This window comes from Apus apus, chromosome 3, assembly GCF_020740795.1.
Source record: "Apus apus isolate bApuApu2 chromosome 3, bApuApu2.pri.cur, whole genome shotgun sequence".
NCBI classification, from domain to species: Eukaryota; Metazoa; Chordata; class Aves; order Apodiformes; family Apodidae; genus Apus; species Apus apus.
Genome location: NC_067284.1, coordinates 87,901,203 through 88,030,083, shown reverse-complemented (window position 1 = coordinate 88,030,083; position 128,881 = coordinate 87,901,203). Strand labels below are relative to the sequence as shown.

Below are 128,881 nucleotides of genomic sequence, written 5' to 3'. Positions count from 1 at the left end.
GGACTTGGGGGTACTGGTGGACGAGAAGCTCAACATGGGCCATCAGTGTGCACTTGCAGCCCAGAAAGCCAGAAAGTATCCTGGGGTGCATCAAGAGAAGCATGGCCAGCAGATTAAGGGAGGTGATTCTCCCCCTCCACACTTGTGAGACCCCATCTGGAGTACTGTGTCCAGTTCTGATGCCCCTATTACAAGAAAAATGTTGGAACATCTTGGAACATGTTGGAACATCTCCAGAGAAGGGCCACAAGGATGATCAGAGATGGGCTGGAGCGCCTCTCTTATGAAGACAGACAGAGAGTTGGGGTTATTCAGTCTGGAGAAGAGAAGGCTCTGAGGAGACTTTATTGTGGGCCTTCCAGTATGTTAAGGGGGCCTGCAAGAAAGCTGGTGAGGGACTTTGTAGGATGTCAGGTAGTGATAGGACTAGGGGGAATGGATCAAAACTAGAGGTGGGTAGATTCAGATTAGACATTAGGAAGTAGTTCTTCCCCAGGATGTGGTGAGACACTGGAACAGGTTGCCCAGAGAGGTGGTGGAAGCCCCATCCCTGGAAGTTTTCAAGGCCAGGCTGGATGAGGCTCTGAACAACCTGATCTAGCAGGATTGGAACTAGATGATCTTTAAGGTCCTTTCCAACCCTGTCAATTCTATGATTCTATACTGCAGGTGAAAATTTATTTTAAAAGATAAAAGTAATCTGCATTGGCTGTACTATTGCACTGCTTGCCATTTGTTTTTTTCAAAGCCTTTGTCTTCTGCATGGAAAACTTCTTGAGCTGTACATGTGTGAATAATTGGTAAGTACACAGGCATTTCATGTAATGCAATCCAGTGAAGGAACAGATGTCAGCTTAAAAGAATGGGTTTCAGGAAAACATTTGGAAACAAAAACAAATTACATATCTGGAGTTAGGCTCTTGGTGAGTAAATGTCAGAAGGACAGCAACTGTACATCAGTCTCCCTTTTTAAGTACCCAGTGGTGGTGGTGGCTGGCAAAAGATATGAAAGGATTGACAGTATATTGGGAGATCTTGCTAGGGCTCCTTGAGTTGTTTTGGTTGGAAGGGCTGGGCAGCATTCTGGAGAGGCGGGCTTCCTGTAGGCAGGACTAATTCAGTGCAAACAACATGGACAGTACCATGAGCCAGTTTCTGATTGTAGTAGTGGTGGTATTGTTTCTGGTGAGTCCTAATGGAATTATACTCATTTTAGCTTGAGCTCTGTGACTTTAGAGCTCTTCGTCATGTTAAGTGATTCTGTTGCTGTCATCTTTTACATGAATAGTCTATTTACTTTGGCTTGTTCCAATATTCCAGAGGTTAGGGCTTTTTTTTTTTTTGGCAATTGAAATTATATGTCCTAACCACATAATACAAGCCATGCTAAAGAATAAGTTGTTTACCAAGAGAGAGGGGAAAACATCCTGCATACCAACAGCAATGGTGTGGTTGCTTTTCTCTGGCTATGGCACAGGGCAAGCTCAGTCCCCTCTTTAATGAAGAAAGAAATACAGAAAAGCACCAAGAATGTTGATATAGGTGACCTACTTCAGTAGTGGGACTGGTGGATTTATTGCATGGAGGGTCTTTTTTTGATTATTCCTTGTAAGTATTGACTACATTAAAAGTGGAGTGTGTGTGTGTTTAACTTCGGGGCTGAGGGGGACGTGCCACAAGGTAAGTCAGAAGCTGCTGTGGATACTGATGTCCATTACAAGAAATGGATTTGTTGATTTAAAGTTAGATTTGTTATCTTAGGATTTGTTATCATAGGACTGCTATGGGTAGGTAGAGACCTGTGTGATTACACGTATGAAGGATTTTCACAGAGATAGAAAATGAATCCCAGAAAGTGGGTGCATACTGTGCCTACATAAGCAGTGCATCCCACCCAGTATGAGCAGCTTGCTTCTTGTATTATATGCATTTCAGAGGTTTTACTTTTCTGCTTGTCTTGTTTATGAACTGGCTGCTAATTGCATTTAGAGTGCATGTCAGTAATGCATCTTCCAGTTTGGATGTCTTTTGGATGAAATGGTTTATATTCTGAAATCTCTTTGCACTGTGAACCAGAATATGTTAAGTGGAGAAAATGAGGAGACTACTTCAGAAGCGTGCTCCTGATTCACATCAAACCAGTGGTGCATATCTACTTGTGGTAACTTTTTTTCATGAACTCATATTCTCTGATTACCTGGTGAAAAAAGAAGGGTAGGGAAATAATGTGCTTTCCTTTCACTTCATGTCTTTTAGCATCTATTGCTGAAACAGATGTTCCTGTCTGTGTAGTAACTCTTCTTCCCTAAGAACAAACACTGTTACTGTATTAACTTCTTGCTGACTTAGGGTTCTGTTACCAGACTTGTAAACACAGCAGAAGTAATGTTGTATGAAGGCAGAGGAAGGAACAGGAAGCAGATTTTTTTGTTGGATGTTTTAAATCCAGATTCTGGGATGTCTGAGAGTAGGTCTAGAATCTGTTGCAAAATTTGCATGGACTGTACTGGAGCTACAGTAATATCATGGTGAGATATGATTAAAAAAATAGTGACCCTACTCCCAGCCAAGGGAAGAATGATCTAATGTGCAATATCTTGAGCTGTAGAAATCAACATTTGTTTTGCAAATACCAGAAAGCAAGTGGTGTGCCTGTGCCTGAGCACATTGCTCCTAAAGCCTTTTTTTCTCTTTTCCTACTTGCTTAGAGGGGAAATTGAGTAACTTCTGGTGTGTATATATATCTGATCAGGGGATGCGTAACAGATGAGTGCCCAAAATGCAAGGAAATCTAGAAAATTGGGGAAACACCTATTGGGAATCCAAGCTGTCTGCCATTAGTGAGCACTAACATACCTTGTAATGTTGCAAAGCATTTGGAAGGACAGGTATAATTTTCAGTAACTCATCAGAAAAAAAGACCAACAAAACCACAAAACACAACAGAAGCAGAATTTCATATGTAGACCTAAGGTTCATTAACTAAACCATAATAAAGGCAAATTTGACCACCTGTCTGGCTGGTCCTACTGAACATGCGTCTTAAACTTTCTTGATCAGAATTTACGTAGAGGACAAAAGCAGGCAATTATTTCCCAGTAAGGATAAGGGAGAGGCTGTGAGCTTTCACCGAGAGAACTGGGTTGCTCTGCAATTGTGACAAAGGTATTTTCCCACTTAGCTTTTGCTTAAGTGCCTTCCCCTACCCCACTGGAAATAAGCACAGTTTGCTTATATGGTGTCTTCTGTTTAATGGTCTAGAAGTTTCAGAAAGATTTCCTGGACAAGCAAACTGGGTTTCCTTCTACTTGTTTCTCCTACTCCTGTGACTGACTTCATAACCATACCCTTGCTGACAGACAAAAAGCTGATGTTAATGGGAACTCAAGGGAGGGATAGGTGTATTACACCTCTATGAGTGTGTGTGTGTGTGTGTGTAAACGTGTTTCATAGGCTTGTTTCTCTGGGCGTGATACAGATGACTAAGAAAGAAAGCGAGCTCAAGTCAAATGCTCTCAAACAAGTTTAGCAAACAAAACAGGATTATATAACTGAGCTGGTATGCAATGAGTTGGAGAACTGTAATTACCTCCTAAGAACCAGATATGTGGAGAAATCCAATTATTATTTTCCATCCTCTTCTGTGTCATCTTAGCTGGTCTAGTGATACATTTGAACTTTTAAACGGGAACACTATTATATTGCAGTCCCAACTTAATCTATTAAGCATAATATTAAAGAAAGCAGAATGAGAGAAAAAAAACAGGCTAAGCAATGAAAACTCATCAGTATGAATCTCAATATTTGTGTGACTCTAATACATTTTAAAAATAATAAAAATTTCCATGTGACTACCTAGGACAAAAGGCAAAATAGGTTTTGTTAAGTCTTCTGACACCTCTACCTGTCTTTGGTAAGCTTGCTTTGTTTTTGTGGAATGAGACTATGCTTCCCCCCCAGGAGGCTTTGGGGGTCTTTTGGTAGTTTGGCAAAGCATTTGCTGAGGTATCACACAAAGTTAGGATGTGATGCAGAAAAAGGGAGCATGTGTACAGTGATGAGCTTATCTGAAAGAGAGAAACAAGGTGGCAGGCTGCAAGGCAAGCTAAGGTTAGCAGTGTCGCTGGCCAATGAAACTGGCAGGCCATGGATGGTTTGTGTGTGTTAAAATGAGGAACAGTATAGCAAGTAGGGACATCTCAACCCCTCTGAAGGTACCTGAATACAATGTAATTTCCAAATGTCAAGTTTTGGTAATACAAGTTGCAACTAATAAAATGTGCTATGATCGGGTAGCTGTGGAAAAGGCATATATGAACCCTTTTATGTGCCAGAATTTTTTTAACAGATGTTGCACAGCACTGACGGGTTGTCCTCTGCAATACTGTTGTAGTGGGGAGTTCAGCTGGACAACAGGTTCACCTGTTGTCAATAAAGATGACTTCAGACAGCACCAAACATGTAGGAGCGCCAAACAAATGAACAGGGTGCTCAAGTGAACATTGATTTAATAGAGGATCTCCCTGTTAAGTACATGAGAGAAGAGTTAAGGCTAAACAGAACCCTGCTCCTGACACGAGCTGGTCATAACCCTGGCAAGTTGGTTTCAGAAAGCTGAAATAGTTTGGCAATGAAACATTATTTTTAAATGCTAGTTTTGTGCCTCAGTTTCTACCCCTCATTCTCCTAATTCACTGAACGTTTTGGAAGGAAGCATTCTTCCTCCTGCAGCACCCCCAGGACCAAAAACACCTCCTTACTTCAGACTATGGAGAATTTGTTTTATTGATACAACTACTGTCTACTCCAGGGGCTTGTTGCACTTGGACTGCAACTTTTTTACTTTACCAAAATAATAGAGACTTTGGACTGACTTTCTGCGCAGCCTCTTGAGTTGGATGAAGTAGCCCATCCCAGACGGGTTAAGAACTGGACCTTCTCTCGGGTTAAGAAACAAGTAAGACTTACTTAGGGGTTGGGAAAGGCAAGTTCTTGGCTCTGGCGCTGCTCTGCCAGCTGAGGCAAGTCGTTTTCCGGTGCTCCCGGCACCCTGGCGTGGGAATTCTACTGCGTGCCTCCTCTGGAGAGAAGGGGAAGGGGCCCGAGGGCCGGAGGCGGCCGCGGCCGGGGCTCGGTTCCGATGCAGTCGGTAACAATACCGAAGCAAGCTGGGCAGGGCGTCCTTCCCTCCCCCCCTCCCTCCCCCTGCAGAGGGGTAAAGGCCGCCTGGCCCCGCCCGAGGGCGCCGCGGGGGAGGCTGCTGCGGGCGCCGGGCGTGCGGGAGGCGGGGTGTGCGGGGCGGCGGCCGGGCTTTATAGGGAGCGAGAGGAGGCGGTGTTAGCAGGAAGGGAGAGGAGCAGGGAAGGGAGGAGGCGGTTCCTTCTCCTGTTCCCATTCCCGCCGTGCGAGTGCGCCGGGCTCGGGGCGTGCGGGGCTGGCGGCGGCGGGGTGGCCATGGCCTCCATGGCGGCGGCGATCGCCGCTTCCCGCACGGCAGTGATGAACGGGAACCGGCCGCTGGACGAGCGGGAGCGCAAGCGGTTCAGCTACTTCTCCTCGCTGAGCCCCATGGCCCGCAAGATCATGGCGGAGAAGGAGCGGATCCGCGAGCGCTACGGGCCCGAGTGGGAGCGGCTGCCGCCCCGCCAGCAGGACGAGATCATCGACAAGTGCCTGGTGGAGCCGCACGTCCAGGCCCGCTACGCCGCGCACCGCGGGGCCGGGCGGCCCGCCGCGCAGCCCGCCTCCTACCCCAGCCTCCGCCTCAACACGGGCCAGAAGGTGGTGCGCTTCGGCGAGGAGGTACCGGCGGGGCGGGGCGGGACGGGACGGGACGGGGGTGCAGGGGGTGCCGGTGGGGCCCGCCCCCTCGCTCGGGCGCCGCTGCCCGAGGGGCCGCCCCGGGGGTCTGGGGGCGAGGGGCGCTGGCGGCCCCGCCGCACGGGCGGGAAGGCTGTAGCCCTGCCCCGGCTTTGCGGCTGCTGCTGCCCGCCCGTGCCGGCGCCGAGCCGGGGCTGGGCTGTGGGAAGCAGCGGGCGGTTCCCGTCGTTGGCAACGGGGGGAGTTTCCCTGGTGATGAGGGGTTTCTTTAAACCCACCCTCCCCCCAACCGCGACCCTGTGGCAGGGCGGGATGTTGCGCTGTAGCCAGGGGGCTTGGTCAGAGAGTAAAAAGCAGGAGGGGCACCAAATCGGAGTTTGTCCGAAGTGAGCAGAAATCACTCCGAAGTGGATTTTGCAAAACGGGGACTCAGCAGCCGAGGCCGGTACCGGCCAACCCCAAAAGCGGGGCATGGCCGTGGCTGGCTCTGGAAGTAGCCTCTTGCTGTGAATGGGCCATAGGCAATATTTATGCTGAGTTAAATCTTTTCCTTTTTGTTTCTAATTTCAGACACAGTTAAAAATACAACACTGAATGTGTTCCAGCTCTTGGTATTTTTGACACCTTAAAAATATGTAGCTTGTTCCATGTAAAGTGCCAGGAAAACAAGGAAAGATAGATGGCAAAAAAGTATGGATTTTGGAGCTTCTGAGAGCCGTGCATCTAATAGTGAAGCATGGCAGCCCTTCTAGAAATCCATAGGTATAAGGGTACCTGGTCCTAAGCAGTGGGTCATGTTACTGAGTGTGATCCCTTGAAGAGGAAGGTCTAACAATGCTCGTCAACACCTGACTCTACTCTTCAGATGCTGTAGCTCTCTTATTTTGCATATGAAATTTCCTTTGTATTGTTTTCTTCTGCATCTTGGTAAGATTACAGAGCTGATATCTTTCACTGTGCTCCTTGAACTGACCTATTATTAAGCAATTTATGTGTCTTCTACCAGAAAAAAAATAAAATCTTCTGCTTCTGCATTTGTAACCATCAATCCAATTTAAAGGGAACAGTGCTGCTTTTAGCCTCACCACCAGTATCCCTTGCAGTGGGATTTGTAAGAAGCATTTGAAGCATGTAGATGCTTGGAATCATAGTTCCCACCCAGTTCTGTGCTAAAAGACTGCTGTCTGTGTTTCACCTGTCAGAAAGGTGTGACAATATGCCACACACACCTCGTGTCTGAAGTGAAAGAACGTATGGTCAAGCTCAGTTTTGTTTTGCTTGTGATACCAGAAACTCTCTGTAAATATTTATTTGTAATAGGCCATAATTCCTGGTCAAAAAGGTATAGAAGGAGGCAAGACAGCAAATTTGTTTGTGCAAGCAGTCTTTGAAAGGAGAGCTAAACCTGAAGTTAGTTGCAAAAGGGGTTATGTTAATGACTATGGAAAGTACGTATGTTCAGCTTTCCCATTCTCAGACAGCTCTGCTGTGCTTTCAGCTTTGAATTGTGTGGATCTGGAAGGAAAGCAAGCATGTGTAGGTTGTTGTGTTGCACTGTATGAACATAATAATTTCCTGCTTGAACAAAACAGCTAGGGTCCATCTGAAACGTGGCAAGTTTTTCTCCTCTTCCCTCAAAATATATTTATGATACCAATAATGTTGTTAGCATTTGAGTAGTAGCCATTAACCAAAAAAGCATGGGTCATCCAAGTACTTGATGCAGAGTGTTTAATTTTGGAAGCATCAGCCTCAACTTACTTCCTTCTTGACTTCCAAGCTGAAGTTAATATAATTCATATTTCTGAAGAAAAGAGATTCCGCTCATTTTGGCATCCTCCATTTCCATTTTAGTTCTTCCAGCTGCACTACTGAGTCTTGGAGCCTTTCCTGGCTCCTCATCTGATAGCTTCCTCTCTCTCTGCTCCCTTGCTGGCATTCAACCTGATTCTTGGACATTTGCCCTGGCTCACTAATTGTTCCTCCTTGTCCTGCTGTTACAGAGCCACCGTGGCCGGTCTCTTTTGCCATTTTGGTTCAGCTTTCCAGGCTTGCAATGCTTTGCCTACAGAGCTTTTTTTAATCTTCTGGTCTGGCAGCTTACTGAGCTGTGCTAGTGCTGTCATTGTAAGCCATAATTGCTGCACATACCATGGTCAGCCAGCCCTTGCTCAGGGCAGTTAGATTGGTCCTGGCTGCTGCCCTGCCTCATGGTGTACAGTATCCCGAGGCAAGGAAGCAGAGAGTAGTCTGCATACCTCAGAATCACTTGTTGGTGTTGCCACTCTTTCAGTGTGAGCATTTTGGTCTAATGATGTTCTCGCTGACACTTGCTCCAAAAGCTTCATGTTTCCAGCTGCAGCTCATCTTCCCTGTTAACTGATGTTGAAATCTGTAGTGATCTACCTGTGCTTGCTTAAGCATGGAAAGTTGATCTCTTTCACCTCATGTTCTTTGGAGGACTTGAGAGAAAGCAAAACAAGGATGAATGCTGAAGATACTGATTTACCCATCCCAAACTCACTGTTTCAGTCCCACTTTTATGCCTGTTATCACTTTGATGAGGTGGTCCAGAGGATATATGTAGTGGTCTTGTATCTCTGGACAAGTGGTTCCCTCTTTCTCACACCACCGTTTCCCATGTATATTTTTAACACCAAATTCATCTTCTGAACTTGTACTTCAGGACTGTAAGTTCTCAAAGTATGAGCATCTCTCACCGTTTTAAAACACCTTTTGGTGTGTTGGCTGTGTGGGAAGGCTGTGACAGAAAATAGGTGTGCTGTAATAGGACTGTGGCATCCTATAGCCATGATCCAGTCATGTCATCGTGCTAGAGCACTGCAGCACCATGGGTGGCTCTTAGGAAATGCCTAGTGTCAGCTGGGTGCTACTGCTCCTTCCCTTTCAGTATCTTATCCTCACTGTGGTATTGCCAGTCATGGAGTTAACTGAAGCTGTAGATGCACGGTGAATGTAGTTCCTGAAGAGGATTGCTGCTGGGACACCAGAGCTGCTTTTGACATCTCCCATCTTACTGTCAAAGAACTGAAGGTATTTTTTAAAGTTTCAAAAAGCTTGATGAAAGAAGTGGAAGTACAGGAAGTGGGCTCCCTGATTCCTCAAAGACCGTTTCTCTCTCAGAGAGAGTTGGGATGCATGGCACCCAGGTCACTTGGCATCTGCCTGTGTGCACCACACTGTCATGGTGAGGATGTGTGCAACTGCTAACGCCAGCCATTACACATCCAGCATCGGCCTCACGGTATCGAGTTAAGACTTCCAAGTTGAAAGACTCCAGAATACACCAGCTCAATAAACCTTGATAGAGTTGCAGGCCTTGGTATTTTCCAGCGCCTCCTCCTAGTGAAACTCAACATCTCTTGCCTCTCTTAACCTTGTTCTGTTTCCTAGAGAGTCATGTCGTCTAGATCATGCATATATTTTTCATCTCTACAAGCTAATAGGGTCATTTAACATAGAATCATAGAACCATAGAACCATTCAGGTTGGAAAAGACCCTTGGGATCACTGAGTCCAGCCATCATCCCTACTCTACAAAGTTCTCCCCTAAACCATATCCACCAACACCACATCCAAACGACCCTTAAACACATCCAGGGATCATGACTCAACCACCTCCCTGGGCAGCCTATTCCAGTGTCTAACCACTCTTCCTGTGATAAAATTTTTCCTAATGTCCAGTCTAAACCTGCCCTGTTGCAGCTTGAGCCATTCCCTCTTGTTCTGTCCCTAATTACCTGTGAGAAGAGACCAGCACCAACCTCTCTACAATGACCTTTCAGATAGTTATAGAGACTGATGAGGTCTCCCCTCAGCTTCCTCTTCCTCAAACTAAACATTCCCAGCTCCTTCAAGTGTTCTTCATAAGATTTATTCTCTAGGCCCTTCACCAGCTTCATTGCCCTCGTCTGTACTCGCTCCAGCACCTCGATATCTCTCTTGAATTGAGGTGCCCAAAACTGGACATGATACTCCAGGTGTGGCCTCACCAGTGCTGAGTACAGGGGGACAATCACCACTCTGCTTCTGCTGGTCACACTATTTCTAATACAAGCCAGGATGCCATTGGCTTTCTTGGCCACCTGGGCACACTGCTGGCTCATATTCAGCCACTTGTCAGTTAGAACCCCCAGGTCCTTTTCTGCCAGACACTTTCCAGCCACACTTCCCCAAGCCTGGAGCATTGCCTGGGGTTGTTGTGGCCCAAGTGCAGGACCTGGCACTTGGCCTTGTTGAAGCCCCAGACCATTAACATCAGCCCAACAATCCAATCTATCCAAGTCTCTCTGTAGAGCCTCCCTATCTTCATGCAGATCAACACTCTCCTCTAGCTTGGTGTCATCTGCAAACTTACTGATAACACACTCTATGTCCTTATCAAGATCATCAATAAAGATGTTAAACAGAAATGGTCCCAACACTGAGCCCTGAGGAGCACCACTTGTGACTGGTCACCAGCTGGATTTGACTCCACTGACCACCACTCTTTGGATCCGACTGTCCAGCCAATGTTTGATCCAACAGATCGTGTGCTCATCCAGGCCATGAGCAGCCAGTTTTTTTATGAGAGTTCTGTGGGGAACCGTGTCAAGATGCTTTTCCTCATGGAAGTTTTGTCCTGTTAGCTGGAGACTGAGTAGCTATCACCACACTTCCCAGCTCCAGAACACTGGTGGTTCACCATCATTTTTAGTGTCTAGATAGCGTAGGCCTTTTGGCTGAGAGCTTTGGGAGGCTGCAGCCTTCAAGCAGAGCTTCCTCTTTCCTGACAAGCCTCCAGCTACTGGCATTTTTCCATTTATGTCTAATGTAGAAAATAACGTAGAAAGTGATATTCTAGTTGTAGAAAATAAGGTTAACTGAGCAGTGGAAAATCTGGAAATAGAATATGAATTTAATATAAATGTAATGTAAATGGGCCATTTTGAAATATAACATAAATTATAAAACATCATGAGGGTAATGGATGGAAAAACACCTCTGTATAGGAGACTACCACCAGCCTTTGACTCCTTTAGTGGTCAGCTTGTGTTAAGCATCTGATTTGATGTTAGTTGGTGCCACAGAGGAAGACAGTGTAGATATTCAGTGTGCAACAAGTTCTCACTCCTAATACTGCCCCTCTTTATCTACAAGTGTGTGATATACACATGGATTTAAGGTCTGATTTATTTATTTAGTTATTTTTTTAAAGGGATATTTAGTATTTGAGCAGTATTCAGCAGCGCAAAGAATTACAGAATCACAGAGTATTAGGGGTTGGAAGAGACCTCCGAAGATCATTGAGTCCAACCCCCCTGCCAGAGCAGGACCGAAAAACTGCACACAACTAGGGCAGATCACTCAGAAAGGCATCCAGGTGGGTCTTGAAAGTCTCCAGAGAAGGAGACTCCACAACCTGTCTGGGCAGCCTGTTCCAGTGCTCTGTAACCCTCACGGTAAAGAGGTTCTTCCTCATGTTGAGGTGGAACTTCCTATGCTCACGTTTGAGTCCATTGCCCCTCGTCCTATCACAGGGCACAAGTGAAAAGAGCTGGTCCCTGCCTTCTTGATGCACAGCCCTCATGTATTTATAGACATTAATTAGACCCTCCTCTCAGTCTTCTCTCCTCTAGACTGAAAAGCCCCAGGTCTCTCAGCCTTTCCTCATAAGGCAGGTGTTCAATCCCCCAATCATCCTTGTAGCCTCTGTTGGACTCTCTCAAGTAGATCCCTGTCCCTCTTGAACTGGGGAGCCCAGAACTGGACACAGTGCTCCAAGTGAGGTCTCACCAGGGCTGAGTAGAGGGGGAGGAGAACCTTCCTCAGTCTGCTGGACTTGAAATAACTAAAATTGGACTTGAAATAACTAAAGTTTTCATTTAAGAAAATGCCATGTCCTCTAGGAAGTGGTAGACATTTTATGTGGAGGAGAAGCAGCTAAGAAGGTTCAGTTAGCTTCATTCATCATCTTTTAATGGGGAAGCTTGACTTATCTACCTGAAGGCAAATACGATATTTGTTTTGCTTAGCCTTAAGAACTTTGGCAGCAAGCCAAAGGATCTCAAGCCTCTTATCTCCTACTTTAAAATGCTTTAAAGCAACAAATATTCAATATGGCAATAACTTTTTTATGTTGGGCCTGTTATAGATTTGTGCTTTTTGAAAAACTAAGAATGCAGGGCATCTTTTGCATGCAGTTAAACCCCAATAACCAGCAAGTCCTCTTCTGATAACATTTCTAAGATGCCTTTGTTGATTGGTTTGTGAGTGCCTGGTTCCTGTCAGCTGCTCTGAGCAATGTCACGTGTCTGCCAGTGTCTTCCATTTTGAAATTCAAATGCTGTTTTGCAACAAGCTGCCCACATACAGAAAATGTAGTTTGTGATTCTGTTTTATGTATTCTGCAGCTGGTTGTTGAAGTCAAGTGTATGACTATATTTTTGCCTCTCTCTTTTTTATTAAAAAATTTTTTTAGCTATGAAATATGTTGCATGAGGCCCTGTTTCTTACAAATAGGTTATTTAAAACTGGTGAACAAAAGTTAATTTATTTGCCTTCTTTCTTGAAGAAGGCTTTGTTGTGTGCTGAAAACAAAAGCTGATCAGATCTCTTCTAATCTGTATTGATGATAAATAGCCTTGAAGTAATTTTCTCTAGAATTTCTACTCCTAATTTACTTTTATGAATATTAGAATAGTTTATGCTTTTGCTTCATTTTCTTCAAGTGCGTGAGAACTTGTTTATTCTACAGAAAGCAAAGTTATTTGTCAGATAGACATGAATCAGGCATATCAGACAAGGAACTGCTGAACTGTGTTATTCTCCTGCTTCTCACTTGGTCCTCTGCATGTGTGAGGGTACAGGAGGTGAAGGCCACAAACTTCTTCCCCCCCTGACAATGGACAGACCTGACAACTGTCTCCTTCATCCTAGTTTCAAATACACTTCAAATAACAAGTCATAAACTCCTTGAAGTTTTGTATCCTCAAACCATGTCTTATCCTATTTTATCCTTTGCTAGATACCATGGAAGATCTCTTGAATGTGAGCAAAGCTCCTCAGACTTACTGACTCAGAGGGATGTTGGACTGTGTAACCTGAGACTCAATGAACCATCCTTTTAAGAGAAAAATCTGTGGTCCTTTTCTTTCAGGGAACAGCTCCTGCCTCACAAGAGTCTACTACTTCTGTCTTCTGAAATAATCTATGGTAGTCTTAGATTTTGTCTCAGATGAGAGCTTTTTAACAGTCAGTACAAAAATACTGTTAATTCATTTCAGGAGCTTTTTGTTTGTTTAAGCTGGAGGCTGAGGTTGCAAACTGAGGTATCAACAAGTGCAATGGTGGTTTAAAAGACATCAGATTCTATGAAGTGGGAAGTTGATTTGCTCTGGACTGTAGGGAATGATGTATCCTGGTGCATGACAACCTCATAGAATCATCAAGGTTGGAAAAGACTTTCAAGATCCATGCTGCTTTTCTGTCCCTCTGCAGGCAGCATTTTGTCAGCAGGGCTTGCTGGCAGCAGTGGTGTCATTGCTGAGTTGAGGATGTACAGGGAGAATTGGGTGAAGTGATATCCCTCCCAGTGCTATCTACATTCGTCTCAAATACAGGAAAATAAAAAACTGTCCATCTCAGATCCAGGACAAAGATGGTCTTGGCTCACTCCCAGATTAAAACTGGTCCATGGCTGCATTAATTGCATGTCCTGTAAATGGCAAGAAGTCAGAGCTTCCCTTAAACTCCTTAGGTAAAACCCGGTGACAGCTATGCCAATATGTCTGGAGCATTAAGGTAGTGTGACAGCATGTAGGAGTGTTACACTCTTTGCTGCACTTCATTTCTGTGCTTTACTGCTGTGGTCGAAGTTGGGTACTGGTTTGTCTAGACCCCATGTGGACAGAAGAGTTACAATCCTACCTTGTATGTGAGACTCAATCCAGTGTCTGGGCTCTCCCATCTCTCTTCCCTCCTGAACCGTGATTCCAGTCATGCACGCTTCAGAACTGAAGTGCCACCTTTACCAGTTTCAGATGCAAAGGATACAGTCCAAAAATAAATTTGAAATAATTTGACAGTCAGGTGCTGCGAGGCAGCCCTCCTAAGTGGTGTGGAGTTCCCATGTGGTTAGCAGTACTCCACAGTGCAAACGTTGATAGAAGTTCAAATAGACACTACAAAGCAGACTTTTACTCCCTTTGTTTCCCTTAGATGTTAATGAATATCCATTTCCTGGAATGAGATAACTCAGTATTATACTTGTGTTCTTGGCAAAAATTTCCTGTACCAAATTTCCTTTTTGGCTGGAGTGTGTGGTCCAGTAGAGCCCAGACCTTTTATTTCAGATGGTCTTTATTGGCCCAGTTCTTAAGAGCATGGGCCCCCCCTCATATATACTACAAACACTTTGCTGCTAGAAACCCTGTGTTTCACAGGTGAGTAGTAGTTGGCAAATGACACATTTTCATGTTTAGGAGAGTGTTTCAGACATTTGTAATTGTGATTTCATAGCCCTTGGTGAGCAAAATCTGCCTAGAGTGAAGCAAGAGGTGGCAGATCAGGAGAAAGCTATAGGTGTCTGAGAAATACATTTCTATAAAGGGAGAGGTCAGAAAGAAGAAGCAAAGGGCAGTCATGGCAAGATGTGGGTTTCCTGTGTTAGTTTAAAACATGGTCTAGTTCTATTATTCCTTGAACAACAGGAGTGTGAAACAGCCACTCCAGGTCTTGTCCTGTCCTCTCCTCTATGAATGGTTACTCCCGCACTTCTTCCTTCCATCTGCTGTTCTGACTCCTCTTCCTCCCCTGATGTGCTGGGGTGGCCACGCAGCGCTGTGCTCAGTGGGGAGGGTACAACCCATTGCCTCTACCAGCCTGAACACTCAGTGGACACATGAGTAACATTCACGACTAAGAAGCATGATTGTTTTGTTGCAAGGCTTGAACAAATGTGGTCAACAATTATTTCTTGATTTATCACTACTCCTTTTCTCAGTGTGGATCACGTGTATTTCTGGAGGCCATGCTGTGTGTGAAGAGATTATTTAAATTTCTCAAATTGGGATTATTATGAGGAAAACAGCTTCTTAAAAGAAGCTAGTTCAGATTGGGATTGTACTGTGGACATGGTGTGGCTCTTTCAACAGCACTGAATTCTTATTTCAGACTGCTTGTCCCTGAAGTGGTGTAATGTTGTGTCTCGTCAGGGCAGGATCCAGCTGTGGCTTGGACATGCAGCTGTTCTGCTGCCACGTGACTGCCTGGTTGCACACATGCTCTTTGGTCTGCAGAGGAGAGGAAATTGGACTTTATTTCCCTAAGAACCATGCTCCTCTTATTTCTCTCCCTGTGTGTTGCTAGTGACTGCCAAGGAAAATGCCTAGTAGAAAATTGGAAATACAATGTTTTAAAGCTATTTGTAGAGAAACCACTTCAAGAGGTTTAGACCAGGCTAAACCATCATATTTTTTGTAGATTAAATTGACATACTAATTGATAATCTTCCCCTCAGAGAACTGGCTTTCAGTCAGTTTTAACATGTAATAAGTGCCATCTCTAAGCAGTACTCTCACTTTTAGCAAGTTCTGTGGTAGTGGTTGTGACGCTTCCAGCAGTGCAATGCAATGTCATCTGTATGATGCTCCTGAGCAGGTAAAGCTGCTCTTCTGATTTTTAGTCACTCTTGAATTTTATTTCAGGACATAACTTGGCAAGATGAACACTCAGCTCCATTCTCCTGGGAAACAAAGGTAAATATGCAGCAATTTTATTTTTAATGTTGCTTTGTCATTTTGTGCTGTTCTTGTGCATTTGTATTGCCCTCATTTTGAGACTTGATAGACTAATGTTACCTTTATTCTAGGAGAACTGTGTAAAGTGACCATCCTGTAAATGAAGCAGTAAAATAGCTAGAAAGTGGGGTGAGAAAGGTACAGGTATCTCATAACTTCATTGGATTATTTCTCAAAGCCTGTCTTCTGCTTCATCTTTTAGTTATGTACTAGGATGTAATGGAAGTTGTCATCCTGGAGCTATAAGCATTGTGTGATTTCCACTCCAAAAAGCAGCTCCTTAAAAAAATAATGTATTTTTCTGCGGTGGCTTGGCTTTGGGATTGTTGGGGTTTCTTTCCCTCGTGTTACCTGTGGTATGTTGTTAAAGCATTATTTATTATAGGATTCTCATAAGGCTGACACAGAGCCAGGCTTCTCCCATCTTTCTGAACCTGCAGTGTGAGTAAATACAGTTGCACCATATTTGTGGTGGGAAATCAAGTTAAATTCTTCTTGTTGAAGAAAATCTGAGAGTAAAAACAAAGCTCGTTGCCTTCCTCAGCTGGGTATGGTGGGTATGTTAATTTAATCATGTTTCAGAATTTGTGTTTTCTGACTTTATTTACCAGAGAAAGCTGCTTCTCCCTGTTTCTTCCAGTTTTTGCCCTTGAACTCTGTAGATAATAATATATGAGCTTATGAGTATAATCTGGGCCTAATGCAGAGTAATTACTTGGAAATGCCAGTGAACACTAAACTAATGCAGTTGACCCTAGACTTCTTGTCAGCCTTCCCTGCTCAAGGTCACTGCCTGTAGCTAGCACCCCATCTGTGCTTTTCAGATGCTGATTAAACTATAGCTTGATCTGACTCCTGGGTCCCTACAGCCTACAGCGCTGTAGTTTAAGATAAATCATTGCCAGTCCTCACCTGCCTTACAAGTCCCTTACAAGTTCAGGAGCCAGTGGAGGATTTTCTGCAGCAGAGGCCTGATAGCTCAGGCAAGCACTCTTGTCTTTCAGGACTTCAGAATAAGCACCCACTGACTTCTAGTAGAATACTAAGGAGACTTTTAGCATGGTTGTACTTGGGTGAAGCTGTCAAGAAAATAAATGTAGTGAGACAATTGTGGGCCTCGTTGACAAAAAAGTGAAATAAATCATATGTTGGAGATGGTGGTGTTGCCTCTCCCCTGCTATTTGGTGCAAACCCTAAACTCAGTTTTGGGAATGTTGCTGCTGCAATCTTATTTCTAAGCTCTATCTTGATAGGATTTTGTGAGTTCTGAATACTTGAACATCCTGGAGATACAGTGCTGTATATGGTGCACTGACCTAGTGATCCATGTTGAGATGCGTCTGCACTCAAATGGATTTTCTTTTTCATGGCTAGTTGTCTTTTCTTTTAAATTCTTGTGTGTCTAGTGAAGTGTTTTTCAGCCCAACCTGTGTTTTATCCTTTGCTAAGTGAGATTATTTTTACTATCCTTCTGGTTTCTCAAAATAAGAAAAGCAATGGATTGATGCTCTAGTTTCTTGCTTTTCTGTAATGAATGGAGGATCACAGTATGATATGAGAACACCTGTGTGGCTGCTAAAAAAAGTGAGGTGTGGATGGAGGTTGCTTTAGAAATTATTGTCTCAGCTAATCAAGCTTCCTTCTTTCCCCCCCCTCCCTCCTTGCTGACCAGAGATAAAAGCGGTGTCTCAGCTGTAGGTTGAAAAGTTGCACGAGCTTATCCTTTAGAAGAACTCTAGAGAATCCATTTTGTCCAGCTTTACAGTGTGTGGGTTGGTTGGTTTGTGTGGGTTTTTCTCCAGTGTCTCATATTGTGTCAGTCTTTCAGCTAAATCCTTCAACTGCTGAGTCTTCCCTTTCTAAAGGCGGAGATCTTGCTTCATGCTTACTCTTTGATGTCTTCCCTAACCAGTACTTTAATAAGATAATATTGGAAGGCAATTTCTCCATGAGGTATGGTCTCAGAAAAAAAGTATCCTTGCCCAGTCACTCCAGGGTGGGGAAACAGTGAAAAAACCTGAATGAGCTGCTTAATAATGTTGACGTGTTGTAATGCGCGTTCAGTGTCTTGTGAGCCAGATCTGTTCCCAGTGTTGTTTCAGGCTGTCAGGCTCTTTCCATTACAGGAGCTCTGCCCCATGATGGGTTGTTCTTTCCATATTATTCTTTTCCCTGATCTCCCTTTAATGCAGAGTTTTTAGTTTGGTTTAGTTTTTTGCATGTTACTGCCATAATGATGAAATTCCTTTGTTTTTCTGCAGCTTTGCTTGAATGTGCTCTGGGTTACCCAAGGAAGGGAATGTGGTGCTCACTTTTTGCTTTTGCAGAGAAGAAAGTAGAGATGTGAATCAGTAAGACCGACAGGCATTCTTTTTATTTTTTTTAAAAGAACGTTGAGACTCAGAAAAATAAAGCTGCAAAATCAGTATTTTTAATTAACTTCAGGAAAACAGCGTAGTGAGAAGAGCAGAGGACAGGGGAGGGCGTGTTTTCTGCAAATTGGAGCTTTTCTCTGCCGTTACAATGATGCTGATGGTGATTCTGGTTGTTTAGTTGTGGACACATTTTTCTCACAGTAGCTAGTGCAATGGATTTCATGATTCCATGGCTGTCAAACTTACTCAGAGAACAGTGTACTAAATTGCTACTATTTTGGGCAGAACATTGTTGAAGAGCGTGATAAATTCACTTCTGACAAAAATAAACTTTCTGCGTTCTCATTTTAAACAAAAATATTAGATGTGACTTAAGTCTCTCATATCACAGCAAGCACTTGCATGAATATCTCCACCATTTTTAGCTTTTTGATGTGTATTTAAAGTTTTGTCTTTGTTTTTTTTTTAACCCACAAACAAATCAGAAATACAATGTACATTTCTGAGTTAGCTGTTAGCATTTAAATTGTTAATACTCTTAGTAGAAAACTTTAGTGCTTCTTGAAAGGAGCACTACTCAGAAAGCAAGGAGTTCTCATGGCACTACAAATAAGCTGACATTTTAAAATGAGGGATTGAATTGGAGGGAGTGTTTTAGTTCATGGGTGGAGCCCCTATGAACATAAGACATCTTGAAATGTGAGTTTCATTTTTAACTGGTGCTAAAGCCAGGTTTATGAATTTAGGGCATTCTATTTATGGCTTCAGGTTTAAATGAGATGAAAGCTAACATTTTGGCTGAGTTTAGTCTTTAAGGTTTCTTGGTTTGTTTGAAGTAAAAATTGAGTGAAACTCAGCATGGAACCCAAGATATAAATGGAAAACAAGAATCATGCTTGGCTTTGGAAATAAAATTTCTCAGTGACTCTTCCTGAACTCACAACTTTCTGGTTTTAGTGTGAGTTGTTTTGTTTTGTTTTGTGGGGTTTCTTGTTTGTTTATTTGTTTGTTTTCTTTTTTTAAAAAATAATTTAATATGGGGCAGAAAATGTCCACCTCAGCTAATGTGTTGAATGCACAGCATGTGAATAAGTTGGAGTCTATTTCAAATTCGTGCTATTAACTAAAATAGATTATGTTCCAAATACTTAAAATTGACACATGCAGAACTTAGAAATTGTTGGTTTTGATACTGGTAGAATAGTGAAGGTAGCTGCAGAGAGTCCTTTTTGGATTTTTTAACTTCTGTTAACTTCTGTTTTTTTCCTCCCCCTTCTTTCTTCTACTTTCAATAAACCCTCAGATATGTGTTGAAGGCAGAAGCCTTCAAGGTGTGTTTAAAAACAAACAAACAAAAAGGAAATGTCAAGCCTCAATCTCTGCTTGCTGCCTCCCTGTCTGAATTCCCTAATTCTATAGCTACAGAAGTGATCTAGTCCCAGCATGATTTTGAAAGAAAAATGTTGCACTTAAAAACAATAGTTTGCAAACTGTTTCCTTTATATAAAACTAAAATGCAGTCTTCAATATTCTTCTGTTCTTCTTTGTACAAGTCCTAGTTGGTTTTGTGCTGTTTTGTTTTGTTGTTTTGTTTTTTAATAGAAAGAAACTGGCAGAATTTTTTTTCCCCTCCTTCGTAGCATCTTGGTATTAGAATTGCTTTTAAAAAACTATACTTCAGCATCATTATTTTTATCAAGTTGGCATAAATGGCAATGTTTCCTTGGAAGGAAAGAAGAGTGGTTCCTTAGGTTTTGGGTTTTCCTTTCCCTTTTTTATCTAGACTGCAGATGTTTAAAACACAGAGCTGTAAGGCTACCGTTGACTGGCAGTTTTTGAGAAAAAAACCCAGCTTGTGGTAATAGCAGCTGCGTTCGATGTTAATTTTAATTGCATGGCGGGGTGTTCTTGGCTAAGAATTCAATTACCTGCATCAATCTCTGATGGTTGTTTCTGAGTGTAAAACCATGCCCACACCAGGGTATGAGTTTGCTCAAGCTAAGCAGTAACAGTGGTAGACTAGGATGCTCTTCGTATCACCAAAGGGTAGATAACGAAATTTCCTCCGGAGCTTCACACTATGTATCTTTGGCATTGTCTTTCCATATGGACTAAAATGACTTAGATTGTTTTTGAGTGCTTTGCTCTATTTTTACCCTTGCAATTTGTCTCTGCTGACCTAAGGATTTCTTTCTGACTCTGAAAAGATTCTGAAACACCAATGATGTGCACAGAAAACAAAGCAAAAGCTGCAACTACTTTGGGTCTCATATTTATTTTGGTTTTGTCCATTCAGCAAAGCAAAGTCATCATCTAAAGAATTTTAAACTTGGCTTTCTTACCTCTGCATATATCAGGCTGTGCTTAAAGCAAGTTGCTTTTGATAGTGTTTCTACAGTCTTTGTCTCAACAATTTTGATTTTTCAGACTGCCAAGCAAAACAATTTGTTTTGGCTATTGTTTGCTTGACTATTTAGTAAAATGCTACACATTCCTGCTGAGTGAATAAGATGCTTATAAAAAAAAAAGCTTCTGGGTTCTTTGCTGTCATCTTGTTTTTGACATAGACTTATGAACTGAGACCTGATATTATACAGTATTATGAAATCACCACGTTGTTGGTGTGTGGTGCTTCTCTTTTAGAATCCACTGTTTCCCATGAGCATATATGGCCATTATTACAATTTGGTGGATTATCCCTGCCTTAAGACTAAAGTTAGGTCTACATTTTTAACCCAATAAATAAAATTCCTAAATACCTGAACGTGGTATGTTTAAGGAAATCTAGAAATGTAACTTCCTAACATCTTTGATTTTTAATATTACTTCTATTTGTTAGACAGAAAGATGATCCAAGACCTAGGCATCCTTTATTTTAAACCTTGCAGTAGTTTGGGACCAGAGGAATAAGACTGAGATGAACCCAGACTTCTAGGTTTGCTCTGCCTCAAAATACTACTTCGTGTGTGCTTTCACATGTACTCTCTCTCCCCCCCTCTCTTTCTTAAAATGTTGAGCATGACTTGCTTTTGCAATATCTTGAAAATACTACTAACTTCTAGAAATTGCAGGTAGGACAGTACTAGCCTGTCTGTAAACCCTCAAGGCTTTCTGGGCTGAACAGTTCCCAGAAATACAATTTGGACAAATGCTAGGAAAAATAAAGTATTTTTATTTTGTTCCTTAGATGGGGAGTTAAAGTACAGAAAACGCAGCTTGTTCAAACTCATACAAAATCTATGAAGGCAGCTGGAGATTGAAACCTGAAATCTTTAGAATCCCTGTGTCTAAATGACAATTCACTTTTGACCATCAAATCTTACCACAGTGTTCAGCGTTTGCTTCCCCACCACAAGCAGCTCTGCTCCTAGGTGCTCAGGTGGGCAGCACAGCTCACGGTGGCTCTGCCTCAGCCCGAGGAGAGCAAAGATGCTGTATGGCCCTTTATGGTCTTCCTGCTGCCTTAGGCTTGGCTGGGGCCAGGAGAAATGTGCATCCAGATATTCTCATGGCTGGCAAACCTAAAGGAAAAGGAAATGCTTCTTTAGAGGGTAACTGTCTCTTAAATGTCATTTCCTTCCCTCTCCTGCTGACCCAATCAATTGCCAGTTTATATTTTAATGTAAGAAATTGAGGAGAGAACACTAATTAAACTCACATTACTAGTGTCTAGTGACTCATCAGAACATACAGTATTACTCATGACTTGAATGTCAGCATGGTGTGTTTCACACATGGGTCTTCTCTGTCTATACTTGAAATTATCTCCCTACTTACACTGCTGCTCTGCTTATTTATTGGTTGGTCTATTTGTTTGGTTTGTTTTTTGTTTCTGTTTGTGGGTTGTTTTTTTGGGGGGGTTGTGTTTGTAGTATTTTATTGCTAATTTGTGACTCAAAAGATACTGCATATTAATAATTCAGATGTCCTAAGTAACCTTGCAATTCAAATAGAAGCACTATATATTTCAAGAAAAATGGAATAACTTGTGACTGTTCCACAGAAATTCTTGGCTGCTCAAGCTACATGCTAGAAGCAGAATTATACATTTGACCTCTCAGGGCTGTATTTACATCACGCTGAGATGCAATGCTTTCAGAACCTGTCAGGGTAGTCTTGTTGTCCTCCCCTTCCTTGGGGAAGAAAGCAAACGCCTGAAGTATTTTCATTCAGATTATTCCATGTCAAGTTATTAACTGCTTGATCTCCAAAGCATCCTATTGCACAAATATGCAATCTTAAATGTTGAATGTCCCTGTCTTCTGAAATGGCAAGGTGCACCCCATGTTCTCTGTTGTAAAAAGACAAAGAGGGCAGCCTCTCCAGAACGTGCCTCCACAAGCAGGTTGGAAAGGTACAGCTGCCTGAAGTTGTGCTGCAGTGCCATGCACTTCTCTACAGTAGCAGTGGTCTGCTGCTTCCAAACCAGACCTCTGAGCTGATATTTGGACCCATAGGAAAGAACATAAAACATGACCACAGGCAGGGGCTTTTGCTCCATAGCATAAGAACTTCCCAACAGGCCTGGCTTTGCTTGTCTATCTTGCTGTTGTTGAAAGGCAAAGCCATCTTACTAGTTTTCCTAATTTTTGTTCTAATAGACCCTCTTCCCTTCCATCACTGTTCTTCCTGGATCATAGAATCATAGAATGTTGGGGGTTGGAAGGAACCTCTGGAGAACCCCCCTGCCCAGAGCAGGATCACCTAGGGCAGGTCACACAGAAACACATCCAGACAGGTCTTGAAAGTCTCCAGAGAAGGAAACTCTACAAACTCTCTGGGCAGCCAGATTTTGTTTCCAAATATCTGCTGTGGTGGATCTGGAGCTGTGATGGCCCCTCTGCCTCTGTGCACTGACCTTCCCCCTGTCTTGGGCTGGTGGGTGAAGGAATCGTTTTACTGATACTGACTGACTGCTATGGTGCCCTATAGCTGCTGTCATCTCCAGTGGGAGCCCTGGGGTGGGCTACTCAGAAGAAAGAAGAGTGTTGAACAATAGAAATTAGTACTGGTTTAATGTGACAAGGTATTTAAGTCTTCCAAGATGGCATCCCCTTCCCCTTGAATATTGGGGAAGTGCAGGTCTATTTTGTATTGTGCTGTGGGTTCTTTAAGCTGGGATTTTATCAGTTCTGAAGTCTTAAAGCATCTTAAGTTCAGTGTGGTAAATCTCTATTAGGGAGTATTGCCAAATGAGCTTAGGAAAATAAATCCCTGTATTTTAATATAGGGAATGGCAGTCACTCTAAATAATCCTAGGCACCATTGCATCTATAGTTTGTTTACAGAGAATTTATCTAAGGAAAATCTCCCATTCTTTACGTCATGATTTTTCTTTTAAATAAACTAAAATTGAAGCACTAAGCTTTTTTTTTTTTCCTTCTTTTTTTTTTTCTTCTTTTTTTTCAGACAGGGTGGGGTGTTGAGCTGTTTGGCAGGAGTTTGCTGTATCCTTGCACTCACCTTATTCCAGCTGAGCAGTAATTGCTTAGGGCTTGTTTATGTTCTGTATCTTTTGATAACACAGTATATTCTTAATGAAAACACAGAACTTAGTGCTTCCCTGCCTATAACCTTGGAAAAATATATACTGTATCTAATTTTTTAGAAAGGTCATATACTAGCCTGTGAATCAATTTATGTGTAGTCAGCTGCTGACTGTTTAAAAAAAAAAAAAAAGTTCATAAATAATCAGTTGCTGAGTTAACATTTGCACTTTGATGAGAAGTTTCTGAATATTAAATACTAGACGTGAGACCTGATAGATCTAGAATCCCTTTGAACTTGACATGCACAATAGTGTAGGACTTAAGATCAAACACCCCTAGTGAAAATGATATGCAACTAGGACTTGTTTTAGACTCAGGCCCGTAGATACTATTGTGGTTTTATTCAGGAAAGGCCAGGTATTCATGTAGAATGGTGAAAGCATCATGAATCTGTGAGGAACTTCAAAAGTGTCAATTATCCCCTGTAGCAAAAGCTAGAATTCGAAATGTCCTCTAAATTTTTTCAAAATTAATCAGGCCCATAAAGTGACAGTGTAGCTCTTAACAGTAAATGCAAATTTTTATTTTATTTTATTTTGTTTTATTTTTTGCATTGTTCCATTTTACAAACAGAAATCTAGACACTGGGTTGTTCTTTATCTGGTGCTTGCTATGATGCTGTGCTCAGAAATTCAGTAAGGCTTACACCTCAGAGTGAAATAAGGCTTAACTGTTATTAGGCTAAAGAGTGTCCAGCTAGTTGGCAATTAAGATTTTTTTAAGTAGTGGTAAGTAAAATTAACATTTTGAAGGACAGCTTGCTTTTGGGTGGTTTTTGCAAGATCTGTATCATGCTTTAACTATGGTCACTTGCTTCCCTGACAAGAGTTAGCTCTCAGAAATTACTAGAGCTATCTGCACTGCAAGTGAAAGCAAAACAAGGCTCTGGAATTAGGGAAGAACTGGTCCTGCCAGAGTTGTTTCTCTTCCTTCAGTGGGGCATTAGAATTTTAAAAACCACTTATCTGTGTATACTCATTACATCTAATCTTTTATCTTGGAAGTAAATGGAGTTATAACATGTTGCCAACTATTTCAAAGACTATAATGGAAGATTGTCTCTTAAACTACACTGTAGAGCTTTTTGACTTTTTATTTTAATGCAAACTATCTGTGGCTTTCAAAATGCCTCCACAACTGTTCTACTGTTTTAGTGCCACTATTACAATGTTTTAGTGCTGTGCACTGCTGTCTTGGATGACACTGGGTAACTTGACTACAATTCCATTCTCTGACAGCAGCAGTTTGCTTGCAGTTCAGAGTTTTCAAAATTATTTTTATGTAGCTACATAAGAGAAAGTAAGTTGTTTTGCTGGGGTTTCTACTGTCTGGGAATTGCCTAGCCGTGGACAAAGGTATTATTATATACATAAAGATAAGAAGTTCATAACTGTGTCTTTGTGAAGGGCTTTGAAATGCTCTTTTTCTTTAACCCTGAACAGAGTCAGATGGAGTTCAGCGTTGCATCTCTGTCCATACAAGAACACAGTGGTGCCCAGTTGCAAAATGAGCAGAGGCAGCCCATTAAAGCAACACCTGGTGTCCAAGTCCCTAAATCTTCTCAGGCCAGTAAGACCCCTGGCTCTGATGGGTTGATAGCATCCAGAAAGGAAGAGGAGTCCTCTTTCTGGAAGATAAATGCAGAGCGCTCTAAGTTTGAAGGAGACAAGTCTGAATTCCAGTCCCTGACTCCCAGCCAGATCAAGTCCATGGAGAAAGGAGAGAAACCTCTTCCCTCTTTTTACAGACAAGAGTCTATTCCAAAAGAGATAGTAAAAGCTGAGAAGCCCAACATAACTAAACCAGAGAAGTCTGTTGCCCCCAGCCTACCTTCTGTATCACTCGAATGGGAGAAACCTCGACCCACTCAACTCCCTGTTAGTTCTCTAGATGACTTCTTTCTTCCTGACCCACCACAGGACCTGGCATCTTCTAGGACAAACAAGGAAGATATTGATGGTACTATACTTACAGATCCACAAACGCCTGGACAGGTAAGGGCTGCTATATCCAGTGTCCTTAGATTTAAAAGCTGTATAGCACATTCAAATCTAGCAAGGCCACTCTGGAAGTTTAGGGACTCCATAAAGCATTAAGCCGTAGCTAAGCTTGATGGCTTTTTATTCTGCAGATTTAAACTCTATGTAACCAATGTGTTAACTGCTATTGTTTGTTTCAATCAATTGTTTTTTAATGTAGTAAAGTGCATAGGATAAAGGCATTGTTTGAATATAATGCCAGAAACACTGACATGTCATCCAGTGGCTGAGAGCAAGCTACGTAACAGTTTGGGGTAAAGAGCTTGCTATATCACGTAAAAGAGTTTTGGTTTTGCTTGTGGGTTTGTTGTGTTTGTTTGTAGTTTTTTTCTTGAAACATCAAAACACGTAATGGCAAAAAAGGTTTTTAGCTTGAAAAGCAGATAAACTAGAGTCTAGGGTACTTCACTGGTACCCTTAGTAGTGAATGGCAGACTAGTTTCTGAGCTGTTTTAAGTGGTAGCCCCACAGCAACTTCCCAGTGCTTTGTCCTGGACAGCTGGGCTGCTTTCAAATATATTTTCTCTTAAAGTCCAAAATGGAATGAGCTTCCAGAATTAGCCTTTACAATGTTTTTTTTTAAATAAAAAAACCCAAACAACCCAACAACAAAAAAAAAACCTTCAGCAGCTCAATAGCCAATTGAAGTTATTTAAAAAGCAGATGCCAGTCTGTGAGAAAAGAAAGGGAACAACAGGATATGACATGGTGAGGGAAAGAAGAGGAAGAGATCTGGAGCCTGAAAACTTTGCGGTAGAGGAATAGTTCTTCAAACAGAGCTGTGCAGTTCTGTTGGGAATCTGTAGCATCACTCTGGCGTAAGCCTGACATATTACTAAACACCTTAAGAATGTTGCACAGCTTTTTCTCTACCATATTTTCCCAACAGTGCTTGTTTAAATGCTGAACAAGATGATACAAGGTCAGAAATATGCAGGATGCGGTAAATCCTTGCAAGAGAAGTGGCAGCACTTGAGAGAACAATACTTGAGCCACTTCGGTATTTGGAATGTTTTGGTTTTTTTCTGAAGCTGAAACGTAGTTATTCTTGAGCTGTTTTGCTACAAATTGTGAACACAGTAGCCCTTTAGTTTTAGTTAAAGGTTTTATCATGTTTTCCTACAGGTTAATGTTTTGCTACAGTTTTAATTTTTTTGTGGATATTTTCTAGCTAACTGAAATAGTGTGAAAAGCCTGATTTTTTTCTCTGTGGAGAAACAATCCTCACATGTCAAAATGTTAACGAAGTAGCAGAGAAGACAGTATGATAGGATTTTCTTTGTTTCCTTTTTTCTCTGGATTATCTTCCCTGTCCTGGGGAAGAGAGCCATTCTCTAGGAGGAGAATTCAGAGACTCAGCTGTGTCCCTTGAGTAGTCTTCCTGAACACTAAGATCACCTTAAATGTCATGGCTAAAAGTGCAGCACTGCAGGAATGAGCATGTTCTGGTTAATCTAGTAAATAACTTGTCAACAAAGTTTAGACTGTTTAGTTTTCTGGAAACAACTGGCTGTTGTTGCAACAGGCAATCCACTGAACTAGTGATGCTTACCTTCTGTGTTGCATTCTCTGCAGTTCCCACTCAGCTTTAAAAAATGATCTTTATTAATTTTTCCATGGGCAAAACCCCAACATTTGACCTGCAGACCACTACAAGAATTTTACTTTTATCTGGAATTGCTTTTTTGCTCACTGTGAGCATGTCTGGCATTTTATGGTATAGGTTCTTAGGGATCCTAGAGCAAGGTGAAGAACTGGAAATATTGGCAGGCAGTGTTTTAATAACTTCCTTCTGTAGACAGGCAGTCAAGCAGTGAGTTTTTAATACCATAATAAGCAACCACATCTTACTTTTTTTTTTTCACTTTTTTTTTTTTCCTTTTCTCTTTCCTTGCAGACTAGTACAAGCAATGTTATCTTGAAGACTGGCTTTGATTTTCTAGACAACTGGTAAAAGATACTTCAAATAGATCAAACCAATTTTGGGGAAGGAGTGGAACATCTTTCTCCTTGTATGTTAATTTACTAGCATTTGTGTCTTTTTCTAGAAGTAACTTTCAAACTCTTAAATGTTGCCTTTGTATAAACTTTTGTAATACCATTTGTGTTTTTGTTTTTTAAACAGTGATAGAAGTGTGGTTTCATTTGGATATTTTTTAATATCTGTTAAAATTTTTAGTAGCTACTGTATTAAGAGGATGGGAGGAGTTACCATACACATGTTAAAGAAAAACAAATGAGAGTCTCCATATCCTAGAAATGGAACTTGCAGGATCAGATTCCTATTTTCAACTGAGACCTTCCTAGCGTGGCTTGTAAGAAATAGCACTGCACATGCAATGGTTCCCAATATGCAAATGATTCCATACTTCAGATAACTAAAAAAACCAAAACAGTATAAAAAACAAGCATACAGAAGAATTCAGTTGATTTCTGTGTTCCATTTAGTTTGAAAGTAACTTTTGTAACACTTATTTGAAAACACTTTTCTTCTGAAGAGGGCAAAGGCATTGCCAAAACAATGGATCCATAGAAGCACTGTTTGTACCCTACAAATCTGCTAAAATAACATGAAAAATGTTAGAAAAATGACCTGGGAAAATGACAGATGTTTCTGGTCTTTGGATTAAAGACTTGAGAGTGGATGGAGGGGAATGGGACAACACCTAATGAATGGGAATAACTGTCTCCAGGGAACACAGGCATAGTGATTTCACAGCCTCCTTACTAGAGCATAACTCCTTATAATAGTAGTGCTGGAAGTATAGCACTGGGAATTGCTGGAGTGTAGATTACCTTTGTGTCAGGAAACCACTACGTTTATGGGAGGTCATAGCAGTATAAGGCTTCTTTGTTTTTTAAGCAGCTTATTGTCTCAAAGACTCGGCGACTTTGGTGCTTTTTCCTCCTTGTGGGTACATTCTCTTAAATGTTCAACATCTGGGTTACATTTGTTCCTGAGGTGCAGAGAGGCATCTCAAGGTGGCCCTCGGCAGACTTGTCTCCAGTTCTGCTTTTGAATGATCTTTGTTTGGTGTTTAAAATATAGAGAACAAGACTAGCTGTTGTTTGAATCTGTTGTCTCTGAAATGCAGCATGATTTACACACTGACTCTCACTGTGTTTACCTCACCTTGAAGCCTTAATTCCCCCTACGCACAGCCAGTGACTGGTCTGCTCCAATGCCAAAGGTTTGACCTTTCCCTTTACCTCAGCAATAGTCGCATAGCATTTGTTTGGGGTAGAAGGCAAAACACAGGGCTCTAATAGGTCTAATGGGTCCCAGCCAAGGCTATAAGAAGGTCACCATCTCCTAGACCATAATTGTGCTAGGCTTCTCATGGATTAGCACTTGTTATTTGCTTCAGTGCCAGGGGCAGTTAAATGTGCAGAATTGGATGCTGCAGGATTTTCTTCTGCCTGTTACAGGAAGAGTTTGAGAAGTCCTGGAAGAATCCTTGCCTCTTAATTGGTGTGCAGCTTGCTCTGAACAAGCAGAGGATGCTGATAGAGCACTAAAACTTACTTGCTGATCAAGGAAAACACTTGAGTAGGTACTTCCTTCCCCCCTCAAAAGAAAAATAGAATCAACAAGCTCCAAACCTCCATTTTTTCTAGTGTTTTCTTAAAAGTTTTCTTAGCTAAAGAAGAGTATAAGTAATTGTGTAGCCATATTTATAGACTTCTTAAAGCTTCTTTACATGCTTCCTGAGATGTACAAACTCCTGTAATTTGTGGATATTGGCTCTGGATTCAGCAGTTAAAAAAACACTTGTTTCTACCAGCCTGGACTTTTCTGCTGGTTTTTTTTAGCTGACCTTTTTTAGCATTTGCTACAAGCATCCAACACTATGATAGCTTAAAAGAACTTTAGCACAAATTCTTTAGGTATATAATTAGTATTGACTTGGACCTTCTTTTCAAAGCTGACAAGTGTTAACCCTCGGGTTTACAGTGAACCTAATTTTCTTTACATTCAGCTGCTGAAAAACTTATAAATCCAACATGAAGATGTACATTCTAATCTTACTTTGATACAGAGAGATCTGAAAGTGAAGTCTCCTGCTGTTGAGCAGTGTTATTTTAAACCTCTGCTAAATACCTTAAAGCTTCTTAGGGAAGAACCTGGGCTGCCTGTCTCTTCCATTGGTAAACTCAACCCTAATACACATTGGGACCAGCTGGTAGAACATGCTGCAGAACTTTTTACTTATCCTGGTAGGTTTTTCTTGTGCTTTGACAAGAGTTGATGCTCCTTCTTTCTTTAATATGTTTTTATTAAACATTCTTACAAAAAAAAATAAATTGTACTTGGTCACATTTTATATTAACAATGTTTTAATAAAGTCACTTTAAATAGAACATTTAAGGCTTCTGTGCTGCTTTTTGTATTATCCTTTATCCTCTGCTTTCCTCAGTGCCACTGCAGTGATTTGGGGCATCTTGAATCTGCCTGAGAGGCAGCCAAGTGGATGGGGGAGAGAATTAGAAGGGTAAAAGGCCAAAAGTTCAGGGGTTGAGGTAAAGGCAGGTTTAATAGGCAAAGCAAAAGCCACGCACACGAGCAAAGCAAAATAAGGAATTAATTCATAACTTCCCATCAATGTGCTCAGTGTACTTAATCCAAATGACCAGAACTGGTACTGACAAACTTTCAGGCAGTTTTCCTATCAGTGCATGGTTATGTATGGATTTAAAAAGCATGTTAGAAAAAGGAAGATGCTAGCAGAGGTCACTGGTTAGTCTCACTTTCTGCCTTTTGTCTCATGCAGCAAGTTCTCGAAGTATAAGAGAATCAAACATGCAGCTACAAGGATAGTTTTTCTTCTGTGTGCCCACATCCAGAATGTATTTTGAAAAACAAACTCAATTTGGTTTATGCTTGAGCTGAATTTCTACCAACAACAAAAAAGGCATTTGAAGAAGAACTTGTTTGGAGAAACTTGACAGCCAAGTAAGGGGTGGTATTCCAACTATATTTAGTTAAGATCTGGCCTACACACAGTTTGCTTCAATCTTGTTTAAGCTCTGTCTTAACTTTTAAAAGTCCTTTCTAATAAAGGCAAATTCAGAGCATCTGGGTCTCATGACTGAGTGAAGATTCGTAAAGGCAGAGTAGAAAACATGCTGGGGCTGCCTGCTGAAGGACAGTCTTCAGTTTTTTTATGGATGACTTCAGTCACAGTTGCTGAGGTTCAGACAGCCCAGAGCTGCCTTTGAGGTCAGGGCTGTGGGTGCTGGAGAAGCACCCAGCAGGCAGAGTGCCGTTGATCACTCAGCAACAGCATCCCCCAAAGAGCTCACAAGTCACATCCTTGAGATACAAACCTGATTTCATAGGCATTATCCAGACAGGCCCCTGGGCTTTGCTCTCTTGAGTTTGCCTGTGAAATTGCTTGAATCAGTATGTTCTTGTTACGGTGAGGACAAACCTGTAATTTGGCTGTTCTGCATTTGTGAGTTAGTGCCAGTAAAAGCCTTTACAGAGCAGATAAGCCAGGCAATCCTGATTCTTCTCAACAGGACTCTTTCTACAGTTCTGCTGAAAAATCTCTGCTGTTGTCCCCTTTTCACAAGTGGGTTTTATCTCTCAGCACATAATATAACCAAGTAGTTCACAGTGAAGATCTACATTTAATCTGATCTCTCACCATCCAGAAAGCCCTGACACCACCCTCTGGAGTCAATGTGAGGTGAGAGATGATAGTAAGACTTGCTTGTATCCCTAATCCAGCACTTCCCCAGTGGGACTGAGCTGCACCCAAAGGACGCTGATCTAAGGCCAAGTTTATTCCATCCTAATGGAGTAGAGGAAGAAATCTCACAATTAGCTCATCCCTTATCTTTCAATGGACCCTCTGTTCCCTAAGATCCTCTTCCTAGGGGCATTGCTCCTTCCTGTGCTCCTCCTTGCTGTTCAAGTTGAAGATGCCAAGGGACAGGCCACAGCTCATCCTGCTCCTCACCAGCAGCCTGGTTTTCTTGCCAGGACAAAGGCATGTGTTTGCACAGTGAAGGTACCTTTGCCTAGGGCAGCTGCTGGGGTGTGCAACTGCACGTTGCCCCTGAGCCAGGCTTACCTGAAGCCTGGCAGCCATCTCTCTACTCACTTTTAGCTCAGCACATTACTTTTAAAGCTTTTTTTTTTCCTTTTAATTTTTTATTTTATTATTAAGCATCACCATGGATTTTACTCTGAAAGTCTTCTGGGGCAAAAGATTCCATTAGGCAACCTCTAAATCACAGCATTTATCAGCTCTGCTGCCTAATGGCTGCAAAACTTGGACCTCATACAGGACCAAGATACAGGGCTAAATGCCCTTGGCAGGTCAGGATTGTACTGGGCTGCCAACAAGTCAAAAGCCGTGTAGCTACCCTGAAAATAGCTTACTGCAGTTTTCCTGTAATGCTTGTCTCCAAACAGAATGAGGGAATTAAAACGGGGGAAAAAAAAAAAAAAAAAAAAAAAAAAAGGGTGGAGAAGGGAAAGAGTCCTTTGTGTGTTTTGGATGGTTCAATGATTTCAGTGACCAAACAGGGATTTACACAAGGGCCAGACCTCAGCCTTAGCTTCCCTTCTTACCAAAAGTGGCAAGAGTGCTGGTGATCCTGAAGGTCAGCTGGCCATTTGTCTGCTGGGCTTGTTCTCTGAAGTCCAGTAACCCGAATGAAGGGAGCCTTTGAAAATTCTCACTTGTGGTTAGATAAAAAGTATGTTACAAGGATTGGTTTTGTTGCTGTAAATTGTCAGCTGCTATGAAAAGCTGCAGTGGCAGACAGCATTGCAATGAAGGATGGGGGAAGAAAGAAAGGTGACAGAAGAAGCCAAAAAGTTCAGATGGGAGGAGAACATTCACCACGTGGGTCCTCTCCACCCTGCCTTTTCCCAGCTACGTGAGCTGAAGCACTGGCTCCAGTGAGCTCGGTGGCAAAATTTATTTTGACTTGTAGGAAGCCAGTAGTTTATTACAGATGTTTGTTATTAAAGGGTTGACTGAACATCCTACTCTCCTTGCCACATTTTTTGGAGCTTATAGTTGCCAAGAAGGAAATTTCTGGTGTGTCCCTATAAGCTCATGTTTAAGAAACCCTGCTCTGGCCTGTGTGTTGCACCAAACCCTTTGGCTTCCACCCTTCTTTGGCTGCAGCTCAGTTCCTCTGGAGCACAGAATACTGCAAATGCTCGTGGCCAATAATTACAGCTTTTCAGCTTTTTTTTTTTTCATTCTCCTTCCGAGGGAAGCCAAGCTGCTGCTGGTGATTCAGGGCACCTAGGAGCTCTGAGCAGGCTGGCAGGAGTGCAGGCAGAGACTGGCAGCTGCTTGGAGGGACTGAGCTGCCCAGGGCTGTGCCACTGCCCCTAGGCCCTCCAGCTAATCCCATGACCTGCAGTTTAAGACACACTGAGCTTGCTGCAGAAACTGAGTCTGGCCAAAGTCACAGCAAAAAATACCAATAGATGAGAGTTTCTTGGCCCTCTGCCCTGCCAACACAGGAGTGCTGTTTATTGCTTGTCCTCTGTTTTGCCCTCTCTGGCTGTCATCTCACTGAGAGGATGGTCTTGCTGTCACTGAACTCATGCAAGAAGATATAAAGTTGAAAGACATTTTAATAACATAACTAGGTGTCAGGTACTTGCTGTCCCTGAGGCACAGCTGGTGTATTAAATTTCATGCAGATCTTGGCTGCATTTCCTCCATCAACCACTAAAAGGCATTGAGGAAGCAGGGAACAAATGCCAAATCAAACCAAGGTTCCACCACCAGCCTTGACCAAAGCTTTAGGCTGACCCATTAATTGTGGTATCAACTCAACTGATTCTGTGGAAATCCTGCAACAGACCCAGGGAAGCTCCTCGTTGCTAAGATTTCACCAGTATTGTTAGAGGAGCAGAGATGACTAAGAACAAGTTTAGCAAAGGGCAATGTACTCGATCGTATGGTCCTTCTACCAGCTGGTTCAGAACTACTGCTGGCTGGGAGCAAACAAATCTTGTTTATGACTTAGATGAATCAGCTTCTGCCACGTAGCCCTGTGCAGTCCCTCATCACTGATGTATCCAGCACCCCTCTGCTGGGAACAGCAGTTGCTCCTCCTGTTCCCAGCATGGCAGGAACAGGCCCAAGCACCAAGCCAGGTCCCTCAAACCTAAAGCCGTGCTTCGGGGACTGACACCTCTCCTTGCCCAGACAGTCACTGGTCTAGGTCACTTCTAGCAAAATGCTATCCATGTTGGGTTATCTGGGTTCTCCAGGGCTCTAGGGGAGGTTTGGTGTTGACAAATGGAGCAGGAATCAGGAACTGGCAAAATGGGCACTAATTTACCTGTCTCCAGCCCAGCCTGCTCCATGACTGGGCTTGCCCTTTAAAGGAGGGTTTCCTCTCCCCAGCATGGTTTGTTATTGCAGCAGCAGTTAGGAAGGGTGCTGTGCCAGGATGGGACCCCCTGCCTTCGAGGTATTTACCCATTAGTAGCCTGTAAGCCAGGCACCAGAGCCTGCCTGCAGCCCACCAGTGCAATCCTCAGCCCTCAGTGCAGAAAAGCCTTTCGTCTCGAGCTGTTATCTGCCCCTCCATTTTCTGCCTTCCTGCCAAAGCCCCAACCCCTGCAGCAAGCAGCTCGGTGGCCAGGCCACAGGAAGACTTCAACAGTTACAGAAAAGTCTCCCAAACCACTCAGTTTAAAACTCCCGTGCAAATTTCTCACACACGCCTGGAAAATCAGGGACAAAGTATTTGCTAACACAGCCATTGTGAGACCACTGGATTTTTGTGGGCATTCTTTAAATACGTTATGTTTGTCTCTCTCAACATCTTTTTTTTTCTGCCATAAAGGGTGCAGAGCCCTCAGATATTCAGAGCCAGCCCTCTTGCCCCTTTGCTGTCATCAGCCCAGAGATGGGCATCAGGGACCACAAGGTCACCAGCCTCCCACCCCTCTTTCCTCACACTGGAGCCCAGTTTTTTCTCACTCCAGCACTTCTCCCTGCAGTCAGATGGTTTTCACCAGTGTAAAGCCAGAGGAGTAAATGGAAAAACTGGGTGGTGACAGTCTTGTCCTGGTTAGGGGAGGTACTCAATGATAAACAACAGAATTGGGGGTGGCTTCTGAATCTAGTATCACAGGTTTTACCCAGCAGTTGGTGACCACAGTTACAGAGGACTTCAACTGACATGAAAAAAATCCAAATCCTGACTCCTTTCCACTGTACAGATTCAATTAAAACCCATAAAAGCAACAGTGCTGAGTCCTTCTTCGCTCATTTGCAATGAGTCCCCCAGGGCATTACTTTTGCTAGAAATGCCATTAGCATTTACTGTTAAGTTCACTGGGAGGCACTTCTGGTTTTAATTATATAGCCCTTAAGATGCTTCCTCTGGCACTCGCTAAGTATGGAAAAAATGAGCATAGGATGTAGACAGATAAAAAACCTATTAATTCCAGGACTAACAATGCTAGATCAGTATAGTTACAGACAGATTTGCCTCTCTAACCCAGCCCAAACAGCTGGCTTTCAGTGTTCAGATAGGAATGTCCCAAATATGACAAAAATGTCTTTATTTGGGGAAGCTAATTTTAGACACCATTTTTGTCCAAGCAGTAGAAATCCTTAGGGAATAAATACTTAGACTTCCAATTAAAAAATGTTTTTGTGAAAGATGTTGCACGCAGCATTTCAGAAGTGGTCTCCCCACTAGGTCCATCCCAGAGACACTCTGGAGCAGCTGCTCAGCCATGCAGCCAGCAGCACCCATCTATCCCTCCTGTCCCCTCTGCAGCTTCTCCCTGTCTCTGTAACACCACCAGCCTGAGACCACAAAGGTCTGGATGGCTCTCCAGGTCCTTCTGGGACGTGCAGCCCAGCCTGACCAGCATCCAACTGAAACACAGGGGTTCAGCAGAGAGCTGCATCTGCCAGTGGCTTCCACAAGGCTGGGAGAGGAGTTTGCCAGTGCCCACCATGTCTCAGCCTCTGGGCCAGCACCATACCCACACCACATCCTCAACCACCTTGCAGAGATGGGGGTCAGGCACTACTTCTGGTGCTTGGGTAACCATATTTCTGCCCCACAAAAGGGGGAAACCTGGCATTTCAGAGCTTCCCACTGCCCCAAGATGAGGCCAAGGTTTTTTGCAGCTTAAGAGCAAGGTAGAACCCAGCAGCGCAAGCATCCTCCTTGCACACAGGTGATGCAGCTCCATTCCCTGCTCTGCACACGCAGCAGAGCCACTGGTGCAGGGCTGAGTGGTTGCAAACCAGCCCTGATGAGGGCAGCGACTTTCCTGAGACGGGGAGAACCAGATCCGAGCTGCCAGATTGAGTCGAGAACATTGGCCAAGACCTTCAAGTGTATCCACCACACACAGCACCGAAAACAGAGTAATTATAACCAAATTAAAGGGAGAGGAAAAGCATGTGGCACATAAACAACTTGTTACTGGAGAGGTGCCCTGAAAGATTTTTAATTGATCCAGAACTCTGCTGTTCAAAAATTTGTAGGCTTCAAGTTATTTCTGCCAAGTTTAAAATTGCTTTTGAGCTCTACGGCCACAGCACTTGCAACCAGGTACCTGCAAAATGTGCTTGTTTCAAAAGCCCTTACCTACAGCTGCTCTACTTTTGCCTAACAAGTTTTCTTCCTGTGCTGAATCATTGCAGGAGACAGCAGGGCCCAGAATCAGTGGTGATTTAGAGAAGGTTCATGGTCATGAAGTACACCAAGTGTCAACAGGATGCAAACAAATATGTATTTTTAATTAAAGACATTGAGGCTTAGAAATGCTCACTCATGATAACAGAAATTGAAACACGGAATCTGCCAGTGTTTCCCCTTTCAGCAAAACTGAGGGTCAGGGCCAGCTCCATCTGTCACATTGCTTCCAGAGAAGATTGTGGCACAGCCCAGCTCTTTGCTGTCCCTTTCGGCAGCAGGGCTGGGCTCCTGCCCCGGTGCCAAAGGGGTGACCTGGGATGGGAGCTGCACACAGCCAAGCTGCAGCCATCCAGGCATCTGCTTAGGTCTTTCCCTGCAAACTTGGTGTGACCTCAGATAATTCATTTCACCTCGAGAGTGGGCATGAGACTAAAGACAGTAATGCTGACATTTGTTGTCATCTTTTGAGGGGCAGCTAGATAAATACCATGGGAGCCTGATAATTATTATTATTATTTTTAACATATGAAATAGAAAATGAAAATAGAATATGAAAATTTCCTGGCAAAAGCTGTTGCTAATGACCATGGTAATGACCACATGCTATTGCCCTTCGTGGCCTGTCTCAGCTTCAGTGAAACTAGAGCCCACAGTGTTTCCCTTCCCAAATGGCTCACAAGCCACGGTTCTTTGCTGTGAAGAGCCAAAGAGGATACCCTTAGGCCCCTTTCTCAGTTGACTGGATGAGCTGTAGCCCAATGAATGAACTTGCAGATTTTGTTATTACAGGACAACATTTTGTTCCAGCAGTGAGGTTATTCCAAAGAGCCTTTCTGCACTGAAATCCTTCGGATATTCTCTTGATAGTGGAAAGTACACGGAGACTCATGTTCTGAGACTTACACTGAAAGCAGGAGGCTCTGATCCTGGTATCCAACAGCAACAGTCACCTCAGGCTGAGCACCAGCAGGCAGCTCACAGCTTCATTGTAGCATCCTGAAAAGCTGCTAAAAGCATCAGCTGAAGTCACTTGGAAGGAGCCTCATGGTGGGACGTGGAAGAAACAGACTTTGCAAGTTCCTTGAGATGGTGGCAAAGACATTGTTGTAGACACTAGTGGTAGAGTAAATGTCCCCAGGCTTTGATAGGATTCGTTCTGGGGCTGGCCAGTTTACCCCCAGCAACCCAAAGCATTTCTTGAGGTGTCCTGCAGAGGTGGCACCCACCAGTATGCAATAAAAACAAGTGTTTGCTTGAGCAAGTAATTCTCAGTAGAGATTATGGAGAAACTTCAATTCAAAATACATTAATGAGCAGAAATGGCTGCCTCAATTGCCAAACGTGCCTGAAAAGGAGCTTTCTAGAGTCCATGGGTGTTTGGGAACAGGCTCGGTAGGAGACAGGAAACATCCCAGCTGTGCATATGTGGTGGCCCTTTTCTGGGGGAGGGCCTCCCAGTGGTCAGCAAGAGCAGCAGCAGAGAGCCTCTCCTGTCTATTTCTGCGTGCCATGTTTCTGGCAGGCAGCTGCTGCTCTGAAATCCTGCCCTGGGAAAACTGCTGCTTCTTGTGCCTCCAAGGGAAGGCAGACCCAGTGTGGTTGTGCTGATGGCTGGTGGAGAGAGAGGCAGCATCTCCAAAATGCCTGCCACGGTGTGCACCCGGGGCCAGCTCTGGAGCTGCTTTTGGATGCACGATCTACTCATGGAGCTATAATCTTTTGTGTATTTTTTTGTTAACCTCCTTTACAAACACAGTTAAATATCCTGTCCTGTGCGTGGAGATGGCACAAGGCCTCTCCACTGATGATGTCCCACAGAAGGTCAGTTTTGCAGCTTTCCAGATGATCTGCAGGGCAGACCCCTTGGGTCAGGGGGCACCACCAGGCTGCAGGATGTCAACCCACTGCCGAGCATCTCACCCTGGTGTGACAACCAGCAGAGCCAGCTGGAGCAGAAGAGGGCACTGTGCCCCACCAAAGCCAGAACTTGGCTGGCATGTCTAATTATAGCCTCAGGAGCACTGACAGCCCTCTTGAGTTGCAGCATACCTTGATAAATAATATAAATCAGTGCTGCTTGGCCTAAAGCTGGCTTTCAGATGAAGGGCTAAGTGCTGAATTTTAAACATAACACCCATCTATAAGAAAGGCAGAAAGGAGGATTCAGGAAACTATAGACCTGTCAGTCTGGTCTTGGTACCAGGGAAGGTCATGGAGCAGATCATCTTAAGTGTCATTAGAAGACACATAGAGGGTAACCAGGGGATCAGGCCCAGTCAGCATGGGTTTATGAAAGGCAGGTCCTGCCTGACGAACCTGATTTCCTTTTATAGCCTGATGACCTGACTATTGGACAAGGGAAAGGCTGTGGATATTGTCTATCTGGACCTCCAAAAAACATTTGACACTGTTCCCCATAGAACTCTCATAAAAAAACTGGCTGCTCATGGCCTGGATGAGCACACGATCTGTTGGATCAAGCACTGGCTGGACAGTCGGATCCAAAGAGTGGTGGTCAGTGGAGTCAAATCCAGCTGGTGACCAGTCACAAGTGGTGTTCCTCAGGGCTCAGTGTTGGGACCATTTCTGTTTAACATCTTTATTGATGATCTTGATAAGGACATAGAGTGTGTTATCAGTAAGTTTGCAGATGACACCAAGCTAGAGGAGAGTGTTGATCTGCATGAAGATAGGGAGGCTCTACAGAGAGACTTGGATAGATCACATCCTTGGGCTGATGTTAATGGTCTGGGCTTCAACAAGGCCAAGTGTTGGGTCCTGTACTTGGGCCACAACAACCCCAGGCAATGCTCCAGGCCTGGGGAAGTGTGGCTGGAAAGTGTCTGGCAGAAAAGGACCTGGGTGTCCTAACTGACAAGTGGCTGAATATGAGCCAGCAGTGTGCCCAGGTGGCCAAGAAAGCCAATGGCATCCTGGCCTGTATTAGAAATAGTGTGACCAGCAGAAGCAGAGTGGTGATTGTCCCCCTGTACTCAGCACTGGTGAGGCCACACCTGGAGTATTGTGTCCAGTTTTGGGCACCTCAATTCAAGAGACATATTGAGGTGCTGGAGCGAGTACAGACGAGGGCAATGAAGCTGGTGAAGGGCCTAGAGAATCAGTCTTATGAAGAACACTTGAAGGAGCTGGGAATGTTTAGTTTGAGAAAGAGGATGCTGAGGGGAGACCTCATCAGTCTCTATAACTACCTGAAAGATCATCGTAGAGAGGTTGGTGCTGGTCTCTTCTCACAGGGAACTGAGGGAACAAGAGGGAATGGCTTCAAGCTGCAACAGGGCAGGTTTAGACTGGACATGAGGAAAAAATTGTTCACAGAAAGAGTGGTTAGACACTGGAATAGGCTGCCCAGGGAGGTGGTTAAGTCACCATCCCTGGATGTGTTTAAGCATCGTTTGGATATGGCATTGGTGGATATGATTTAGGGGAGAACTTTGTAGAGTAGGGATGATGGTTGGACTCGGTGATCCCAAGGGTCTTTTCCAACCTGAATAGTTCTACAGTTCTATGATAATTTTGACTGAAGCTGAAGGCATCTGTGTTAAACATGCAGTTACCCAGGGTGCCTGAGGCTTGCAGGGACTGGGAATTAAGAGACACAAAGAAGAAGCAAAAATGCCTGGGATGTTTTTGTTTTGCTGTCTAAAGCAAGTCTAACAGAGAATATATCTACATATGCAATATATGCACAGAAGGAAAGCTAGAAGCATGGAAGTAAGCAGCAAATACCTGCAGGGTGCAGAACACCCATCAGGTCTATGGATGGACACCAGGGACAGATGGTTCCTTGTATCAGGAAGACCAACAGCATTGGAGAGGCTTTGCCAAGCTACACAGCACAAACAGACTGAGGAAAAAACCCCATAACAATACCCCATTTTTCTGGGAGTTCTGCATTCACTATTGCCTGCTTGGCTGGTCCACTTGGCCAATATTTACTTTTGAAGTCTGGCTGCCATTTAGAGGCAAAACAAGGGTTACAAGGTTGATACCACCTTTGGCATGACAGGGCTTATTGATGGAGAGCTCCCACAACAGTTGATTCCCCTCCCACTGTGGGCACTGGCCACTGTGGACTCTTCCTTACATTCACCACATCCAGGTTCCCCACATGGACAGCCATGTATGTCCCTACATCTTTCCCTTCAAGGCTCCATGAAACCCATGGGATATTTTTGTTGGTTTTTCAAGCCCAGTGTGTTACCGAGTGACTGGAGAAACTGAATTTTGGCCTTGGGACAGAGGTCAGTCTGTGACTACAGGCAACTGTCTGTGCAGAGCAGGCTTGGGGCTTGGGTACCCTTTCCCAGTTAATTGTGAAACTGCATAATCCATGCATGGCAAATCAAAAGTTGCTTGTCAGTACCTTTAGGGGACCAATCGCCTCACTACTGGGGGTTGTTACTGAAGCCTTGTGCATAGATGTCCTACATGTATGTAAGGTACATGTATTTATAGAAAGAAATAATTCTTTATATTACATATTTGATATAAAGTATATACACCTAACTTTATATATAATATATATATATATAAATACGCTACTGAAGGAGTGGTTTTCCATGTGTCCCTCTCTTCTTTGTGGATCTGAGAGATGCCCAAGTGCAGAAAGACTATGAGAAGAAAAGGAATATCTCTTTGATTAAAAATGCAGCATTAGAAAACTAATGTGAGGTCTTTAAACCACTAACTCCCACTCTTCTACTAGTTCGGTGCTAATGTTTTTCAAGAGCTGGTTGTTAGTGATCAGGGAAACTACTAAATTAAGAACTCTGGAGGCTTAATTGTCCAAACACTTTCAATCATTTATTAGGGAAGGAAATCCCTGCCTGTAAACAAAGCTAGCATAGGGTTATTTCATGTCAGGAGCTGTAACAACACATCAAAGGATTCACAAGACATGAGTTAGAGCTACTAAAATTATTAACAGCGTTTAGACTTCAAACAACAATAAATTGGGGTTGATATTTACTTGAATTCTAACTTCTGAAACTTTAAGGCCTGCTCAAATGCCATTTTCTGGATATGATCTATAATCATAAAAGCTGAAACTTCCAGTGAAAAAGCTGGCAATTCTCACTTTCTCAAAGGCTTCTGAAGAAGATGAAATTCTGTGGCACTGACAGTGCAACCGTGAAGGCTGCCAGCCAGGAAGGTGCCTTTCTAATGCAGATTGAAGTTTTGAGCAACAGCGGATTGATTTCCACCCCTCATGAGGCACAGAGCAGCTTTTCAGTGAGTCCAAGTCACACACCATGTCTTTCCACTGTAACCAGGGCAGAAGTGCCTTGTCTGATGCCTCCTGGGCTATCTGAGGTCCCAGATGTTGTGTGGCAGTGGCACCTTGCTGGGGAAATTCGCTGCGGTCTATGGAGGGAAATAACGGCAGGGACACATTTTTGCCTTATTGCAGGTGCTTTGTCTCTGTGCCTGGGCTGTTGTAGGTACATTCCCTATATCCACCCATAGCAGAGGGATCCAGTTCCTGCCTGTCTAGTCCCTCATGCCATCTTCCGTGGGGTGTTTGGGGTGCAATGTGCCAGCGTCCCAGCAGCAAAGCTGCTCTGTGTGTGCAGATCTTCAAACGGGCATTGGCTCCATGAGAGGTTTTTATCTTAACTCCCAAATAGGGATAGTATTTAGGCAATGCAGAAGCTAGATGGCTGCCTTCTAGCATATGCTTAGGAGAGCATGAGGTCAGCTCGAATGCAAAATTTATACACAACTGGGTAGCTTTCTTTCTACCACTGTCCATAGGTGTTTGGCTGATCAGGTTAATTGGTTTTAATGGAGGTCTTTATAGGCTAAAAATGAAGACAAGTGTCCCATCCCTAGAAACTGCATACTGACAGCCTCCTTTTCCCAGAGGGACGTGTCCCATTAGTCATTCCTCTGCATCAGTGGGCTCCGTGGGACCCTCAGCCCTCCTGACAAACAGTTCTCTGCTTCTCAGGGCCTTGGGGGTAAGGATGGAGCCTTTGCTTCTGGTTGCCAAGGCTTAAACCCATGACCATTGTGGTTGTTTATGGCTCACAGGCTTCCATCGCACTGGCAGAAGGGAGCAGCACATTTGCCCCCTAGTGGGCTGGGCAGACTGGGTGGCCGCCCTGTTAAGCCCGACTTGCAATGAAATGTTTGCAGAGTCCAGTGTGAGCTGCTGAGGGAGCCATCAGTCCCCAGCTCCTTGCAAGCTCACCACGTCACACCCAACCCAGCCCTCACTCTTTTCTCCTCACGCTGAGAACATTTCTTTTCTCCCAAGGGTTATGCAAACTGCACTGTGACTCTTTTTCAGCTGGCCAGCCAGCCATGCACCTGCTTTCAATCAAAATTTTTCTACTGTAGCTCTTGTTGGCTCAGAAAAGTGCTTTGACAAGCTTGACATTTCCTGCCTTGGGAAGCAATAACATCTCTCTGAAAGAGCGCCATGGGTTCTGCTGTAGAGGTATTACCCATGAGCTGCAGAGAAAGCTGGAGTTATTAACAGGATCAGAAACTGAAACAGCCCTTGTGGTGACAGCACTAAAGATGTTCCAGAGCTCCTGGCTCCAGCGCAGGACACGGCTTGGGTCACAGCCATTATGGCACCTTTGTACAGACACTTCTCAACCTCTGTTTCTTGTACTCAAATGTTTACCTACCCTAGTTCAAGAAAATATATGACATATGTGATTTCCTTGTGAGGAATAAAGTCAGACACTTCAGCTGAGCCTGGTGGGGCAGAAAGCTGAGCTGAGGCTGAAGCTGACTGCGCCTTATCCACAACCCCTTCCCCAGTGATATGAAGAAACAGGATAAATACTTATGCGTGCTTTCACACTGGAGAAGGAATCTGTGAGGGTGGCAGTTTCTGTACAGCAGCACCTCTAGTTTTGCTGCCACTCTCCTTGACCTGTGTCCTACTAAAATTTCAGTAAGCTATTTATCAGGTAAATATGCAAACCTGCCATCATCATACCAACATATGGTGACAGTGACAGAGAGCTTCCCTATTAATTCCTGACCCCATTTCTATTTTGGTCACTTGGCATGTCCTCTAGGAAATGAATAGGATCAGTAATGATAAATCCATTCTCTGTGGCACCAGATAATCTGTTTTCAAGCTGGAGCAGATGCTGAGATGCCTGTCCTAGCTGGATGACCAAGGGGGTTGTAGTGCAATGTGGCTGCATCCCTGAAGACTTGTGCTGGTGCCCCCTTGTACGGTAAATGCTACATGGCACTGTGTCCTAGAAAGCCCTGCTGAGGGTATGGCACACCCCACTCTTGGATGCTGCATGGAAAGGATGCATAATCCTAATGGTGTCACAGATTAATTCCTGGATGACTGACAGCTTTTGATTTGGGTATTAAACTGATGGAGAAAGGCCAAGTGTCTAAAAACTAGAGGAGACTGGGGAAAGGTAAATGTTACTTGGATTGCTCAAGGGTTCTGAGCCCAGATGTCCTGTTTCTACTCTAACTACTGGGATATGAGACCCTGTGGTGTGGTGGTAGGGGTCTTCTCTGCTCCCTGTGCTGCAGCTACTCTGCTTTGCCCTGGAACAAAGCATCCCTTTGCGAGGTCAGGGATGGCAGAGGGAGTAGTTAAAAGTGTGATTTGCTGGTCCTGCTCGTCAGACAAGTAGAAAACTTCCTGTAAAACGCTTAGGCATTAGGAGGAGCGGAAAGCGGATCCCAGCAGCGAGCACGGCGGGTGCTGGGCTGCAGGGGCAGGCAGGGCTTCCCCCCGGCCCCAGCGGTGCTCGGTGCGGCGGGCACGGCCCGACTCGGGGGCTGGAAGAACCGCAGCCTTCCGCAGACAGGCGTGGGCTGCCACCCCCTCCAGCAGAGGTGACAGCTCAGCGTGGCCCTGGCTGCCTGAGCCGCCTCCCACAGCCTTGCACAGGCAACAAACACCCTGGCTCGGGTTCTGGCGACAGACCCTGGCTCTGCCCCACGAAACCGCTGCGCCTGAGCCGGGAGGGGAGGGCACGGGGTCCGAAGCACGGAGTGCCCTCCCAGAGCAGGGCAGCCCTTTTCCCTCGGGACAGTTTGTTTTCACTGTATTTGTGTCCCTGGGACCCAACTGCTTAGCAACTGGATAAAATTGTCACAAAATGCTGGCAGTGCCCTCCGCAGCAGGGCAGGGGCCGGGCCGTGTCCCTGCGGGGCTGCCTGCCAGGCGAGGTGGCCATACGCGTGGGGGTCCCCCCGTCCCTGTCCCAAAGGTGTGAGGGAATTCAGCCCTCAGGTGTGGCAAGCACTGCTACGGGCAAGGCATCAGGCAGCTTCCCCCTGGGTCTGCAGAGCAAGCAGGACCCGGGAGGCAGATGAAACACGGACACTCTTGATCACAATGCCTTGTTGGATCTGAGGGGATAAATGCTTCTTCCTCTCTGGAAGGCCAGGAAAAACGTACATTTGAAGTATTCTTGGGAAGTACCTAAAAATGAAAATGCTCACCCATGCTGACTGTGTATTTGGGGGAGATGGGGATGAATACATTGTCTCATTAAATAAAAGCAAAGAAAAAATGGTGATTAGGAGTTATGACTGTATATTCATTGGGCCAGAAGAAGAAGAAGCATTAGATTGGATGTTAGGAAGAAATTAGATTAGATATTAGGATGAAAGTCTTTCCTCTGAGGGTGGTGAGACACTGGAACAGGCTGCCCAGGGCACTTATAGATGCCTCCTCCCTGGCAGTGTTCAAGGCCAGGTTGGATGGGGCTTGGAGCACCCTGGTCTAGTGGGAGGTGTCCCTCCCTGCCCATGCAGTGAGGTTGGAATGAGATGATCTTGAAGATCCCTTCCAACCTAAACCATTCTATGTGATTCTATGTGACTAGTGCCTGCTGTTGTCCTTGCCCTGTTTGACTCCTCTGTGGACAAAACTCAAAAGAGGAACTCAGGCTTCCCAGGAGGCCAAACCCTGCTCTGCAGAGTTGACTCCCCTCAAAGGGCCATGCAAAGGGCAAGGGATGACCATCAGCGTTTTTAGGAGAGTAGTTTATAACACACTTGCCCTTATAAGTGGCTGACATCCAAAATATAGTTGTTGGCAATTTCTGACAGCTTGTATGTTTACCTCAATCAGCGAGTATTTGTAATTAATTTTTAAAATGTCGAAGTTCCAGCATTACTGGGAACATTACAAACTGCCCTCAGCACTCTGATGTGCTTCCAAAACATATGCTGACATGAGTCAAAAAGCACAAAGACTCAAATATTTCAGGGGAAAAAACAGGGAGAAGTGGGGAGAAGATAACAGCTGAAATTAAAATTACTTAGATAACTTGCTATTTATTCACAAATATTTAATTTTCATGACTAGAAGCAAACACAACCGTTATATATGAGCTGAACTACCACATCACTTCTAGCATCTCTCCTGCCTGACGCCACGTTACCACAACACGGTGGCTTTGCCAGCAGTGGGGTGGCTAGGCTTCACTTTGTTTCTTTCCTTCCCCTCTCCACCCCTGCAATGCCTGATGCTCCCCCTGTGCTGACACATCAGTGTGTGGCCCCCCAAAAGAACCAAGTGGAGATAAAAACAGGCCTGTGAAAAAAAAATAAATTCTGAGGCAAATAGTGCCTCTGAAGACTCAGCATTGCTGAGCTACTCCCTGGGAGCTTTGTGAAGAAGCATGAGATACTTTCACCCAGACTTGTGACCAAAGTGTTTCTGTCTCTGTTTGGACATAAAAATAACAGAATGCAATTTTGCTTCTTTTTTTTAGTCCATTCACATATTTTTGGCAGCTCTTCATGGTAGTTCTCACTAACTATATTCTTTCTGGCCTCAGCAACAGGTCAGGCAGGTAACTTTATTCAAGACAGGAAAATGCCACTGACAAATCTACCATCAGGGTGGTTAAGGGTAGTGGAGGTGGCTGAGCTCAGGGCAAACTCCAAATGAATCCCCTCTCAAAAGGCTTATCTTATGTGTTGAGTTGATGTTGTTTGCTGAAACACTGCACAGTGTCCTGGGGAGCTGAGGCTCTGAGAGGGCACAGGGGAGCAGGGGAGAGACAACCAGCACCAGGGCAGCAGCCAGCCCCAGCTGACATCTGGCCTGAGGCTTTACCAGTAGGTTTTAGAGAGATAATTTTGGTTCTGTGAGAGACTGGGAGAACATGCTAGGTTGTAAACCTGTAGCTAGGTGATTTTTAGGCTTTTTTTCCAGAAGTATGATTATGAAAAATGCCTCTCATGTTCCCCATTTATGTTGCTATTAGCAGACAGGCAGGGCTCCCAGGAGGAGACAGTTCTTGCTAGGAAGGTCTGTGTGTACCCCACTAGGGAATGTACCACTCGCACAGCTTTTCAGAGAATTGTGAATGATTTGCCATAGATCCTATAGTGGTACAGAGCCAAACATACCTACAGAGAAAGCAGCAAGGTCTAGCTTTAAATTCAAGATCCTTGACTGAAGAAAAAGAAAATATCCTTGATTAAAAGAAAAGAAGACCAACAAGCTGCAACCCCTGCTTCTGGGCACTGAGTTGCCCTCCTGCTCAGACGGGGTGGGTGCAGGACTATTATATTCAAATGGGGCTGTGAAGCCAAATGTCTCTCACTCACCCACTCACATGAGCAGTATAATAGCAGGCTGAAAAAAAACCCTTACCAGGCATTATATAATCCTCCATCTTCATATGCACTTACTTCTAAGGTTATTTTCCCCTTTTAAGGTGGGCCTTACTCTGATGCAGAAAGAAAATGGTGTAGCATAGGACAAGGGTGAGCAGTTGCTGTCCTTCACCTTGATTTTAGCAAGGCTTTCAGCACAGGCACCCATAATATCATTGTAGCCAAACCAGTGAGACGGGGATGGCACTACAACAGACTCTGGGTGGCCATGGCCAACCCAGGTGTATGTACAGGTTTTCTTGTGCTTAACGCCCCTTACATGCACCTCTGCTGTGGCTGTGGGTGTTGTGCAAACCCCAAGGTAGGATGGGGACCTGGCCAGAAAGAGGCTTGATTCATAAGGGACTCAGATGTTAGTTCTCAAATTCCTTGTGATACAGTTATCAGGCAACTACTCCAGTTGGGCAGAACACACCTCAAGGTTTGTTGGTTTTGGGTTTGTTGTTTTGTTTTTTTTTCTTGAATGCATAATTTTTTTTTTAAATGGAAGTAATTTTTTTTTTAAAGGAAGTAATTACCTGAGCCCCATTGTTCCTACCTCAATATTTATCACTTTCTTGTATCAATCCCGATTCCACCAAGACATTCCCAGCTCTGTGCAGAGGAACAGAACGCCACACCGGCAACAACAGGCATTGAGACGTCTCTTTTCTCCTGCACTGCTTGTGAGTGATGCTACATTACAACAGATTTCTACCCACATCTCTAAGCTTGCACAATGAACCAATTAAGGATCTGTGATTTTTCGTTTCAAGTATGTGGCTGAATGTTTATAGAATGTCTAGATTTTAATCCAAACTTTCACAAATTGAGACAGCTGCCTCCAGTGCCGTCTAAAGGGCACATACAATCAGCACATCTGAAAATCAATGCACCTCATGGAGATGAGCACCTCAGTTAATCAAACACTGCTACCATTGGCTTTTTGCTCAGCTTTCAGTTGGCTCCAGAGCGTTTTCTGCATAGTTGGATGATTATAATTGTTAAGGAAAAAAAAAAAAAGAAAGTGGAGATTTTAAACTACATGATCCCTATGTTTTTTCATTGTTTGAACTTCACCTCTACTGCAGTTTGGTTTTCCCTCCAGGATTGCTCATTAGGTCTAAATCTAGAGAAAACAAAGCCCTGGCTGTCTCAGTGATCCTGGACAAGGATCCTGGGCAAGGCTATTCTAGGGCTATCTGTTTCACTGCAAGAAAAGTTTTAGAAAAAAAATCCAGACAGTTGATTCTTTATAAAATAGACATAAATTATGAAGATAATAATGGAAACAAACCCTATTAAGACTTCTTAAGTCCCTGACTGGTATTACTGTTATTTTTTAAGTCACCACTGGCTACCCATGTCACATGAATAATAGTGTTTAAGTCACAGATACAAAATGACAATAACGGCAGAGATCAGGCCTTACCAATGGGTAGATTTAATTAATCTAAAATGATTATAGTTGCTTTTCTGGCACATGGTTGATGTGGGACACAATCTCAGACTGTCTGGAGGAAAATGGCCCCACACAAGAGCTCACTGTCTCAGGGGTCATGTGTTTCTCTGAAAATGAAGGCAAGCTGTGTGCAACTCTGCAGAGACTGGCTTGTGGGACACACTCAGGCCACAGAGCAAAGTTTGTATCAGAGGAACATTGTTGGTAGCAGAGGAAGGACTAAGGGAAGGTGAGATGCAACAATTTTTTCCTAAATTAAATCTGTAATGAATGCCAAACCTTAGCTTAAGCATGCTCCTAAGGAAGCCTGGATAAGGGACCTCTTCAAGGATGAATTTTCATCCCTGCGTTCATTAGTCTTCCTTTGTTCACAGTCCACCAAACTGCAATTCATATGGATACAAGAGGGGACTTGTAATGTAGCCACACAGCATGCCTGAAAATAAATACCAAACTAAACAAAGTTTTACACAAACTTGCATTTTCAAAAGCACCTTACAGTAATTTGTAGCCAAGCATCAATAAAGACTTTTATTCACTGTAGTCTGTCCTGTGCTGAAGCTAAATACAATCCTATTTCATAAAAATCTGTGGTCACTCAGGGACATCAGTTTCAGTCTGCTTGAGAGGCATGTGTACCCCATACAAATGCCTCTCACAGTAATAAATCCACTATCAGGTTTTATCAAAAATAAAACCAAAATGTGATCTGACTGTTGAACTCATCAACAGAGCTGGGGACCAGATAGGGTGGGTAGCATGCATGTTCCTCCAGATGAAATCTCCTGGCAAAGTTTGCATGTGAAGCGGACCTCAGATGTTGGGGCAGAAATCTCAGCAGCAATGTCACAAGGAACTCCCAGCATCCAAGTCAGACTTCTTCAGATGTTCATTGCCAGATTGATAAACTAATATTGGAAGAAAGATCAACTTTACAATAAATTATTTCAGGCCCTTGTCCCTCCCCCTCTCTCTTTCCCCAGATGAAAGCGAGATGTTCAAAAGCAGTGCCTTGCTCTGGATTGACCCCACACCAAGAAGACCCTTGCTCTCCAAGCACTAGATGCTGACAAAAGCAGTGTTGTTGTTTGTGTCTGAGCAGTCCACACAGGCTCCCAAGTTTATTGTGCCAGAGACTTCCTAGTGCTTTGCCCCAGGAAGTGTTGGGTTAGCATAAAATGAGAGACAACCCTCAAGTGCAACAGGGAGACAAAGAGAGCACAAGAAAATAAGCAGCCTGTGCTGAGCAGTGTGTGAAGCAGATGATAGACAGGCACAGGAGAGGCTGACCTGAACTTCTGGGGGATTCAGGGAGAAGAAAAGACCATCTGCTGCTTCCCTGTTACCCTATCAAGAGCTGGCACACAAGGAAGGAAAAAGCAGAGAATCTAGGAAGGGTGATGGGAAGCTGTCAATATGCCACAGGGCAAGGAAGAAGTAGCATGGAAGAGATGCAACCAGTGCATGTGCTGTAAACCCCAAGCCTGTTGAAGCCTATGGCCCCTGCACTCTCATGGACACAGATGTCACCTGAAGTGTCATGCAGAAATACTCTGGTTCTTACAAGAGGACAAAGCTCTAGAGAAGCTCCATCATTTTGTCAGTATTTATAAAGCCGTGCTCATACCTCACCTATATCCAGGTTAATGAACTCCTTGTTTTTCACACTCAGTGCTTGGAATACTCCTGAAATGAAAAACAGGACACCAATGCTATAAATACACCCACCTCATTCATATTCATACACGACCTCCCCATCCCACAAAAACGGGTGGACATGCCAAGGAGAGGGACAGCCTGGTGCAAAAGTGGCTCTCTGAGTGAAGTCCTTGCAAGAGGAAATGTGTTGTGGACTTCAGGTCTTTGTGCAAGTCTCTCTTCAGAATTTGTCTGGAAGTCAGTGTCCTGGGTGCACTAAACAAATAGATTTGAGTGATACTACAAAATGAAGTCATTTGCATTTCTTTATATATCTCACTTAACTTTTTTCTCTCTCTAGTTTAATACTTCTAATACCACGGATCGGACCAGAAAGTAAAGAGAAGAACAAAACGAAAAAGCAGTCAAGAAAGTTGATTTTGCTTCTGATAGAGTGAGCTGCTTTTGATTTGAACTTGGAGCCACATTAATTACCACTTCATCATTCATCCAGCCATTTTACCTACCTCCACTACTTCTGCTCTGGACTGAAAGTGACCCTGAGCACAAACTGAGACCTAGGGCGCATCAATGTACAGGGAACCACATCTTCAGCCAAAAGTGGAGAAGTTAAGTAAAAGGTACAGGAGATACCTGCCCAAGCACATGTCAGTTATCTCTTTGCATGAAGCACAAGCAATATCATTGGATCCTTGAACTTCTGTGATCCCAAATTAAGCGTGTGGGTGAGCCACTAGAAAGGCTATAACATGGACTTTGCCAGCATTCCTCACATGCCTTCTATGTTGCTGCAGTTTATGAGGCAGGCTCAGTTCACATGGGGAAATTTTCCATTAGCAACAGAACATTTTTCACTTTACAGGAGAAAAGCCACCCTAAAAGCAAATGCTAAATACAGCTCCTTTCTGTTAGCCATGTACCCACTTGATCTCAGATATTGCGCCATATGCTCAGAGACAGCCAAAAGTGCAACATTTTTTTTTTTTTTTCAAAGAGGAAGAAATTCCAGAGGAAGAAGATACTCACGACTTGCATTCTCTAAGCGAATTAAGCAGTTCAGAAAATCATCAAATTCAATCTGGAACTGTTCATCAGAGTAGCGGAGGACAATCAGTTGCAGCAGGTAGTTGTTGAGTTGGTATCCTTCCCAAAGACAGATGCACAAATGAAAAGTAAGCAACATCACTCATAGGCCAGGGAGGAATCTGCACATCTCTACTAACTGATCTTGGAAACCAGTTAATGGGAGGATAAACTATGGCACACATCCACCCAGAAAGCAATTTGACCACAAAGTTCTTTAAGCTTGTGATGAATAACAAACTCTGAAAAAGAATTTCTGCAGTCCTTGCAGTTTCTAGTCCATGCACTTTTTGATGTATGAGGGACTATTCTGTCTCCTTGAAATTTCAAGGGATTTCTGCAAAATCTTGGTGCTTTAAAAAAATAATTTGTGATGAAATACAAATGCACTGACTGCTCTTCATAACAAAGAGCTTACTCCCTGGCCTCAAGTGGAGATGAAGTGGTTTCTTTCAGTGTCTAGCCCTGCACACGTGCAACCTTGTTGAGTTTAACAGAGCTCAATAAAAATGTAAAGATTGCTCCAACTGCCTTGCAGGGCTGGGGACACCTGGGGCAAAAGTAGTCAATTCAAGGTCCTCTCTAGGTGCCTAGGTCCTCTCTGGGGGTTCAGATGTCCTCTCTGTTTGGGGGCACCCAGCCTGCATTACTGGTTGGAGTCCTCTTCATCCACAGTTGGTCTGCCCAACAGGTTTCCCAGATAAAATACAGTGCTTATCTTACCTGCAGCTTTAAGAGCACTGCGAAGCTCATAGGAAGACATGGAGCCAGATTTATCAAAGTCAAATTGAAGAAAGATATTCTGTTATGAAAGGAGCACATGGTAAGTTCAGTATTTGCATATGAAAAGGACCACAGATATGACATAGAAAGGCAAGGTGCTTGACTGTATAACACAAGCATTTGAGAAAGCCATCAAGACTTTGACGCAGATCAAGTCTGACTCTGACTGAGGATCAGATCTGGGTCCCAACTCTCTTTGTCATATGAATAGGTTGTTATGAAACTGAAACAAGTGTTGCCAAACCCAAGCATTCAGAAATAATGAGTTGTTCTTCATAAAAAATTCCATTATTTTTTAAAAAGTTATTTTATCTGAGAAGGATGTATTGTGTTGTGGTTTTTTTTTCTTTTAACGCTTAACTGATGTATTCTCTTAATCTCTTTTTATGTTTCCCTCTACAATTCTGAAGGCCAGAGAAAAATTTTTTACACATGAAGTTAGGATTGTTTCTTACTCATTTGCTTCTAGGTATAAAAGATCTACACAGCTACACTCATGGCACAACCAAGAGAACTGGTACAAACAGTTTTAATTTTGACCTAAATGTAAAATAATTAAGCTGGAGTTCAGTTCTGTCCTTTTAATGAGACAACAAACACAACTCTTCCTTGGAATAGGAATTATTTAGACCTGTCATCACATTCAGCTTAAAATTTTCCAGCAAATATACATGGAAATCTTGCTACAGGATACAAGGATTTTTCAAGCCCCCTTGTTAAAAAACAATGCATCCTTTGTTAAGAGAGACGTGGCATTAGTACCCAGAAAAAGTGTCTGCCATTTCTGATGGGCTAGACAAGAAGCAGAGAATTGCATATTTTGAGTGCTTGGGTGAAGCATGAATTCAGAAAAAAGCTATTAATGACCATGAGGAAACAATTATGATGTCTTTATTTGAATATTCAGTCTGTGGCCTGATTCTGCAAGCCTGTTTATTCTTACTTCCATATACAGTGGCAGGAAAATGTGTTTAAAATTAGAATCACACTTTCCCAGACTTCAGTACAGTTGACTCCTGAGAGATCAATAATGGAAACGCAGTGACTTAGGAAATCATTGTTTCCTACTAGTCTTGAATCATCACTTTCTTTTTCTGTACAACAGCAGTAATGGAAACTCCTTAAGTTTCATTTTGATTGGCTTGCTTATTAGTGCCCATTGCATTCTTTATCCCAAACATAGTTGATTTGCTTACAAAAATCTCTGTTATTTCCAGAAAACCATTATGGTTTAGCATCATGGAAAGCTAATAATGTCTTTGACCATCCAAAATAAGCCCCCGTACTTTTAAAACATTTGTTTCAAGTTAGAATTCATGGCTTGTAAACACTCCTGTCTCCATTTTTGACTGAACATACATAATAAACTACACAGGAAATAGCTAATTAAATGGATAAACAAACACAATTAATAATGTCACCTACTATCCATGTCTTCATTTTTTCCCAGAAAACTTTGAACTCATTAAATTCCAGTTTCCCATTGCCACTGATCTGGTAATGTGAATTAAGGAAAAGTTTTTGTTACATGAAGATCAAAATTCTGTCTGAACATATCTGTGCTGTTCCTTTAATCAGAAAACATTTTGTTGCCTGGAAAGCCTGGGGTGCCACTGAAACTGAGACAGGGACTTCTCAAGAGGTGCAGCTCAAGCAGTTACAGTCATGACTGTGACTGTGATACTTGAGGAACATGATGTTATGTAAAAGCACAGCTGAGCAATGCAGGCCCCACAGGGGAAAGACACAGATTGTTCCAAAGCAAGAACAGCTTTGGATGTAAATGGGATATAAATGATTCAGAGAATTAAATTACCTGATTAAAACAAATTGCTACTGTACTCAAAGGACTCAATCAATGTGCTATTCATGATTTTTATCTAGTGACCAGGCTTTGTTACAATGGCTCAGCCAAAAATTAATGGGAGCCATGGGGTGAGGCTGGCAAAATCTGGTCTTACTAGCTGAAAAAAATGTCTGCATAGCAGTTCTGAGAGGAAGTGGTTAGATCTGCCTGGCCTTCCCTCTGCCTGAATTATGTGGGTCTTAATATTTATTTTATTGAGTTAATGATGTCGCCCAAGCACAGCTCACTTGCAGGATGGGGTGCTTGCTCTGAAATGCTAAATAAGGAATGGGCCCACTCCTTTTCCATCTTACTTGTCAGGACTAAGCCCTTGCTCAGAAAGACACCAGATCAGAAAGCATTCACAAAGGTCAGAATGTGCCAAGCAGGGTCTAGGTAGTGCCTGCTGTTATTTAAGGACCTACACTGGCGACATTACTGAGGGCACTCACAGATCCCAAGGACATTATCACTCCTGCAAAAAGTTTGTCTTTCTACCCAGCCAGGTTCTTCTTCCTGGGGTCACATAGGACTTTGCCCCACCTCTGTGCCACTGCATGGTGACAGCAGCGAAGGAATTTGGTGGCATATGACACCAAGGGGTGTCTTCCAGCCTTGATGTGTGTTTGCATTCATGTCATTTTGCTCCTCCATTGTGCTCCATTTGGAGCATGTCCAGACCAGGATGGTTGTGTCTGTGTTCCTTGTGCTTCCAAAGCAGATTAAGAGATGTCTCCCCATCTATTCAAAACTATGCAGAGATTTGTTTGGAAGCATTGCAAATAGTGGAAACTATTTAGTTATATCCTAAATAGTAAACCTAGGACTGCTGCCATTCTCCAAGGTCAAGCGCAGACCCTGGCATTGTCCCAATACCATGTAAGGATGAGATGTGAACATGGACCAGTTCCCTACTGAAGCTAGGTTTTCAAGGAAGGAAATTTAGAGCTAGTCCCCTGCTTCTCATTTGCATATGCATGATGTCTGATCGTCTCTGAATTTTAACATTGTGGACATAGCTTTAACAGGATAAAGTTTTGTCTCTTTTGGTTTTCTGTTAGAAATGTTAGAGAGGATGTTACCTGTCATGGACTGGAGCAACAAAAGGAAAAGATAAGAACTTCTCAGCTGAACAAGCAAGACATAATCCATACGCTAGATACTTGCCGTCTCAGGACTGTATCTGTTTTTCTCACATGTAACAAAATTGTCTATTGGGAAAGCAAGCTGCAAAAAGCAGCTCTACCTGAAGGGAAGCCATGCTAAGCAAACTCTACAGGCACCAGAACACTGCAAAGGGGTAAGTACCAGGGCTGTGATCCATCTCACCTGATGTCTGAGCAGTCATTTAGCATCCTGCACAGTTAGGCCCATCCAAGCATAATTACACCATCCTTTTCACTATCTACAAAAGAAGACTAGAAAGCAAGCTAAGGTGTAGACACCTACAACACAAATGTCTACATCTCGACAGACAACTCTCGCCCACATGTCTGCTTCCTGGAGTTCCAGGATCTAGCTGAATGACCAGATTTTCCAGCTTTTAATCTGGCTGTAAAAAACCCCACAGCTTTGATATCAGTAATTTTTGGCACTCTGCTGATCCTTAATTTCTGACCTATAACTTGCATGCACAACTCCGTCTCCTGAATGTAATCCTCTAGACAACAGACTTCTATCGAGTTGTCTCTTCCAGGCCTTTTAAAAATAAATCACAGCTTGAAAAAATGCAGTTCTATAAAGAAGTAATTTGATATTTACTTTTACAGGTGCACAGCATTCAACTTCTGCTTCTCCGTCTGTAGTAGAAAATGGTCTGTCTCAAAGGTCCAAACCCTAAATTTCTAAAATAAGAATCAGGATATAACTTTCACATATGTTTTTAGTTTGCATAGTGTTCTGTCGTGACATTAACACATCCATCTCTAATATCCATGACAGGTAATGCTGTGGGCAATTATATTCAGTATTCATTTAGCCTCACAAACACTTAGTTGAAAGGATACATCCGTAAGAGAAATGATATTTCGGCATGAAATGAGACTTAAGTTCTTGAATCTAATGTTCTTTACTGAAAAAGGACAAGAGTAAGAAAAAAGTTATTGAGCAAATCTGCCTTTTATAATCTGAAAATAGGATTTCATATGCAGAGATAGCTGGCTGTTAGTCCTCATTGTGGGAGGACATGTACACTAGAAGATGAAGACTATAGAGAAGTCACAGTCCAGACAGAGGAGGTATTTACTGATGACAAGACATACTGTTCTTGTTTTGTAAATCAGGAGATGAGGTTCAGAGAGAGACAGGTTTCTCATTGTACAAAGGGCTTGTAGCAGGGTCATGGACTATGTCCAGGTCTTACAAGTCCCAGCCCAGTGCCTGTCCCTCCACAGCAGAGCAGTAAGGCAATGGAGAGCTGGCTTCACTGAGCTGACATGGATCACACTGGAGGCAGAGCAAGCTTGTGGTTATATCATGGACCAGATGTTTTCCTGGCTCTGCCCTGGCTAGCTAAAGGACACTAGACAGGAGCCATAACACAGGCTATTTTTATATTATTTTTTTTTTTCTATCTGTAAGTGAATTTAATAGGAGCTTTTATAAAGTTATTTAAATGGCCCTTTACTTAGAGGCTATCAGCACTTACTTTTCTTTAATACAGCATTCAGAACATATTCAAGTTCTTCTGCAGAAATCTCCATGTCCTCAAGTAAAAATAAATAAATTAAATTGGAGCATCTGTTAATTGATTGTTCCTCCAATCAGACACACCAAAAACCTCAGAAAACACAAACATCCATCTGTACTTTACTGCAACTCAGGGAAAGAGAACTGTGCAAACCCAAGAAAAGGTGAAACAACTATAGGAGTGGCAAAACATAGGCGTGCTACTGTGCATAAGGCTGCCTGAAAGAGATCCCAAGCAGGATTCATTGATTCAAAGAAAAATAACCTGCAGTTGGACACTGAACCAGGCAGGCTCGCTCAGAGCTTCAGTTCTAGCTTTGGTCCTCTTGCTTGCTCACCAGGGACTGCACCCTTCTCTATCTAGACATAAGGCATGGTGACATCTGGTGACCAAACAACATACTACAGCTAAGCACACTCCCAAAATACAGCGTTTTCGTTTCACCTGGCCATGGGTGGGAGCAGAAATATCTCCCCTCTTCCTACATCTTGCCATGACCCACAAGGGTTTTGTACTTACTTTTCCTGAAATCTGCTCAAAGAGTACCCGGAACTGTTTTTCATCTTCAGTTTCTTGTGGGCTTGGGTTTGGGTTTGGAGGCTGCAACATCAACCACACAAGTAATTAAAAGAACTCTGAAACTAGACATTTCTTCCACACAGAGCCCCACTGTGCATCAGGGGACCACAATAGCTCTAAAAAGAAGGGTACACATGCTCCTGAACATTGCTAAGCCTGAGGCTTCCCAACCATATAGCTGCCCAAGATCTCACCCCCTCATTTCCTACACCTGGGTGATTGCACAGTGTGCCACTGCCATTATCTCAAAACCAAGAGCACCCATACTGGAAAACACTTCTCCTCTCATCCCATCCTGGCACCACTCTTCTTCCCCAGTTCTTAAACCACAGCTCTACTGAGCTCTTTCCAGCAGCAGCGTCCAGGGACCTCTCTCCCCTCTTGAGAGCACCACAAGAGGTGGCTGCACTTTGGCTCATTACCCAGAGCCATCCAAAGCCTGGAAGCACTTTCAGCTGAGTGCCTCAGTGCAGCCACAGGGTTGTAGATCCCAGGCTTTAGTCTACACTGATTAGTAGAGAAATGCAATAGTGCAGAGCCACTGCTATAGCTGGGGTGACCATGTGAATAGGGGAGTCCTGGGGCCAAAAATATGAGGAAAAAGAAAGGAACAGCACAGGACAGGAAGCAAAGAATCAGGCTTTGTTTTCTCTACCTGCAGAAGATATAACATGGGTGCTGTTTCGTGTATGGTCACCAGAGAGGCCTGGTGACACTGATGGCCACTTACACTTTTTTTGACTGTATGTAAGTTTATAGAATCATAGGGGTTGGAAGTGACCTCTGAAGATCACTGAGTCCAACCCCCCCTGCTGCAGCAGGAACACCTAGGGCAGATCACACAGAAGCACATCCAGACAGGTCTTGAAAGTCTCCAGAAAGGGAGACTCCCCAGCCTCTGTGGGCAACCTGTTCCAGTGCTCCATCACCCTCACAGTTTGGATGCAGTCCCTTAGTGATACCGGGACAGATGAACAGATTTACTTTGCTACTGAACATGGCCCTGAGATTCCAGAAATGGAGGTGCACTTGTTAGCTGGTCCCTGGAGGGGTTTTACTAAAGAGGGACACATGAGATCGTGGCTTAGCTTGTTACCATGGGAAGACACACCACAACAAATGGCTTATTTGCAAGGATACACTAAAACAGGAGCTGACTCAGACTCAGCTGCAATTAGTGCTCAGCAGGCAGACCACGCCATTCAGAAACAAAAAGAATGTAATCATTTCATTAGGCATACACATGTATCAATCACTCCTTCCCAAGCCCTACAGATATTGATAAATAAATGCATCTGTATGCAAAATGAACGTAGGTCTGCAGGCATTCTCTTGCCTCTTCCTTTTTTATAATATATGAAATATTAAAAGATGCGAACAGCCATGTACCTCCCCATGGCTAATGGGTGTGCTTTCAGTGCACTCGTGGTGGCTGATACCCACTTCTGGTGCTGGATGACATCAACTGCCTTGAAGTGGATGCAGAAGCATAGTGATTATGATTTTGTTACAGCTCTTTTACCATATTCAGCAGATCTGACTGTTTCAGTCACATACAAAGCTGGCAGTTGTGTAGCATTCCTGTTAAATGAACATGTTGTAGCCCAAGACAGTAAAAGCAGTGTGTGCTGGATTCTAGTGAGCTATTCTCTTGCTATTTTAACTCTGTGGACTTACCTCAGGGAGATCAATGGCAACATTTTCATCTAGATCCCTGGAGAAAACAAAACCTTATTCAGTATCTGAAGATATTAAACATCTGCTTGGAGTGTAAGCTTGCTTAGTACATTTTTCAGAAGTGAATGATAGAACTGCATTTTTCACCTAACAGGTCAAGTTCAGATAAAATTCATCAGACAATCAGATTTTTGCCCTGTTTAAATTTTGGTATAAGCAAACAGACTTCAAGCATGACTGAGGGAGGGTGCAGCTGTGCATGCTGTCTGCTAAGGAATTAATCTCATTGTGCACACACTTTTACCTCAATATAAAATTTTCATTTGGACAAACTTTGGGAGGAAACAAACAGGAATAAACAAGAAACAAAAACTGCTCCGTTCACAGATTCATTCTTTGTCAAGCTTCCAGCAGATTCATCATAACAAGCCTTATTTCCCCACCTCCTAAATTCCTCTCCAAAACACATCAGGTTTAACAAAAATGGGCAAATGCAAAAAAACCCCCAACCAGCAAGAGCTTCCCATGCCAAGGCTCTGCTGTAGGGCTGGGTGCCAGGCAGCCAGGCTCTCCCCAGCAGCCAGCAGCCCCATGTGCAGGCGAGCATCAGGGGGCCCAGGGCTCACTATTGACTTACTCAGTGATGGCCTTCTTCTCAGAGAAAATCCTCAGGCAGAAATCTGCCTCCTGGTGTGGCTCAAACGTGGTTGGAACAAGAATGTAATGGCCCGGTGGCAGCTTGAATCTGTTAGATACTTCCCTTAAATTAATGTAGGTTTTGCTTCTGGCCTTGGAGGGGTGGTACCTGAAGAAGTCTTTGCCCAAGTGTCCATCTCTGCCAGGGCTCTAGGAGGGGAAATTGAGACAGCACTGCACTGCTCAGGTCATGCTAGGGGCCATTCTTGCCCCTTTCCAAAACACAAAGCCAAACTCTGCCTGGCACCAGCCTTTCCCCCAGCTGTGACCCTGACTCTTACCCTTCACCCAGGTGGCTCACAGCAGCCTAGCTCCCACCTTACGGCAAGGATCCACTACCAGTGGTCCTTTCCCACCCAGAAGGCTGTCTAAGAGGACTCTGGGGAATTGTCTTCCTGCTTAAACATTCCCTGCCATTAAATATCACCATCCCAGGTAGGATGTCACAGAGCAATGACAACAGATTTGCCAATCCCAACCTCACTCAGGAACAGGCACCCCTGCGTGTGACGTACCCTAAGGGACTCATAAGAAGCAACATCAGCTCTCCAGGAGCCAGACAGGGGATGACAGAATCATGGGGCCAAGGAGTCTACCCTGAGAACCCATGGCCCTGCAGGGACTCCTAAATCCTCCTCTGAGAGGACTCAATCCCAACCACATCAAAATTCTCTGTGGGGATTGATGTAATTGAGATTATTTTAAGAGCGAGAGCCCTAAAAATGCATGATGACTGGCAGGGCTACAAACCCAGAGAAAGATGCTAATACTGATAGTGCAGCTACTGCTCTGTAAAAGTAACACAGTACCTCATAAATAGAGTAGCCAATGGTCAGCATTTCAGCCCCAAGCTTCCTGAGTTTACGGCGATCCTTTTGCATCAGTGCTGCTATGAATGTGCACTCATCTTGTCCATCATCTTTCTCTGTCAAATGTAGCTTGATTTGTGGATTTGTCCAGAAAGTCTCTGCCAATGTAAAGAACACCAGAGAGTTTCTTGCCTCAGAATAAAAATAACGCCACTACTACTACTGAAAAAAGTTGAAGACAAAAAGGACAATTAAGCTGAGGTTTTGTTCAAATGTCATTTTTCCACTAGCTGTCATGCTTCTTTCTTTCCACTAAGCTCTGCGGAAAAAAAAGCCAAATCCCAAAGTCCTTCATGGAAGTAGGTGTAGAAAGATTTTAGGCCTGATATTTTATCAAGTTACCATGGTTTAAATAAAGTTGTCAGATGGGATTTTATAAAGTATGTAGCTACAATGATCCCATAGTGCTTGTGCCAGTCTGCAGTAACACAGTTCAGATCCATGTTGCTACTTTGGAGCCATATAAACATGCTGGCTGGGCTAGATTTTTGTCTCATTTTACACTTACTGCTGCAGTTTAAGTGACTTATTTGGAGCTAGTCCTGCTCATAAAAATGTAAACAAGAGGCAAATCAGATCCAATGAACTTGAGACCAAAGAAAGCAGCTCTTCTACCACAAAGTCTCAAGTGGGACCATATAAATATTTGTCCTTTTGGCTGGTTCCTATGAGCTGAGACCCACCTAGCCTGGCCAGCACTCATAGTTCTGGCTATGGGGTAACAGGAGAGGACGCTGAGGGTGAGTAATGACTTCCAGTGCCTGCTCCTCATTTTAAGAGCAGTATCTATTTACCTAGAAAATTTCTACATCCTCCTGCAGTGGATCCCCGGACCCAGCTCCCCTGGTGGATGGTCACCTCCCACCTGTGGGCAGTGTTGTCTTCCAGGGCATCTGGTGTCAGGTTGCAGATCTCGACTTTGTCAAAATACACTTTGAAGTCTTCAAATTTCATCCTGAGCAAAACACATAGGAAGGAAAAGGCAGTCATGCACATCAGCAAAGGTTACTTACTCCCCAGAGTTCCAGGGCCGCATCACCAGCTTGTGTGGATCTGAACAGTTTCAGTGACTGTGGAGACATGCAGATGTACAACAGAGAAGCGAGCTCTCACTCACTGCAGTGTAAAACCCAAGCAACCTTCATGGCTGGGTCTGATTCTGACATCTCTTACACCTTTATTTTTGCTCTACAACTCTGTTAATTTTACCCAGTTAGAGCTGAGTATAAGATAAAAGGAACCGATACTAGCACAAAACCAATGGTGGAAAGAGTTATTTCACCAACACCATCCTGGCCTTAGTGGCTACATCTATATGGCCGAAGAGCCAACCAAAGGATGGCTGGCATATGTGCAGGAGCTAAGTCTGTCTACAAATCAGCTGTGTGTCCAATGCCTGCCACATGACAGCACTACAAAGGACACATGATGATGGACTGGCCGAGCCATGGTACAATTAGCCTGTCCACTCTGCAATTAAAGTTATAGTTGGGCATTTGCTAAGGTGCCTAGGCTCAGGGTGCTCACGTTCCCCTTCTTATGGGTGCCTGGGTCCTTGCTTAGCAAAAACACACATCAAATGTGAGGGACAAAATGTGTGTTTGGATTTGAGTAGCAGTTCAGAACTGTCTTTAAAGGTGGTGTAGACACTGCTGCTTGCTACTGTGTCAGGTCAACTGCACTACATATATTTTATTTATACCTAGGGTAGACATATATACATACCCATGGGAAGGAGGGAGCAAATGCCACAATATGGATGTTTCTAAGCTGCTAGGCTGGGGTGGTTGAAACTAGCACGCAGCATGCTGAGAAGCAGATAGGCCATGAGATTTTGTCTCTCAAGTAAAAGGGCAAAGTCTGGTGTTCAGAACTGAGCAAAAAGCCAGAAGAAGGGACAGCCAGAGCCAGGCACCACTTGGCATAGTGTGCAGCACTAGGCAAAAGGAACAAAATGGGGTAGCTTGCATGGTTGGCACTTCGGAGACAAGAGGCCCACATGCTCTAAGATCAAGGGTAGTCTTGGTGGGCTGAACTTCCATTTGTAAAAGCAAAGAGGCTTTCCTGAGGGCAATTTAGCCTCCAGATGTGTCCTCTGCTCTGAGTCACTCTCTGTAAGAGCCCCTCTCTCTCCATGGACCATAGGAATAACATGAAGAAATTGATCTCCTCCCTAATGCGGACTCCTTAACTATCCTTTTCCTCCAGAGGCTGATGCCTAGCGAAAAAAACAGAGCAGCAGGAGAGCAAAAGCTCTCCAGGACTGCATGTTCATCTGCAGCAGTGGCAGATAGGACCCAGCTAGCTCTCATTGTATCTCACCAAACACAGCTACCTCCGTTTTTCTGCTGCATAAGGAATAGATATCTGTGACAATTTTAATTTACACTTGCTATGGGCCGTTTTATGACTTGTTTTTAATGTAGGAAGAAACAGCAGGGTTTGCTCTCCTGAGCTCAGTCCAATTTCTTGTTGGCTATTTCTGTGTATTGCTAGCCCTAGGCCCTGCTAATTCTCACTTTGATGCTCAGCACAGAAGAGCATTGCAGCATAGCAAAATCTTTCTCCAAGTGGCTCAGTTTCCTGGCCACACTATGTAGTTTTGGACTTTTTGGAAATGTGCTGCAAAGCAGATGTAGAACTAGCACTTTATACATCAGATTTGTCTCCTAAGGAGAAACCACCTGTTCTAACTTCCTTAGGGCCATCCAGGATTTGTAGTGGTGAAGAGAAGACCCTGACCCTCTGATTATAGGAGAGAAAGGACTAGGGTGACTAAGAAGCTGATTTCTTAGCCAACAGCAGGATGCCTTCTTCAAATCTGCTAGAAGCATCTGGACAACACCAATCTAATATGCTAATATGTAGCAAAAAAAAAATTGGGGTAGTTAATGAGGTCAGCAGGCCCCCTGAGCATGTTACCAAGAAGAATTTCTTCAGTCCTCACAAATCCAAAGAACAAAAGGGACAAAAGTTCTTATCAGACCACCTTTCCCACCTTATCCCATGGAGTCCTCTACAGCTGTGCTGCCTTTTTTGCATTGATTGAAGACACTCTGGTGATACTACACTTATCTTGCATTAAATTTTCTATTGTTTTAAATCTAATTTCCCTTGCTGCACTACCCTTCCTCCTAGCCTTCCTGTTCCACCTAGGATGAAATCTAACACAATACATGAGAATAAACTGGTGTGTTTCTTCTTCCTCTTGTTCTCTTTCATTTAACAAAAATGAGCTAAGCCCAAAGATAATGCGTGTCATGTAGAACATATTTTGAACTCTGGAGGACCTAATTACTTTGCTACTCACAGTTTCTAGCAGCGGGTTTCAAAGCACGTCATAAAGATTATCCCAGCTTTCCAGGGAGGCAAGCCAAGCCACCACCAGCAGTGGTCAACACACCTGCTGAAGGTCCTCAGCTGCAGAAGTAGGAATACAGCTCATTCACTGTTTACTTAGATAAACTGCATCAGCAAGAACCACAGAAGGAGCAAACTAAAAAGTGGGGAGAAGCAGCTATTTTCATGTCTTTCCTTATCTGAATATTTTGATGTCTTTAGTGATACATGACAACATTGTTTATGCAAAGTCTGGATGTGAAGCCTGGCAGGGGAACCATCAAGGTGTGGCTTAGAGGGGGCAAAGAGGCAAACACTCCTCAGAGAAATACACTGAAGTTCAGAGGCATTAGTAAAAATAAGTCTTATGGACTGGGTGGAGAGTCTAGCAGGCATCAAACATGCATGACTGGTTTTGGAAGCATTTCTTAACTCCTGCATATGATTTTTTTCCACTGAACCCCTTCTGTGGAAATTTCAGCCTCAGTTACTTTTGTTTCAGCTCTGAATGGCTGAGATGCTGGATGAGGAATCCAAACATTTGTCTGGGTATACTCAACTTCTGAGGACTTACTTAACTATCAGCTTAGCTCTGTTGGACAGGTGACTTTTCATGAATCTTACTGCTCATGTGATGCCTACTTGCACACTTGTACCTCCATTACACAGTAAGACTTTAAGTCATGCTCTGTATTGAGAGACTTGCTGGAGTTATGCGGGTTCCAGGTAAATATCCTATCTAAAAATAATTAATGGATCAGCCACTGGACTTACCTCCCTCCAGAGCTATCAAGGTTTGGGATAAATAATTATACATGACTTAACTTGCTTCATTGTGTGTTTCAAATCACTTTTCAGGCCTAAAGTTGAACTTTGATTTAACCTGCAGGAAAAATCTGAAATAGCCCCACTGCATACCTCTCTAGATTTACCTCTGTAAAGGTGATGAGCATCTGGCCTTAGAAAATGTGACTAGACACATTGTCAGTAGTGTAAAGCATGCTTGATATAGGGGGCAATAATGTACAAGTCAGCCATCTGCTCTGTCTGAGATTGTGAATTTGGCACAAAGAACACACTTCCAAAGCAATTTCTACTGTATTTTTTCCCCATTTAATATTTTCTTAAAACTTCTCATAATTTCTTATGTATCTTGTTGTCACCTTCAGCAGCAAGTAGTATTGCTTCTCAGCACTGCCTTCCCTTTCAGTGTATGCCTAGCATCATCAATGAAGGCATTTCATAGGTGACACAGTGCAATGCACTGCTCCCTTCTGTAGTCTCCTTTGATCATGGTAAGGAATTAAGGGTGTTACATTCATGGGACACTCACAGTATTTGAAAGATGCTAATGTTATAACTAAGCTGACATTCAAAATGCTTTTTGTTATTAAAATAGACATGGGCACACAGGAAACATAAAGAAAACCAAGTGAGCATTCTACCAGCTCTCTCCGAGGCAGAAGCAGAGCATTTGTTCACACAGAGACTTCTTCCTTATTGCTTGTTTTGGCCACTTGTGCCTTGATTTCTGACTAGAGCCACACACTTTAAAAACCTGTGGCTTACCAGAACTCTCCATCATCCAGTGCTTCTTGAGAGAGGCGTCTCTGCTCCGACGGGCTCACTGAACGCCACTCCTGAGAGCTGCAAGAAAACAAAACCAAGCTTTACTATGGCTATGTGGCAATTCATTTTGCCTGGCTCAGAACAACTGGCTGGACACAGCAGCAGGCTGGTCTTCTTCCAAATGTGTTTTATTTGAGTGGCCCACACAAACACAGATGCATTTGGGAGGTATCCCAAATCCCACTGTCATTCATGGTCAAGGAAACCCAACTAATGGAACTGGAAGCAGGACCAGGCCAGAGAGCCCAAAGCTGCTCCAGGATGGTCCTGCATGAGTTACTGCAGGCACTCAGAGTTGGGACAGCTGCCTGGTGTTGGGATAGGGCTATGGGTATAATACGGCTATGGGTAAACCTCAAGATTTTGGTCCCACCCCTCCTGAAATCTGTTTTTCGTTTGTTGTACCATTTCCTCTTTTATATTTGTCAATAGCTTAGGGCCAGATGTTCCTTCAAAACTGAGTCAACAGGAACTGAACAGGCTCCTTCTCCCTTACAGAGAGATTTGATGGAGTTACTGGGGTTCCAGGTAAAGTCTTTGCCTCCTTTTCATTCACCCCTACAACTCCAGATGCAGCTCACCAAAACCAAACAAAAACCTGCTACAGCTTTTTGGAAAAACTGGAAATACCCCACTACATTTCTGATCAGACATAATAAACAGGGAGTAGCAGGCAACTTCTGTTGAGGTTAATTCCAGCAACAACTACAAAACGTTAATGCAGTTCTTGTATTGACCTGCTAGCTCCTCTGAAACTTAAGTTCAAGAAAACCTCCCAAGTGCAGAATCAGAGCCCTGCTTTGCAGAGACAGCCTTTTCAATGAACAGCACAAATGGCCAGATGCTAGTCCTGATATTAAACTCTCCTTATTTTCTGAGATCTAGTAACTCATTATATATGCCAATTAACCATATTTTTCTTTTTTAAGATAACAAAGGATCCGAGCTGATGTGGTGATCTGAGTCACATTAAAGACAGGAACATCCAGAGTAGTCCTATAGATGACTACGTGTCTCAGCAATTTTAAAGAGCCACGCAGTTTATGACTCCTCTACACCTGTAGGCATGAAAAAAACTTAGTAGAAGAAAGTGAAACAAAAATTAAGCCATGGATATGTGAAAAAAATACATTGAAAAGTGTATGTTGAGGGGAAATATAGTGTTGGTTTTTACTATATGTATAATTATTATTATTTGCACTTTGTTCAACTTTGGTAGTAAACACAGACTGGTTTTCAGACTAATTTGGTTGTGTTTTGGGTCCTTCCACACCTTTGTTGTTCTCATTTAATGGTCATATATTCCTGCCTATTCCTGACATGTTTGGAAACCCAGAACAGTAAATGCAACTGGAGGCTCATAAGCTACTTAGAGGGAGTAATACAGTATCAGTTTTCATCTTATCTGAAAAAATCACTCCAAATGTATATTTTTTCAAATCGGGAGTGTCTTAAATTATCCCATTTGTATTAATCCATGTTTTTTGCTAATGCTAGATTTTGGGCACTAAACAACTTTGACAGTGTCCCCATAATCAAGCAGCTTTAAAAATACTGAGGGTGACGTTAATTTGGCAGTAATACTGTTGCACATGTGCAAACTCTTGATTTAATTTTCTGTGGAATAGCTGGCTGTGGAGCTGCAGAAAGCTGGCTGTGGAGCTGCAGCCTTGGTGAGGCCAGCACGTAGTGCACACGCACTTGTCACTCCAAGGGCCGTTCCACTCGACCTGTCCCCAGGGGTTCCTTATCCTTATGAGCTGCACTTGCTGGCCCCGATAGTTCACCTGGGGAAGAAGGAAACAGAGACAACACCAAGTGTCAGTAGCTAGGGGAGCAGGATTTCTCCCGTAAGCAGAGGCTGAGCAAGCTGGTGTAACTGCTGGGCAAAAGGTGCAGACTGCTATGGGAGATTTGGGAGGGAAAGATGGATGGGAATCTGGATAACCCCCAGGATAACTCCCCATCACCTCAGGTTAGGGACACTCCCTCATCTTTTCCCCAGGTCTCTCCTTGCCCTGTGCTGCTGAACATACCTTGTTGATGCCAGTCACAGAGTAAGCATGGCCCTTTATAAGGCCAAAGGGTGTTTTGGCTTCTGACTCGGCAGCACTGCTGGTCTGAAAGACAGGGGAAAAAATGTGAATCTCCCCCTTCAGAGCTTGCTCACAAGTGGTGCCACCTTGTCCTTTCCAGGCATCAGGTTGGGAGGCCAGTGGCTAACCAGTACTATGAACAGGGAACTTGTCTGTCTGCTCAATGCAGACAGTAATGGTGAAATTGTGTCCTTTGAGGAAAGGAAAGGTGGGATTTGAGGGGTTTTTAGCATTGTTCATTCAGAGGGAATAAAATGTACCTTCTCTGCCCCTGTTATTCTGTATAAACATCATCTACATTTCCAGGCAGTCAGTCTTAACTCCCATTCAAATGTAGTTTGTATCAGCTAAGGGATGGGAAAAGGTGCTCTCAGACTGAGATCAAGTGTTGATATGGTCCCATTTCATGTAAAAAGACATTGATGGAGCAGTGATGGCAGTGAAGGGTCCCATCAGCCAGCTGAGTATCACCCTTTCTCTCTAGTTCAATAATTAATAGTCTTTGCAAGCAGCAAAGCTTCATCAGGAGAGAAAGGAAAACACAAATCAGAAAACAATGAACACCAGAGCTGAGGGCATAGTCTTGAGTAAAAGAGAGAGCCTGAGGAAAAGACCTGCTTTCAAGTCAGGGAAGCAACGGGTTTGAGACAACAGGTGTCCTTAGCCCAGCCACATGTTCAGTAATAAGGATCTTGGGCAGAGGGCAAACAAAAGCTTCTCTCCTTATCCCCCAGCCTGGAAACTTCCTTTGTTTTTGTTACAAGTGTCTGAAAGGGAAATCAAACATTTTGTGGTTGGTGAGATTTTTCTCCAGCTTCTCATTCTAGTGGAGAAACCTGGCACACTCTTAAAGTTTCTAAACTGCCTTTCTCACTGAGCACAGTCAGCAAGGAACAGCAACAGGGCTTTCAGTCTTGCTGTTGAGCGGATTGGGCATTTTTCACCAGAAAGCCAAGGACACATGGATAGCTCCTTTTAACCTGGATAGACACACTGATGGAGCAGTGTAAGTAACCTGTGCGTCTGCTGCCCACCAGCAACATTCCCTCTGGGAAAGCTGGAGATTTTAGTTTCTAGAGGGATAGACCTGACATAATATGAGCTACAGCCCCTGTTTACAAACAAACACACTGATCCTGAAAATTGTCGAGTCCCCCAAGTACTCACAGGCGCTGTTACATCACTCAGGGCTGAACAAGAACAATTTTGTAGCCTCTGGAACCAGGAAGTCCTCAAGAAACTATGGCATATTTTAATGTTAAGTGACCAAACAAGTCAGGAGAGGAAGTTCACTCTCACCTAGTGCTCATACTCATGTCATTATTGCCCTAAATACAGTGGCCATCACCTGCTGAAAAAGTGGTGACTCTTTTATTTTAAACAACTGTGCTAAGGTCTATGTTAATGTGATGTATCTATCAGTTCACAGCTATTATTTGCAGAGTTAACTGCATATCCATCTACTTGTCATTTATGTAGCTGGTCTTTTAAAAGTAGACCAGCAGAAACCACAAAACTAAACTGAGAAATTCAGACCCCATTTCTTACTTACATCAATAGAGCAGCCCACCATTGAGCATCTTCTCAGAGCTTTCTCTAGGATTTCATAGAAATTGTCAGGAGCCTTTTTAACCTCATACATTTCTCCTACACCCCCAGTGAAATCCTCCATGGCTTCTATTGTGCTGCCTCCTTTGAGAGCCTCGTAGCTGCCGTTCAGCCTGGAAAACACATGCTGACCATGAGACATGCTTTCAAAACTTTGAAGATAACTATTATGAGAGCTTTCTCACACAGGTGTAAAACTGCAGCACTGAAATAAAAAGAAGTTCCCCAGAATGTACCCAAGACATATGTGAAGAGTATTGGGATAATTCCACTTTCCTTTTTAATCGAATTTTTAATTCAATTATTTCTCCATATCCTTAAAGCCTGGGGTGTTTCTTTCTTTGATGCCAGTTGTCATGTTGGCAAGTGGCTTGCTACCTGCCAAATCATTTAAAAATCTGGACTTAGGCAGAGCCCTCAGTTCAGGTTTCTGCAGACACAAATGGCAAGACTCAGGCTTTGATCTGACTCTATTGCTATCAGCTAGGTCTGTGTCTAATGATGTGCTGGAAGCTGGACCAGTTCACAAGAGATAGACATAACATCTTTTGATGCAGGCAGCAGCAAATGCAAAAATCCCCACCACCACCACCATGAAATATTGGATAGAAGCTATTCCCTGGGCTTGTGAATAATGTATGTAAAAATTGTGAATAATACATGTACAAACAGCAAAGTATACATGTACAGTGTGACTTACTTGGCATAGGCTTTCTCTAGTAAGGCACTCCAAAATTCATTGTGATCAGCTGAGTGCAGGAAAACCAAGCGGCCGTTGAAGGTGGGTAGTCGGTCATCAATCACAATATCCAGCCACTCATTGTGCTGCCAAAACTATTTAGAAAGGATGAGAAATGCGTTTGCTGACAGTATGTAATTTCCTGAACATAGGGCTCTGGTGTCCCAGCACTTCTAATTGGAAGTTAGTGACAATCATAGGCTTCATTAGAAGTCATATATAAATAATCCATTCCCACTACACCGTGGCAGGCTGCTCTGAAGGAAGGGTAATCTATCCTAAGAGAAGACTAAGACTAAAAGTGAAGAGCTGTACTGTGGCTCCTTATCTGAGTAACATCACTCATGTAGCTAATACAAGTGGTCACCACATGACTCGACACCTTTAAGGCACACATAGATTACAGATCCCAGCCCAGCTCTCTTGAGGCCTTATATCCTAAGTGGGGTTTATGTGCTTAGGAAGATACAAAATGATTTCTAAAGCCATATATCTCTTCCATAGCAGAAGTGGCTACAAGTGTGCCTGTGGGAGGCTGGTGTAGCCCTCTAGGTTGTTTCTCAAAACATGGAAAACAGTGTAAGCTTAGCCATCTCTGTTTTTTCAGTGTCTCTCCTCTACAATAACTGACAATCTCACTGCAAAATAAACCGTGACATGTAATGACAGAAATGTGTTCATGCTATGCAAGATGTTCATCTTACCTGGAAGTGAAATATTCCAGCATAATCTGGCCCAAAATTTTGATCCAGTGGGACCACTCTTGCTAGCAGTTTTTCATTCAGGGTGAGAGAAGCTATGGCTGCTAATAGCCAGCAGTCACCTGTGAATTGAGAAGGGAAAAAAAAAAAAAAAAATCCTTATTCTCTTCCCTCCAAGAGGAAAAGGTGATGTAGGGACCAGAGCAGATGTTATGGCAGTTAGCTGCCATCCCTCTTGAAATCCAAAAGACAGACAGCCTGTGTGTTCCCAGAAAGGGTGCCCCTGCCTGGTCCAGGCAGACTGTGCTGCAGTTTAGAGATGGTGGCAGACAAAAGGCTCCCTTCAGTTCACAGTACCCTCTTGTGGAGATCCTTCCCTGATCCTGAATCCCACTGCACCAGGGTGGTCCCTGGCATGGATGGGAGGCTACCAAGGAGGTGGCTGTGGGCAAGGTAAGCATAGGCAGTACCTCCAGCTTCACTGCTTCCACCAGTGCAGGAGGAACAACATCCCCTCATGTCTGAGGATATTCCTTTTGCTCCTCACAGGGTGTAGGCATGAAGGTGTCCACCCAGAGGGAATCACTCACCAAGATCCCCTTGGCAAATATCAGTTCTTGTGGCTCCTCCAAGGATAAACTTGGGGTCTTTGACAATTTCCTGTGAGAGTGGGAGAGAAACACTGAAATTACTTAGAACGTGCCAGGAAAATATTACCATCACTCTGAGCCCAGACAAGCAGCCTGGTGTGTGCCATATGAGCTATATTATCCTGTAGCAGTGTGGCCACCACAAAAAAAAAAGGTGGGGAATCCTTGCTAATTAATTACAGTGTAGAGCAATTAAAGAATCAACTAATTCCATTTTTTCATAATTAGTTGGCTGATAATGAAAGGCTGGCATCCATTTGTAGGTAATTGTTAAATTATCATAGCACAACCTGCTCCGGAATCTCAATGTCAGGCTACAAAACACGATTAATGGGGTTTTTGTCTAATGGCTGGAAAGACTAAAACTGGCAATTCACCTTTAAATGCACTACTAAGCCTTTTATTTAGCTGCACATAATACCTAGAACATACAGTGTCTGACAACCATGAGACCATTCCCTCCTCAAATAAGCAAAGAACAAAGGTAGACTGCAGACTTGTTTGCTTTACAGAGTTGATTTTTAGGAGAGGCTGACACCACCCACCTTTGTGTGTCCAGAAGGCAGAGGGACTGGTGCTCATGGTGGCATTAAAACAATTCTCAAGCACTCATTTGACTGTTTTAGTTCAGCTACTAGCACCACAGCTGGACAGAAATATTACAGTGGGAAACCAATAAATGTGGCAGGAATAACTCTCTCTTCTCCCCTTTCCCATGAACTGTAAATTGAATTTAATTGATTGAATTGAATAGAAAAGGGAGGAAGAGGGTATCTAATATATTCCTAGAAAATTATTACTAGAAAAATATGTCTGTAGTCAATCAATCTGCCCTGATATGTTACTGCAGACCCTATGGCATGAAGCAGACCCTTCTGCCTAAGTGGCAGAAGCCTGGGGGTGGGGATTAAACATGGTGGGAAAATAGAAGAACACATTCAGTCGTTTGACTCCTGCATTTGCCTAGAAGGAATCTGAGTTGCTTTTGGTTCATATCACTGCATTTTGTGAGGCAATCAGGGCAGGATATTGATTCTTCTGTTCAGCTTCCTGCACTTACTGCTGAAGCACTTACTGCTGGCCATTGCTGGAGCCAGGACACTCTCCTCAGTGAACCTGCACAGCTCCTGCAAAGCTCACCCTGCAGGGGCAATACTGAGCAGGAAGCCGGTTTGCATAGTTTTTATTTGCCTGTGCTGGGGAGGAGGTGGCAGTCAGGATATGGCTCAGCCACAGGAGCCCTGAGGAGGAGGCACTGCAGCATGTCATGTCCCCATTGTGTAGAGCAAAGGGAAACCAAACAGCAGCTCTTCCTTACCTGGCCCACCTGCTTGTTAAATACACTCAGTCTTCCTGGGACTGGCCATGAACAATAAAAAATAAAGCTCATTGCCTTTAGGCATAAATATAACAATGGCTGATAAAGTAGCTGATCTTTAATAACATGCCTTGTTTTAGAGCATCATTGCTCCTGAGGAACAGAATTTGCATGGCAAGAACTGTATTTAGCTGTTACCAAGAAACTCCATGTTTTAACAAGGGACAAGATAAAACACCTTTCCACTGACATGGGTCTGAACATTAGGTTCATAGCTCATAGCTCACTGCTTTACAGTTGGTATGTGGAAAAATATTTTCTATCTCTTACGTGTAAAGCAAAAAAAAAACAATTTAAAAAAAATAAAAAGGAACTGAAAGGATTTTGGCTGGACCCCTGCCTTGTTCTCTGCTATACAAAAGAAAACAATGCTCTACAGTTTTTGAGTGGATGTTGCAAAACTAGTATTGACAAGGGATTCTCAGACTGGATGGTAGAAAATGTGTACCAGGGCTTTTGGCATGTTGAAGGACAAAATCCAGAGATGGATCTTGCATCCACACACAGCATACAGAAATTGAAGGATTCACCTGCACAAGGATATTGCCTGGAAGTAGAGACATGCAATTCTCAGAGAGATGAAACAGGGAGACCCATGATTTGCCTGATGCTACATCAAAGCTTTGTTTCTTTAGACTAAAAAGAAATTAAATTGCAACCCTGGTGCCTCTGCCTCACATTGGTAAGGGGGGCATATGGAAACCTGAGACTGAGGGTGAAAGTGTTTAGATGGCCTTATTTCTGTGCTTACATTTCCCTGCCTGGTTCTGGCATGCAGTGCCTGTCATACCAGTTACCTGTGGCCATTCATATTAGGAGAATTGCCTTCTTACTTCCTGCTGTAGAACATAGACTCATTTGGCATTGGTAAAACACATTTGTTTCTCCTTTTTTGGAGTTTGGGTTGTTGTTGTTGTTTGGTTTGGTTTTTTTCTGTTCTTCAACTTGTATGTCTAACTTTCCCAGACACTGAGATGTTTAATTTATCCAAGCAATTGAGTTTAGATATAAATTAAGATAGAAAGGAGAGGAGAGGAAGACAATGAGTTCTTTTGTTCTTCAGATTATTTTAAAATTTTGATAAGGTGCAGTTTCAAAGGTTTAATTTGCAATGAAAAGGGATTGCTAAACAAAATCAATCTATGTCTTTCTGAACCTTAGAGCACTTAAGGTTTATGTACAAGATGAGATGTTAACTTGGTGCAGATCCATGTAGCTCACTGATTGAAGTGGGAGATTTACAGATTAGGGCTGGCTGAGGGTCTTGTTCACTCTGCATACAAATGTGTATACATGCAGGTATATGCATGTCAAAATAACGAGAAAGCCTCCTCTACTATTACTAAAGATGAAACTCTAGCAGTGTCTGCATCTGAAGGCCAACATTATTTGTCCCTGCAATTACCCACAAGTCTTATGCTACACTTCATTTGAGCTACTGTAAAATATTGGTAGGAGAGGCAGTAAAACCAGTCACTGTGAAAAGCAGTTTGAACACAGATCCTCTACACAGACACAGGGCTCTTGTTCTCATCTTCTCCAGTGCCACAGCTCCACCAGCAGAGCTGTGGCAATTAACCCAGCAAATGCTTCAGGCTTACAGGCCACTTGGGTTTTGGGGTAGTGCCTGCAGGGCACTTACATGTAGGGTATCCCATTTTTTCATATCTGAACATTGTCCACAAGTAATAGCTTTAATTATCTTCTGCACTACACCAACTGATGCTGAGGCATTTGAATGCCTATAATTGTGGATTAAGTTAAGCCAAAATTTAAACCCATCTTTAAGCCTGTTTAGTTCTTTTTCTCTCTTGGTATCACTGTTTACAAAGGAAAGTTTTCTACTAAAGGAGAAACTTTCAGATTTGGATGAAAAATAGAATAAGCATCAGTCACCAACAAAGAAATGAGGTGTAGCCACAAATTTTCTGTGACTATTAGTTACAGGGTTAACTGGGGAGAAGAAAGCTGGAGCGATGTTGTGTTTGTGATCTGAGAGCATGTGACTAGTGAAGCTCCAGGCTCTTGCTGTGTTATTAATGATTGTTATGCAAGATGCATTAAGAGATACTCATCAAGCCCTTGGCTACTGTTGAATGGCTCAGTAACCATGGCATGTATTCTTAATCTCTCCATATTTCATGACAGAAGGGAGCAAATAAAAGTATCTAAAAGTTAAAACAATTGAATTTTTAAAGTTTAACCTTAATAATGAATTTCCTACATTAGTGACACTTGATTTTTACACAGTTGGAACATCATAATCTATTTTACCCTTAAGTTCTTGTATGTCCTCTTATTTTCATCTTAACATTGCTTCTGTTTGGCAATAATGTAAAAGAAGGCTGATTACAAGTTGTTTATGCATGTACCTAAATATACATGCATAAAGTGTGGCTACAGAACAAGCTACATCTAAAAGATGGGGTGAAGCCTTCCCGCCCTCTGGTCCTGCAGCTTGAGGTCTTTATGGGTGACATTCCGACTGCACACCACTGCCCCTGAGGTGGGAAGAGTTTCCCCCCCCCTCCATGTCTCCCTGAACGTGCCACACGTTTGGTGCAATCCCGAAGTCCAGCAGCATCTAGATTTTGGCAAGCTGAAAGGAGAAAAAGACTCACCCTCCCCTGTACAACAAGCATACTCACTGTGGGCCTCCTCCAGATAAAGGGAATGGGTGGCTTTTCACTGAAGAAGAGAGAGGAGCTGCAGGCCGGGAAGTCGGTGTCCTCAAAGAGGACCCCCCTGCGCAGGCACTCCTGCTTCAGCTCCTGGTAGCCCTTCCCCGAGCCGTGGGTGGCACGGGCGGCACCAGGCAGCGCCGGTGGCCTCGGCTTTGAGTCCTGGTACAGGTAGGGCATGGCTCCCTCCCACCTGCCAGAGAGATCCCGAGGAGCCAAGGCTCAGCAGGCTTTGGAGGCAGAAGTAGGGGGAGAATGGGTGGAACAAGAGGGAGCAAAAATACCTCTAGTGCCTTGCGAAGGAAAAGGGGGAGGAAAGGGGTGTGCTGCGTGGAAGTTGGTGGTGTCCTCCAGCCCTCCCCTGCCACACCTCCTTGAGACTGACCTGCTGGCTGCTCCAAAAAGCAGCAAACACCCTGAAAGCAAACAGGGAGGGAAAGAGGCCAGCCAGCCCTGGCCACATCAGCCGCTCAGCAGGGAGTGCCTGGTGGGGAAGGGTGTGAGCAGGGCCCGGGGCCACTCCCCGGCAGGCACGGCTGGACAGGAGGTTGCCGCTGCGCCAGGGCTGACTTTGAGGTACACAGCCAGAGCCCTCCATCATGTGGTGGCAAGCCCTGGGAGGGAAACATGAGGTTCATGTCAGGGTGTAAGCACTGTTTCTCACAGGTGGGAGAACAGCTTGTCATGGCTGGTGGTGAGGCCATCCCAGCAGGCAGGTGGTGTTCTCGTCAGATGACACGCCAGAGGGACAACAGGGCCAAAAGGTGGCCAGAGGCTGGGCTGCTCTGTGGGGAGGGATCTGGCTACAGGGCAAGGGCTGGGTGTGTGCAGGAGAGGTGGTGGTAGATCACGGGGAGGGCTCCGAGCAGGGTGGGTACCGAGCAGCAGGGCAAACCTAGGGAAACTGTCAGGAAATGCTATCCTGAGGAGGGATTGTAATGGCAGGAGCATTGAAGGAGCTCTGTGTGTATTGTAACACAGAATTTTAGAAACAAATACATATGTACTTGCCACTGATTTCTGGGTTTCATGACCTTTTTTATCTGTCACTGTGCTTCTTCCTCTACCCATCTCTTACCTGCAGCATCGTACCTCGCGTTAGACAGTAAAATACTGTGCTGGAGAGGATTGCAGTCAATGTGCCATGGATGCTCTGAAGGAATAACGGCAAGGCTCAGAGCCAGATGAGCATGGATATTCCTCTCTGCTTGAAAAGGGGAGAGATGCCACCCTCTTGGAACAAATTACAGTTCCTGTAATACAAAATACAGCCCTGAATATAAAGAATGCTCAGCCTCCCTTTGCTTTAATTGGCTCTTTGGTGGACCAGTCGAGCTTGCCACCAAGAGGTGATTTATGGAGAGCAATTAGGTGAAACAGAATAAGCTCCTTTCTGTTCTGCTTTTTTCACGGCAGTGTTGTTAGGAGAGCTTTATTTTTCAGAGCGTATACTCCCGTGTTTATTTCCCATAATTGCATCCATTGTTGATGTCTGCAGGATCCCTGCTGAGACCAAGTTCCCATTGTCCAAATGTATGGATGCTGTCCAAATGTGTGAGAAGAGATAGGTCTAGTGTTCCAAACGATGCTGTCATTTGACTGAATTTTAGGTCTGCAGAATACAGACCAAGCTTCTCATCTCAGCTTTCTCTGCAGTCAGTGCAGAAGATCAGCACCTCTAGAAGGTGATTCACTGTGTAATCATCCATACGATCCTGCTGGACTTGACGGTGTCTTTCATTTGCCAGGAGATGGACACTCATGGATTAGCTTAGTGTAGGTGCCCAGCTATTAAATACATATAGTCAAGTGAGACGGAGCCCAGCCAAGGGGCTAAGGCAGGCAAAAGGCTTTTAAGTACCAACACAAACCCAGGGACACGTTCTATCCAACATCTCAAATTTAAAAAGTCACAAAACCTGGAACTTACTTTATCCACGACAACTCTATGTGGGCTAAGGCATGTTCTCATACACCAGACTAACGTGCTGACTGGGGAAGGAAATGTGCAGTGTCCTAGACATGCACCAACACACCTGCTATGACCCAAGGAGAGTAACCACATCACTTCAGGGAATTTCTGCTTTTCAGAGTTCAGTTGCATACAAAAATGTGTGGGCTACTTCATGTCGCACCTCTGAGGCCTCAGCCTTGGTGTCAAGGCACTGAGCCTGCCCAGGAGAGATGGTGCCTGGGGAGGGCAGGTGGACAAAACAAGAATAGCAGAAAACGCTAGTAAAATGTCTCTTTTCTCATTAAAATACAACACTTGGCGAATCACGTGTTAAGAATAATGGGCTCATCCCTGAGGCTCTCTTGTCTGGAAGGTCAGAAACACACAGACATATGTATCACTTACATACCTACCCCACTCAAGTGTTTTACAAAGAAAAGGACTTCAAGCAGTTTTGCCCTTTTAGTACGAAATCCTCTTTTGAAAGCAGTGAGAAGTGCATGTTCTCGCTGCCACTTGGTGCTGCTTTCTGTGGATACTCAGGGAGCGTTATAGGTGGGAGGAGAGGAAAACACAGGTATTGTGATACTCCACTATGGACAGACACCAACAACATGTTGCTACTAGCTCAGGAGAGCAACGGGCAGCATTTGAACTACTAACCTAGAATGGCTTTGCTCCTTAGATGGGCGGGCCCACTGAATAAAAGCAGGGCAGATTTTAACAACTCCTGAGTAGCTGGTGAGCACAGGCATTGAGAGACTGCAACACCAGGCTGTGTACATTTTCATTTGGCACCCTGTTTCAGTAGATATAGCATGACATTAAAGCTATACAAGACAGCCCTGAGTAATGAAGCCCTTCCTCCACAATAACACTGTCTCAGGATGAGTAAGTTTCTAGTCCACTGGCCCTCTCCTGGCCCGGACAATAGAGTAGGTGTCTCCTTGGCCTAAGAGACAGATGTCAGGTCAAATGCCATTACTCCTCAGCTGGCTACCTCTGGAAACCATTAGGCTCCTGCAGTCTGCAGGTATCTCTCTGCAATCTCTCTGCATGACCAGGCAAGATTTCAAGGTGACAGGGCAGCAGCATGAGTGATGCACAGACTTGCAACATATGTTAGAACTGAACACTGTTTTCTTCTAGGTACCATTGTTACGCTTCATGAAATGGCTGTTTCTGAAACACAAAGACTTTTACCTGTTACCATCAGCCAAAAGACACACAGAGTGTGAACACCAGTGAGCATACCCTGCCAAGAGTAGAGCCTCAGGCACACTTACTGCTGAAGGAACAGGAGCAGAGTAATTTCTGTCGTTTATTTTTCTATCATCAATGCTACCAGGTCAGACTTCCTTGGATGTTCTTGTTTTCATCAAGAAGGCAGAAAGCCTGGTTTGGTTTTCTGTGTTTTTAACTGCTAAGAGAGGCTTTTATTCTCTCTCTCTCCGGAAGTAATTTAGGGAGTAGAAGGTGTGATGTAGGAAACTATGATTTCCACTTCTCCTTATTCTCTTTGCTTAGCATCATGCTGCAGCTCTAACTTTCAGTCTCTGCTGTTCAGCATCTGTCATGTGCTTTGCTGAGTCCCACTTATGTAATTCCTCCCCCGTTAATATCCGATGGACCCTGGTCATTCAGGATTTAAAGTTGGTTATTCAAATGACAGCAACCTGATTAAGTCTTTCATAACCCTGTTGTCATCAAACCAGTTTAATAATAATGTCGATGAATTAGTTTAACGTTGGAGGGTTTATCCATAGCCTTTGACCTGACTGATCCCACATTCTCCTAAGCTTGTTGCCTCCTGGCTAAGCCCCAGTGTCATCTGACCTTCTCTAAGGAACTGTCTAGGCTAGATTGATTCATCTTGTTCTCTTCCTCCAGGGGTTTGAGAGACTTGACTAGTTTTGTCTTGGTTCCTTTATAGCTCCCTTAAATTTGGAAAGACTTAAGGGTAGATGTTATGATGTGAACTGGGTTCTGTGAAGCTTCACATCTGTGAAGCTCAGCAGCACTCTGTCCTTCCTTTCTTCCTCTGAATTTGTATGAAGTTTTATTCCATCTCTGAGATTAGTCTCCTTCCATACTGTTTGGCACCCTCTGAACCTTGCATTGAATTGAATCCAAATGCCACAGTCATGGTCACATGAAACCATGCTGTTTCTTGTACTTTCCACTACTTTGGCTCGATGCAGAGCATGGACTTCTGCCTGGTGGCTTGCAGCCTGGCAGGCTTTGGACATGCTTCTGCAGATGTCTTTGCTAACTGAGGACATATTATACTGCTCTAACAACAGATGAGACCAGATGAAATTGAGACCAGCTTGGGACTTTTTTTTTTAAAGACTTCTTCAGCTTCCAGGAATAAGGTAAACACATTTTCTCTGGTGTGTCCGGAGTTCATTACAAAGGGGCTGCAGCATCCCTCTCTCCCTCTTTTCCAGAGTCAGAAGTGAGGCGGAGGGAGAAGAGGTGAGAAAGGTCATGCAGGGCTTTAGGGGTTGTGCAGGGACTGTAAGCCAGGCCTGAGGACTGAACTGCCCCACAAAATGTTGTGAACAGCCTAGGGAAAAATGCTGGAGAGCAGTGAGAGAAAGGATACTGAAAATCAAGGGGTAGGGCTTTAAGAAGGGCTCTTTGAAAAACCTGCCCTGAGCTGATTAAAGAAAAAACATATCCTAGAGGAAATGCAGGATATAAAAATCTCATTCAAAGGAGGATCTTAAAATTACAGTGAATGTTCATTATAATTTTGCATAGTGACGAGAAGCCAGAGGCCACAGCCTGGCTGCTTTCACTGTTTTATGTATAAGAGCAAAAGGTTCTTCTCCTAAATAAGTGTCAATCCCAAATGTGGTCTTAGGACCAATCTGTGCTCACACTACCTGTGGTTTTATCATCACTGCCATGCCTGGCCAGGAAATGCTGACATGGGCCAGATGTTGCAGGGCCAAGGGGAGGTGGGTGCTGAGCTGTCACCTTCAGTCAGACCTCCTGGGGCAGCTCCTCCACACTGGCCCACCTTGCCCAGTTGCTCTGATGCTTGTGGCACCCTGGAGCCAGGGGGCAGATCTGCTCTGCCTGTCCCCTTTCTGCTCAGCATCACCTGATGCATTGCCCTCCCTTTTGTACAGCCAGAAAGAAATACAAAACACATCTTGTGTGCTTTGGTAAGTAATGACAACATTATCTGTGCTGACAGCTGAAATATTATCATTAGACAGACATCTAAGTGCTTTACTCAGACAAACAGGCTCAGCTTTCTGAACTGCTGTTCCAGGGTTTTATCAGAGCTAAGCATACAACGCTGCATGAATTCATTACTTTGGAGGAGGGGTCATTTTATAAACAAAAGAGGGTTTTAAGATTGTTTTAATATTTTATTTTTTTTTCTTCAGACTGTCAAACACCAAGTGGCAGTGTGGGAGAGGAGCCAAGTTGCAGCCTGCAGTCAGCCCCCTGAGTCAGACACAATCCCTACAGGAGCTCAACTTCTCCTGGGAGAATAGCTCTAAGAGCTCCCATTAATCATCCTTTTCTTGGGGAGCTTATGGTTTTAAGAGGGTTTCATCAGTGTGTGTTTCAGCACCCTGACTGGGAGGCAGTCTTCATTCTTTTCTCACTAGGAATATCCTGGGCTGAATGTTATGTTCCTTAGCTTTATCCCTCAAGCCGCAAGGTAAAATGTTATCTCAGGTTTTTACAATTAACACTGAAAAGGCGGAAAAATAAAGCAAAGTAAAAATAAAATAAACTGCAGCAAACGTTTAAGCCTTTGCTTAATCATCCAGTAACAACAAAAGAGCAGGAAACTCTGATCTGCAAAAAGACTGATTTTTGCCTCTATTGAGACACCAGAAACTTCAACTGCGAGTTCTTCCATTTTTTCTTGGAACAAACAAACAAACCACAACACAAAACACCACAGGATATAAATTTGACTTCTCCCTCCTCTTATTTTCGGACGCGTTGGCTTAACACAGGGCAGTAAGGTCAGAACACCTCCAGATGCTGGTGGCACCGCAGGCGAGCGGGCGGGCGGGCGGCGCAGCCCCGCCGGGGCGGAGACGCTCCGCACGGAGGCAGCTTCGGCTAAGGAGAGAGGGATCCCCAGCAAGCCCCGCCGTTCCGCAACCGCCCGGGTTAGGGCAGACTGCAGGCCCGCGAATAGCTCGACACGGACACTGGCGTGGGAAGTGAGCCCTCACTTCTGCGTGGAGTGGTTGGAGCTGCTCCTGGCAGAGGTGATGGGTCCGCAGTGCAGCTCCAAGGGGACCCTGCGAGGCTCTAGCTCAGTCTGTCTCTCTGCCTTCTACCTTTCCAACTTCCCGCCTGAAGCTAAAAGCAGGAGGTTTCATTTTGTTGTTGTTGCCTTTGTTGGGGTTTTTTGTTTGTTTGTTTGTTTGTTTGCGGTTTTTTTGTTTTAGTTTGTCCGGGTTTTTTTCTTTCTCTTTTCTTTTCTTTTCTTTTCTTTTCTTTTCTTTTCTTTTCTTTTCTTTTCTTTTCTTTTCTTTTCTTTTCTTTTCTTTTCTTTTCTTTTCTTTGCTTTGCTTTGCTTTGCTTTGCTTTGCTTTGCTTTGCTTTGCTTTGCTTTGCTTTGCTTTGCTTTGCTTTGCTTTGCTTTGCTTTGCTTTGCTTTTTTCTTTTCCTTTATTTTCCTCTCTGTCCTGTCATCAGTTGTGCACCCCTCAAATTACAGTGAATCTGAAAGCCAACCCCTCATCTCAGGCTGCAAAAGGCATCTATCCTTTTTTATACCATAGATTATTCCTGCTGGGAGCCCAAGAGAGTTGCAGTTTTGCCCCTGTAGGTGGCTGGCTACCTGGGAGCTGTCTTTCAGGGGCGAGGACTCCAGATAATGGAAGAGTCCTGTAACCCTCACAGCGGGGAAGAGGCCAGGCTTTTTCTTGCTAGTGAACTGCATAAACCATATATGATTAAAGCTACTCCTCGTGTGAGGCAGGAGAACACCACAGCGAGTCTCTTCAGAGGAAGGTGGAGCAGCAGCTAGAAGACTGGAGTGCTGCTGCTTGCAACTGTTTGTCCACCCAGGGCAAGAAGTTGTAGGCAGAGAAGTGGAGATAGGTGGGGAGATGGCTTGATGTGGGCTGGGGAGAAGATGAAGAGGTACCTGAGTCTGCATAAGGAATATGAGTACCCCAGCTTCCAAAGCTCTTTCTGTGTCTGCTTTTAGTTTCACTGAATAGCAGACATTTCCAGACCAGAAGAAAACAATTGTCTGTCCTGCGTTGTGCCCCAGGGACAATTTGGCTCAGGACTAAATAATGCAATGAGAATTTCAAAACCCCAGTCATGCCACCAAGGATTAGCTTCCTAAGGTCTCCCTTAGAAGATCCCCAGGGAGTAAATCTTCACTGAGTTTCATGCAGCAACCTTGCAATACTGAAGGGACTGGACATTTAGTGGTGGAGCTTTTTGGAGCTGAAGATTGTGGCATCTCACAGGCAGCAGCACCTGGCTGCTTCACTCACTCATCTTGGGGAGCAGCCTGAAGACTTCAGTGCCTGATCCAGCTGGGAAATACTGGGAAAGTGCACAATCCCTCCCTCATACAAGGGCATTCAGCTGAAGGGTATCACAAAAAGTGTATCAACTGTGATAACAAAGCTGACTCCAGCTCTTTGGGGAAGGTATCTCACTGAGCTTCCCTGGCCCTGCAATCCTTGCTGCTCTGTTTTGCCACCCTCATCTGAGGAGGAGACTCCAAAACCAATCTGGGCAGCCTGTTCCAGTGCTCTGCTCCTCTCACAGTAAATAAGTTTTTCCTGATGTTTAACTTGAACCTCCTGTGCTCCAGCTTCTGCCCATTGCCCCTTGTCCTGTCACTGAACACTGAAGAAAAGAGACTGATCCCATCCTACTGACACCCACCCTTTAGATAGTTTTAAGCATTTATGAGATTGCCCCCTCAGTCTCCTCCAGGCTGAACAGACCCATCTCTCTCAGCCTTTCCTCAAAGGGCAGATACTCCATTCCTCTAATCATCCTTGTGGCCCTGTGCTGGACTCCTTCCAGTAGTTCCTTATCCTTTATGAACTGGGGAGCCCAGAATTGGATGCAATACTCCAGATGTGGCCTCACCAGGGCAGAACAGAGGGGTAGAATAACCTCCTTTGACCTACTTTGACCATAACAACCCAAGTGTAATTACAAGCTGGAACAACATGTGCTAGCTTTATTATAAGCTCATTTTGGTATTAAATTGTTAGAAGAGCTCCAGAGATAGGTGATCATCAGCACACAGGCCTCCCTTAATGGGACAATTCCTTGAGCAGCAGAAAGAGATGTGAAGATGGTGATGCTCCCTCCTCCATCACAGAGGGTTTGCAGCATTGCCAGGCTGGCAGCTTCTGGGGCAGCTGGCACAGCCAGGCCATCTCTCCTCCTGCAAGGAGGAAGTTCTGTGCCACCCATAACCTTTTGGAAAGGCCCCAGCTACCTGAGACATCTCTTCACCATGTGTATTTTGGCAATGTCCAGGCCAGCACGCTGTGTCCCCCTGCCCCAGCACAGGGGTGGCACAAATGGTCCTTGGGCTTTGTATCAGCCACATTATCAATTTTTCCATTGCCCCTTGCTGTGAGAACCCACAGCAGAAGCAGGATAATCTCTCTCTTTCATCATCTGTACTTTGAATGCTATTATTGAAAAGCATTTTTGCAATCCTCTTTACACAAAAAATTGGGCAAGCTTAGTACATCCCCTGTGCTCACCAGCTGCTTTCACAGAAAAATCATTCCAGCCAACAAGAACGGAGGTCAGGTGCAGAGGGAAAATACGGGAAAAAAATCACATGCAAACCTATTCCTTATCAAAGTTTTATTAAACCAGTTAAAAAAATAAAATACTTCTCACAGCCTTTCTGCGCCAGAGATAGTAAAAATAAACAAATAAAATCAGGCTCATTGCAACTTGCCACAGTTCTCACAGAAAGGGGAGAAAAGTGGTTTACTGATTTATAGAAATCTCTCTGACCCATTGCCAGAGCTGTACCCCTTCCTCCCTGCTTATTCCCTCTGGACAAAGGTACAGAGTACTTTGTGTGCAGTTGAAGTGAGAACAGAGCCAAAGGTCTGGCAGGAGACAGAGACACATTTCAGACTCCAGCGCAGTACTTTTGCCACTGGTTAGTATATGTACTCTGGTTAAGAGAGAAGAAAACCCTGAAAAGTGGCTAACTAAAATTAAGAGCCTACCCACAGTTTTTGAAAATTGTTCATATTTTCCAGGGTGTACGTTGATTGCATGGCCAGCAGGTCAAGGGAGGTGATTCTCCCCCTTTACTTCGCTCTCATGAAACTCCACCTGGAGTACTGTATCCCGTTCTGAAGCCCTCAACATAAGAGGGACATGGAGCTCCTGGAGACAGTCCAGAGGAGGGCCATGAAGATGATCAGGGGGATGGAGCACCTCTCCTATGAAGACAGGCTGAGAGACTTGGGGTTATTCAGCCTAAGAGAAGAGAAGGCTCTCGGGAGACCTTATCGCAAACTTCCAGTACCTGAAGGGGGCCTCCAGAAAAGCTGGGGAGGGATTTTTTTTTACAAAGGCTTATAGCGAGAGAACAAGGGATAATGGATTAAAACTGGAGGAGGGGAGATTTAAGTTAGACATTCAGAAAAAATTATTTAGTGTGAAGGTGGTGAAACTGTCATGGTTTGACTCAGAACTGACAATTCGCTCTATCCCCTCCCCCTCTCACTCAGGTAATAAAGGAGACAGACTTTCTGGATTGAAAACTAAACTAGACAGTTTTAATTATATACTATGATAAAAGAAATATGTACAGTTATATACAAATATTTTCAGGAATGTGAAAACTCCTATTGCCTTCCTTCACACCCAGCAACTCCCACGGCATCTCCTGAGCTGTGAGCAGCTCTGAAATATCCTGGAGTGCTGCTGGAGAGAGCAGCAGAGACACAGGAGCTGAGGGGAGAGTTGTGAGGGTCAGGAATGCACGAGCCTGGGGGTCGACAGATACTTCCCTGGATGCCAGCTATAGACAGAAGAGAAGGGAAGAAGCAGGAAGCTGGGGGCTTGACTGTGATCCCCGACTTTTTACGGTCTTACATGTAAATATACATGTGGAAGGTCTCTGGTCAAATTTGCTGTCCTTCTAGTCCATACTTCCTTATGGGAGGATTGCAGATTTGACTCTTCTACTCCTTTAGCATCCAAAACCAAAGCAGAGCAAAGTGTCCTTTATGTCTCAGCAGTATCTATAACCATTCCAGTACTATCAGTCTACTAGCTGGAAAACTCGCTGCTAGTTAAAAGAGAGCTCACTGAAGAAAAAAAAAAAAGATCAGTGAAAAGAAAATTGGCTTAATCCTGGCTCAAACCAGGACAAAAACACTGGAACAGGTTGCCCAGAGAAGCTGTGGAAACCGTGTCCCTGGAAGTGTTTAAGACTGGGTTGGATTGGGGCTTTGAGCAACCTGATATAGTGGGAGGTGTTCCTGCCCATGCAGAGGGTTGGAACTAGGTGATATTTAAGGTCCTTTCCAACTCAAATCATTCTATAATTCTATGATTCTATGATTTTGAAGAGCTAGCAGGGAGTTTCTAAATGCACTGTGTGCACAGCAGCAATGCTGGGGTTTAGGGTCAGGTTTGCTGGGTGTGATGTTTCACTGGCATAGCTCTACTGAAAGAGTATTTCTAATCTGTGCTGCAAGATGAGTCAGCATAAGCTGGCCTCACCTGGGACATCTCTGTTTCTATTGCAAGTTGAAGACAAGCCCTTAGAGAGGAACACAAGAACTGTTACAGGGATCAAGCTAAAATTCAGACAGCTGGCTGTCCGGGGATTTCCTGAGTTAGAAATTGCACCTGGGCCATCATGTTCTGCAGCCTCCCATGGCTGCACCCTCTGTGAGTTCATGTAATCTCTTTTTGTACCAGCTAAGGCTTTTGATTTCCACAGCATCCTGTGGCAGCTGCCTCCTGCAGCTCATGTGTGTGAAATGGCCCTCCCTTCCATTTACATTTGCCGCCTGATGATTTTCCTGGGAACCCACTGATTCTGGCATGGTGACAAAATAGCAGCTCAGGACTTTCTGTTGGCCTTCATCATTTTACATTTATACTGCCTATACCAGAGTTTGCTCCTCCAAACTGAAGTGTCTTGGTCTCTGTAGGCACTTGGCTGAGCTACAAAGTTTTTCCGGGATGTCTCACAAATGGTGTTCCTTCCACTATCACCACTGCCTGCCACAGCTGGGGTAACCACTGCACTACCTAGTGAAGAGATATTCCTTGTCTCCTTTTTGTCAGATCCTCCCACACAGGCATCCTCTTTGTCCTTTCCCTCCTGTCCTTTTCCCAGTGTCTCTTTGCCCTCTTTGTTGGGTAACTTGTCCAGATTCCACACTGTCTTCCCTTACCAAAGCAAAAGAGAGAAGGAACATTATGAATGTTGATGGGGTGTAGAGATTTACAATTACAACATCAACCCACACATTGTATAAAGGAACAGTTTGTGGCCCACTTCTCACTCAAGGTACTTTTAGTCTTAAAAAAAGAAACCCTTAAATTTAGTAATGAATGATATATGACCGTGTACATGATATTATGTCTGAGTTAACCATATATTAACTTGTAATCTACATAGGTCAGACATGCGAACTCCACCTAGGAAGAACCCACGTGAAAGTCTGTGATCTGAAGCTGTAAGCAGAATAATTTATTATCCCTCCTTCATGACTCCCACCATAACCATTGCAAGGGACAAGAACATCATCAAAGGAGTATGTCTGGCCCCTTTGAATTTGGGAAAGCTGGAAAACAAACTGAACAAACCAGAATAAAATATTTACTATTGTTTCTGCACAAAGTGCTGAATTTTATAGTGTTTCTCAGAACATTCTGGATCAATGAAAACACTTTTTGACAGCATGGAGACGTGGTGTTCTTCAGCACAAGAATAGCTGCCTGACCAATCAATCGAAATTCTAGCTTGGACAGAATCATTTTCACCTTCAAGACCAAATTACTCACTGCTGGCTGTAGGGTTAATGGTCCTCTGCCAGGGTTAAAATTTCCAAAGTCTGTTTGACAGTACTTATGCTAAGTAGCACTAGTAGCAGCACAACCAAGAAATTTTCACTGACTGGACAGGGGAGGTCTTCCCTGTTAGCACTTCCCTATAGATCAAAGGAGACAAAGAGTGGGGCTGAGAGGGAACCCTTAACAGCAGCACTAGGGTTTTTCCACCCCTTTTTGCTCCCTCTAAGTATCCACCATGAATAACAAGCAGGAAAAACAGAGGCAGGGTTTTAAGGGAAAGGAGGGCAGTGGGGGGGAGGAGGGAGAAAGGGTCCCTCTTATGCAAGAGCGGGTATAAAAGTGGGAGCTGAGTTCACCCTCCAGAATCAAGAAGAGTGAGGCAAAAGGAGAGTGCAAACCTCTTTGATGAAGAGCAGGTTTGAGAGGTCAGTGTTTCTTTGTACCTTTTCTGTGGCTGTTGCAGGGCACGATTCGTTGGGAAACATGAGTGGGGCACTGGCCTTGCTTTGCACAGGGGATGCTTTTAGAAACAGTCTCGCTTTTCTTTAGTTCCTAGTTGCTGCAATGCCTTTCACCCAAGTTCGACACAATGCAGTTTTTCTGGCACAGGTCTCTCCCGGATCCTGTGACATGGGAGCCAAAGGGGAGGAGAGATACTCTCTTCTTTGTAAAGCTGAAGCTCTCTCTTTAAGCACACACTTGTTCTTAAAGCTATGGCAACCTACCCCCAAAAAAATAATATAAGCGCCTAGCAAATAAGTCTATGTATAGTAATTGGAATAATGCTTGTGCACTCCTGCTTAAAAAGGGCTCAGAAGCAAAGCAAAAAATAACTACTACAAGTCCCACCACAATAAAATATGTTCCAGGTGTAACAGTGTATGTTCTTCGTAGTCTGAAAGCTTCTTATTTAGCATAAACTGTGAGAAGATAAAAGACGAAGATCTAAGAAGTGTGCTAGTGCATGATGCATCTGAATAGGGGAATATTAATTGAATGAGCATATGTGACCAGCAAATTAAAGGGGGCTCATGTCTGTGCTTTGTACTAGGGCATGAATGTAAACTGAAATTACTGAGACCAGCCAAATTCCCTGTGGTCCAAAGCAGGAGGAGCACTGTGGTGAAAGCGGGTAGTTGAACATTTTCTGGGGAAACTTTTTTTCTGGAGAAAGCTTAGTATTTTATTTCCATTACTTTATTGATAGCGTGGAGCAAGGAAAAAAGAAGATTCCTGTGCTCCCCAAGGATATCAACAACTTTTTGTAAACAGAAAACAATGGAAATCAGTGCACAAACACCAAGAGGGCCCCAAAGGTCAACTTGTCTGAAAACCCTGAAGACTTTAAACTAAAACATAAAGTTGCTTTATGTGCCAGAGCCAGCATCCCCTGCAGCCAGGGATGCCTGCCTTGAGGCTGGTGCCCATAGCAAAAGAAGACCAGCAGAACCTGCAGCATGACTTAGTCATGGACCATAGGGGAACTGGAAGCTGGAGATGCCCAAACAACAATGCCCTCTGAGTGCTAGAGCAGCATTTCTGAATAATGCATAGGGGTATAATGATTTAAGGACAAAAACATTGAGTGGCTGTGGGTTATGTGATTTCCAATGTTTATTTTCCTCAGTAAGCACATAAAGGCTGGCAGCTGTTGTGTATGTTATTAGCATCACTTGTAGCATATTAGCAAAGGTTAACAATTCTTGTAAATAAGGATACTTTTCACAGTTTTACAGAGCACAAGGTGCCCTGCACTGAAATGGTCTTGGTTTCTGTGTCCTAGATAGTGAGAGTATCAGGCTGGGTTTGCTTTTTCACTGGGTTCAAGCCTTACCTGGGAGGATATAGCACACCAGCTGTACGTCACAGACAAGCCGTGGTCTGGCCGCTTATACACACTGGCAGTGCCTACTGCCTCATGTTGGACCCATACAGGTGGAGGTGCAGGAGACACAGATTTGAGCTGTACTGTCACATGTCTCACCCTCACCTCCACTGGCCTCTAAGGGACCAGCTTTATCCCACAGCCTACCTGCAGGAGGGACTATCTGAGGGAGAGGAGAAAGAACGGGGACTACAACCCAAAACCCAGCTAATTCTTTTAGCATTTAGCTGAGCAAAATCCATTTTTAATAGAGGAACTAGTCTTCTGTTGCCTGGATCCATGGCTGGGCTGTGTGCATTTTATAGCTGTCTGGAAATAGCTCAGAGACTGCTCTGTTGCCAGATGCTTCCTCGACTGAGATGCTCAGGCAGCAAGAGGACAAAACACCTGAAATATTTAAAGCTGGTCATTTAAGCCTTATGTGCATGATAGCATGGCATACGGGCCTGTGCTCAGAACCACTTTCAGACCTCGTTAGAGCTAAGGTAATCAAATTGCTTAAATGAAAAGCAGGGCTGCAGAGACAGAAATTTCCCATCCCTTTGGCATTAGGCACCCAGCACACAGTGCTTGGGCTGGCGGGACTCAGCTGTCCCTGTCTTCACCTTCAGCAACACTAGCTCTGACTGCCCAGATGCACTGAAAACATCTCCCTCTCTCAGCTTTCTCCCTGAAGTCAATGTGCAGCTAGGGACTGCAGTACAAACCACACCTGACTTGCCCTCTGAAATTAGGGCGTGGATGTTAAATCACCACTATTCCCACTAGAGCCAAGGGATTTCAATTACTAACTAAAACAGGGGCACTCAACGAGACCCAGTCTGATCCCACTGCATCACGCCCTGTTGGATTCGCTGTTTTTTTGCTTAAAGAGGAGGAAGGGGCATGCCAAATGGGAGGACCATTTCAAAAGCAGCAGAAAGATCTCAGAATCTGCCCTCTTTTGCCAAAAAGGCAAAGACTTGGGAAGCTGAGATTGAGAAGGATGGCATTCCAGTGATCTGGCTCTGGCAGCCTAATCCGTCTAGCTATCATCCTCTCTTTCTCAACACGTTTTTTTTTTTTCCTATTAGGAAAAATAACACAGTTTTGATCTTCTGGATAGGTCAAGAGGGAAAGAAAGGCTAAACATTGAGAATTTAATCATTTTACAGTGGCGTACATGTCCCACTCACTGACGGATACTCAAGCTGCAAGTTAGAGATTAAAAGCAATTTATTTGAGAAGAAAAAAAAATCTGGTCCAACTCCACAACAAACACAGGCACAAAGAAATCTGCATTTCTTTGAGTCTGGCACAAAATGAGCTGAGTTATTTTCAGCTCCTACAATCGGTTCTTCTGCATAGTAAAAATCCTGTCTCTGTGTAAATGTGTAACTGCAGGCAACGCAGACGTGCTGGGCATGGTTAAAGGTTGTGTATCCATCCCTGGAACTTTCTAAGCAGCTGGTGTTAAGCTGTGCTCAGGTTTCATCAGGTCCTGTCTGGCCTGAGCTAACATTTCTGGCGTCCCAGGCTGTGATGTAAAGTAGCTTTGCGCAATGCCCCTGCAGATGTGTGGAAAGAGCCCCCCTGTGGAAAGGGCATAAGTCCACCAGCACTCACTCTGCACTGCTCCCGGGGGAAGAGGAATCACAAGGAGCCTGTCTGAAGGGGTTGGCATCAGAGGGGCAACACACACCGGGACAGAGGCGAGTAAGCACACTTACTGGATTTACTTTCACTGCCAATTTTTCAACTCAAATTTTTGTGCTTTTCTGAAAGGCTCTGGGCAGACTTCTTTAGGGAAATGAGCCACACTGGGTTTTCACAGCCGCAGCTTAGTGTAAGTGCTGGCAGTGGGAACTGCCCCTCTTCTTTCTGCTCATGAGAAAAGAGCTGACATAGTGGATCTGGAAGCCATAGAAAAGTAACCTCCAGGCACCTAATAACACAGCCTGACCAGGTGACACAGAGTCATCTTCCCTGCTGCTACAGGAAGAATTAAGAAATGCTTCCAAGAATTGCATGGTGGAGAAAACAGAGTGGGAAGCTCAATGCCTCTGGTTTGTGGCTTTTGGGTTTGTTTTCCTGAGCTGTCCCAATCTGGTAAGTGTAGAGAGTAGACAAGAAACGCACGGTGGCTGTGCACAGAAATCCCATTGGGAAACCAAGCTGTTGGATAGGAGCTTACAGCCTGGAAATGCAGATGTGCGTGTTAGCAGACATATGTCACAGCAAGGTATGCCTAATTACCAAGCATCTGGGCATCTTGGTTTTCGTATTTGCAAGAGAGCGGTGATATTGCAAACCACAGAATTACTAGGCATGAAACACTTGGGGATCCCTCAGTGAAGTGAATGCAGTTATAAGTCAGGCTATATTGAAACCCAGACACTTCCAACCTGTGGAAAGTAATGTGTTGGTGAGACAGACATTGGCCTGCATTTTCACAAAAGGCTCAGGCTACCATAATTACCTGACAGATTGGTGTGACTCAAAAAATCTTAGAAAAAGAAGGCAAAGAGCAGAGCCTGGTTACTGGCAAGGCTGTTAGCACTTTACCCAATCTGAGTACTCTCTCTGCAGAGATTGGAGAGGGCAAAAGAGGGTGAACAGAGTTACAATCAACAAGAAATGACTAGTAGAATAAAAATATAGCTCTGAATAACAGTGTGTTGGCTAATGATACACCAGCAACATCTACACCAAGTAAATTTCTCACCTCATCAGAAAAAAACAAGAGCAGCAGATGGTCTTTTACCACAGGAGAAGGCTGCCTGGCCAGTAGGGTAAAATTCAGCTGACCCCTTCTCACTCTGTATTCGGATAAAGAAGGTAGTATGAAAATGGTTTCAGTGTTAGCACATTTGTATAAGGAAGCCTTGAGCATGTTTGCCTAGAAGCTAGAAGGAATGCTTGCACCAGGCTATGAAAACACAAAATGCTTTGCTAGTGCCAAGTATTGTGTTGACTAAACATATAAAGCAGGATCGTTCAGTAGTTGGACCTTAAGAGACCTGGCTCCCAAACCCCCTTCCTGCATAACAGCTGGCAAATCGCTTAGCCCACCCTTGTGTCAGCAAGACTTAGTGCAGCAGTTTGCAGAGATAGCTCTGATCAGGTCCCAGTAGCAGTGTACTTACATTATTATAATGTTTGGCCAGAATTAGCACTCTCTGGTTTGCAAGCCTAACTACCAGCACGCACAACCATACTGCTTCCCATGCTAACTGGTTAGGGGACTGCAGCAGGTAACTGAGTCAAATCTGTGCTTGGAATTTCCCCACCTGCTGCCATTGAACTGGTGGCCTTCTCACCCTGGGCTTTTCATGGGACAGAGTAGGATCAACCAGCACTAAATACTAAAACCTTAGTAAGCCCAATGCAGCACTAGCACCTCACCCTCTCAGTAAGAGAAACTGTATTTACAACAGGCTGATCAGGCTTCTTTCCTCCCCACTCTTACTTTCAGCAGACACCGTGGAAGCAATTTTTCATCATGAAGCTGGCAGCAGACCTTCTCTGTTTCTTGGCATGCCTCACTGCAGTGACTTGTGACCGGGTCTATGTCCACCCTTTTAATTTGTTTTCTTTCAACAAGAGTACCTGTGAGGAGCTGGAAAGCCTAGCCCAGGAGGAAAAGAAAACTTTTGTCCCTGTCTCGATTGAGTCTCAAGCCACACCTGCCTATGAAGATGACCTGAATGACAAAGACAAGCTGGAAGCCCCAAGCCTGAGTGGCCGCGGGAGGCAGAAACTGAGCTACCTGAAGGACTTTGTGTATGTCCTGGGCATGAGGTTTTACAGCGAGCTGCGGGGAGCACGGCGGGGCCAAAATGTGCTCCTGTCCCCAACCAGTCTTTATGGCTCCTTGGTGTCGTTCTACCTGGGCGCCTCAAACCAGACGGCAGTGGATTTGCAGGGTTTGCTGGGATTTGTTCCTCCCTCGGGAGACCCTGACTGCACCTCCAGGGTGGATGGACACAAAGTGCTTTCCAGCCTGAGGACAATCGAAAGCCTCATCAAGAGCCAGGATGAGGGGCTGCTCTTTTCCAAGGCGCTCTGCCTGTTCTCTGCTCCTGGCGTACCTCTATACCAAGCATTTGTGCAGGACTTGGTGCCCTCCACTGACGTCCTCTATGTCAGAGCTGTTGACTTTACAAACCCGGGCGAGGCAGCAAAACAAATAAATGCCTTTGTGGAGGCCAAAAACAAGGGCCAAAGCAAGTGCTTACTGACAGACACAGATCCATCTGCAGACCTGCTCTTTGTGGTGGACGTACGCTTGGCAGGTATGAGGTGGCACTGCTGATTTTTTAGGACAGCTTGCATACCAGTGACTGTATTTCAGAACACTTGCAGTGAGCTGTTAGTTTCCAAGCTGGTGTCTGCTGCTAAAGATGGAGCTTTGGTGCCCATGAAATACTTTTGAGCCTTCATTTTCCCACCTGTGAACTGGATATCAGGGGTTTTTTGCCTTTCATGGGTGCTGTTATTAACTGATCCCAGCTCCTCAGGGACCTGTGAGCATCAGCTTTCTCTTCAGTGAGTTGTTTAGCATAGAGATGATGCAAAATACTTTTTGTGTAACAGACTTGGGCATGGCCACAAGAGCTGAGCTTTCCTTTTCATAATTTTTCCCCCCTCTTCTCTATTTGAAACTTGTGATTTTGTTAGCTAAGGAACACTTGCTCAAGGGTCCAAGTTACTAGGTCAGTCCTATTGTCTCCTTTGTCTCAGAAGGGTGCACTTGAGATGTTATAGTCTCCACACATGAGATGGAGAAAATTGGCTAAAGAACAAATTACTTAGATAAGCAACTGTCTTCTAATAAACACAGGAGATTACTTTAGCATTTCTTTGCCTTTCAGTTGCGGAGGGCATGACAGCTGATGCTGTCACATTCCATGTCTGTCCCTATAGCTGTAGAAAGGAAAAAGTACATTTTTTTGGTCTGAAACATTACACGTGCTCCTGAGATGCTATCAACAGACAGAATTGACAAAACCCACAGAAATCCAGATAAAACAACAGCTAAATGTTCCAATATTCTCAATCATTGTTTGCTTGCATACAGTTTTTTTTACATTTGTAGGCTTCTGCCAAGCAGGGACTGCCAGTTAGGATCCAATGCAGAACATCAGGCATAGATTGTACTGATAGACTCTTTTAGTTTGGTTTTGGTTTGGTTTTTTTGAAAGTTGCAAAATAATTACAAACTAGTGAATGAAAACAGCACTGTATGACTGCATAATCTTAGGTGCCCTTACCTTGTCCCATTTAAACTCTTTTGACCAGACAACACTCAACAAGATCAGTTTTAACTGGAAATGTGGTAGGATGCTGTTTTTGCAGTTTGGGTTTTTTTTAAAGTGAAAACTCATAGCCAACTGGGAGCCACATGGCAGGCTGTGAGGAAGCAGGCAACCAAATAAGCAGAAATACAGTGCCCAGGAAAGGTCACAAAGCCAGCAGAAATACAGCAGCTTTGGCAACCATATGGTTGTGGTCCCTGAGCTGTGAGCCTGCACCAGCTTCTGCCTGATGCCACCAGAAGGCATATGAAAGGCAGGATACATATGTTTACAGTAGTTAAACGTGATGTTATGCACACAGCCCTTGCCTAATGCACAGTGTGTTGGTTTTAAATACATATATACATACTGGCTAAGAGAAGAATCAATTTCTCTTTTCTCAATCTGTTTTTCAGTGAATGTGAAGCAAGCCTCTCAGCTCAAAGAGCCTCAGGAGTTCTGGGTGGATTCGAACACGAAGGTCTTGGTCCCTATGTTGTCACTCACAGGAACATTCAAGTACAAAACTGATGCCAGTGGGACTTTTTCTGTGGTGGAAGTGCCCATCAGCAAGACTGCACTGCTGGTGCTGCTGCAGCCCATCGATGGCAGCACCCTGGAGCACGTGGAGTCCCAACTGCCAGTGCAGTCCTCGACCTGGCTTCAGCAGCTCTCCCCAAGGTAGAGCTTGGGCACGTGCACCCTCCTGTAGGGATGAAGGAGGTCAGGTGCACGATGCAGGCCTGCTCGCTGGCGGGGGTCAGATCCTGCCAGGGAAGGCTTCACACCCAGCACAAGGAGAAGCACCTGCAAGTCCCAGGGGCCTCATTCCAAGCGAGCTCAACTTCAGTGGGATCAGCTTATTATTTGGGGGTATTATAAAGAAATAAGAAAGTGCTTTTCCAGAGCTGGCCACACAGGACCCATGAAGTGGGATGATCTGGGGTTTAATAGCATACCTGGGGCAGATTTAGGGCAACTTCCCACTTGGAAACAGTAACAGGACGCCCATCAGCCCTTGGTACTTGTTCCTCACATACTAAGCACTTCTTGTGGCTGTTTTCACATGCCCATTTCCAAGGACTGCCCCAACAGCGTGCTCTCAGAGAGGAGAGCATGCTCTCACTTCTCTCTCTCTCTTTTCTGCAGAGAAATTAAATTAACGCTGCCGGAATTAACAGTAGAAGACAGCTTTGATCTACAGGAGCTTCTTGCAGATATGGAACTGCCTACACTACTGGGGAAGGGGGCAGATCTCAGTAAAATAAGTGACTCAGATCTAACAGTTGGAAAGGTACAGTACACATCACTGGCATCGAAAAACTATGCCTCCTGCTCAGTTTCAGCCTCTTTAACTGTATAAATTTACTTAGGACAAAACAGTCAGAGGAATGTGGGACACATCCTAGTAGGGGACTTCCCAGATGACTGAATGATAGTATATACTTTCCAGACGAACCCATCAGCAGTTCTGCTTTGAACTATCCAAATTTCAAAATTAAATTAGCACAGCAGCAAATACAATGTGCAACAAAGATGAAGCTTAAGGTCTGAACGTGTGAGGTACTCAGAGCACAAATTAGACTGCATTTAGCAGACTCCAGCAGGACCTTATAGTGACCTTCCAATACCTGAAAGGGGCCTATAAGAAGGCTGGGAAAGACCTGTTCATAAGACCATGTAACGACAGGACAAGGGGTAATGTTTTTAAGCTAGAGAAGGGTAGATTCATGTTGGACATTAGAAAAAAAGTTCTTTAATAAGCGGGTGGTGGATCACTGGAATGGGTTGCCTAGAGAGGTGGTGTAGGCCCCATTCCTGGAGAGGTTCAAGGTCAGGCTTAATGGGCCTCTGAGCAATTTGTTGAGTGTGAGATGTCCCTGCTTATTGTAGGGGAGTTAGACTAGATGACCTTTAAAAGTCCCTTCCAATCCAAGACATTCTGACGATTCTGATTTGTTACCACCTCCAGCTCAAAACACTTCCAGGCACTGCAACTGGAGTGAGCAGTAGAGGCTGCAGCTGCTGGGCTGTTGAGAATAATCCTCCGTTGCTTTGGGACTGCTCCCAGAAATGGCAAATAGAGGTGCATGCAGCACGCAACCTTACCTGAAAACAGGCTTCAGCATTCATATCCCAAGCTTGAAAGAAATGGCTGTCTTTCATAAAAAGAAGGCATATTATTTTCCAGGAGTATAGTTAGAGTGCCTTAACTTTTATTAAATTTTATTTTTACAAAGTGTCCTACCTTGGAAGCTCTATCAGGGGCTTCAAAGGGTACCAGGATTTCATACAGCCCAAATGTACAAGCAGTTGTAGAGCTTTTTCATGTTACATAAGAAGTACAATGTCCATGGAGTCTATCCTGTGCTGCTTACAGCTCACCTAGGTTAATTATTCCTTCATGTGCTAGAAAGCACTTAAACCATCATTTGTCTCTTCACTATCATGTTTTGATGACTCTGGCTTTACTCATATGTTTTGCCTTACAGGTAATAAATAAAGCCTTTTTCAAACTGACCAGTGATGGAACAGATCAGACAGATGACCCAACAGCACAGAAGGAAGATTTGATGTTCCTGGAAGTAACACTGAACAAGCCCTTCCTTTTAGCTGTTTTTGAAGAGAAGTCACAGGCAATACTTTTCCTTGGCAGAGTAACAAACCCACTGCACGGCATTTAAATGCAAGCACAGGGGACAGGGAGGGAATGATGTATGGGAATTATGTATATTTCCCATCACCTTTTGTCTTATTCATCAGCCATTTTTGTGATCTTGTTGAGCACTCTACTTAGCTGTGAGATGAAGCAGGTAGTGTTTGAAATACAGCTTTTTGAAAGCTAAAGCATCACAGCAATTTCATCCTTGTTCATCTATTTTACATAAGATGACTCAAATTCTTCCTCCAGCTTCTCTCCTTATTCCCACTTTGTCTCCCTTCTGCCCCCAGCTCCCTTTTTCAGTGCAGTGGGGATAAAGTAGTAGCCAGCAGGGTATTGAATTAAAAAAAAAGTTTTAGGAGGATGAACAGCATTTACTATAGAAAGGCAAAGAAATGAAGAGGTCCTTTTCTAAAGAGGCCACCTTCAAATTTTTGGTTTGGTCAGTTTTGCAAGAGAGACCCCCTTTTACATTACAGTGAACATTTTTACAGTTATCCACAGAGATCTTCTAGCTTCATCAGCAACATTTTTCTTTAAAATGCTGCCAACAGCATGGGCAAGCTTCACTTGTCTCACTGAGACAAGAATTTTTTGCCTTGGAAGCAAAAAAAACATGTAGAAGTTTCTTCTTTCTGCAGCCCAGATGGATACATTTATTTCTTAACTCCATGGAAAAGCTAAAAATAGGGTTTGGTAGCACTAGTGGATAAATTCTCTCAGCCTTACAGAATTATCTCAGATTTTTTTTAATTTTTATTTTTAGAAGAAAAAAAGAAGGCCTACCATTCCAATACAATTCCATGCCTTGGATTAGTTTCTAACCTGAGAGGCATTTATTACAGCCTTCTAGTGAAAAAGAACATTACCGGTTAGGTAACTTTAACATACCCAAACCATATGTTCTTAAAAAAATAGTACTAGCATGAACAGTGGATGTGCTGCTACACAGAAATAAAAAGGTTTCAGTGCTCCAATCCAACTCTCAACAGAGTCACAAGGGTTTGAAACATTAAACTGGACCAACGGATTGTCCTTCACTGCACGGTAGCTCCTTGTCATCCGCAGTGGCCCAACTGCCTGTCTAATCCACACCCACTAATGCCAGTGGCTTTCTACGGGTGATGTAGAGATGTGACAGATCCTCTGGCTTAAAGGAAAAGACTAATAAATAACACAACTCACTTGTGAGGACACTAGGATTTCAAGTGCTGTGATATAGGATCCACACATTTATCCAGTTATACCTGATGTATTCCAGATGGTCTAACATCTAGATACTGTACTTGTATTGTATACAGAAGCAATTAAACATAAATATGAAGAGATGGAAAGATACAAATAAAACCACTTCCAAGTTTGCTTCCTCATCCCTCCAGTTCAAGCATGAAAGTGTAATTGCTAATGGATAAATCAGAGTCAATATATCTCAAGTGGTCCAACCAAATATTGCTAGTTATCTTTAGGTGATCAGGTTAAAACAGTCTGGTCCATGGCTTGTATAACCCACAAACTTGAGAATCCAATTACCATTTTAGAGGAAAACATGACACCACCATTTCCCTCCTCAATGCTTTTAAACAACACTTCTTCCAGCTAGATTCCTTCCAGACTTAGAAAGGCATAGCAAGTTTCCTAGAAATTCTAGAAGAGAAGAAGAAAAAGGCACAAAATCTGCATTACTGTCCTGAAGCGCGTTTAAAGTACTTTAGGAATCTGATGAATAGAAGAGGATTAGTAGCAGAAGACATCTCTATTAGACCACACTTATTTCCACAGTAGATCCTCTCTCCCTGACTGATCCACAGTATTTGAAAATAACATTCATTTTACTAAAGAGAAAGCCAATTCACACCTCTTCTGTCTTTCAACAGGGGTACCACAGAAATTTTTAACTAACTTCATATTCTACTCAATGAAAATTAAATGCTATTTAAGTGAACAAAAATAAAAGATGTGGAACTGACCAGTGATGTAGACATTTGCACCAATCATAGGACCATTCCATAATTTTTATTTGCTACACAATGTTACTTCCTGCCCTGAAAATAAACCTGGTCTCCAATGGAAAATAAGAGAATCCAGCCTGTATACTCAGCAAGATGACGATGACAAGTAGGAAGTGTTGTTATTGCAGGAAGATGTGGGAAATCACATGCAACAGAAAGGGCAAGTAACCTTTTCATGCCTTTTTGGTTTGGCACACAGATTGCATCCTTTTCCTCAGTTTTGGAGGATATAAATAAAGCTGTTCTGTCTTCAATCGCTACTAGACACAGATCTCAGAATCTGCTACTTTTGTGACAATTGTTACAGAAATTTAAATTTAGAGATGCACACCTTCCAAAATAAGAAGCTACACAATGCTTTTACAATAGACTACAACTTACACATACATTCCATAACAAGAAAACACTGCTGAAAAACAACACTAGCTTGTAGCAAGACATCGCTACTCCTGACTCTGGATAAAAGCAAATGAAGAGATGCAGGAAGACCAAACATTCCAGGTCATTCTAGGTTCATCAATCAGAAGCTTGGAAAAATATTACAGACAACGAATGACTTGTTCATCAGCGGTAGGTTACCTTCATTCAGTAGCATGTACCTAAGCCCTCTGGCTGGCTGAGGATCTTCATGTCACTGAATGAGACAAACAGATCAGACATCTGGCAAGTTGGTTCACTTCACTGTTTCTTTGTTCAGCAATAAATCTGAATGCTCTCTCCATTGTCTAAGTTGCCATGAACAGAGACAGCCTAAGCTAATTAGAAGAGCCAACTCCTAACCTAACTTCATTGCTACTCATTTGGTAAAACGTCTCCTTCACTGGAGACATTCAAAACCCGCCTGGACGCGTTCCTGTGTGATGTACTCTAGATGACCCTGCTCTGGCAGGGTGGTTGGACTAGATGATCTTTCGAGGTCCCTTCCAACCCCTAGGATTCTGTGATTCTATGATTCTATGAAAAACATGAGACATCAAAAGCTCGGAAGACAATTTATTACATAATATTTTCATCATGTAAGTTCATTCTTCTACATTTTAAGATATAAAACAACAAAGATTTATTCCACATTTATTCTCTAGTAGAAGGATAAAACTTCAGATAGCTTTCCATACAATGGAAAGCTATGATAAATTCTCAGTCTTTTGGTGAAACCAGCCTATCCTGACAGAAGATGCACTGATTTGTTGCTCGTGATACATTAGGAAGCACTTCATTGCTACTCATTTGGTAAAATAAAAAGGTAAGTGCTCTCTCTTTCTTTTAGGGACATTGTTTATCCTCAATCACATGCTTTCAAAAATATCTAGGATTGTTCTGTTGTAGCCTGATCCTTAGCAGTTAGAACCAGCTCTGTAAGGGCTGAAAAGCTTTTTATGCTGCTCGTTTCCAGGCCCATCTTTTGTATCTAAAAAGAAACAGAAGAAACATTGATTTTCTTTAAAACATCAGAAGCTCATAAATTATTCTACTTAAAACATTTAGCAAAGCATATGTTTTGTCCTGCATCAACGTGCAGCAAAAAACCCACAACTGCATGTAAGTGCACACTATGAAAACGTTTTGTATCTAACTTTGCTCAGTTAAGTATTTCCAGTTACTCTAGTAGTGTCTTGCAGGAAAATATTTAACCATCTTCTAGGCAACTTGTAACTAAAGGCAGTTGGAAGCTTTCCAATGAAATAGTGAAAAAAAGAAACTTGGCTGTTAACTTTGTTTTTAATGCATTGGTTTCAACTGAAATTTTTCCACACCCCAGATGAGGCTTCTGGGCAAAACTTTAAAGATAAACATGAATACATCCAAGAACAGCCAACAGCATGATGAATAAAGCATTTCAATAGGCTGCAAGAGCCTATGGTTCTAGCCTCAAACTTCCTGGGGGATTGAAACAACTCAACAAATAGGGAGGTTGCTACAAGTCATTTCTTATCCAGGAAAACCATCACTCTAACAATCAGAAAAATAAAGCCATGAGAAAATTAGAAGTGCACTGAAAAAAAAATAAATCTAGATCTAAATAAAACCATAATGAAGCTATTCTGAAAAGGTGCTTGCTGCTGGCACTCTGTAACGTTTGCATGTACCAAAACAGCTCCAAATTGATTATGAATTATCTATCCCAGTTCAGCTTGAACTCACAGTGCAGCAATGTTACTGCACCTAACAGGAATAAAAGAACAAAAGCCCAACACCAGCCAAAACCTGCCACACAGTAGTTCTTGTTAGTAAGATTTTCATACTTCCACCCAAATCTTCTTCCTTTTTGGTAAGTCTCTGATATGAGAAGAGTATCTGCTCACACACAGGCAGACTTAATCTGCCTGTTGCAATGCATCAACAGCATCTGCTCACAGGCACAACTGACAACTGCTTGGTAACTAATGATACAGACTTGCACCCAAAGTTTGTTTCTACATATAATTTTCAGAAAGAAATGATACAGAACAGCATGCTCATACAATTTGATGTTGCTACTGCACACATTTCCTGGAATACTTTCTTTAATTTTGTTATTTAAGATTTCACACTTGACACTGAAAGGAACTTAAGAGTAATGTAGCTCAATTCATACGGTTGACATCTTCAAAACTCTTGGGAATAGACCCTTGACTACACAGTAAGTCAAGGCTGGAAATATCCAGAGAGAAGACAAACAAAAGCAGGGCCATAAAGATGTTTCCATCCAAGCTAAGGAATGTCCCTGTCCTCTGATCTGTCTACACAGTGTTTCTTTTTTTTTGCTTCTAAGCACTAAACAGTACATGAATTTTGAATTCAGCTTTGCATTTGGATAAGAAAGGACAGGAAAGCATGCATTGATCTACAATCACCAAGTTCTCAAGTCACCTCCATTACAAAGATGTGAAAAAAAAAAGCAAAAACAACAAAAAACAAAACCACACTGACACAACTTTCAAGACCAAAAATCTGAGTCAAGCTTCTCTTTCCTCCTCTATCTTACCCTCCTCCAAAACCAGCAGTAATAGTAAACAAACCTGTGGCTCATAACTTACTTGTTCTCCAAAATACTCAACATCCAAAGCCAGCTGCAGTCTGATTTTGTTATCATCACTCATGCCCCCATTTGTACCAACTGGGTTTGAAGTTGGAGTTCTTCTGGCTTGTTTCAATCTTTTTAAGCTCTCTTCCATTTTCTTAACAGAACTTAGCACATCAGATACAGTTTCGTAATACCTAAATAAAGGAAGATCAATGAGAGAGAAAAAAATTTACACTTTCACAGAAATCCTGCTTCATATACATCAGTACATCACTGGCCTCTGGAAAAATGCTAAACAACACTGGGAGCAATGGTTTTCACTGCTAGGAAGCTACTGATGTTTCCATCATTATCAATTAATCCATATTTCCATCACTAGTTTTAGAGGTCAATCCAAAGACTGCCGTTCAGTTTGAAGTCTCCTTCTCATCACAACATTTTTGACCAGTTCAAGTTCTTTGAATTCAACAGAGGCCAAGGAACACAACTCTTCAATTTCAAACCATTTGAATCAGTCTCTATTTCCAATCAATAGAGCACTATGCCAAATTTCATTTTAGAAACAGGACAAGAATAACAGCCTGACAGAGCAAAAAATACACAGTTTTAGACAAGTTCTAAAAGTGATTATATGACAGCATGCAAGTGCACACCAGTCAGAAATGCCTATTCCTAAAATGAAGAAATTGATCTGAAAAAGGACTGTTGGCAGGAAAAGTCAGAACACTGCTAATGCCAAGTTAGAAATTATGTAAGTGGAATAAAACATCACTTGCCACATACTGGGATCCAGACTGAAGAAAGCATTGAATCAAACAAGGTACATGAATCAACTAATCAACAAAATTTCCATAACAGAAGTGACTAGATTGAGCTATGTTCTATAATTGCTAAAATCTGTAACTTTCAAGGAGCCTCTCAAAGACAGTGATAAAACTACTAAGAATTAAGGAAGTTGAAAGAATCTTCCTGATGCTTACTTCTAAACAGGGAGGCAACAGAAAGCAGTCAAAATTTTAAAAAGATAGTTAGATAGTTGGTAATCCTGACAGGGAAAGTGAGAAACTTCTTTTTGGTAAAAAAAAAAAGCTTTGGATGGATCCAAGGAACTACAGAGCAGCTACTCCCTTTGTGTGGTGCCACCAGACCTACTGAGTCTTTTAAAAAAAGGCTTATTAGACACACAGAGGTAGACAGACAGACAAGAATTCACTCTACAATATTTTGGTTCTACAAACTTGCAACTTGCCATTCCAGAAATCTTTGGGGTCCTTCAGCAATGTTACTTAAACATAATTCCTATGGGTTAAGAGTAAGCCTCTTTCTTCTAGGGACTAATAATTCATCGAAAGAAGAGACATCAAGCTTATTCAAGCAGTTCTTGTGCAAACTGGAAGTGACCAGTGGAATCCAGATCAATTTATGCCTAGCCATTAAAAAAACTCTTATGAATAAATTTAAGGTTAGTGAAAATTTGAGGGTCAAAACCATCCTATAATTTGAAGTTTATTCTGAATAACCAAAAAAGTGACTGCAAATTGCTGCAGATGCATAGGGCATTAATAAGTACCTAAGATGTGCCAGAAGTGGAGCAGCAGGAAGAGATAAGGAGACAAAGGGCAGGAAAGAACTCATATTCTTAATACATTTCAAAGCCTCAGTGTTATGTGGCTAATTCTCAGAAAACATCAATCCAGTGCTCAGCAGCAGTCAACAAATAGGACCATATGCCAAAAATTATTAGGAAAACCATGTTAGGACAGGCAGCAATCACCAGCATCACACTTAAACCAGTATGGACTCTTCTGATCATACAATCTATGACCAGAAAGGACAGAGAAAAAGAACAAACAGCTATAAAGATGGGAAGAGCAAAAATCAATATAGGCTGAGGGCATTCTTTAATCTGAAGCAAGATTACAGAGATGTAACACACACAATTCAGCTGACAAAAGGAATAAATTGTCCACAATGCGAGAACTAGAGTCTATCCAGTGAAATTATCCCAGCAGAACTTCCGAACAAAAGCAACTATTGCTTTCTCATGTCACATAGTTTAACTGGTTGAACTCACAGAACAAAACATCCCACAGTAGTATGAATTTAAAATACAGGTAGACAAATGGACAGAAACAAAATCCACAAAGGAACTTACTGCAGATGAATATTCATGCTCAAGGAGTCCTCAAGATGCTAACTAGCAAACAGAAGCTGTACTACAGAAAGCACTGCTTTATGACTGCCTTATTAAGCTGTGAACAGTTAGCTCTTCAAGAGCTAAAAGAATCCTAAGGTGGGGCTTTTTTTAAGTCACTAAAAAGATGGATAATCAATACATACATTAAAGTAAAAGGAATATAGAACTCAAGTTTCTTGAAAATTCAACCATTGTTCACTGTATATAACATGAGGTTAACATCTTCTGTGAATTCTGAGAGAAAATGCAAGTTTTTAGTTCACTGTTGCACTACTAGAGCTAAGCAATTTTTCACATGGCCTATCCCCAATACCACAGTTTGCACAGATTCAAACAGAAGTCAGGTCTCTGGATTCCCTGCCCTGCTTTTCATCTGTTGAGAAACACACCCTGCCAAAAGAGAGGTATATTCTTGTTTTCTTTACAGTTGTGCTAATTTATAGTGGTTTGGGTTTTTCCTGTGTTCATTCAATAGACACTGGAATCTTTAATCCATGTAAAGAATGTTCTGTATGGTTCTCTTACTTCTGTGTGCATTCAGACAGGGCACTTTCCAACCATTCATGAACCATGGACTGCTTCAATATATCTTTGTATTCATTCTGCAGTCGGTGGAAGGGCTTAAGAGCGCTGTCAACATAAGGTGAAGCTTTAGATGGCACCTCCTGGTAGATGGCAGAGAAACAAGGTGGGTGAAAAGAACCAGTAATTTACTTACATCAACAGAATTATAGCACATACATGAAATGCTACATCTGTACCTAAGCAAATAGATGCATATTCCACTCATGACATATCAATGAAAGCTCATCTTACAAAGGAAAGACATCATCACAAAATCACTAAGTAGTGTCATACAATGTTATATAATACAGAATAATGTTCAAAATGACAAGCTTTTTGAGATGTCACTCCTACTATGAGGGCACGATCCTGAACACACTTTCTGTTCAAACGACCCTCCCCCCATCACCAACCAAAACCACCCCACAAACAATCAGCCTTGCTCATTTCAGTCTGCCTTCTCTGTTCAAATTATGCAAGGATGTAGTATAGTAGTCTGGGGTCCACATTACTCAAGTATGCTTCTATTGCCTGAATGATACCAAGCTAACTACCAACATAGCTGCGCAGACTGGTAAAGGTAAGTCACAGGAAAAGAACAAGCCACCACCAGACAATCATTCTTGGCACCATATTTACTTCCTGTTAGTTTCTTCACAAACTACTCTTTTTAGCCATTTGCATCTTGTTCTTTCTGTGCAAGGTAATTTTTTAATCAAATCTGAGCAGCTAGCTCACTGAGATTAAGCTTCTTGACATAGCAGCCGCAAGTGTCATCCCCTCAAAAGAAGCCTGCCACTCAGCAGCACTGCATCTTATGGTATACACTATGACACGTGGGAAACACATTTATTCTAAGTAACCCATTTTCTTTTGTACATCAGAAGTCCTGCTCCTTGCCTTTCCTTCTATCTCAGGCCTGTGCCCTCATCATTGTTACCCTACCTAAAATTTTGAAACACAGTTTTGTTTTATCCCTTTCAATGAGATGAGCAGTAAATGATTAAACTACCTCAAGGTATTTAATAGGGGTCTTCACTGTCAAGCAGATAGACAGGCCTAAAGAACTCATAAATGTACTGCCTGGTTAACATTTTTAGCATAGACCTGAGATTTATTTTTAGATCACAACCAGCACTGACCTTATTGGTTCTCCTATATAATCTTGGAACTTCCAGTGCACTCTTCAGGTAAGCGAAGGAGGACTCACTGAGGTCCTGGATAATCCTGTTATTCAAGGTAGGCACACAGGCTGATAAAGAGGCCTTTGAGTCTTCCAAGGCTCCTATTGAAGTAAAAATGCTACAGTTTAGACTGAGCTACCAAGCCCAATCAAAACACAAATTCTGTGAAGCCTGCCCATCATCCCAATCTCACTTGTTATCCTAGATGGGTTCTGGTGTAAAATACAGGATGCTTACTTAACAAATACACACCAGCCATTTTGAAAACATGTCCCATAACATCAACCATACCTCAGTCAGGAAAACAGGTGGTGGGAAGGAAAAAAACAAACAAACAACAAAAAAAGGGGTAAAGTAACATAGTGCGGGTTCACAGTTTTTTCAGTATTAACAATCTAGTAAGGGGCTTGAATCGAAAGGCTCTGACCTACCAAGGAAACCATGTCTGAGAAATTCTTTCTCAGAGTACCCAAACTCCCTGTGGAGTGACTGGAACATGCTCAACTCAAAGTTGTGACTTACAGCTGACCATCTACTGAGTGGGGGAAGTGCACAAGCTTCTACCTCTCTTATGGACTTGGACATTCACCAGTAATCCTGATTTAGAGATTTAATTCACAGTGCAGAACTTCTGGCTATATTTGAAGACAGGGACTAGTTCACTCACCCAGCTACTACCTGCCTGGCTTTAACTACTAAATTAAAATCAGACTCTATGTTTCACATAAAGAGTGATCAGATTAAAAGAAAAAAAGAAAAATAAAAAAGAGGGTAAAATACTTAATTGCCTCTGTCCTCTGAAGTTGAGGTATTTAACTATGAAACTTTGATAACTCTCCTTTTCACATGAGTCATCAGGCCAGAGGGAGAAAAATCTTAGAAAAAGATTTTTGTTTCAATTAGATAATAGAAAGCCTCTCTTTAATTCTTCCCTATTTCCTTTACAAGTAGGTTTTTAAAAAGATATGATACGAATTTTGTAGTCTACTTTCTGGAAAAGCATCCTAATTACTGGAGAATGATGTTTCAAAAATGACCACAAACACCACCCCACCCCCCCCCCCAAAAAAAAAAAAAAAAAGAACAAAAAACCCCCAAAGAAAACATTAAAATAATCCTTCAACCCATTCCCCAAAAAAACTTAAGCTCTTCAGACTCCTTTAACTTTTATTAAATGTATTCCAGACTCAACATATCTGTTCAAGATAGTTTCTATTTAACAATTTAAACTTAAATCAGCTTCATTAACTAATAAAAACATTAGCATTTTCAAATTTTTCATTGTAAGTAATGAAACTGTGTAAAACTCGATTGTTTGGTTGGCAGAGGGGATTTGGGAGAAGGGGAAAGGGACTGAATTCAGTCTCTCAGCTTTACCTGCAATACAAGATACATTCTTGAAGCCAATAATTTCAAGTTTTGGCTTAATAATGTCTAAGATTTCAGGAATCTGAAGGAAAAAAAACAGAAGAGATACAGTCATATTATAAACATATTTCCATTGCTTTTTCTACATTCTGTAAGCTTCCAGAGCATCAGAAGACTCCTCCAAATACAAAATACACAGAATTCATCCCTACTGGAAGAAACTGAATATCACACATCTCTTTTCAAGATTCTATCTAGATCATTAGTACAGTATAATCATGATAATAAAACCTTTTTCAACCTCAAAGACTAAAACCAGGTAACATTTAAAATAGAAAATTATACTAAAGATGAATATTGCACCACACTCCAAGCTGCAACAGAGATTTTACTATCAAAGGCAAGACTGACACATGACACCTTGCCTCAAAAATGAGCAGAAACATATTATTCTAGGAGTTAATCCAGCAGCTACTAATAAAAAATGCTTAAATCCCTGAAGTGATTTCTCTGTAATCGGCAATTCAAAAGAGGCACAGAGTAGACCATTTATTTCAGGTGACATTTTCTGTATCAGACTCCTTCAGTTTTAGCATTTAAGATTAAAAAATAGCTTAATGATACATTTTTTTAAACAATTTAATGCCCTTAACAAGATGTCAAACAACATTGGTACATAGATCAACGAAGACTCTTTTGTAAGTTAAAGTCACAAGCACAAACCTGATCCTGGAGTTTGTCCAGATCTGCAGCAACATATACCAACTGAGTACTAGATATAGAAGGCAATGGTTGACTTTCTGGAGAAGACCCATTCCCTTGGTCCTCACTCGGGTTGAGGCTTACAGAAGATTCCTTTCTACCAACAGGCAAAGATTTTTTGCTTTCCTTCATATTCTCACTGGAAATGGGCCTTAGAGAAACCTGAAACATCAAACTGAGATGTGAACCCTTGCAATAATGAAGCCAGTTAAAGTTGGACAAACAGAAACAGGATGCAAAGGATTTGTGAGTTCTCAGCATTAGAATGCCACACTTACAAGGGATATTAGTATTCCTAGATTACATAAAAAAAAAAAAAGATTTTTTAAAATCAGTTTTTGGTGCACTTAAGAGTTGGATGATTTGGAGTAAATCTGTCACTATAGCACAGGGCAGTCAAGTCCTACAGCAATTTTCACCTAAGTGGTATTTGAATGAACTACTACACTGGAGGAATGTTCAAGACAAAACATTTTGTCATCATCTGCTTTGCAGAAACAGTTTACTTTCATATGCTGGAATACAAAAATCATAACCCCTCACTGCTGGTAAAGAATGCTTTTCTTCCATCCCCTCAAGCCCTCTGCTGTCAGGCACATACTTCACTCAACTACTCTATTTTAACTCTGGTACTTACCAGTACTTTTTTCAAGAGCCAATTTAGCTGACAGAACTGTGTCATTGAGTCTTAAGAAAAGGATAAAGGGAGATTTTACTGCTGTCTTTGGCTACCTAAGAGGCATGTACAGAGAAGGTAGAATCAGACTTTTCCTTGAGGTAGAGTGGCAGAGTAAGAGGCAATGGACACAGACTGTACCAAAGGAAATTCTGATCAAATATGAGGAAAAAGTGGTCAGTCATTGGACCAGGGTTCCCAGAGAGCGGTAACACAGCCATCATTTGATATATTCAAAATTCAACTTGAGAAGGCTCTGAACAACCTTATCTAAGCTGGCCCTGTTTTGAGCAGGAATTTGGAACAGATGACCTCCAGAAATCCCTTTAAATCTAAATTATTCTATCATGCTCTCTTTCTAAGACACAATGGGGAAACATGCATGGCGGAGAGCAGGGAATAAAAGAGCAAGGCACAATGTCTCCTGCTTAGAAGCAGGGAATCACTGATGTTGAGTCAGTTGCCCATGAAACTTCCAGTTTTAGTCTTTTTGTTTCAAAAGGTCTCTTACTGATGGACACAGCCAATCACCAAAACCATAAGCGTGCTGTTCTCTTACCTCAGCAATGAACACAGAGTAGCGTGCCAAAATTTGCAGACTAAGTTTCCACAAACGGTGTGCTAATAATGGTAAAAACATTTGATCTGACCAGCACTTCAGAAGACTCATCCAGACCATGTGAGTGGCCAAAAGACAGTATGAGCTGCCAGCTAGAAACAATGAGACAACAAAAGTAAAGTTCCTAAGCACATTCTTAAAAGATGTATCACTGTAATTGCATTACCCGAGATTAAAAAAAAAAAAGTTTAAAAAAAGTATTTCAAAGAGACACAATCACAAAGATAACAAAGAGGATTTATTAGGTATTGTCTGAAACAAATTCTTAAAATACTAGCTCTTCATTGCTTTAGATTTCAAATTCTACTTAGTCTTGCTCTAGCTATGCAAGCAAAAGCAACAAATGAGAATCTGTCTGCAACAAAGGCAGGTATAGCTTGGGCAAACAATCCATATCAGGAAATAACATTTCCAAAGTAATTTCTGGCTATGAAGAAGTTATATTAGACACACTTGCCAGCCATTACAGTAATACTCCTTTAGAACTAAACTACTGCTCCTGTCACAGTTATAATGGAGATATCTGCTAGAAATGTTTATTTGAAACCAAATACTTTTAAAGCACTTCATGCACTAACATTTTACAGCATACATTTTGAGAGCTATCCATTCTGGATGTGTCTGCAAATTCTAGGCAAACACCCTGAAGTGGGATGATTTGTGCATTTTGTCTCCATTAGGATTTTTTTTCTCCTTGCTCTCTTCAGAGCTTGTGTGTATATATACAGAGAGACACATTTATGTTGCTTTTTGCTGCCTTCTTCATAAGTTTTTACTCTGTTAATTGAAGTTATCTCTGATTACAATACACTTCTAAAGAACATGCCAGGTTTTCCCTTTCACTCGTTTTTCCTGTGCATACCTCCTCATCTGCTCATAATCAATGTATGTTTTGGGAGCAGACACCAACACTGTACACCACAGCAAGTCTTAATGCTGCAAATAAATAGCCACCTTTGCCTTGACATAGCCCTACAACAACTATGAAAAATATGTCCTAGTAACACCAAACAGCCTCTCAGCTGTTACTTAGAGGAAGTGAAATGCCCATTTAGTTCCTTCTTACACTGAGGGGATAGTTCCACACCTAAGTCAATGGTTGCTGCCAAAGGGGGTGTTTTTAGTAAGTAAAGTGATCACTGAACAATACTCTCATATTGCCTTCTCTATAAAAATGTATTTTACTGTTTAATCAGTTAATCAGAAAACAAGAAAGCTCACGTGAACTCACACTAAACGAGTTACTAAATACTCAGTAGACAGACAGTAACTACTGCTACTTACACCACAGATTCCTTCACAATAAATTATTTTTTGCAATAAAAGTTTACCTGGTGCTTCCTCTAGTGTATCAGACAGTGCTTCTTCTAAGGCCCCAGCTATTTCTCTGAATCTGAGAGACAGAAAAGTTTTGAAGACTACAGCTCAGTAATTGCTTAAATTGATGCCTAAACATTTTTTCAGTGTTTTTTTAAACATTATTTCAGTGTGCTATCAATACACATACACAGACTTTAAACACGGGGTTATTTTTGCTCAAAATACATTGGGATATAAACTAAACCTTTGACATTTTACAGGCAGATATGAAGCTTATACACTGGGAAATTATTAAAGTCATGGTTGCAAAAATTATCAAGATGATAGCAGTGGTCTTTAGAAGAGTAAATACTTTTGTTTTGTTACTGTTTTTAAACTGAAAGTGAACACATTGGCTCATACTTGCTCTAGCTGAGCTTCAGATATGTCATGTGACACTGGAGGCTTCAGCTCTCTACATGTTTGTCAATGAACAGTGCCATAAGGTTCTGCAAGCAATTCTGTACCTAGTAAAAATCAATAGTTCCTTACAGGATTCCTTGACCTCCTTTTTTAAAAATTCACCCTTCAAACGAGTAAAAAAACATAAAATCCGGTCCCATATTTTTTTTATATAAAAGCAAAGTTAATATTACAACCTCTAATACTTTTTCATATTTAAAGCATATTGGATAAACAACATAGTATTTCTGTCACCTAAAAGTTGTCATGTAAGACCTCAAGAAAATTCTTCTTTAACCAGGTTTTTCCCATGAAATGCTGAAACAAAGCAATCATTTTAAGCTCCCCTATAGAAAGTTCTATCATCATTGGTTTCCCATTTGTACCACTTCCACCAATAAAGCAGTGTCTTTTAAGTCTTATGGTAAAAAGGATTAGAGAAAAGAACCAGGTTTTTAACAGTGACGTAATTTTTGCTGAATGTTCCTTACATAGGAAAAAACATTCCCCCATGTGGGCTTCCCTACAGTTCCAATGGCAAGGGAAAGAGTTATGGGGACTGTTTGTGCCAGCCCTGATATAGAACAAATGCCTGTACATCCATCTGTTCCTCAAAGGATTGTTTGTAAAAGCTTTAGTGAGGGCTGATTGTTTGGGCAGTTTCTGTAATTGAAAAAAAAAAAACAAACAGCAAACTTAGCTATAAATGACATAGTGTGAAATAATACTTCAATAAAAGACCCGTATGACTTAAGGATATTAACATACATCAAATAAAAAGTTTATCTGATATATATAATGAATACATTGCATTATTTTCACAGCTGTGCACTGAAGAATTCATGGACATGTTCAAAATTTATCTGATTATTCCAATATATAGGAATAATATCATGAAAGATGAACCAGCAGCTGTTACCAATCATTTATGGAAATAGTGCATTACTTAGATTTACAGTAATCTTTGGTTAAAGGAAAACTTTTTTTTTTTTAAATCAGGGCTCAAAATACCTAATGGGAAGGAACATTTTTGAACAGAAAGACGCTCCATTTCAATTTTATAAATAAAAGCATCAAAGTTCGATCAGTGGTCACTTACTAGAAAAGTTGCACTTTCAAACAAAATGAGCAGACTCATTTTGCTACACATCTGTTAAAAGGTGTATAATGGCTACAGTTCCACTTAGCCTGTGCACTCCGTACTGGTACTGTAGCAAATACTCTTGACCCTTCCCTTGGGCCAGCATGAATATTTGTACAGTGAAGTGGTTTGGAGGAACTGATTTGAAGGTCAGCCTTTTTTCACACAGGGTAACAGACCGTCATCTGGGTTCACTACCCAGCTGCAAGAACAGTTGTGCAAGAATAAAAACAAACCAGGATGTCAGAGCCTTGGGCTATCATTTTACAAAACGCAGTGAACCACCAAAACACTAAGACCCTGCTCATGCTCCTGTCACTTATCTCAGCTCCAGTAATCCTAAGGTTCATGGATGGAATTTTTCAGCAGCAATGTAGATTTATACTGGATTAAAAAGCTGTATAAATATGGCTATGGTTGTACTGTTATTGGCAGTTATTGAATCATGCAATTAAAAGGCCATTAAAGTGATCCAGGTTAGAAATAAACATCAATTTCTCTCCCTTTTTTTATTTTTAAATTCTACCCTTTGGGGTTTTTTTTTAAGAGACTCTCAGAAGGTTTTGGACCACTAGAGGTGACACACAGCATTCTGAGGTCACAGACTTCATCAATGGTTCTCCTTCTTGCCTGGAGGCTTGCTATCCAGCCCTAAAATGAGATGTGTAGACTATGCTTTCCAAAAATATGGTTTACCATTCTATTTTGTCCCTTTAATTAAAATTCTAGCATTAGTAGACTTAAAACAGGGCTTTCTTTGATCTCTCTGCTCTCTTCTAGCTGCAAGATCTGTAAGAGATAATACTACAAGTGCATCAGATCTGCTGGAAAAGTAAGTTAGAACTTAATACTTAGCTCCTCAGGAAAAGGGGAATCTTTGGGAAGGTAATACTACAAGACCCAGCGCTTTACAGAGTAAATCCTGTGAGACAAAAAGGATGTCAGAAATATGGCTAGATCTGGAAAAGCTACAAGATGCCAAGTTCCTTAATTCTCTATTTCTAAGAAGAAAGACTTCTTCCCTTACAGTAAGTATTCCTCTGGATTTGGATAAGTAGCATCCTTCAACATACAGTTGAGTTTCAGGGACACTAGAGAAAGAATCTGAAACAAGATTTCAAGTCTCATCTAGATCTGTTTATGAAAGTAGCATATAAAATTCAGTGTAACAACACAGTACATACTGAAGGGTAGCTGGCTGTGATTTTGCTAAATTGTTGAAAGATACGTAATTGACTTAGTAATTAAATTCTTAGCTTGATTTCTAGCATGATTAGTTGACCAGTGAAACTCTGAACAATCATCATCTTGCTGTGACTGAACTCTGCTTTTGAAAGGTTAGTGCATACTAACCTTATTTGAAAATACACAGGTAAATTCCATTTGTTGTTAAAGCTGTGGTAAGAGGGATGAGATCTTAAACGTTTCACACTGGCCTGGGAGCCACACTGTCGTTCAAATTTCCGTACAAAATCCATACTAGTAGTGTACTTCTGCAGGAAGAGAATGAGCATTCTGATCACGTATGGGGTCCCAGCAAACCAGGAAAGCCACCACCCATTCTGCAGAACTCTTCGTTTCACACTATAGCTAAGCTCAAGGTTCAAAGTGGGCTGAGACTGCCCTCATCACCTAATCATACAAGGCTAACATTCTGGATTGCAGTAAAACCAAACCCAATTAACTAGTAGGACTTGGTTGTGATTTTTTTATATAAAGATGATGCAATTGATGGTCAATATCAGCTTAATGTAAGATGACAGCATTTAAAAAATAATTTATTTAAAACAGCACACCCAACTCTTCTGAAGATAAAACACACCCTGGTGTAAACCAAGCAGTACAGATGACAAAAGCCCAGCACTGCTCACACTTTGCAGTATGCAGGGCATTAAGTGAAAACTTGAAGAGTGACTTTAAGGGAAACCAAGTGTTCTCACAGGGGAGGGGTAATACCCTATCCTGTCATTTCATGGTACTGCCACAACTTTATTCAACATTCATTTAATTTTCTACTTATTCAGAGCCAGCCCTGCAAACATTCACTGTTCATGCCCACTTGCCTTCAGTTATTCAATGTATCTGTATGAAATACATCTTAAACTCCAAGAAAAGTATCAGTATTGAGTAAGAGCAGTTTTGCATGAACACAGGCAGAATCATTTGCCTTGAAAATCTCCAGCAGCAATCCAACATTTCCCCAAGTCATTTGTCCTGATCTGCCTACTACGCCCTCCTTCAGACAATTTATCACTGCTTGCTATCTCCATCTAGAAAATAAAGTTTCACACTAATCATAAGCCAAGCTGCAAGGAAAAGAAAAATCCAAATATTCCAGCAGTCACTGTTAAATACAGACAGGACATTAAGAAAAGCAGAAAGCTCCTATTTTCTACTTGTGACATACTAGTAAGTACTGCCAGAGACTATATTCATACTAGACCATGAAATCTGTTTCAACACTAGGAAAACATGATAATTTAGAGGCAGAGAAAAACTGGCAATCATGAAAATACAAGAGTGACAAGCACTTTAAATTCATTCTCTAACTTAAGTTTGCTTCATAATTGGTCACAATACAAGAAAAAATGCTCTTTAAATGTTCCAAACTTTATCACACTGCCTCCAAGTATTTTTTTATTTCTTTTAGTTACCTTGTGTTTCTAATCACAGCATAATCTACATTACTGTAAGAGCACAAAGGCAAAAAAACCCCAAAAAACGTGAAACAAAGATTTGTTTAACCTTCCCATAGTATATAGCAAGTTGTAACCCAGATAATTAGTTAACATGACAGTCCTTCCTATACAGAAGCCCCAGTCTTGGGTGAGTACTGGTGTTGTCCACTCCTGCCTTAATTTATGTTGCAATTCCACAATTAAGAAAGAATATTTGCTTCAAAAACAAATACTAGGCCCAAATTCACATGACTAAGTGGCTTCCAGTAATGTCTGTATGAGCTTTCCTGACACACTTGAGGGGAGAATTAATTACAATGAAAATTAAAGTAAGTGATTGGAGATAACCTCCTCTTCTGAGCCACACAACAACACAAATTTACACAAAAGCAACCATGGAAAACAGTTGAGGCACATAACTCATTCAATTCTTGTGTGTGTCAAAGAAATCACAAATGGAAATAAAGAAAATTAATTACCTCATGAAACACATCTGGGTTTCCAGGGTTAAACAGTGATGGCAATTTCTCTTCTAAGCCACGTACTATTTCAGGCCACACTGAATTCACTAAGAAATCATAACCAGGAACAATATCTGCTTTTTCACTGAAATAAAATTGAAGTTATTCCATGTTTATATTTTACCACCAGGCTTCTATATGGGGGAAGGAATAACTAGAGAGACACACACTGCATTAAAGAGTGCAATTAAGGTTTTTACATAGGTAAACTAATCCCTTTAAACCACTCTTCCTTCCAGGTTTCACATCTAATCCACAGTCTCATCAAATACAAGGTATTTTTTATAACTCTGAGTGTTCTAATCATATTTGGCAAGTTCATCCTGGAAAATGCGTACATTTCATCCGAGAACTCCTATTCTTACTTATATATTTCAACCGCACCATGCTTCAAAGAGGAACCAAGTAGGAGTGATGTGACTAATGCAATGGAAAGAAGCAGAACTTTTTCAAAATTGTTCCAAGCTATATTTATACACAATATTGTACTTTGAAGCAAAATATTAAAAGCTACCTTGATTATGAAAATATATAATTTGAGAAGAGATACAATCATTTCATTCCAGTTCAGTACACCACAGAACAAAGCAGAAACATTCCATCACTAAGAAGAAAGCTTAAAACTTGATGAGGGATTAAAAGAATGAAAATGTTAACTTAGAAGTCATAAAAAGCTCAGCAATGGATGACTAATTAGAAAAGCAGTTTTGCAGTCCCTAGGGGCTACAGCCACAGTTCCGCTAATTACAGCGATGTACTGTACTAACCAGCCTGCAAACAGATTAATAAATGGATACAATTCAGTAGACCTGAATTATTTAAACTTCAAAACAGACAATTTAATTGCAAAAGGAATTAACCACTCTTGGAGAAGATAGTGGAAACGCTACACAAATCAATTAAACCTGTAGCTCCAGTACATGCAATAAATCAGTAAATCCTCTGGGGATCACTCCCACTTTTCTGATGTACACTAACAAGCAAATAACTTTTGAACTTACATTTTTTAATAGCTTTACTATGCTCTTCTTGGATAAAGTGGATTCAAATAAACAAGGTATCTGACATGCAGTATTATGAACAGTAATCAATTCTACAACTGAAATACAGGATTCTTTTTCCCTCCTCTGAAAGTCTGGGCTGCAGCACCAAGAAAGTCTAGTCGCTGTTTTGTTTTGAAAAACACAGACAGGAGAAAAAAATAAAACCCGACTATGAATCTTCAGGAAACACCAGTAAGTAATTTGTGCACAGAAGCTAATTATGCAAAGCATTTCAAAAGTATATGGTACTTGTTGTAACTTCAGTGCAACTGAAAGAAACCCCAAGATCCTTACCTTGAAATAGCTCCTCCTGTTACTTCACGCAAGAGACGGCAATGATGGGGAACAAACTCCAATAGTCTATTGTACATAGACTGAAGGCCATTAGGATGAGATTGAACATACTGTTCCACAATCACCTGTCAGGCAGAGTTCCATGTTAAATGTCAGAAAAGCAAATATGAAATACCATAATGCAAGACTCACAGTTTGCTCACTCAAAACTCCTAACACTACAACCCCAAGTATTGGGATAGTCACCATACTACTTTTTTATATTATAGCTTCCAAGTATAACTTGCCAGCTTGAATTATGACTTCCTTTAATGCAGCACTCTAACTGGCAAGACTGGCCATAGGAAAGGGAATGAGCTCTTTGCTTTTAAATATTAGCCACCATGTCTGCCCCCTGCACACACTGCTGTCCCCTGAAGAAGTCTGTGAAGTTAAACAGGTGGCTAGCAAAAGCAAATGAAACCCCAGAATAAAAATGTTCTTCTAAATTTAGAGCTTGTTGGTCCAATCCCAAATGCAGGTAAGCCAATATCCAAGAATCTTCTGTGATGATGCTAAGCCTTTAATGCAGCTAGCAAAGCAGTTTGTCAGGACAGCACCTCATGTTCAGTGAAAAGGGATAAACTCTGCCACAAAGAGAAGGCAGACAGTGGCTGGACAATACAGGAAAAGAACAATATTCTTCCACCTGCCTGAATACTTTTGCCTCTTGCTACATAAGCAAACAGAATGGTGCAGAAGTGGGAAAAAAACAGATATTGAGAAAACTGACAGAGGTAGATGACCTGTCCCTCACTACAGCATTAGTAAGCACTCAAGGAAGTCAGTCCTTAAGGGGATAGGCCACCACTGTTTGATGCCCTCTCCCATCCAAAAGCCTAGAGCTGCCTTTGCTTTGTTAATCTGTATGCATACAAAGTAAAACCAGAATAATTTTAAATATTTTGTTTATTTAAATTGAGGCCCAGTTCTCCTGCTCTCTCAACAAAGACATTTTGAAGCTGCTAGAAGAAGCTGAAGGTTAACAGGAAAAATCAGCATATTTGTAAATCAATTCATTTTCTTAGGATTCTTGATTTTACCTTACCTCATCCATATAAGGTTTTACAAGCACTTGACCAACTAATGCCTCTGCGTCTCGTGTTTTGTCAATTGTTGCATAAGTGCGAAGACAGTGACGTATTATGTCCACGTTTGAAGTCTGAAGGCCTTCCAAGAGCAGCCCTTCCAGAGACCGCTGCAACATAGCCGTTATCCCAGCTATACGCTAGGAAGAGAAAAAACATACAGTAGCTGAAAAAAAAACCCAAAAAAACCCCCTAACTCAGCTTTCCATTTTCATTTGAAAGGTGTGCAAGTTTTGACAACTGTCAGCATTAAATGAATATTAACACAAGCTTGCTTACTGATGATATTTAACACAGTATTTATTATAATAAGGTTAAAAGGCAAGTATTTTCCTCTATATGTTTTAAGTTATGCAGTAACTTATCTAAGACCTCTTTATCCTGAAGAAATAGGTCAATAATTGTTCCTTGTTTAACTGAACCAGCGTATGTGTGATAATACACAAAAGCTTCACAGTAAGTCACCAGGGATAACAACTGTGGCATTTACTCCTCACTGTCAAAAACTAAAATGATAGTGTGCTCCCCACACTACCTGTCATGTTACTGCAAACCGAAGACTTTGACTGACACTGAGGCCTTGTGCAACCTGGTCTAGTGAGAGGTGTTCCTGCTTATAGCAGGGAGGTTGGAACCTGAAGATCTTTAAGGTCCTTTTCAACCTAAACCATTCTATGATTCTATGATAAACCCTCAGGAGTAGAAATACTTATAGTCAGCTGATCAAAATGACCTCTTGATACTCATTTTCCCCCATAAATTAATTCAATAGAACTTTACAGAAAGAGCTATGTTTCTTCCAATTATATTGGTTTAGCTTGACTCTGTAATTGTTATGCTGGCCATCATGTTATACTTACTGGTCTCACTTTGTCCAAAAGGGGCATTCCTTTGCTCTGTACTGCATGAAATTGTAGTTGATTAAATTCTGTGGCAATTCGCTCTAAAACCTGTCCAGTTATAAGTGGGCTAGAAGACACATGATACAAAATGAGAATAGTTAGAACCTTTCAAATCAACTCACTTTACTCTGCAGCAGACAGATAATGCCCTTCCCCAATTTTTGTAGTTTAATCTAAACATTTAAAACTCCAATAGCTACTTCTATAATTACTGCAATCATGCAATAGTAATCTGGAACAGACTACATGATTAGCATTGTTTAATGGAGCTACTAAGATATGAAGTGGGTGAAGCAGAAGCTGAGAGGAACATAAGCTGCCTCAGCGGTATGAAGCGGAGTTTTCTATACAGTAGTGCTGCTCACTGTCACATGAAAAGGCAGCCTTACAGCTCATAATACACTAAGTGCTCTTTGCCACTCAGATTTATTTCTTATTTCCCTTTTCTGCCATGCGGTAAAACAAATGACAGCTATCTCTACAGAAACAGTCTTACCCTTCTTCTCAGGTCTATATAACTAGCCAAATTTGGAGACACTTGTGCTCAATCTTGCTTTGAAACATAATTTTTCAAAGTGTCTCAACCTGACTGAAAACATTTGCATATGCTTTGTCCCTCTAGGTATCAACCTATTCTTCTGTCTACCTCCCTCAACTCATTACCGTGCGATCCAGCACACTAAACTGAAGAGACAGCCTCACGTTCAAACAGGTTCATGGAATTCTCTTTTTCCTCCAGCATAATTTGCACTTGGATCCCAGACAATTATTATCTCAAGCACACAGTTGCTTCAGCATCAGTTCCAAAACTGGCTGAAGGACACCTTCCATCCCTCAGCAAACCAGAGGGAGGGATAAGACATTTTCCATGAAGTTGTTAAAACAAAACTTGTGAGTCTGACTGGAATTTAACACAAACTTCCCTTCTACCAAAAGTATTAGTTTTGTGGCTTGCCTGCCTCAGACCATTCAGCTGTATGTAACCAGAAAAGCTATTTCCCATTTTACTTCCAAATGACATTGAAATACCCTGTACTGTACGGAGTATTTCAGACATGACAGGATTTGTGACTTTCAAGGAAAAAAAAAGAAAATTTCTTGCATGCAAACTGCAAAAAGCACATCTTTACTGAAAGCACTACAAGTAATTGAGAACTCTGGAGGCCGAGTTGCAAATCTTATGAATGACCAGTCTGCAGAAGACAATCTGAGAAAATACTAAAATAACAGTCACTTATTCCATCAGTTACATTTCTGAAGATATATCCTCTCGTTTGGAAATGCACCTACACCAATACCATGAAATTAAGTTAGTCTCATCAATTACAAACAAACCTGAACATTTACATATTTTTTACCTGTTTCCTTCTAATAAAGACAATTCTTTAGTGCCCTGGGAATGTAGAATCTTCTCTATTTTCTCAACAGACTGAATAACATGAATAAGTCTCAGCACACACATCTGTAATTAAAGAAAGACTTTTCATGTCTGACCCCAGTCCCAATTTACATTACCCAACAACACTGAAGACATTTTGGATGGTTTGGGGTTGTTTGGTTTGGTTTTGTGTGGGGCTTTTTTTCTGGTGTTCTCTCCCTCCATCTTAATACTCAAGTCATGCCCCAGTTGAAGTATTGCTCACGTAAGTCCCTAAAACCTCATAATGTTTGTCACAGACGTAGAACAGCTGTTCTTAACCGATTTTTACCAAGTTAAGCACAAAGACAAATTTTAGTTTCTCCTGCTCAAATAGAAATTAAACTGCTATATTCCAATTACATTAATATAAGTTTATATAACAATACAAGCAGAAACGTCAGTCACTGTGATTTAAAAAAAGGCAACCAAACCAAACACAGATGTTTTTGGGAAGTAAAATATTTATTATAGACACTGTAAAAATGATTTGTCAATCAAAGCTTCAATCATCATTTTTATATGTATAAAATACTGCACAGTGTGCATCCAGACAACCTAAAGCTTTTAAAATTTTATTTTCTCTGAGTTAATGGCAAAACCAAAAGTTGTCCTAATGAGGATCTTTGCCAGGTAGTAATTTGTCTGTTGTACCTTTTTCCTTCTAATATCTTCCTGTTTTGTCATTCGGTCATCTACTGCTTGAATTCCTTCGCTGACACATGACTTAAGACTCTGTGAGAGAGAAGGTCAGTGTGAAAAGTTGGCTTACCACCTAAAGCTTACAAAACCTTAACTCAAAAATCTAAAAACAGGAGATAGATTAACAAGAATATATGACAAGTAAAAGGTAGAGTACCTCAACTGCTATCTAAGAGAGAAAAAAAACAGAAATTAGACTAAGTAATGAAAGTATAACCTGCTCCTACAGTACTGCCACCATGAGTCTCATTATTTCGACTGGGAGTGTTCTTTTAGTACCTCACAGAGAATTAACCCCCTTTCACTCATAAACAAGCAATAAAATGGATATGATTTTATGTCTTGAAACTGAAGTTATACATCAGATTTAAGAAGCATTTATCCCATAACAAATATTTTCCTATGCTAACTGTAAATGTATTTTCTGGTTTAGACATCAAGGCTAAGATATTTGGAAGCTACATTTATGCAGCAAACGTCCCTTTGAACCAGCTGCGAAGATGAATAAAGACTGCCCTGCACTAAACACCAAGTCACCATGGAAAAGTAAGAGTAGGACTGACTTTCAGGAGGTTGATCTTCTATAGTTATACCACAGGACTGAGCGAAAAAGTCCTTAGTGGGACTGTTTTGCATCTGATTTATTTACTACCATCTTTAAGTTACTCAAATATTAAAACAGTTAAATATTTACCCTCATACATGTCTTGCAAGAGTCCATTAATTTATCACATTTACTGCTCTAAGAAGTCAATTTGCAAAGAGAAGTTTACTATAGTAACTATTCACATTAATAAGAGATTCTATTTATCATAGGAAAGTGAGCTGAATTTTACCAAGCTGTGTATAATGATTGCTTTGAGCATACCATAACTTCTTCCCTTAACTGTCCCAAAGGTACTGAAAGCTGATTAAGGGCCTTGTCCATGCCAACCTAAAGAAATCACCATAAAAACATTTATGACTTTTTTGATAAGTTCACATCACAAAGCCTATCATTTTACAGATACTAAAAGAGAACTGAAAAATGACATCTCCCCTTATGGTCTCCAGTTTTAAGTGCAATGCAAAAATATGTTACCTCAAACACAAGGACAAAGGTATCAGACTGCTTGTCACACAAAGCCAAAAATTTAAGAAAACTTAGACCTGTGGAAGGTCTTCTTCCAATGAAAATAATAAATCTCACTTGCTCTTGGAAAGTATAAACTGGAACCTGGATGAACTGAAGTAAAAGAGCAGGATACACAGCGACCAAGACATTTTAACATGAAAGTGATTAAGATTCTCAGTCAATTGGATGAGGTATTTTTAAGATATATTGACTGTATAGGAAATTTAAAGATCTTTAAAATAATCCCTCAGAATGGCCTTATTTGTACCTTTGCTATTCAATTTCCATCATTTACTTCCTTCAATTTTACAACTACTGGCAGTTTAAAAAAAAAAGTTTGCCTTGAGTCTAACTTCCTACTGAATTGATTTTTCTAAAGACAAAAAGTGTATCTCTGAAACATTTACTAAGGGCCAACAGCAATTCTGTACAGTACCTATATTCTGTAATAACAGTCTTTCAGTTTATCTTAGTGCAAGGGGTCACAATTTAAGATATCTTAAAACTAGCAACAAAAATCACACTAAAACATGTTAAGTGTGAGCTACATAGCACAACCTAGTAAGACTTACTAGATTTGTTGAGAGATTAACAAAATCTGCATAGTCCTTATTTATGAGTTCTACCATGGCAGTTTTAAGGAGTTTGTAATAGAGCTCCAGGTCCTCTCTGAGCTCTTCCAACTGCACGCGTTTCCTGCAGTCTGATACAAAGTGATCAACATCAAAATCCGGCTGAAAACGAAACAGGAAAGAGAAAAGGAGGTAAGCAAAACAGTTCACAGCAGGACAACACCCCATCCCACCTCCAGAGTTAAGTATTCCCTATGCTAGTGAGCAAAAAGGGGCAAAAAGGCTACTTAACAGAGCAGTGTCCAATGCTCCAAAGGCTTGGTTTTTAAGCTCAAAAACGCATCGTGTTGCAGTTCAGAGCATCGAAGGGCTAGTTGTCCCAAACACTAGGCAGTGTATTTTCTGCATACCCTTAAAAATCCCAGACAAACGACCCGAACAAAAGTCGCAACACAGTGTCAGGAACGACGTGAAGCTCTCCAAGCAGCGAAGCCTGAATCCTGGCTACCCGTCTGTTTGCAGCTTGGCTCCAAAGCTGGCAGAGCACGACCCGGAGGGAGCAGGGCTCGGGCCTGCCCTAGGAGGAGGGTGTGCTGCGGCTCCCGGCTCCGGCCCGGGACTGACACCGTGCCAGCAATCCTGCCGGCTCCCTCCCCGGGCAGCCCCGCCGCTCTGCCGCTCAGACTCGGCTTCGGTCTCGCCAGACCTGGACGCCAAGCCCCGCCGGGCCGCACGGCAGGGCCGCCCGCCGCCCGCCTCTCCACCGGCCCCGCACCCCTTCCAGGGACGCGTCCCGCGCTTCCCCGCAGGCCTCAGACCGGGGCGAGCGCCGTGCCGGAGCGGAGCGATCCCGACCCACGGGCCCGGGCGCCTCTCGCCGCGCGGGAACCCGCCACCCCTCCCTTCAGGAGGCCCCGCGGGCCCCTCCGCAGCCCGCCCGCCTCGGCAGCGCCCGCGCACCTTCATGAACTCGTCCTTGTCGAAGCAGAGGTTCTCGGGGCCCCGCGGCAGGCTCATCCTGCCCTCCATGCCGGCCCGCAGCGCCGCCAGGCCCCAGGCCCCGCCCGGCCCGCGGGGCAGCGGCGGCGCCGGCCGGACGTGCGCCCCGAGAGGCAGGGCGGCCCCGCAGCGGCCCCGCAGCGCCCCCCGCAGGCGGCAGCGCCCCCGCAGCGCCGGCAGGGCGCTCAAGATGGCGGGGCCTGCGGGTGCCGGCGGGAGCGGCACGGGCCTTGAGAGCCGGCCTAGCCGGCTTCTTCGGGGGAAGGGGTCTCGTTCCTGCGCCTGCGAGAAGTCAGGGAGGCCGGGATGCCCTGCTGGAGGGGGCGCGGGGTCCTGCTCTCAGGCACGAGCCGCGGAGACCCAGGGCCGCGGGGGGTGGTGCGGTGCTGTGCTGTGCGGTGCGGTGCTGTGCGGTGCGGTGCTGTGCGGTGCTGTGCGGTGCTGTGCTGGGCGGTGCTGTGCGGTGCTGTGCGGTGCTGTGCTGTGCGGTGCGGTGCTGTGCTGGGCGGTGCTGTGCGGTGCGGTGCTGTGCTGGGCGGTGCTGTGCGGTGCGGTGTGGTGCTGTGCGGTGCTGTGCGGTGCGGTGCTGGGCGGTGCGGTGCTGTGCGGTGTGGTGCTGGGCGGTGCTGTGCGGTGCGGTGTGGTGCTGGGCGGTGCTGTGCGGTGCTGTGCTGGGCGGTGCTGTGCGGTGCGGTGTGGTGCTGGGCGGTGCTGTGCGGTGCTGTGCGGTGCGGTGCTGGGCGGTGCGGTGCGGTGCGGTGCACCCCCAGCCCCCGAGTAAGCAGAAAGTTCCCGAGTCACCCCAAGTCAGCAGCCTGGCGCCGTGTCCCACCTGGGCTGGGGACACGGGCAGGTGTGGGGCCCCCGCACACCGTGCCTAGGTCTGGCCCCTCTTAAATAGCAAAAGACCCCAGCTCTTTTTCTGTGTTTACAGTTATTGCCGCTTGTGCCCACAGGGTCCTGAGTCTCAGGAATTGAGTCCGAACGTAATTTACCCTCTGCATCCTGCTTCTCAGCAAACTCTTCTCTTAGGGCCTTGTTTCCTTCCAAATCGTGTTCAAGGTCACTTGTGACTTAGCCAAGACAAATTTAGCTCTGGAAAGCCTCCCTGCTGTCACTTGCATTTCTGTTTGCCGCCTCAGGATGGAAGACAGCAAATGATCTTGTTCCTAGCATGGATGTTTTACGGGTTTAATTTTGCCTGGGTGAGCTCGAACGAGGAGCAAGCCCAGCAGCTCACCGAGCAGCTGTAAGGGCACCTGAGCTGTAGCTCTGCTGGTGGCTCCCCGGGCAAAGGCAGAGAGAGCTCCCCAGGCCTGGCAGGCGTGAGCTCAGCGGGGCTGCAGCAGCGTGCGGGGCGGGGGGCCCTGAGAGCCCCTGGGTTGCGGCAGGGCCAGCGCGTACGTCCCACCCCACTCTGGCAGCACCTCTGCACAGCCCCGCTGGCGTCTGGCCAGCAGACACTCGCACCAGGGTATCCACGGCTGGCGCAGAAGTGCGTTAGGAAATCCCTGAGTTATTAAAAGTATGAAGAGACGAGCAGTTCAGTGATGACCCTGGTGGGCACATGCAGCTGCTGGCTGGCTGCTTGCATGCTAATTGCCCCTGATTGCTTTCACCCTGTCCCTTTGGAAAGCTCTTCAAGACTGACATATTTCACAGTGTTCAACCCTCCCAGAGATCTCAAATGTTGGCAGGTGGAGTTTATAGCTGTCACGTATTACCAGCTAGAGCAGAAAAGCTACACCTCCCACATAAATCCACACTGGCACCTTTTTTTTTTTTTGGTGATAGCTATGACTGTATGTATCAGATCCAAAAGGTTTTCTTCTGTTGTGATATTTAGATGTCTACATTCTGGTACAGAAACAAAGCCACATTACTTCTCAGCTGTCTTTTTAATTTAGTGAGCTGGATGCTTGAAATTGAAATTCTAACCAGTTTTTAATATTAACTTCTTAACAAAGGAGTTACACCTACTTTTTAAGATCTTATGTATTAGCTAAGACAAATCTTGCTCTAGAAAGACCTACTGTTGCCATTTATATTTTGTTTAAAAAGCTCTTATTACAAAGTTTCTTGAGGAAATAAAAAGTATGCTTTCACTTGAATTTGTTACTGATGAGCTTTTTACGCTCTTGCTATTTAATGGTGTCATTGTAAATTAAATACGAACTTCATGGAATGTAGTAATTTGCCAGTGGGAACTGCAGTAGAGCAATTTCAGCAAGCTAATAGTAAAACTGGAATTAGGACTCATGGGTTATTTCCACACACTGTCTCTGAACAGTCATCTTCACCTGGGTGCACAAAGTAAATGAAATTTCTCCAAGAGAAAGAGACTAGCAAAGCAGTGAGGGAATCAGACGTTCCATAGAGTCATACAAAGCTCTCTTCACTTCCATTATTTTTGTGCTAGGATTACTGTTTTAATTTCTATTACAACCCCTTTTATCCCTTCCCTTTCCTGATTCTTGTCACTGTTCTTCCAAGATTTCCAGGTTTAGAAAACACAATTTAAAACTCTTTTTTTCCATCATCCTTTCCCAACCACAAAGACATGACAATAAATTCTTGTGAAAACTGTAATCACTATTTTATCTGCAATTTTTGGATGGTTCATCATTAATGGATCCATTAGATGAATGAAGAGAGAGCATCTAAAAGGCTGTCTCAGTATTATTGCTGTTACCTGAATAGGGATGATGTAGGTGCCAGAGAGCAGAAGAGCTACTTTTAGCTCATGTGTGGGTGCTGAATTTGAAAGATTCCAGCATCCCTTCTTGTCGTGAAATGAAGAACATCTCAAGGGATGAGTAATGATATGAAAAATTATGTTTCGTATAATTATATCATCACTTTTCTGTAGGCTGCCAGTGACTAATCCACTACCTTGGAAAAACTTCCATTGCTCCCTATCTCAGTTAAATTGGGAAGGAAAGTAACTAGGTTTACCTCCCACCACATTCTTAAGATTGCTTTCTGGTTTTATTATTTTAAAAAGCTGAAGGCATTGCATACAATTTATGCTAAAGGAGAAAAGTGTGACAGTGTGCCATGTGCAGGGACAGAGATACCCCAATTTATTTATGGTAGACCATCCGGTTACCAGGAACCTTCAGGAAATGTAGATTGCATTAGACAAAGTAACATGCCAGTGCGGAGTCATTATTTTTAATATCTTGCCTTCCTAAAATTAGTATCTCCATCAATATGTCACTTGGCTGTCTGGCAAAATTATGGAAAAAAGTTTTGTGTTAGCTGCTTTCAGTAGGTATTAAAAACTGTAAACAACAATTAATAAATGTAAATTAAAAGCAGAATAGGTATTGATATTTTACTAAGTGCCCTTGTTTTGTTTTCTTTTGGGAATGGAATTGCTTACATGAATAAAGATAGAAGAGTTTATGTCCCTGGTTGCAGTTCTGAACACTGCAACATGTGCATGAGTCCACAGGTGTAAATAATCCTATTGCAGCCAGTGAACTGAAGAAGGTAAAGAAGTTTCCTCAAGTGATGGGTCTTGGAAGCTAACTATAAAATGCACTAATGCCATATTTTTTTTGCTATATTCAAATACGATTTTATATGTTTAATATAAACAAACATGCCTCTTGACATAAGAAAGAAATTTTGTACAGTAAGAACAATAATTCATGGGAACAACCTCCCCAGGGACCCAGTGGAGTCCTCATTGGTGGAGGTTTTCAAGATGCTCTTAGAAAGGATGCTAGATAATCTCATCTAGGCTCCCTTTCCTATGAAAGGTTGGACCAGATGATCTTTGGTGGTCCCTTCCAACCTGGGCATCCTACAATTCTCTAATTGTATATAATCACTATATATTCCAGATAGAATATATCTATATTCCATAGATACTCTATATGTGTATGTGACATTAAGGAAAGTTCTTAAAACTAATTCTTTTGAGTTCCTCTGGAAATCTCTTCTGTATTGGTGACTTCTCAGCTGGCTGGTTGGAGTTCAGTGATATGCCAGGCAGCACAAAAGAAGCAAAACTGAAACTGAGGTAACTGCCTATGTCTGATTCAGCACTCTTTCCCAAAATTCAGGAACTATCAGCTCAGTTCCATCAGGAGCAGAAACAGATGGTAGAGTTGTTTATTTATTTGATAATGTTCTTATTACAAGAAAGTATGATTTTTTTACCTTTGGTAAGAGAAGAGAATCAGAACAGCAGCACAATGTATTTGTCAGAAATCCAAAAGTGCCTGTTAAGCTTTTCATCAGGATTATAATATTCTTGAGAAGGGCCATGAAAATGATCAGAGGGCTGGAACACCTCTCTAATGAAGAAGGGCTGAGAGAGTTGGGGTTGTTCTGTCTGGAGAAGAGAAAGCTCTGGGGAAAACTTATTGCAGCCTTTTAATATTTAACAGGGACTTATAAGAAAGATGGAGAGAGACTCCTTCAGCAACAAGACAAGGGGTGATGGTTTTAAACTGAAAGATGGTTGATTTAGGTTGAATATAAGGAAGAAAATTTTTACAATGAGGGTGGTGAGATAAAGGAACAGGCTGCCCAGAGAAGTTGTGATTCTCCATCATTAGAAGTGTTCCAGGTTGGATGGAGCTTGGAGCAACCTGATCTAGTAAAAGATGTCTCTGTCTATGGCAGGGGGGTTGGACTACGTACCCTTTAAAGGTCCCTTCCAAGCCAAACCATTCTTTAGTTCTATGGTTCTATGATGGTCCAGAAGATCACTGGTGTTGCTTTTCTTTCATTCTCTATTGTTTCTTCAGGTTGTCTCACTCTGTCGGGCACATGCCTCTATGGAAGACTACCTAGTGAAACACTTACGTGTATCTGGTTTATATTCCTCAGTTTTTTCACGTTTGTTTGTGTGTTCTGCATTGTGATCTGAATTTGTGTTGTGTTAGGAAATGGCATGGTTTCAGCCACTTGGTTTCTTGAGGGAGCTCTATAGTTTCTTACACTTGTCACAAAAGAAAGATAATAGTCATATGTTGCAAGTTCAGTGAGGTTTAATCAAATCCACAATGTGAATGTGTTGTGGAAGAGCCAGGAAACACGAATTTTTTCACCTTTCTCCTTTTTATAACAGCTATCTGTTAGACAGAGAGATGGAAGACGTTTAAGTGTCCCTTGATGATAGGGTCTGTGCATCTTTAGCACTTGCATTGGTAGCCACTGGATGTCACTAATGGTTCACAGAAACACAGAAACCCGTGCACTTTTTCCAGGAGGTAAAAAAAAATGCCTTAAAAGCACAAGGTTCTGAGGAGAAGCATTTATGGTGAAGTGGCAGCAAATTATATCAGTGTGCAGTAAGCATAGATCTGGTTGGGATCACCAAGTTGTGCTGAACTTAGTGACTCTTTAGGTAGCAAAC

General features: G+C 42.8%; 4 protein-coding genes across 13 annotated transcripts; 2 read left to right on the top strand and 2 right to left on the bottom strand.

The window, feature by feature from the left end:
* The first annotated feature begins 5,347 nt into the window (after positions 1 to 5,347).
* C3H1orf198 (chromosome 3 C1orf198 homolog) lies at positions 5,348 to 29,945 on the top strand. Of its 2 annotated transcripts, XM_051614975.1 has the most exons (4): positions 5,348 to 5,802; positions 15,528 to 15,578; positions 24,987 to 25,538; positions 27,481 to 29,945. In XM_051614975.1, exons 1-4 carry the CDS (start codon positions 5,455 to 5,457, stop codon positions 27,535 to 27,537), a joined length of 1,008 nt encoding a protein of 335 aa, XP_051470935.1. In that variant the 5' UTR covers positions 5,348 to 5,454; the 3' UTR covers positions 27,538 to 29,945. The 2 variants fall into 2 exon arrangements, with proteins under 2 accessions (XP_051470935.1, XP_051470936.1); XM_051614976.1 differs by lacking the exon at positions 15,528 to 15,578 and having other exon boundaries at positions 5,356 to 5,802.
* An 18,980-nt stretch (positions 29,946 to 48,925) lies between these two features.
* On the bottom strand, positions 48,926 to 75,219 carry CAPN9 (calpain 9). Of its 3 annotated transcripts, XM_051614057.1 has the most exons (20): positions 75,006 to 75,219; positions 70,920 to 70,989; positions 70,333 to 70,451; positions 69,590 to 69,723; positions 68,834 to 69,002; positions 67,222 to 67,305; positions 66,887 to 66,972; positions 65,126 to 65,203; positions 61,012 to 61,172; positions 60,158 to 60,315; positions 59,290 to 59,498; positions 58,653 to 58,689; positions 56,916 to 56,996; positions 56,355 to 56,412; positions 55,714 to 55,778; positions 53,287 to 53,355; positions 51,802 to 51,880; positions 51,022 to 51,138; positions 49,964 to 50,022; positions 48,926 to 49,244 (listed from the first exon to the last, which is right to left on the bottom strand). In XM_051614057.1, exons 1-20 carry the CDS (start codon positions 75,216 to 75,218, stop codon positions 49,218 to 49,220), a joined length of 2,073 nt encoding a protein of 690 aa, XP_051470017.1. In that variant the 5' UTR covers position 75,219; the 3' UTR covers positions 48,926 to 49,217. The 3 variants fall into 3 exon arrangements, with proteins under 3 accessions (XP_051470017.1, XP_051470018.1, XP_051470019.1); XM_051614058.1 differs by lacking the exon at positions 65,126 to 65,203; XM_051614059.1 differs by lacking the exons at positions 70,333 to 70,451; positions 70,920 to 70,989 and having other exon boundaries at positions 75,006 to 75,218.
* Positions 75,220 to 87,374: 12,155 nt separating this feature from the next.
* Positions 87,375 to 99,131, top strand: AGT (angiotensinogen). Of its 6 annotated transcripts, none has more exons than XM_051613413.1 (6): positions 87,375 to 87,455; positions 90,469 to 90,610; positions 92,373 to 93,189; positions 94,608 to 94,872; positions 95,341 to 95,485; positions 96,684 to 99,131. In XM_051613413.1, exons 1-6 carry the CDS (start codon positions 87,436 to 87,438, stop codon positions 96,873 to 96,875), a joined length of 1,581 nt encoding a protein of 526 aa, XP_051469373.1. In that variant the 5' UTR covers positions 87,375 to 87,435; the 3' UTR covers positions 96,876 to 99,131. The 6 variants fall into 6 exon arrangements, with proteins under 6 accessions (XP_051469373.1, XP_051469372.1, XP_051469374.1 ...); XM_051613412.1 differs by having other exon boundaries at positions 92,370 to 93,189; XM_051613414.1 differs by lacking the exon at positions 90,469 to 90,610 and having other exon boundaries at positions 87,396 to 87,455; positions 92,370 to 93,189.
* A 707-nt stretch (positions 99,132 to 99,838) lies between these two features.
* COG2 (component of oligomeric golgi complex 2) lies at positions 99,839 to 123,932 on the bottom strand. Of its 2 annotated transcripts, XM_051613410.1 has the most exons (18): positions 123,469 to 123,931; positions 122,509 to 122,670; positions 121,691 to 121,756; positions 120,775 to 120,855; positions 120,062 to 120,165; positions 118,662 to 118,770; positions 117,762 to 117,941; positions 116,675 to 116,799; positions 115,296 to 115,422; positions 113,492 to 113,631; positions 110,568 to 110,629; positions 109,177 to 109,328; positions 107,903 to 108,103; positions 107,189 to 107,261; positions 105,770 to 105,912; positions 104,589 to 104,728; positions 101,880 to 102,060; positions 99,839 to 100,270 (listed from the first exon to the last, which is right to left on the bottom strand). In XM_051613410.1, the coding sequence occupies exons 1-18, from the start codon at positions 123,535 to 123,537 to the stop codon at positions 100,169 to 100,171; spliced, it is 2,217 nt and encodes a 738-aa protein (XP_051469370.1). In that variant the 5' UTR covers positions 123,538 to 123,931; the 3' UTR covers positions 99,839 to 100,168. The 2 variants fall into 2 exon arrangements, with proteins under 2 accessions (XP_051469370.1, XP_051469371.1); XM_051613411.1 differs by lacking the exon at positions 121,691 to 121,756 and having other exon boundaries at positions 123,469 to 123,932.
* Positions 123,933 to 128,881: the final 4,949 nt, after the last annotated feature.

Coding starts and splice junctions, on each gene's coding strand:
- C3H1orf198 (XM_051614975.1), top strand. CDS start 5,455: ATGGCCTCCATGGCGGCGGCGATCGCCGCTTCCCGCACGGCAGTGATG. Junction 5,803..15,527: donor TGGTGCGCTTCGGCGAGGAG/GTACCGGCGGGG, acceptor ATTTTATTTCAG/GACATAACTTGGCAAGATGA. Junction 15,579..24,986: donor CATTCTCCTGGGAAACAAAG/GTAAATATGCAG, acceptor AACCCTGAACAG/AGTCAGATGGAGTTCAGCGT.
- CAPN9 (XM_051614057.1), bottom strand. CDS start 75,218: ATGCCCTACCTGTACCAGGACTCAAAGCCGAGGCCACCGGCGCTGCCT. Junction 51,881..53,286: donor AAAAAATGAAGACATGGATA/GTAGGTGACATT, acceptor CTTTCATAACAG/AATATCTTTCTTCAATTTGA. Junction 49,245..49,963: donor TTAACCTGGATATAGGTGAG/GTATGAGCACGG, acceptor TTCCAATATTAG/TTTATCAATCTGGCAATGAA.
- AGT (XM_051613412.1), top strand. CDS start 87,436: ATGAAGAGCAGGTTTGAGAG. Junction 90,611..92,369: donor ACACACCGGGACAGAGGCGA/GTAAGCACACTT, acceptor TCTTACTTTCAG/CAGACACCGTGGAAGCAATT. Junction 93,190..94,607: donor GGTGGACGTACGCTTGGCAG/GTATGAGGTGGC, acceptor TCTGTTTTTCAG/TGAATGTGAAGCAAGCCTCT.
- COG2 (XM_051613410.1), bottom strand. CDS start 123,537: ATGGAGGGCAGGATGAGCCTGCCGCGGGGCCCCGAGAACCTCTGCTTC. Junction 120,856..121,690: donor AGTTAAGGGAAGAAGTTATG/GTATGCTCAAAG, acceptor TCTCTCTCACAG/AGTCTTAAGTCATGTGTCAG. Junction 100,271..101,879: donor TTGAGTATTTTGGAGAACAA/GTAAGTTATGAG, acceptor GTTTCTTTTTAG/ATACAAAAGATGGGCCTGGA.